This window comes from Gymnogyps californianus, chromosome 1 (assembly GCF_018139145.2).
Source record: "Gymnogyps californianus isolate 813 chromosome 1, ASM1813914v2, whole genome shotgun sequence".
NCBI lineage: Eukaryota > Metazoa > Chordata > Aves > Accipitriformes > Cathartidae > Gymnogyps > Gymnogyps californianus.
The window spans coordinates 98,341,169-98,464,382 of NC_059471.1; the positions used below are offsets into that span (position 1 = coordinate 98,341,169).

Consider the following 123,214-nt stretch of genomic DNA (forward strand, 5'->3'; position numbering starts at 1 on the left):
TCTGCCCACATTCTGTCTGCAGGGTGAAAAAGAGCATCTCTGAACAGATCTATGATGAACCTGGCAGCACTAGTTAACAGGTGAGATGATAGATACTTCTTTGTTGTTCCTGTGCCTAGGGTAGCTCTACCAGCAAAACATTCTAGTGTAGACTAGGTCAGAGTAAGCTACAGGTCTGCAGTTTTCTTCTTGCCTTTCCGACACAGAGTGAAACAGTTAACTAAATTCATACTTCAAAGGACCAAAACAGGACATGCGAGGTAACCATGATGAATGATGCATTTATAACTGTCTTGTTCCAGAACCCTTGTAAAATCAACTCTGTATCAATCTCACTCACTTTACATTTTTTAAACTTGCTTTGCAACCATCACTGACAGAGATATATACTTGCTAATTAAAAGAAAAGCTGGGATTTGGAAAATACAGAAGTTGCTTAACAGAAATACAGCACATAGCAGAGCCTAGGAGCAAGTCATAATCACAGTTCCCAGCTTCAAAGTACACAGAATTATGAAAAACTAATTACTTTACTAATCACATCCCCAGAGCTATGCTTTGATGGGTAAGATCCTGAATGTTCAGAGGGCTATTCCAAGTTCACAGGTGCATGAAAAAGGAAAATAATTAAGTATTAGCTGCCACATATTTTTGCTATACTTCAAAAGTAAAAATGTAAAATATTTCTAGTAACAAGATAGCTGATAAAGTTCTGTAAAGGAAAACTGTTCTTAATATCTCAATGTATTCTTTTACTCTTTCTTGTCATTTCATGTTCACTAATTAGACTCATAAAATTCCTGCCAGTTAAAGAAAACTGTCTGTGTGGCATATGTGGGGAACTGAAACATGGGACAAGCTAAGGGCAGGTTTGTCTGTTACAATGCAGTGCTGTATTAGAAATCCCTGAGCTATCTGCAGACAAGCTGGTAGAGCAAAGATACTGGTTTGGATCTTCACATTAGCCCAGCTAATCAATCTAGTCTCTCAGGAGGGTCAATTAACCTATGTACAGAGCTGTGCTAACATCACAATATGGCTGTGGTTGTGGATCTCTGGAGATCTCAGCAGCTTGCTCCTTGGTATCATGTAGGTGTACTCTAAATCACCTGCCTGGAGTCAGGCAGGCCGAAGGCAACTGGTCTGTGAATGGAGTGCGGGATTTCCTTGTGTCCCAGGCAAATACTTTGCCCTCTGAGTAGCCTGTTCTTCTTACGTCCTTACAGTAAACTAACAACAGCAGATCAAACCATGTTCTGGCCCTGTCAAGTTTGCAGCTTATAGGTGCAAATGTGGACAATGTATTTACAACACAAAATGATCAAATTGCTTCTCAGGCAACAACCTGTTCCTCCTCCCAGAGGCCTAGCCCCCATATTCTAAAATACTGTATTAAATGTTGATGTAAGAGCCCTTCAGGAATCCCAGGCCCCAGAGACCAAGGTGAAAGTCTGGAGCAAAGAAGATGTACCCTTGGTGGAGGAGGATCAGGTCAGGGAATACTTAAGCAAACTGGACATATGTAAGTCCATGGGCCCTGATGGGATGCACCCACAAGTGCTGAGGGAGCTGGCAGATGTCATTGCAAGGCCACTCTCGATCATCTTTGAATCATCATGGTGACTGGGAGAAGTGCCCAAGGACTGTAGGAAAGCAAACGGCACTCCTAACTTCAAGAAAGGCAGGATGGAGGACGCCAGGACCTACGGACCAGTCGGCCTCACCTTGATCCCCGAGAACGTGATGGAGCAGCCAATCCTGGACACCATTTCCAGACACATGAAGAACAACAAAGTCATCAGGAGTAATCAGCATGGATTCACGGGGAAGTCATGCTTGACCAACTTGATAAACTTCTACGATGAAACTACTGGCTTGGTAGACGAGGGGAGAGCAGTGGACATTGTCTACCTAGACTTTTGACACTGTCTCCCGTGAGATCCTCATAGAGAAGCTGATGAAGTATGGGCTGGACGAGCAGACAGTGAGGTGGATTGAAAACTGGCTGAATGGCCAGACCCACAGGGTGGTGATCAATGGCACAAAGTCTAATTGGAGGCCTGTAACCAGTGGTGTACCCCAGGGGCCAATACTGAATTCAATCCTGTTCAACAGCTTCATTAATGATCTGGATGGTGGGGCAGAGTGTACCCTCGGCAAGTTTGCTGATGACACAAAACTGGGAGGAGTGGCTGATACACCAGAGGGTCGTGCTGCCATCCAGAGGGACCTTGACAGGCTGGAGAAATGGGCTGACAGGAACCTTGTGAAGTTCAGCAAGGGGAAGTGCAAAGTCCTGCACCCGGGGAGGAACAACTCCAGGCACCAGTACATGCTGGGGGCTGACCAGCTGGAAAGCAGCTTTGCGGAAAGGACCTGGGGGTCCTGGTGAACAGCAAAGTGAACATGAGCCAACAACATGCCCTTACAGCAAAGAAGGCTAATGGCATCCTGGACTGCATTAGGACGAGTGTTGCCAGCAGGCTGAGGGAAGTGATCTTTCCCCTCTACTCAGCAATGGTGAGCCCACACCTGGAGTGCTGTGTCTCCACTGGACAGAGTCCAGTGAAAGGCCGCTAAGATGATTAAGGGGCTGGAGTATCTCTCATATAAGGAAAGGCTGAGAGAACTGGGGGGAGGGGGAGGCTAGAGAAGGCTCAGGGGGGATCTTATCAGTGTATATAAATATCTGAAGGGAGGGTGCAAAGAGGATGGAGCCAGGCTCTTTTCAGTGGTGCCCAAGTGACAGAACAAGAGGCAAGGGGCACAAACTGAAACACAGGAGGTTTCCTCCGAACATAAGGAAAAACACGTTTTCACTGTGAAGGTGACCGAGCACTGGAACAAGTTGCCCAGAGAAGTTGTGGAGTCCTTGGGAGATATTCAAAAGCCATCTATCTGGACATGGGCCTGGGCAACTGGCTCTGGGTGGCCCTGCTTGAGTAGGGGGGTTGGACCAGATGACCTCCAGAAGTCCCTTCCAACCTCAACCATCCAGTGATTCTGTAATGTACTCACTTCCCTTTTCTTTTTACCTCTGCTTCTAGCCATGAATGTGCTTGAAAATGTCCAGCAAACAAGCATGTGCCGTCTGGTCTGTGAGCCCGCACGGCTTCTGCACCTCGGCACCTGCCATCTGCACGGCTCCCTTGGGAGGCACGCCAGAGCCAGGCACCGTGGGACCCCCGGTAATTCCCCTCTGTGATCCATGGCACGCACTCCAACGGTCTGGAATTCCAGTTTCAGGCAAGGAAAAGATGTTTCTGCCCTTTAAGGCTACAGTGGCAATAGCCTAAACCCGAGTGGAGCAAGAACTTACAATGACATTTCACTACCAACCTCAATGACTTAATCGCTGGTTGTTTTAGTGCGTGGACTGGGCAAAAAATACAAGTGAGGTTCATCAGCTGGGAGCTGCCACGGGTAAAGAAAGTCACTACAAAAGAAACAGAGCAGGCAAAGAAAAGCAGAAGAAAAATGAGGACACAAATAGTGATGTGCTGATAAGGTAGCACTCTGAAAACCAAACAAGAACTTACTAAAAATGAATGTGACAGAAATAAATAATTATGAAACTTTTATTTACTATCAGAAGACAACTTCCTCCCCTTTGTCACAAACCTCCTACTGATAACAACAGTCATTCAGCACAGTTTGCAGAAAGTACTTAGTTCTGAATTTACGCTCCAGACTGCAGATCACAAAGAAACACAGAATTGGTTTTTTTCCTCCTTCTGGTGAGTTTGACATCCTCGGCAGAGGAGATGCTGAGGCACCAGGAAGAAAAGGGAAGCTTGCGTTCGCCCTTTGATAGGAAGCAGAGGGAAAAATAAAATGTCTCGTAATCTCCTTCGCCGTTCCGCAGTGCTGTGAAGGGGTGAGCAGGAAGGCCGATCACAGACCCGCAAGTGTTACCCTGTTACGTGAAGGGGTGCCTTCATGCAATGCTCCCTTTCTACTGAGGGGCAGCGCGGCAATTTTATCCACTGGGCTTTGTAATTCTGACATAAACTAGGTGAGTATGCCTCAGCCTCTTGAACACAAAGATTATACGATCTTTCTTTTGCGGGGAAAAAGTCAGGCCTGTTTGGTAACCGACTCCCGCTGCCCGCAAGCAGGCATTAACACGTTTATCTATTGTGCGCCAAGGTGTGAGGGGCTGTTCACGTGTCTTTTCTTTTGCAGTTGTTGCTTAGCGTGCCAACGACATCACTAAACAACACTGATGTAAGGGGAAACCTTTTGTTGTACGAAAAACAACAAAAACGGTTAGCTGGACACCTGTGTCTTTCCCGGGCCGCTGAACGCCTCTCCTGCCCCGCTGTCTCCACCGAAACTCCCCCTTTTTGCCCATCCTTGGAAGCGCTCTTTTCGTCCCATTCTGCCCACAGCACCGCCCGACACGGCAAATGGTTTCTCCGAGAAGCGCCGGCCCAGGGCGCACACGAACCCGCCCGCCCGCAGCTGTCCCGGCCGCAGCCTGCGCCCCAGGCACCCACCCCGAGCCCCACTCCCTCCCGCTGCAGCCGCCCCCCGCCGCCGCCCGGGGCACCGGCCGCCCCCTCCCCCGCAATGCCGCGGGGCGCCGGGGGAGTCCCGGGCCGAGCGCCCCCCGCCGCCGGGCGACGGGCGGCCCGGCCCCGCCGGCAGCGCGCCAGCCCCTCGCCGCGCTCATGGGCCGCCCCGCCACCGCCCACGCCGGCAGCGCTGGGCCGGGGCCGGGGCCGGGGCGGTGGTTGGGGCTGGGGCTGGGCCTCCCCTCGCCGCCCCGCCGGCAGGGGCGGGCCCGGCGGTGACTGCGCCGTGGGCGGGCGGTGCGGTGCGGTGCGGCGCGGCGCGTCCCCGGGCAGCCGGCCGGACGCCGTGCCGCCGCTCCCGGCTCGGGCCCTGCGCGGGCTGCGGCTGCCGCTGCCCGGCTCCGCCGCCGCCGTCGTGCGCGCCTTGGTGGGGGCCGGTAGCGCGGCTCCCATTATGGTCAGCCATGGCGTGGCTGGCGGGCGGGCTGGCCGAGCTGCGCTGGTGCGCGCTGGTCGCCCTCTTCGTGGCGGCGCTGGCCACTCTGGCCGTCTACCTGGTGCAGTATGCGCTGCTGGCCTTGCGGCGGGGCCGGCCTCCGCCGCTGCCGCCGTCGCCGCCGCCGCCGCGGGACGAGCTGCTGGAGGAGGGCGGCTCGGTGCTGGCCTGGGCGCTATCGCTGGGCAGCTGGCGGCGGCAGTGGCGGCGGGCCTGGGTGGCGGCGCTCAGCGCCGAGGCGGCGGCGCGGGCGGTGAGTGCCGGGGACGCAGGTGAGGGGCGGCGGGCGGGAGGGGAAAGGGGGCCGCCCCGCCGCAGGGCCCGGCCGGGGAGCTCCGGGCGGCACCGCCGGCGGCTCCTCCGCGCCCGCCGGGCGGGGGCTGGGGCCTCCCGGCCGTGGGGCGTCCCGCCGGGCCATGCTGGGGCGGGCGAGGGCGGCGTGTGCTTCTGCGCCGACGGGGACTCTCCCCGCCCGGGGCGAGGGGCGGCTGTAGGGACACTGGGAGTCGCTCCGAAGATATATCGGGGTGCTGTCAGCACGGTGCTGACAGCGCCTGCTGGTGTGTTACTGCCCCTCCGTGTGCATGTGTGTGTATATATGTATGCATATATATGTGTGTGCGTGTATATATATGTTTGTGTGTATATATATGTTTGCATGTGTGTATGTGTATACACATGTATATGTTTGGTGGCTGCTTGGCAGGAATTTGTAAAAAGGAGCTGGCCAGAGGCACGGAGTGGGCACACGCGTGGGAGCAGGGAAGGACGGGGAGGAAAGCCGTGACCCCCGCGGCCCCTGGCAGGGGCTTGCGCCGCCGATAACATTGTTCAGGCACGGGGAGGAGGAAACAATGGAAACTTCCTGGCCAGGGCCGCGGCATGGGGCCTGTGGCTGGTCCTTTGGCAAATAACTCCCAGAGCTGGGCTTCCTTCGTGTTGTCTTAGGCCATGCTGAACCCATGTGCATGTCAGTGTAACGCTGAGGGCTAGTGTCCTCCAGACAGCTGCGGGATGGTGGGCTTCTCAGGTGTTGGTCAGTTTGCTTTTAAACTGGGTCAGGTAAGATGCACAAAATGTGGCACCCCTTCCCATCCCATCCTACCCTTCTTGCAAAGGGCGCAGCGTGGCATCCTGCTCGGTGGTTTGTAATGGTATGCCTGGGTCTAAGAGGCGAGGAGGTTAGGTGAGGCCATGGCAACCTAATTCCCTGATCCTGAGGACTGAACCTTTGCCGTGCCAGTGGAAAATGCTGAGGCTAAACTATCTAGGAAGTGGCATGTACTCAGGTCTCCGAATTTGTCTGCAGCCCTCTCCCTAGGTCTAGGAGGTTTCTTTCCCGGCGGCCCCAGCATGCTTTCTACTTACATGTCAGGGGGCAGGCTGGGGGAGAAGGAAGAGCAGGGCAAAGCATGTGTGTGAAAGATAAGGAAAGCAGTTTAACACTTTCCAGACATCACCGTAAGTTAGGGCAGCGGAAAGAAAATGCTTCGTCTGCCCTTTCAAATTGCACGGTGCAGTTGAGAAAAGCATGGGTTGTGCTAAGAAACGAAGGTTTGCCTTGCGCTTGTGGAAGAGGAGAGCCCAGACGGCTTGGGCACAGGTGCTAGGAACTGAAAGTGACTAGAACCAAGTGGCAGCTTCCCGTCCCTGACCAGAGTCCAAAGCCACTTTGACGGGGGCATGCACACCCTCCCGCCCCGGGTGAGCAGCTGGAGCCGTCTCTTGCCATGAGTTCACTGCCTGGCACTGCAGCGTGGCGTCGTTCCTGCTGTCAGGCTCCCAAAACAATGTCAGTGGCACACAGCTAAAGAAATTCCTGCGTGCAAAACAGCCTCGGGTGACAAAGGAAGTGGTGCTGACCGGTCGGTGTGGGTAGCAGGTGGAGAATGCGAGTGCTGATGCGTCTGAAAGTATGACCCCACTGCCCGAACAGGTATACACTGTCTTTTCCTTGCTGTCTATGTGAAGACTGAGTAGCTGTCATCACTGCCTGCTGTCACACATGAGGAAGTATTAGGGAGGGGAAGGCTTCTTTCCTCACCTCTGCAAGATGGTATCTGGGTTTTCTTAGTTTCAGCATAGCCTAGTGCAGCTGTATTATTAGGCCAAACCAAAAATGCCTTTTAAAACTAGAGCGCTGATTAATCCTTATTCAAGAAGTTTCACTGAACTCTCTCGCTACTCATGGGCTTTGCTCTGCACTGTGCTGTGTACCTTGATATTCTGCTGCAGAGAAAGATGAGTTATGATTAGCCCCATAGTTATGCCCTAAGTATAGGTTTTCAGGCTCTACCATGTATTATGTAGTGAGGTGTCATGCAATTAATACATACAAGTTGACATACATTTGCAATTCTGTCTCCGGTTCTTCCAGGAACTTCACTGGCAGTGCATTTTTATCACTCGTTTTCAAGCGATGGGTTCATCACCTAATGATGCTTTTTTCCTTCTTTCTTAGGATTCACAGTTGCTTACGTTTGAGGAAGATGACCCACCAGAACCACTTGAGCTAGCAGTTAAACAAGTTGTTAGTGTTGTAAAGTCAGCTCAAGAGAAGGTAACCTTCGGTTTGGTTTTGTTTCAGTGTACTTTTGGGCAGGAAATGTTAACTTTTCTTATTAGCTTCAGTGGGAGTTTTATTTGTCAATACTTCTGTACCCTTGACCTAAGTTTGTTGAGGTTGGTAAGAGGCTGCCTCTCTAATGAACCTGTGCAAACTCTTTGCATTGATTCACTTCTTTTGCAAGTCATGAGCAGAATGTGCTCCAGGGCTTCTACCAAATGAACAATAACCAGGGTTATGCCAAGTTTATAGGTACGCCTTCAATGAACTCGTACAGCAGCCCTCTCCCCCTGCCCCCACGATCGGTACAATGGTTCCCCATCCTATTGCTGAAGTGTGGGGTGGGGACTTCATGAAGAAGGAAAGGGACGCTTCTCCTCTGGGACAGGAAAACATCTTTGTCTGCCTCTTGCTGTTTGTGTGGCAGATGACAGGTTTGCGTATAAGTCAGAGCTGGGTAAGGATCAGTGGAACAAAGTCCTGAGGTGCAAAGTCCTGAGGGTGAAGTCTTGACTCTACTGAGTCCTGTATTCAGTGAGGAGTGAATGGTCTCTTTCTTCCTCTCCCACCCCCACCCCACATACTGGGAAGTGGTTTAGTGCATGTAAAATTAAAATAAGGCAGAATGTGGCTCTTAGAACAGGGTAAAAATGCATTAAAAGGGAAAAAAATTATGTATGCTTATTAGCAATGATAGCTTCTGCATTTTCATCCTAGTGACTGTAACTGCTAGTCACATCTGAACTGGTGCTCAGCTTTAGGCACCTGCATGAAATTAGCCTAATGCTTTTCTTCTAGTTTTGCTTTGTTACGTTGATTTGCTTGTCTAATTTAGATGTTAAGCAGCTCTACTATGATTCTTTTGAAAACTATGCATGCTTATCTGCCTGATACACAACTTACAGGCACACCCTGATTGGTGGCAGCTGGGGATTGCCAACATGTAAAGTTGTTTGTGCACTTGTTCTCTCTCTCCCCCCCCACCTTTTTTTACACACACACACACACACACGCCCCCTGCCCAGTGCTCGCTGCCCCAGCAGTGGGGCTAGAGAGACTGGAGTTGGTAGGGCTGTAGAGTTGGCATTAGCGTTACTCTGTGCCGCTGGAAGACACCACAATGGGAAATTGTAAGGAGAGGGGACTGCTAGGTCTAAAAGTGGTGTGCTGCATAATCTGTGAAGCCAGGAACCGAGGGAGATCTGCTACAAATAAAAGCTAGCAACTAACAGCAGAACAGGTGTCTCGCAGTGCGGTGTCTAAAACGTTGCTGGAAGGCGGGCAGGGCTGCAAATGTGTTTGCATGGGAGATGGCCAGGAGGTTTGGGTCTGCTGGCTGCCCTTGGCCAGCATCAAAGTTCACCAGGGGTGCGTGGGGCCAGCTCTGTGCTCAGAGTACTGTGCCCGTGGCTGGACCACGGTGAGAGCAGCGTCTCAAGGCTAAAACCCGCTTTTGTCTTGCCTGCGTGCCAGAACCAAGGCACAACGCTGCAGTCCTGGATTTCCCTGAAGTCGTTGTACCACTGGGAACATCTCTGCTGCAGTCCTCAGTTAACTTCTGCGTTAACTGTAGATTCTGACTGCCGTAGCAGTGAGGAAAGCTAGCGCCCACAGTGCCCCATGGGCACCTTAACCTGCTGTGGTTAAGCTTGGGCAGCAGAAGGTAACAAGTGCTGGCTCCGCAGCAGCGTAAGTGTGGGGAACTGCTTGCTGCTGTAGGGCTGTTCTCTTGCTCTCCTCTACCTGTGGCTTTGCAATCCGGCACCCTCCCTTGTGCAGTCTCTCTGGTCCTTGTCTGACCTTGGGTTGAGCCATTTCAGTGTGTTAATCGAGCTGTTATACTGCAGCCAGCAATCTAATGTGGTTTCACAGCAGCTTAAACCAATATAAGCCCATTTAAAAATGTATTGGATTAAAACAGGTTTGCTTGCGTAAACTGGGTTGTTCTGAACTGTCCCAAAACCCATCTCCATAATCTTGTGCACAGCTGCTGGAACAATTTCTCTGAATTATTCTTACTCCTTCAGTTAAGGTACAACCTGAATATTTATTTGGATTTCAGTCTATAATAACCTTAGAGTGGCACTGTGGTAGCTACTTTCCCGCCTTCCTTAAATGCATACCTTTCTCTAAACACTGCAGGAGTTCTCTCATAGGGTAATTGTCTCTCTTACATATTCCTCAGGCAATACCAAGGGTCCAAAGGGGTTTTTTTGTGGTGTTTTCTTTTCTCCCCTTGCTCTTCAAACTCTTAATCTTTGCATATGAAATTGAAATCTCGCTCTGCAGCATGTCCAAACTCAAACTTCTGATACGTGTTTGTAACTCACTGCTGGTGTGACTGGCTCTGAATGTAGTTTGTGACCATATGCTGCATGTTTATCAATGTTGTAGCATCCCACAGAGCTCTGCACTTGCCTGAGGCATCAGCTGGCACAAGACTGTTTTCTTGCAACTGGTTCAACATGCTGCTTTATTTGTGATCTGTATGGCAAGAGCGTATAGGTGCCTTGGTTCAGCAGCCAGGGCTTGATTTATTGCATGTCGTCTCAAATATGTATTTGACCTTGCATCAGAGAGCTTGTGGTCATCAAAGGAAGTGGAGGATTGAGGAGGATTGAGATCAAAATAGCAGTAACCATGGGATGTGTAATACTTCAATGCAGTTGTATGCTGATAGAGCCCTGTGGTATGTCTTTTGTGGTGGGTGGTCCTCTGTCCTCTTGAATGCTGGACCATGGAGCACAGGCAGGTGATGAGCCTGCCTGGTGCTGGGAGCGAGCCTCCTGCCTGGGAAGTCTTGCTCTGAAACAATACGGGATTGCCAGTCAGACTGTAATTATTATATTACTGCTGACAGCCCTGTTTACGACCAGGACACGCACTGACATGTGCAGTCCTTAGGTATATACAAACTGTCCTTGTCTTGAAGAAGCTAAAAGTTCTAAAACTGGTGTATGCTCCACAGTGCAGTGCTGCAGACATGGTTGGGGAAGCTGCTGGTTGTCAGCTTGGCCAAAGCCATTGTGATAGGGACAGAGCTGCTCTGTGGCTCAAGGTTACACCACGCTGCTTCTTGACAAAGCCTCTATTTATACGTCGCCTTCACTCCAATTTTGGGCCAGAGCCTAAATATATAGAATGAAGTGGCCTGTTTTCATTGTGTGGTGTTGGTTGTTTTGTTTTAATAAAGTAAACATTAGGAATATTCTTAGCTAATTCTGCCAACCTTTCCATTACTGCAGTCTATTTCCAGAGGCTTTGAACTTCACAACAACAACAACAAAGGCAACAAAAAAGATGATTCTCTTGTGGGGGACTTGGCACAGAGGCTTTGGATGGAGCAGGCTACAACAGAAGTCTCCCTTCTTTTCCTGCTTCATGCTTAAATAGAAAGGGGTAAAATGCTCTCAGAGTGACATTCCTTTAATCAGTGATAATAAGTTGCTGTACAAGGAATGACTGTCTTGGATCACAACAGGCAACAGCAAATACAAAAGCTTCATGTTAATTTTTGTGTGATGAATCTTGCTGAGGGAAATGGTGGAGAGAAAGCAGGACTGTTTTGCAGGCTTGCGAGAGGTCCTGTTTTCTGATGAGCTATGCAGCATGCCCGCAGAGGCCTTATTCACCCACACAGCTGTCATAGCTTCATCTTGGTATCACTTTGTTTGCAGCCACCCTGCTGCGAGCTGGCAGCCTGTGTTTGTGCCACACTGGGGCGTCGGGGCTTCCAATTCCACTTGCTCTGAAGCAGGTAGAGACTTGTACAGCAAAGGCTGCTTTCCGCTCCAGGAAAGGCTGGTTTCTCATTGTCACCGCTACAGTACTAACTGGGATCATTCCTAGTTATGTACGTAAGTTTATTTCTGGTTATTTTTGGTGGGGTGAACTGCCCTGACCATCATGTGCAGTTCCTATTGTCTTTTAACTCCCTGTTTTGCTTGAAAAGCTGTCCCAGAGCTTTGCTGCTTTAATGGCTGGGGTTTTTTTACAAGCCTAAGTGGAATCATGGCCCATGCAGCTTTTTTCTTTTTTTTTCTTGTTTTTTAGTTTCTGTACTAGTATAATCCTTCATCCTTAATGTATTTACTTTTCTTCCATGGCACTTGCTGTCAGTAAATATATCGTGAAGGAATTATATTTCCTTCCAGGCTTTGTTTAGCTTGGCTAAATAAGTTGTTCCTTAAGTCTCCTTTCACAATGTTGTCCTGCCTCATCAGTCACTCCTGTGCACCCATTCTCTGCAGCAGCTCCAGTTAAATCCATTTTCTTGAGCTTGATGGCTAAAGTGACAGCCCTACAGGTGAGGTCTCACCATGCAAGGAGGTTACTGCTTCTTTGTGTCTCTGAAAGTACTTTCCTGATGAATTTTAGGCTTCCAATCTGCCTCTCCCATGGCTGCTTCACGCTGTGACTGACATGCATCCAGGTCTGTCTTCCTTTGGTGTTCTCCCAGTGATAAGCTGCCCTTTGTAGGAGTGGTATTTGTTAATTCTCATACACACATGCTCTGTATTTTGAATTGCATTTCTCTTCTAGTCTGTGAGGTTTTTCAGCTTTTCTGTATGATGTCCTAATCTTCCTTTATATTGCTGCTTCCCAGCTTGCTTTCCTCAGCATCACACTTTCTTTCAGATTTCTCCTGAAGGATTTTGGACATTAACTATGCAATAGGGTCGGTGCCTGACAGGCTCCTTTGTAACTTGCTTCCAGCTTTCATCTCCCTGCTCGCTGTACTGTCCTCTCCCTTTCAAACACATCCCTGTTCACCTTAACATGGGAATGATGGAGTACAAGCTTAATTATCAGTGGGGTGACCCTACTAAAATAGACAAGACCACATAGTGGATTTAACCTACTTAAGAACTGAGTGTCTTGTCGAAGAAAGACGTCAGGGTGGGGATTTGTTTGCTTCAGTGGAGATAACACTGGTTTTGGCACCGTCAGGTAGCCTGCCTGTCTTCCAGCTGCTACTGCAGATGCGTGTGGGCCTCCTGTAGGCTTGTGCCGCGTCTGCCAGCTTGGCGCAGGGGTCAGGGATGCCTTAGCACCCCGACGGCACGATGTGCCTGTGTCTCCACAACTGAATCTCTCTCCAAGCTACTGTAGCACAAAATGGCAAACCTCTCCTGCGTTTTATTGTCTTCTGTTGGTCTCCATGTCCTCAGCTATGCTGTCTCTCAAATGGTTTGTAAAGACTTGCGTGTTAGTGAGGCTAAACTAGCAAGTCTATTTCTGGTATTTATTTATTTTCCCCCTTCTTAAATATAAAGTACTGCTTCCTGTCCTCGCACTGTTTGCTATTCACTTAACTTGATAGGCGGATTGAAAATTCTTCCTGTTCTGTCTCCTTGTACTCCATGCTTGTTTGTTTTATCCCCCCTCCCCTTTTTTCCACTTTTTTTGAATTGTATGTCTGTCAGTCTCAAAGGAGTGGATAAATTCACATGTTTTATCAGTTTCTGCTTTGTTTCTGTTGCTGATGTGGTAACTCTCTCTCTCCTGCACTCATTCCATCACTCACCCTGCCTTCATCCTGGTGTTTACCATCATTTTGGAAAACTGATCCGGGGTTGTCTCATGTTTGCAGGCAAATTCGCTTTGATACCGGCTTCTAAAAATCCGTCCCTAGCTATGCCTGGGTTAGACGTTGCATTTGTCTTCTCTCCTTCAGTTTGTCTGTGTCACTTGGTAAACTGCTTGGGTAGAGAGGGAATGGTGAAGAAGCTAGAGAAACCCCCTCAAGAAGTTAATGCATAGGCTGTGGTAACCAAGGAAGGTTATGTAATTCTTCTTCTGAACAGCTAAGCATTACGACTATCAAAAGGCAGAAGTTTCTGACTGGAAAATTTTCTTATGGTGAGGTTTTAAGCTGAGCACACAAACTGTCTGTGTGGCCATTGACCAGATAAGTTTTCTGTGCCAAAAAAAGAGCCTTCTCCTTCTCTGAGTAGTACTCCAAAACAAATATGGGAAATTGTGGGGGTCCTAAATCTAATAGCGTACTGATCCCTACAGTTGAGATCAGGGCAGCTTTCACTGTGCGGCTGCCTCATGGTGTATACTCATTTTCTTGTGAAAATGTTAAAGATTTGTATTACTTACATGCTACTGAGTAACCTCAAGTAACCTGCCCTTTCTGGAAATAAATATCAAGTGCGGTAAAACTGATTTCCTTCCAGGAAAAAAAGCAATCAAGGCCTGGAATGCTGAGGGTTTTACACACGCAAGTGATGCGGCCGGGCCTGGGGAAGGTGAAGACCACCTTCCCTGGCAGGGCTGTCAGAGCTTCCCCCTGAAGTCACAGCCCTTCACCCTCCCTTGGCCACGGGACGGAACTTGCTGCTACACATGGAGAGGGGAGAGAGGAGTAACAAAAAGGCCACATGTGATGCACAAATCAGTGGGGTGCCAGTGCCAAAACTGAAACCTCAAGGTGAGAGGACACCACGTGTGAGGAGCAGAGGTACTCTGGTGCTCCTTGAGATGAAGCAGCTTCTGCTGCTACTTCAGGAAGGAAAGAGACTGAAATTTTGCAGTTCTGTCCAGAGGAACCACAAAGGGAAAAAGTCAAGATATAGAGGGTGAAGGGCTTTAATAGCTGTGGGTACACAAGTTTGGACACTTGAGCTTCTCAGAAAAATATTTGTCTTACTCCAACTCCAGTGCTTTTTCCGTCTCCTTCATTCCTGCAGTTGTTTATCTGAAAGAGAATTTTTTTAGGATAATTGTACTAACAATTTTAGATATGTATAAGCAAGGTGTGTTACAGCATCCGCAGCTCATTGGAGCTGGGTGCCGGTGTCAGGCAGATGAGGAACAGAGCCCAGCCAGGTCGAGGAGTTTTGTCACAGCAGCTCACCCACATCGTGGGCTAGTGCGGTCAGGGATGGAGGCAGGTGAGGGGGGAGTCTGGAGGGTGTTGAGGAGACAGCAAGAATAACCCTGGCATGGGGGTGATCAAGTGCAGGAGTCAGCTGAGTGTGGGGAGGGATGGCAGAAGGCTGAGGAGGAGCGGGGGCACAGCCTTGCAGGCGAAGGTACCTGAGGAAGGGCTGGGAACCCCTTCCATGGGAGATCCCCAAAGTGTACGGAGACACCTTGGCTGGTGACGGGGTGTTTGTGCCAGGGGAGGCTAGAGCTACGGAGGTGCTGGGGGAGAAAATACCTTGGTCCTGCTGGTAGAAGAGTCCTGATTTCTTTGTGCTGCTACTTCACCTCACCTTATTTCTGCTGATTTAGGAGGTCTTGCTTATCCAGATGTAAGTTAACAAAAGAGAGCTGGGGTGTGACCCCTCTGGGAGCCCAGAATTAGCCGGCCACAGCTGCTGTGCCATGATGCAAGGGCTTAATTTTTAAAGAGCAGTTTGTTATAAAAATGACAGGTTTTCTAGACTCTAAAACATGAAGTGTTGATGACTGGGGATGTCCCTGGTAAGGAGGGGTGGGGGAGGGAGAGATGAGGAAGATAAATGAAGTTGAAGAGTAACTCCCTTCCCATCAGTCTAGGTGCTGCTGTTTTCTTGTGAACATCTATCCTTCCTCTTTCTCTCCCCTGTTGACCAGTTAGGGGTGCTTTGCCTGACCCTCCCTTCTCCTGCTCTTCATCTGTGCAGAGAAAATGAATTTGAGGAAGCAGGTTGGATGGGGGCACGGAGGCAGAGGAGCATAGCACAGGAAGCTTCAGTATTTTTCTTCATGTGACTGTTCTGGGGAAAATGGCCTACATATTTCTGCTCTGGTCTATCAAAATCATCCGCCACACTTGTAAGGGAATGTCACTTAAAAAGGGAAGCGGCAGTTGCAGTCTCTTTAATCAACTTCTCACCACTTGTGGCAGCATCTTAGATGAAAACAGAATCGTTTTCTCTTCAAATTCTAGCCCAGAATTGTACTTCTCTCAGTCTTCTGACTCCATAATCCATCCTGCTCCCAGAACAAAGGGATTCACCTGATACAAAGACATATTATTTTCCATAAACAAACGTGGAACCACTCCTTTTTTTGGTTGGATTAAAAATTAACAGACCTCTGTACCTGAAGACCACAGTTGTTTTATTAAAAGTGAGGGGAGAAGGGACTTGGTAGATGTCTTTGGCAGAAAATAGATTAATCAAGGAGACTAAAAGCCCAAACTCTACTGGTTTGGGCTCCTAAACTAAAGGTACAAATATAAAAAAAATTGATTTAGCATCTCTTGACAAGGTGTAGAAAGAAGAGTGAAAGTTCCATCACCTGCAGTGTCTGTTTCCATTCTTTACTTAGAAGTAAACACAATTAAGAAAAAAGTGGCACATGAACTCATCTACTAACTCTCCTGCCACACTTGTTTTTTTTAAGCAGTAATCAACTGCGTACCTGGCGACCTTGGCTCTTAGACAGCCAGAAATTCCAGACGAAAGGCTCCGCATCACATGTGCAGCAAGTCCAACTTGTTCTGAATGCACTGAACTTCCTATACATGTGTGGATGAAATGTGCATGGATGATAAACCATTGCATTTAGGACGTGCAGGTGTCAGCAGCTTTTGCATCAGACCTGTCCTTTTCCCTCCTCTGCCCTCAAAAAAGAGGGAAGAACCTATTCATTTTTGAAGTCTTTAAAAAGCCACCATGCCAATCCATCCTCATGAATGAAAGGAATGATTCTGTGTTTCAACTCAACTACAAGTAAAATAAGCAGTTAGGCTCTTCGGTCTTGTTAGCTATTAAAAATGCTTAAAAGTCCTTTATGTTATGTCATAATAGTGGGTGTTCATGTTGATTATGTGGGATTAAGAGTCAGAAATCACTTCTGAAGGAATTTAGATTTTGGGGAAGGGGAGAGGTGAGGGAAACTGATTTGTCCTCTTCTAAACTATAATTTGCAGAAGACAAACCTGAAAAGGCAAATCCTGTTGCTTGTGGGTGTCGTTGGGATTTTTATTTGTCATGTCCCCCCCTCCCCCCCGCTCTTTTGTAATTAAGTCTCTACCTTAATGGATGTGCTCTGAAGCCCTTGATAATGCCCTGGTCCTTCTTAAAATGTATGGTATAGAGCCCAGGGAGATGAAATATATTTAAGGAGAGACTGATAAGGATCTTCCAGAAGGTACCTGATTCATTTTAAAGCCTTCAGCTTCAATTCTGGTGCCCATAAGTGAATCAGTAAGTGCGCAAACATAATTTAGTAACATACATGCAGAGTTTCTGTCAGACAAATCTTGCAGCAAATTACTTGTCTGCGCATTGCATTAACCTGGTTAACTTTGCCTGAGTCAATCTAAGGAGGGCTCAGCTATCCTTTCCGATGGTGGAGCTGTGGGGACAGTAACCACAGAGGGACAGTGACGAGCAGCTGTCTTCAACCAGCATAGGTGTTTGCAAAGTGAGCTGCTCTCTCTGGAGTAATGAGTGATTTCTGACTTGGGTACCTGAAGCTTTCCTGTGCTGCCAGGCGCTTTCTGCACACTTTGGGAATTTTGCACAGCAGGTCTGGCACCTCAGTCGGTTTGCAGAGGTGAGGGAGGAAAAACCATTCAATGTTTGTAAACTCAGTGTGATAACAAGTTAAATTACTGCTCGTAAAAGTGAAGGAGTGTACTCAACGAAGTCTGTTGCAGTCAAGTGGCATACAAACTAGTCCCAGACATTTAGCTTTGTCACTGAATTTTAGGGCCTTTCTTGATTTGGTCAAAGACTTGAATAAACTTTTAAAGGCTCCTGCCCCTCCCCACCAGGAACTGGAATTACTCAGACAAAATCCTCTTCTGCAGCAGCAGGGTTATGCCGACGTTTCACATTTGTAGGATACCACTAAAACAAATCTTGTTTCGTAAAACCAGCTGTCCTATGGTAGGCTACTTAGTTCAGAGCAGAAGAGGAAGAAGAACAAACTTCTTTGTCTCCCTGATGCAAAATTGTGATCTTTGAGCTTTTAATATATAGATATGTGAAACACAAAGGAGTCTTTATCAGGTGAGGAGTTACTTTTGTATTGGATAACAACAATGCAAAAGGAATTTTGGAAAATACCAGGATTTCCAGGTATTCTGTGTCCAGAAGCGAACACTTGAACTACATTTTTTAGAAGTCAATGTACAGAAGGAGGTAAGGATGTTAATAAAATTGCTTAGATGGAGTACAGCATAATTCTGGTAGCTTGAAGTCCTTCCTTTTCTTAAGTTCCTTTCTTGCCTTCACCAAACCTTCTTCTGAAGACTAATTTGTTTTTCCCTTCCTTTGTCTCCCCCCCCCCCCCCCCCCCCTTTCATTTCTTTAGGTGGTTTCTTGTAATGTTGTGGGAGATTCTGTTAAATTTGTTGTCACTGTCTCTCATACTTCGCCCGCAGCTGCGGAAGGTCAGTCATACAGCGTGAAACTGTCTCCACTTCACTTGCAGGTAAAGTGTTAAGTGTTGTTCTCTCTCTTTTTCCTTTTGTTACGTCTCATCCTGCAGCTGAGCTGAAACTCCTGTTTGCAAAATGCATACAAACTCATGTTAACTCGTGATATATTTAATAATATTACAGTTTCCCTCAGGGGCAAGTGATAAATTCAGAAATTAAGCCGCCTCTTTAGGAGACTGTGGATAAATAACACATTGGGTAGACTACTCGGATGTATAGAACAACAATACCCTTTTTTGACTGGCATGCGCTCTCAAAGCTTAAGTAACTTCTGCCTTCTTAGACTGTCACTTTGAATTTACTTACTCAGAAACTGGTATCATTCTTCCTTTGGTGAGCCTTAGTGTGGAGCTTGACCTACAGTTTCTTTACAGGACACCAGAACACTCTCCAATAACTGCTTTCCTATCCACAGCTTCAGCTCTATGTGAAAGACAAAGGAGAAGATGTCAAAGTTGAGTGGTTCCTCATTAACGCCAATGAAACCAACTTTGAAATCCAGCCAACAGTGCAGGAGGTCAGTCAGTAAGTTTTATTTGTTGTAATGGTAGAGAAGACAGGTCCCCATCTCTTTGGTGCAAAACTCAGTGTAATGCTTTAGGTTAGCAGTAGAAGTGTGTAGAGCTGAGGTATCAGGTGAGGCTGAAAGAGCTGAAGTAAAAATGCCCGTTCCTTTCTGCTGGCTGCCTTTGGTAGAAGCGTGGAGCAGTTACCTGTCGGCAGTGCCGTCTTGAACTGCTTCAGTGACATCTGCCATGGCTCCTATGTCAAAACCCTACACCTCTGAAATCTAGGAGCATTTCTGAAGATTACTGAAGCATTAAAGATAAATCAAGTCTGTATTTGACAGACAAATGACTTGGCAAACATTTTTCATCCGAATTCAAAGGTGTGAAAAATGTCTGTTCCTAAATACCTTCTCTCAGAGCACTTCTGAAATAACAAAAAAACCCAATTGTAATGATATTCCCATCAAAGTAATTACAAAGTTGCCCCTTCCTTAAGCTAAATCAATTTTGAAATCTGGCAACAATAGTTCAGAAACAGCTCTGAAAAAATACAATTATTTAAGGAAATGATCTGTGATCTAAAAATATCTTGATGCTTTTGAAATGCACCTTATCTTAGTATATAAACACTGATTCATTGGGGATTTTTTATTGGGACATCCCCTGAAAGAGTTTCTTCGTGACTGAGACTCTCTTCTGCCTTTGACTCTTCACAATTTTTTTTTTTTTTTTGGCACAAACATGGTGACTTAAGCCTTTCTCACAACAGTGGATGAACACTTGCTTGTGTTTTGTGAAGTTGGTTTTCTGACTGAAGGCCTCGTTAAAAAATAGGTTTATTGTATAGTAGAGCTGGTTCTAAAGACCTTTACTGAGTGACCTAGAATCGTAATAATTTATTACCACAGTTTTTGCACAACAAAAATGTGAAACTCATAACTAACAAGTCTTTTGAAGTGTGTTTTAATGTAGATTTTGCTGTGCATGCCTAGCAGTGTAAATGACCTTCATGTGTTGGGGTGGCATGCTGATTATCCACATACTGAACAGTCATTAAGTACTTACTGGCAAATGCAGATGACTCTGGTACAGTCACTGGACTTCACTGAACTTCACAACCTGCTTTTTGAGAGATGCCTGAGTCCAGAGTTGCAAAGGAGTTGTAACTTGCTGTGCTTTGCCCACGTTTTTGAAATGAGCCTGTTAAGTTCTTAATAGCTAAGGGCTTTATTTTCACTTTGAAGTTTCTATTAGCACTTAGAGAAGAAGGGAGGCAATAAACAAAGAGCTAAAACCTATGAGCAACCTACACCTCGGAAATTGCTTCAGCTCCTAAACTTAAATGTCAGCTTTTGTGTCATGTTTTTTCGTCTTTCGGAAGCAATATTGTATGTACACATAAATACCTTCAATTGCTTGTGGTTGTCTACACAGTGGTTTTGTTATCAGTCAAACAAGGTGGATATAATAACCTATTTTCTGTTGATAATAGCTGGGTGAACCTGAGTTGCATTTGGCAACCTGGCTGACTGGCAGGGCTCGGGTTTGCATGTAGTTGTGCTACTGTGACTTTACGTGCTGGTGTGCCTCAAGCTGGCCATGGTAGTTGGCTGTACGCCTCTAGCCCATGTCAAACCCAAAGTAAAATGTGTTGTCTTAAGCCTTTTTGGTTGGCAGTTGAGCCATTGCGGCTTGCCTTGTAGAGGGTGTCGTGATGCAGCATTACTTTCCAAATAAGGATGGCTAAAAATGAGGTTAGGCTGACAGGAGGCTCTTTAACCAGACTGCTTTCCAAATGACTATGGAAACATCAGAAAATACCTGTCAGTAGAAATCCAATGACTGTTGTTGCTGCTGTTACTGTTAAATAAGAAATGTCAGATTAGGTTGATGGTAAAGCGAGAGGTGGCTGGGATTTTACGATTTGACAGCGTTCTTCTTCAAACAGTGTTTAGGTAAGGGCAGGGGAGGGAAATTACCTCCAAAATAGTGAAAACTAACCATGTTTTATCTGCTTATTTAAATAACATAAGCAATAAAATTACTGAAACTGAGGCTTTAGACAGCCTAATTTACTTTTTGGTTTTAAAGTAAAAGAGTATTATCTGCAAGTTGCAGAAATGTGTCGCTGCCTCTTTCCTTGGCGGTGGTTTGAGGGAGCACAGTGGGAACAAAGCAGAGTTTCTGTGGGACTGGTCAGTGCTATTGTATGTTTTGAACCGTAGCGACCTGTCATCAAAGGGCAGTTAGGTAAGAAGGCAGTGAAACAGGATTTCTGTACACAACATTCCTGGGATTTTTATGAGACACCCTAAATGTTTCTATAACACTTGGGTAATTGGGAAAGGGCTGTTACTCCAAATCTGTTTGACCTGTTGTGCAAGCTGCAGGCATACTTTTAGGAGTGCAGAAGCCCTTGCACGATCATTCTCCTACGCCTAAGAAAGGACTGAGGCTTTGGAAACGACAGATTGCCTCTCATGCCAAGAGCTCTCTGTGACGGGGGAGTGTGGTGCAGGGTGTCCAGGGTGGCAGAGCAAAGCCCGTGCTCTGCCGCGTTTGCGGAGATGCAGTTGTTTGAGACTTAAGCTGTTACTGCTTCGCGGCTTCGTTGTGCTGCGTGGCTGCATCAGCGTGGGTCAGGTAGCGCTGCAAGCTGGTGGTGCGCAGCCGCAGTGTTGTCAAGGCACTCTACCAGGATTAGGCCTTCAGTCCCCCACTTGTTCTCCCTGCTGGTGCAAATCGGGTGTCCTTGTCACCAGTGTGCCTTGTCTTTGCAGCAGGGCCTTGTTTGTTGGCCATGGCATGCCAGTTGTAGGCATGCCTCCGTCAGACAGCAGCATGCGGAAGGGTACCTATTTTCTGCTTTGTGTGATTATTGCATTCTCCAGCTATTCTGTATCTGCATCTGTAAATCAGTTCCCTTTCTTTTAAAGCCTTGTTCTGTAATAATAAAGTCTCTTAGGTATGGTATCAGGTGAGAAAAGACAAATGAGTCCTCTGTTGTTTTGGTCAGATCTTTGTCTCCTACTTCAATCCTTTCTTTAGAAAAGAAACCTCACTGAGATTTCTCCTCTGCTACCTTCAGAGCAGTTGGGTATCAGACTGCCCTTTCTGTGATAGCTTAATTTAAAAATCCACTCCCTGTAGGTAACTGAGCAGAAGAGACTTTCTGAGGAGCATGACATGGGAAGCAGGCTTCTCCAGGAGCAAAGGGAGGGCAGGGGTGGTTCACCATCTTCATATACCTTACAATTAATTGTGTGAAGCTACATGTGTAAGCAAAATCTGTGGTCTGTTCTGATCCCTCAGAGATAGTGGTGCTAAGCACAGATTGCCATGAGATTTTTGGATGGACAAACGTACGAGTCAGTCCTCCAGAGCAGCATGACTATCTGTTCATACAGTGCACTTTTCAGCAAAGTTGAAGACTTCCAAGAGATGATACAATATTTTTTTCAGTGCAGCACAGGATTAGCTTCTCAGCTGTTGCAAGCTGGCGTAACTCCCATTAAATCAGTGGAACAGTGCCGATCTGCTTATCTGGTGACCTGATCTGCTCTCTCGGTGGAGTGCAAAGCAGTACAAAAACTTTAAAACACCATCATAAGATATAAACTGTTAATGAAACTTCTGGTTTTGTGGCTAATAGCTGTGCCTTCCTAACTCTCAGAACAGCATGTGACTTTTTCAGTGTATATTTCTATTTTTCCTTTAATGCATAATATAGAAATTTAGTTATTTACATGATCTCTTGTTACATTTTGTCGTTGGCAACAGAAACCATGTCTTTCTTTGACAAAGTTAATGTTCGATAGCTTTGGTAGTTTAGATATACCAAATTAATTTTTGCCTTAACTTCTTTCTTCTGAGTTTTGAGAAGCATGATTGTTTGTTTCCTCTTAGGGACAGACAACAGGGACATGTGCAATATCTGAAACGCTCAGAGATGTTTTGAAGAACCTCTTTAGCTCAGTTTCTCCATCTGTAGTGTTGAGTACAAGGCCTACAGATATAAAGGAGGTTCAGGTAAGTCTTATTCCTACGTAAATCTTTTGAAAGTGTCCTTCTGCTTAGTGTTTTTATTATATATTCATGACTCACAAATGAGCAAATTTAACACCATTCGTGTTCCAGAAACAACTGGAATGCATTCTTTAAAACAACATAGCCTTTGGCAGCGAAGGCTTTGTGATCATAACTCCCGTGTGGCTATCTGTTGATGTTACACCCCATCACATGTCTTCTTCCCTATATCGATGTGACAGAAGTTAAAATTATTTGGTATTTGCATATGCGCGATCCCTCTTGTTCTGCTTGCTTTTCACAGAATGTACAGAACATAAGCCTTCTCCCTCAGGGCACTAGTCCGCCTAAACCTCCAAGGGCTCATGAACTCAAACTGCTGGTGAAGAACATCGCAGTAAACCTAACTGATCAGAGTGCTGCAGGTAACGTAGCCCATGCGATGCTGCTCGTTTTCAAGGAAGGTTGGGGGTTTTTTTGCCTTTCGGCTGAAATAATTTGGAAGGTCTGGGTTACAACCTTCTCTCAAAAGAAGATGTAAGAAATTGCTGTACTCTGAGAAACAGACTTAGTCATGCTTGTACAAAACTGTGATGTTTTGGTTTATTTGAGTATTTAAACATCTTGATCTTCTTGTAAACAAATCCATCATTGTTGAAAACAAATTGAAATGAGCATATTTATGAAGTTGATTGATTATTTTCTGGATTTTAGTTTTAATTTCTAAAAGTTATCACTTTGGGTGTACGCAAGATGAGGGGCTCAACTCCAACTCTCCATTAACTGTTAGCAATGACATTGGTTTGGTTCAGTATTACCTTATTTTTACAGCTGCTTTTCCTTACTTTTGAGCAATTTGCTGATTTATCTCAAACTCCTCTCCTCTATGTAAACTCTCCTCAAAGGTGGTGTTTTGTTGTCAGGATTTTTTTCCCCCCTAATAAGTACCTCTGTGGGTAGGGGAGGGAGTACCTCTTGCAAGTGGAGACTGAAGCCAAAAAGGAGGCCACCACCTAGTGAAGTTGCAGTGTTGGTTTTGGAAAGAAGCACCAAGCCTGTCTCGCAAGTGTTCAGACTTCTTCCAGTGCAAGCACGCCTCCATCACTGATTAAGGCACTAGCAAGCATATTTCAGATTTTGTCAGCGGAAATACAAATTTGAGGCTTTGTTATTTATGGTCACTAACAATTCCATAACAGTCTTTTTAATGGAAGCTTGTGGCTGCTAAATTGGGCAAGGCACTAGTTTTGGATAAATATATCCTACTTGCTATACTCCTTTTTTCAGTTAGATGTAATAGGTTTCTGCCCTAGACTCTTGCATAATGCTGCTTTGCTCATCCTGGTTGGAAGTGATTCCTCTCAAACTTTCTGCAGACTGTTTTTTTTAAAAACAAATTCTTTTTAAAACAGTTCTGGAAGTCTTTGCAGTGAAATGTCCTATATAAATAAAACTGTGCGGGAAACTGTAGATTGCAGGAAAACTCATTCAGAATTTGTTATTACTCTCCAATTTTGTAGTGCAAACTATTCAAAAGAGCAGATCATTTTGGCTACCTTTAAAAGTCACGAGATGAGATACCTTTATATGCATATGGTGCATACAACAGAAGATTCATCTTATGGGAAACCTCTCTGCCCCATCCCTGAAAATGAGAGGAAGAGGGGACAATTAATGTGCTCTACTTTGGGAACCCAGATATTGAGAGTAAAATCACCATTTGCTATTCTAAAAGGAGATGGAGGGAATTTTGCTGGTTCCTTAGCAACTCTGGGAGGGTAAATGCTTTGGAACTGAGTATGAGAAATAAAGCTTCATAGTGGGGTTTAGCTGGTACACTCAATCCAGTGGAAATACTGCACAGCTGGAAAGATGCTAGCTTCTGAACATAGCTTGCTGCCTTTTAATTATTGTTCCCTTCCCTTTTCCTGGCCTTGTCTTGCAGCAATAATTAATTATCCTGTGCAACTCTGAGACTCAGTAAGAGTGTGCAATATTGCAGGCTAACCTGCATAGATATATAGAGGGTTGGGGAGGGGTGGTTTGTCTGTCTTGATCATTATCATCCTATAAGCCATGGATGCTAACATGGTTTATAGGAGCTTGTGGCTTTCCTATAGATATGTTAGTTCAGCTGGTGAGTAACCAGTAGCAGAACTGGTCTCTGCTTATGGGCTGTGCCTATTTTTATCTCCTTAGTCTGTGTATGTAAACAAAGATTATCCTAGATTTAGTATTATATGGTCCACAGTGTATCGTCCAGGGCAAAAATGATTTCTATGGTTAAGGAAAAAATTGTTAGTTCTGTACACCAGGGTGTGTGGGGCAGAAATGCTGAAATACCCTGTTCAGTATCCGTCGGTCAGTGGCTGTGGTGTAATTTCAGGCAGGGCTATACAGACGTTTCTGCCCCGGGCTGCTGAGTGCTGCTGGCAGCAAGAGCAGGCTGCAGAGACATATGGCTGGGTTAACAGAAAACCGCCCCAGGTTCATTAACTCTGGCTCAGCTCTCTGTGAAAGCAGCTAAACTACTTACTCCAGGGTTAGCTTGGATCCCAAATAAGCTGTGTGTACACAGTGCTTTGTCTCCTCTAGTAACCTTGCCAGGCCCAAGCTGCTTCTGTGCCTGAGATAGGGCTCATCCACAGCCCTGATGCACCACCAGAGGACAACTGAGAGTTGATGATAGTAAATATAAACCTCGATTCTTCTGGAGAACTGGAGGCAGCGTATCTTTTGTTTGCTTTGCATGCAGTCAATACTGAGCTTTTTGCCGCTTTCCTTGATATTTTGGAACGCTGGGACTGAAATGATTTCTGATGCTGTGAAAGCCACACAAAAGAAATTGCTTTAAGAGGAACACGTTGTGCAAACGATTTCCCCTTGGAGCAGCAATGTAACTACTCTAATATGCCAATTTGCCATGCTATCAAATTCCAAGATCAAGGTAGAGATAATTCTGCGCCAGTACTCTAAAATGCCATGAACTTGTTAAAAACCGCAGTCCACAAAGCCATTGTTAATTAACACTACTGTCATCATTCACTTGCTAGCAGAAAAAGCTTGCTTTGATGTCCAAAGAAACCACTGTGACTGTGGCCAGTAGGAACTGTGAAAACTTCTGTTTTTTTTAAAGCAGCTGAAAGCAGCTTTTCTCCCTCCTCGCCTTGCACCCACACCACCACCGCCTTGCTGTTCATTCTATGTCCCCATCCTTTTTGTCTTTTTATGCCTGCACTTTTTTGCTTCATGCCAGAATTTAAATCAGGTCGTCATGTTTCACACTGTGTAGAACAGTGCATAGGACAATGATGATGCAACCTTGACCATCACCATTAATGTAGATGGTGTACAAACTGAGGGAAGAAATTTGTTGTGTGGGAGGGTGAGGAAGTGTTTGCAATAGTCTGTTCAAAAGTGCAGTGTGTAAGGAAGGGGGTTCTTCACTTTCTTTTGAGTAAGTGTGCCTCCTGGTGATGGAATATTAATAACTGGATTTTGATTTTTCTTGCTCTTACAGGCAGCACAAACCTTGTGTGTATAGTTCAGTTGAATGACCCTATGCAGAAGTTTTCCAGCTCTGTAGCCAAAAATGCTGCAAATCCCTTTTGGAAGGAAGAGTTTATCTTGTAAGTAACTTACCTACTGAGAATACTTTTATAGTAAAGCATCTTTTTTTGCTTAAACTATGTGAGGTTAGCAATCTGGAGCTGGTAGGGACTTCAGGATATCTAATTACCCTCTGCATGAATATGAGATCAAATAGGTCTCTAGGTCTTCCCTGGTAGATGTCTGATTCTAGTAAATGACAGCAGTAACAGGTATAATAAATCACCCTGTTCTTTCATACAGTGCCAAAAAAAGTGTTAGCAAGGTTTTAAAGTCACTTTACCTTGAAAACTGCATTTGAGGAAATCTGATGTCTCTCCCTTCCCCCCTCTGAGTGGGAAATGTAAATGTGCAAAAAAATTGACCATCTGAAAGAATAGTGGGTATGATTAAAAAGAGAGTGTAAAACTAACTAGTTTTTTTTGTCTGTAGAACAAAAATGGGAATTTCAGTATGCATGGAATGCACAGTATTCCATGATTCACACGGCTTCTGTAAATAAGGTCAAAAGTGAGCAGTTCTAAAACTGTTTTCATTTCCACTTTCTAGTAGCAGAGCAGAAAATATCTGGTAGCTTCTGTATTGTATGAGTTGAGGAAGGGGGAGTGACTGATGGCAGGGTGGGTCAGAGGGATATTTCTTTAGTGGCTTTAAACACATGCACAGACAGGCAGAAGCAGCTTCCCAGGGGAATGGGGTAGAGATGCTGCCATGCAACATACTGCAGATACTGCTTTCTTTTTCTTCTACCAGATTATTAATGTGAGAGGCACTTCATGTGCAGGGGAGTCTCTCTGGTTCTTTCTGTAGCTTTCCTCTCCCACCTCAGTTCCATTTCTCTCTCTCTCTAAAAATATATATTTCAGAGAGTAGTATTTCAGTTGGTTTTGTGTGATGTTTTTCTTCACTGTCTAGTCACAGCCTGGCATCCACTGTATCCGTTCCTTCTCTTGCAAAGCAGAGGCTTAGCTTACAAGGAACTGAGTGTGTATTTGGTGCCTGGGAACAGGCGAGCAAGGAACTGTGCCTGTCCGTGCTGAGTGCTCTCTTCCTCGAGGAGTGGTGTGCACTTCTGCGTGTTCCTCCTCAACTTGAAGGGGGAGTGAGCGTGCAGTGCACAGGTCTTTTTCTGCCTCATCGTCGCAGTCTGCTGGACTGTGCCTGTGAATATTATGGAGCGTGCACTACAGAAACAAAAGAGCTGAGGGGAGAAGTGACAGGGGCTGCTTGATTTGAAGGAAGGCACCAGGATCGGTCATCACAAGTTGTACAGGTCGTAGAGAACACCAGACCCTCTGCATGTGTGCATGGGGTGGAGGTGATTAGAAGTCACTATAGTCAGCAAAGAAAAATCGATGTTGTAGAGCGACACTGAAAGGCCTCACCTTTTTATGTGGTCTGATGGAGGTGCATGCACCTGGTTCTCATCCTGCTGTCAGGTGGAAAAGCAGCTAGGAAGCTCTCTTCCTTCAGACACATACAGTCCAACGACTTATAAAGTCTGATTTTAGTTATGAGGACCTACAGCTTTTGTGGAAAGCCACAGATCAGACGACGTTCTTCTGTGACAGTGTGCTGCGTTGCCATCAAGACTTAAGGATTAACAGGATACAATTTCTTCTCCACAGTGAGCGGGGGAAGAATGCACTTCTGTAGCAGCTTTCTGTTCTGGAGTATCTCAAAGTGCTTCAGCCACTGGGTCTGTGAATCACTTCAGCCATCTGTTGGTGGAACAGCGTCTGTGCTCGGTGTCACAGAGCAGACACATTCCCAATGATTTTGGACAGGAAGTTTGTAAGAATAATACCCTTTCCAACTGAAAGTGCAGAGAGAGGGCAGGCAGGATGTGATTAAGTTGACTAGAATTTGGCCTTGACACTAGGGATAATGCTGGGTTTTCCACAGCATTGGCTGCTTTTCAGAAGTGCATGAGGTAAGCTTGGGGACTTTTACAGATGAGTGATCAGAATTTGGCTGCATACCTTCTTTCAAGTTCACCCCCCCACCCCCGCCCTTTTCTTTCTTCAAAAATGAAAATACCCACCAGTCTGAAGACCAGTGTACTGACCACCATGTCAGGCTCTGCTTTAGCTTCATGGGAAGAGCAGCAATGGTACCATCAAAGTGCGTCCTTTCAGGTTTTGGAGGTGCAGGGAGGGGATGGTAGTGGCAGGAAAAAGCTTAAAACCTGCTGCATAGATGATGTCCCACAGCATCTAATAGAGGTGTGGGATGCCTGCAAGCAAGATCACACCATCCTGAAATGAAGACATACAAAAATAAAATACATATATGCATGCCCTTAAGGTTTTTTGGCAGAACACCTACTGAGAAAGTTATAAAATCAAGTTTTACTGGAAGGTTCCTCAGTAGGTACCCAGTTTGCTTCACTGTCTCAGAGAAAAGGGTTTGTATCTATTGTCTAGTCCATCTTAGGAAGTACCGCATATGCCAGTAATTCTGCTAATAGTTCACATTGGTTCTGTCACACAGAAACTAGTTCTTGTTATCTTGCAACATCCTTGAGTCTTATTTTGGAAAGGTAATACTGACTCTTCTCACATAAGACTGTAACTACTTTTATTTACTTGCATCTATCCTGCTTTTGCAGGCCACTTCCCTGCTTTGACGGGATACCCCACAGCTTTGAATGGGTTGTTGATTGGACATGTTCCAGCATCTTGACTTAGGAATTTGATCCTGCCAGGAAAAAATAGCTTCTTGGTCCTGTGGTGTAGCAGTCGGATTAGGGACCAACATCAGCTTGAAGGGCAGTGTTTGTCAACTACTGGGGAGGAGAAAAGCCTCTGAAATTTTAGGCAGTCAGATTTCTGCAACAGTGCTGGCGAGAAGCAAGAAAAGTTTTTCTGACTGTGATCCCTTTAGTCAGTCTTACCTGAGGACAAAAAGACGCTATGCATGCAGCGTACCCAGCAGCCCGGCCGTGCTGCCGTGTGGTGCTGCCTGTCTCAGTTAGCAAGCTGTACTGCCTGGCTTAGTGCGGGCCAAGAAAAGTTAGGGTGTTGGCAACCAGAATGGGAAAGGGGGAAACCTAAGTGGGAAGGAAAATCTGCTTGCCTGCAAAGACCTAACATAGTTTCCTTTACTTCACAGTGAACTAAGTGCCAAATCAAAAGCATTGCAACTGCAAATAGTAGAAGATGGAAAGTTGGATAGTAAGTATGAAAAATGAATTATTTGCACGATCAGCTCCTGAGCATTGCTAAATGTTGACATAAGTCCTCTTTTAGTTCTACCCGGCTGTATAGCCAAAGAAGAAACTGTCAGATTTCTGTACCTGCATTAAAGCGTAGATGTCTTCTGCTGACTTGTCCTGGTAGTGAAATCGGGTATGCCTCAAGCATGGCTCTAGGCAGCCCTGGGTGGAAGAACAGCTGTGGAAGGGAGATCAGCTGAAAATAGCCAGCCAGACTTGTACGGAACGGACAGCTTGGGGAAAATTTATCACTTAAGTTTGTGTTTTTAAACTCTGTAAGCCTGTCCTCAAATGTAGGTCCCAGAGTTGAAATCTATGGAAAACTGCAGAGTTCTTGGGCAACGCCGATTGACCTGGGTTAAGTGCTGTCTATGTACACCATTACTTCCGTCATGTCATCCGGTCACGGACACTTCCATCCAGTCATGGACAGAAGAGAGAATACACTGTTCACATGTGTCTGTCCTCCTCTGAGTTAAGGTTACAGAGAAACCTTGAGTTTCTTTTTAGACTGTCAACATACGACTCTTCCATGTGCTGATATCCTAATTTTTCAGCCTTCTAAACTTCTAACAGATCTACTGTGAGCAATTTTGGTTTCAAGTTAAGCTTTTCAGGTCTTTCTGTGGCTGAAGGGGAATCATGGGTGTTAATCCTAAATCATTCTTTTTCAAGCCCCAGAGGCTGCCTAGCAATTACCAGGTATAAAACACACTAATTCTGATTATATTGGATTAAATATAAAACATGGGGGCTGAAACATTTTTACTAGTTGATTCTGTTGTTGCAGTTTGCAATTAGCCTTCAGTGGCAAGAAAACCCCTCCACTGAACTTGGTTTATTTGCATTTGGTTTATTTGGAGAAGCGTTACCTTCCTAGTGGGGGTAAGGGGTAGGTGGGTGCCGAGACCAGAGAGCACGTTGAAGTGTTCGCATGAGCTTTGTAAACTTGCTCCAAATACTTCATGACTTGGGCTTTATTGAAGTGATGACACAACATTATAAATTCTTCTCATATATGCTGCATGTTCTTTTGCTGATGCAGAGTTTTGCTGAAGCTGGAAATAGTAACTGTATTTCACCTCTTGGATCCACTTGCTTTTACTTCTTATGTCACGTTTCAGGTGTAAAACAAACAAAAAAGAAGCATTACGTTTTGACACTCAGCTATTTCTCTGTGTTTTAGTACTGTCAGTTGTATTCAACTTAGTTCAGGAAAAAGTTAAAAGTACTGGCCAAAGCTCTTCATACCCAGTGATTTAAAAAAATGTGCTTTTACTCGTGGTGTCTTGTGATAGTGGATGAAGGCTTGGCCAATAATTTATTAGGTAATAATATTTTATCTAAGCCACTGTTAATAAGTAATATAGCCAAGTGGACTGTGTTTGATTTTTGGTTTTGGGTTACTGTATTTATTTTTATTTTTAATAACCTAGATATACAAAGTTGGTGCAATACCTTGTATATGATCTGCGATTATTTGAGGGATTGGGAAGTCAAATGTAGGCAAATGCTTTAAAAAATTTCTCTGATGTGGATGCTGGTTTTTTATTTTTAACAAAAAAATGGGATCTATATACAGTCAGCAAATTTATATTTTCTTGCATAAAGTTTGGTCTTGCCTGTACCTGAGCATCTTTAGTAATGGGTCTTTAATGTTCCACATGCTACTGAGAGTATAACTACCAACGTAGTTTCTGGAAGAAAAAGGTCCCAGTTGATTGCGCTGACAATCGTCTTTTTACGCTGTTTCCCCCCACCCCACCCCCCCACCCCATGCTGTTCTTCCCCCAAAAATTTAAATAGAAAACTCAATGTAGAATCATATTAGTGAAGAGAGAGCTGGGTAATGTGAATATAAGGTAGATCTCTACTTGTCTTTGAATTTCGTAGAAGACCAGGATTTCCTCTCTGAAATCATGCAGTAATTTTGCTAATAGTTTGCTCCAGTCTAGTATAGCTAGTAAAGTAAGGAGAGGAACAAGAGAACTGCTGAACTTGCACCAAAGTTCAAATTAAGAAAGACTATTCTTAATGCTATACCAGTTTACCAGGAATCCAGAGCATTCTCTGAAATGAAAGATGCAGGTAACTGGTTATAGAGATTGTTCAAGAACCTAATAGTAGTATTTCTAGATGTTTTCTTTTCCTCCATGCATTCTGCATATACAGGGAAAAAATGGCCCGAAATATGGAAATGGCAAATAAGTAACGTTTCAAGTCTCCATTCTTTCCTGTTGCACAGTATTAGGCTAGGCTGAGGCATAGTCGTAAAATGGAAAGCAAACTGTGAAAACTGCCATGTTTCTGCCCTGTGGTATAGAACCAGTTCTTGCAATTAGCTGCCTGTGTTCTTCCTCCTCCTTTCCCATCTTCTCGTCCTTAAACATACTGACAGCTCAGATGTACACTGATTTTGTTGATTTTATTTCTTCTAGGTCCTTTGTCCGCAAGGGCGACTGTACCTCTAGACTTGTTCAGGAAACAACCTTCTGGCCAGCAAAGCTTTGCACTGAACAGCAGGGCCAGTGAGAGCAGCCCAGAGCCGGGGCCCGGGCTGGGATCCATTAGTGCAGAGGTACTACTGCATTTGGATGGTTTTATTGTGGATATTTTACTTCAGGAAGTACTTGTGAATGCTGATCTTCACTCACAGTGCAGTGCAATTTGTGGCCAACTTAGAGTAGTGCATTCAGATTGCATGGTAACGCTTCACGTGGTATTTGTGTCTATCAAAAGAATTAGCTGTTTGGCTCTTGAACATTAGTAAAAACGCTGAAGGAGTACTAGCTAGAAACATTAGTGTCCTTCTTGCTTGACTGTGATTCTAAGGTGACATTTTTTTGTCCTCCTAGTTCTCTTTTATAGAACCCAGTGAATTAAAGACGTCGCAAGTCTCTTCTCCAGTGCCAGCCACTAAGATAGAAAAGGATCGCACTGTGATGCCCTGTGGGACTGTGGTCACTACTGTAACTGCTGTGAAAACCAAACCTCGTCTAGAAGGGAGATCATCTCCACTGAGCACAGGTGAGGAAGTCCACTTCTTTCTCTGTTCACCCTTAGGATTATCCGTGGGGAATAGAAGTTAGGGGGGGAAGTGGGATGTAAGGAAAGGCACTGTTGTCCGGACTTCTCTGATGTGTTGATGGTAGGGGGCATTGTTTGTATTCTTCAGAATCAGGTTTTTAATTTTCATGAAGCCTTGTTCTTACAAGAGGAGTGGTTAATGCTCCTTTTAATACACACTTTAAAGCTGCCTGGTAGAGTGATAATGCAGAAGAGCTTGGGTTTGGTGGATGGTTTTCCACATGATAAAAGGATCAGACTCTTAGAGTGTTTGCCAGTGACAGGCCATCCTGTGCCTTGGTCTGTATTATAATCTCTAATAAGGATTGGTGTCATCTTGTTACAACATTTTTTTCAGTATACCTCTCAGGAGTAGACTTTCTGATTCTTCTTGGGCTAAGTATGAAAGTAAAACCTCTAAACAGTCTTTGTGTGAAGTCTCATGACGAGCTGCATTCTTTTAAGTTATTAAAGTAGATCTTTTACTTAAGTGGGTGTTGTCTAGCATATTATAGTAAAATGTTTAAAAACAATAAATTCCTACACTTCACAGGTCTTTTGGGGTCAGGTTACCATAGAGAGTATGTGTTGAGAGTTTGTATTAAACAACTTTCTCAAACATTTATGATTTGAACAGGCTTTAACACTGGTATAATAAATTCTTATTATTTTCATAATAAATGTCTTGAATAGTTTAAATAACCAAAAAACTTGGTCCTCAGATTCTCCTGTGAAAACTCCAGTTAAAGTAAAGGTGATTGAAAAGGATTTCTCTATTCAAGCTATCCATTCTCATGGTGCTCCAGTCAGCAAAACTTTATCGTCTTCAGATACAGGTAATAGAAATGTTCAAAGCTGCTAATGAGAATATGTCTCTCTCTGCTGCACATGGGATTAATGTAATCCTGTTAAAATAACAGCAAACCCATATGGCTGCTGCCTTTCAACAGGCACGGAGATGTTTATGTTAGCAAGTACTGTGGTTAGGGACATAGTAGTCTTGCAATAGAGGTCTGTTTTTAACTGGTGATTTAAATTACTAATTTTGAATAAATAACAATGAGCTGTGGTTTGGAGAGGGGAGGTGACTGCAGAAAAGCCAGGCTATGTTTTCTCTTACTTCTAAATGAAAGATTCCTCCTTTATAAAGGCATGGGGGACACTGCACAAAATTAAAACCCTGTGAAACTTACCTCTAGGGCCATTGTGCAGTCCCCCTGTCTGAACAGAAGGCACGAGGCTGGACTGATGCGAGGAAGACTGAATTCTCTTCCTAGCTCTGCCACTGGGCTTTTTTGTGCTAATGCAAATACACAATCTTGCTGTGCCTGTTTTTCCACCTTCCTAAGTCACCTGGCATACAGCTGAAGCGCCTTCAGTGTGTCAGGTGGCATTGTTAATAACTTTAATTATAAATTCACTTAGACTGTATTAAACCTGATTTTGACTCTGGGGCATTTTACCTTCTCAAGTTGCAACTCTGAATTTTCAGAGTCTAGCTGCAAACGGCACATGATGTGGAGTCCAGTTTTCTTTGTACAGATTTGAGTGCAGATGGGACAATCTGGAGATGATCTAGACTGCTCCTGGAAACAGTCAGGAGGCTTGCTGAGAGAGAGAAATGTATTGGTCAAAAGACAGAAATCTGGGGAAGAGCATGAACCAATAACCGTGAATAGCTGTAATAGCACTTGACTCTTTCCCTATCTCTAGACTAAGAAGTACTCTGATACCATGAAGCAGGATGGTATTACTAAGCCAATTTGGGAAATGTTAAAATAGTGCTAGACTTCTGAGTTAACTCTCATAACTGTTTATGATATTAAAGATATAAAGCACTTACTGGAAAACTCATCTGAAGACAACTTAGAGCACATTGATATGGACTGTTTTTATGGGAGTGCAGGGGAATTTCTGTGAAATGTTTATACAATACAGCAGGAAGAATTACTCATTAGAACAAATGTTTAAGCCAAATGAAAGAAATACAAAGGAGCATTTGATATGGCAGTAACTTAGGTAATAGTTATTACAAACATCATGCCAAAATAGCAACAAGCACTACGGAAAAGATGCCGTGGCCATGCCATAGTTATAAGTGATGACAACAATAAGAATTAGCAAGTGCCAGTGATGCTGTCCTGGATGCTCTCAGCTGTTCCTGGGGGCTTTGCAGTGGCTAGGGAGATGGAAAAGTAGGGGTTTATAACAAGTGTGCAGACACGCATGGCTATGCATACCCCTTGTGCACACATACTCCTAAGTTCCAAAAGTATCTGAGATACTTGGTGCAGCGTAATTATTCAGGCCTCGTCTTTTACTGCATTAATGTCACAGTAACAAAAGGCACTGCTCGGTTTAATTAATTCTAGTGCTGTTCCTGCCTGTATTCTTTTGTTGTTAAAACTCTTTCTAATAGAAAAGCCCACCTCAGACAGTTAAATAAGGGGGGTTTTGTTTCGTTAACTTTCTTAACCTTTTTTGTTCCTTGATGAATTTGATTAGTGTCTGTTTGCTGCGCCCAAAGTACTTGCATACTAGATGCCAGAAATGGCCGTGCTTAAAAATAAACTTGTGTTTGTCATTAAAGAGCATTTTATAAAGCAGGTTTTTCATTCCTGTGCAATGTTCGGAGGGGAAAGGGGGTGCACTTTACAGGCTTTAGAGGCAGCTGATAAAGTGCCGAGTGAGTGCCACTTTGCCTTCCCCATCCTATCATAGTGCCGTAGCAAACCTGGAAATGCCGAGCAAGGATGTCTGGAAAAAGAGCAAAATAGCTACCTGAAATAGTAGTGGCATGTGCCAGCTTTGTACCATGTTAGAACTATGGCTCTTCACAACTGTGATACCTGATGCTCTGCCCACCACTTCTGGATTATAGTCACCGCAGTGTAGCAATGCATTGAAATAATTGGATGTTTTCTCTAGGCTTCGAAAACCTCCTGTGTGCTCAGGGCAAGGGTTTCTAGTACAACTTAGGTACCTTTTCTCAAAAGAATGGGTAACAGAAGGGAAAGACAAGACCCAATAGATGGGTAGTGAATTGGAAGATGTTTTGGTATGCCTGATGTTTATACCATTTCTGCTAAGTTCTTGGAATTTTAAGTCAAGAACAAACTCTGCCTCTCTTTGCTCTGTTTTTTCCTGTTTTTTCTTTCTTCCTCTGAAATAATGCTTGCTTTTCAGAACTGCTGGTACTGAATGGCACCGATCCTGTTGCAGAAGCAGCCATTCGGCAGTTAAGTGAGTCTGCAAAGCAGAAGTTGAAGTCTCCTAGAAAGAAGAGCACCATTATCATATCAGGGGTGTCCAAGGTAGAGCAGAAAACAACACTTATATTTAATGCTTAGTACTGTAAATCTTTACTCCACTGAGTGCGATGTTAACTTAACATGCATTTAACTTAACGTGCGTTCTGCTGTCTGCCATTCAGCAGTCTCTGCAGGATCTAGATCTGTGTGCCACTTTGTTTCAGTAACTGTTTCAAGTTAATCCAAATCAGAGTGGGTTTATTGGGGAGGGTGTTAGTTTTTGATTGATAGATTTGACAGCCTGATTAAAAATGCATGGTATCCTTGGATGGGAGTGGGATGATTAGGGATTTGGGAAAACCAGTTTAGGTGAGAACAGAGGATAATTAGTCCTTCTCTGTGTTTCGCCCATGCAGGAAGATGCACAGAAAAAGTATGAAAGATTTTTCTATTTTTTTCAAAGTTCTTAAAACGCTCTGAAAAACCTCCTAGTCCTCTGGGCTCTCTTCCAGAGGGAGGGCAAGCAGAAGACTGTTTCTCACATGGTATATAGCATTCCTCCAGACTTTCTTCATCCACAGCCTCAGTCTCCCATCTGATGGTTGGTGCCTGCCTGTAGTCCTTTCCCTGCAGGCTGCTGTATGGACATTTGCTGTCAAGTCTTGCTGTTATGCACAGGACCCCTAAAGAGCTCTGAGTGAAAGCCAAGTCGGTGGGCATGGATCCCCTCATCATCACTGTGCTGTGATGAGTGGGGGGAAATGAGGGTCAGCTGCCACAGTGCCAGATGTGTCTGCTTGGGAAATGGGGCACTGGGACTGCATGGATATGTGTTTAGCTGATACAGCTGACAAGAAGTCCTTCTACAAGATGAAATGCTTTGATATTTATTTTCTTAAAAGACCAAAAGATTGTCTATGCATGCTGATACTTCATTACAGCAGCACATGTAGGAGAGAGTCCCATTATTTGCAGTGGGGCCAGAGATAGGTGGGAGGCATGTACTTAATTTTTTTTTTCCAGTCATTTGGCTTTAACATGATTAAAACTTGGCTATATACTCCTCACCTTTAGCAGAGCTAAGGAAGCTTCAAGTGGCTTTCTGATAGCCCTGAGCAATACAAATAAAAATGTAAAGAAGAGCAAAGAACAGACTTTTGCAGGGAGGCTTGGTTTTTTTCCAGCAGAGCGGCTTGTGTCAGTGTTGTCTTTTATTTTCGCTGGGCAGACCTCTTTATCTCAGGACAGTGAAGCTGCACTGATGATGGACTATGCTGCAGCCATGGACAGCTCCTGCAAAGAAGTAGATCCACCCACTGCAGAGGAAGCTGTTGCAGATGTCACCTCTGATGAAAAGCTATCATTAGGTGCTTCAGAAATAGTACCTGATACTGACCCACAGCAAAGTGCCCATAAGGCTTGGGGTTTGGATAACAGCAGCCAACAGTGGGACACCAACACGCTCTTAGACCAGACCTGTGAAGAAATATCCGGGAGCTCATTAAGTGTTTCAGAAACTGGGAGCATGAAAAAATCTAAAGGTATGTGGTCCTTACCTCCGCTTCAGTGAATGACTCTTTCTCTACGTAATTGGCCGTGTCATGCAACACTGTAGTAGTTCATCCTTTCTTACTGATTTTTGCCTTAAACTCCTTGTGATTGTGGTGTTGGTCGAAGCTGTCTTACTAGCAGCCATAAAGAGTGCAGTCCTCTGGCTCTCTGAGCCAGGTCAGGCTCTCTTACACTCCCCTCCATCAGGAAATAAAAGGGCTCACCCTTAGAAGTTGAAGGCAGCTCACTAAGCCCAACTCAGTTATCTGGGAGAGAAATAACTAGCCACATCGTCAGTTCCTCGATGAAAACCATGTTCTTGTAAACAAGGACTTGTGCTATATTAGCAGCCCCATTACTAACATGAAAATGGCAGGGTTCCATGGTTGCTTTCTGATACGTTCCTTCTCCTCCTTCATGTCTCTGAGCACAAGATTCCCCTGCCCTCACTGAAGTGTGCGTTCAGGAAGCACCACAGCTAAACCAGAAGTACACTCTCTCTTAACTGCCTTGTGAACAGTTTCTCCCATTTCACTGATTTCATTAATAAGTAGTTTGCTAAAGAAAAAGGAATAAAAGGTAATTTAATAAGTAAATAAGGGGTCAGATCATTTTGCTTATGTAGTTACACACCTGGATAGCTGCAGTTTGAAAATGTCATAGGATTCTTTGTCTTTCCTTTATAAATCCATTAACCTCTGAGGCTGTAGCACTGGTTTTTGGCCAAGTGGTAAACACAGGGGCTATTAGGAAGTCTGACACAAGAGCCAGTGCAGTGGACTGTGCGCTGAACAGGCAGCACACCGGTCTCATGGGCTGCATGTTGAAGTTGCAAAAATTGTTGTGTTCTCACCCATATCCATCCCTCTTTTGCTTTATTATTTTCTATTCTTTCCTTACCGGAGATACGGTAAAATGGCTTACTACAAAACCTCAGTACGTTACTAGATTATCGTGATCCCCCCCACATAAGGCATACACTGGACCTCTTTGCCAAGGCTCTCCTTTAGATCATCGAGGTTTTCTGGCTGCCTCACAGCTGTATTGCTCCACCTGATAGATCAGGATGGTACAGCAACAATCAATTTGACATAGATGGTCAGGCATTGGAAGGTTTTGGGTGTGTTTGGGGTGGGGCTGGGGGGTTAGTTGTGAAGGGATTTGTCTCATTTGGAGCCTGGAAAAATTTAGGAAGCTGAATGAGATTTTGCAAAACCTCTGGACTCTTCTTTAACATGTTATTCAAAAACAAGCAAGTGGAAGTTTGTATGTGAGCTGTTGTCTAGTTTTTTTTTTCCCCTGTGCAATATGTTGCAAAGAGATGAGGCTTCTAAAGATCCTGTTTACACGATGTAGTACAGGACTGCTAAAAGGTGCAAAGTATCTCTAATATTTGAGAGAGTTGTCTCATCTTGAAAAACTATTTTTAAAAACTGTCTCAAATCCCCTTCTTTATACACAGATCTCTTTGTGGAAGTCTTGAATCTCTGCTTTGTCACAGCTGAGTAGCTTTTATGGAGTGAGACAGGAAAACATTTCAACCCTCCTGCCTTCAGTTAGGTTTCTGTTTTGTCAAATGCTTTCCCTTTTAAAAAAAACACACAAAACCAAACACAACAAAAAACCCAAACAAAATTCAAACAAAGCAAACAGAACCCCTTCTGCTTTAAAAAGCCTTGTGTATGTATTAATGTCTCAAAGTTAGCACTATCTTTTTTTTTTTTACTCTTGCATATTTTTGGTTTTTTACCTTTCTGACTTCCTCTTTCTTACCCATTCCCTTTTATAAACTTAAGAGGACTACTATGCCAACCAGAATTAATTACCTACACAGTAAGTTATTTTTGTCTTTCTTTTTTAAGAAAATGTAGCTTTACAATAGTACACTCGTAAAAACTGGAGCAAAACATAGTTTGGCACCCATTTTCTTCCCCCATCCATTGCTTTCCTCCCTCCAAAATTACCTTCCCGTGCTCAGGTGTCTTAGCAGACTAGTCTGCTGTAACAAATCATTCTTCTGGTGTCATGCTGTCCAGGTGGGTCACGCAGAATGGACAGCAAGGAAGGCTTGGAGGGGTGTTCTACATTCCTGATCTCTCCCCATCATGCCCATTCCCATAGTATCTGGTTATCAAACAAAATCAGCTCATGCAAACCACGTGTGACCCTATAACTGGATATGCATATGCAGAAAGCTTATTTTAAAACCTGCTGCTTACAGTTTTCTAGATCTCTTTTCTAGCCTAACTTGTAGAGCTACCAGGACCTCAGCAGGTATTTACAAAACCACCTGGATAAAAACTGTTTTGGAAGTTGGGAAGGAATGGAAAGAAGCAATCTGTATTCATATCCTTGTAGATGGGGAAGGAAATCTTCCTTCATTAACAAAAATGAGATTCAGAAGTGATCCTAGCCCCACAAGCATTTTCAGAACACCCTAAACTAGCGCAGAGGAGCCTATGAAGACCAATCAGTCTGTACAGCACTCTTGACATGCTCTCTGCTTATCTCCTGGTGTTAGGGGCAGAGTTGGCATATGGATCCTGTTGAACTCGAGAAGTAAGCATGCAGATAGCACGAGCATCACCAAGCTTGTGATTTGCCCTACCCTGCCTTCTTAGCAGGGGTGCATGCCTCCACAACAGCTGGAGCCACTGTCAGGCAGCACGTACCAAACTGGCTAGAGACTGATGCGTGGCAGCGGGGATGTGGCAAGCTTCCAGGTAGCAATGACCTCAGTACCTCCGAAAACACAGGGAGCTTTCATGTCGGGGGGCTGCTGCTTGTGCTGAGTCTGTGCTGCTCTCAGGGAAGCACTGCCTGCAGTTTTTCAGCTACAGCGAGTTGTCCCAGGCCACCAGCACAATTTTTGCAGCATTCTCGGTTCGGTTCTATTTCCTAGTATGGGAAATCAGTCTGAATGGATAGGACTAAATAGCTGCTTACGGATAAACCCTTCAGTCCTACTCCTTCTGTTGGCACAGCTCCAGCTGCAGCTGCCAGGACTGCTGGGCAGAACAGCTAACTGCTAAAACAAAAGCCGCACAGCGGCAAGGCCTCATCAGTCCCCCCCAGCCTTTGCATATTAACAACTGTCAGTATCATGGGGTTGAACACTGTTTCTTTTATGCTGTTGACAACAGCTTGAAGTGGTACTGCCTTGCCAAAAAGATCAATCAGAGGGTAATGGGAGAGCAGACAAGATTCAAATCCATGAGTTCCAGTTGCTTTCAGCTGACTTCTGCTTCCATCCCATTGTGCCCTGTGAGAAAAGTCTCAGCAGCAGCAAGACAAAACATGCTAGAATATCCTCCCAGGTGCTGAGTGTTCAGTCCTTAAAATACAAAGTAATACACCCAAGCACATGTTTGTAACTGCTCTGGTCTGAACAAAGAAGCATCTGGCTGCGTGCAACAGAGCTGCCATGAAGTACCTATTCTGCAGCTGTCGCTGTGCAAAAGGACACACAGCCTGTGTCAAGTCCTTGGGGGACAAATATGTAATTCTAGCTATTGCACAGTATCGCATGAAAGAATTGGTCTGTGTGTTGCTTTTTGTATCCATTTGCAATGGGAGGAAAAGCAGAATCAAGACCGTGCAGTGACAGGAATTAATAGCTGAACTGAGAAGGAATCGGGAAACCTGATAGTGGTGCGGAAACGAGGTGTGGAAGCTTTGCCAGGGAGATGACTGTCCTCACGTACTAGTCTGACTGCCAGAAGGCTCCTGTGTTGGCTTGCTACCTGGGTCCTCCTTCGTTCAAATTGGCTCGTGCCACTTGGACAACAACACTACCCAACTCTGTACAAAACTGTTGCTATTTTAACCTGGGGCTGATGTACTGACACCAGGCTGGGTGTTGCTGGTAGCTCAGAGAGCTCGGAGCGGTGTCCCTGTCAGCTGCAGCCGAGCTGCCTTACACATCAGGCACACGTGTGCACATGGAAAGGGAAGGAGGAATTTGGCAGAACGGTGGCTGCAAAAACAACCCGAGCTTGCAAAGAGAGAAGAGTACTGGTGGCTGGTGTTGGCAACATGAGTCCCCAGTCCCTGGTGAGATGACAGCTGCAGTTGCCTTGGCTGCATAATAGGTTTGACATGGGATCAAGGGAAGGAATACAACAAAATAGAGCAACTTAATTTACCACAGAAGGGATTTGAGCAAATTTCTGAACCTGTTGGAAGCAGATGTAACATTATTTTTATCTGCTTGAAGTGAATTGCTATTCCTAACAGGATTTTAAAATAGCAAATGCTTCGTGATTGTTACTCTAGGTGGTGCTACCGAATTCGCGTAGACTACGTGCTGTCTGGCTTGTATGGGCCTACTGCATGCAAGTAGACTGCCAGGCACTGTTCTCTGGCACCAACAGTGTCCTTCACCTCAAATTAAAATGCCACCTTTGTGTTGTGCATCACTGGTTAATCTTTTCTTTTCAGCTCCTTTGATCTCTGAAACAACAAAGAGTAACATTACTTCCTCTATTTAATTCTTTTTATAAAATACTCTCTACTTTTATTGTGGCGGAAAGATTGGATATGCCTCTTTGACATGTGAGAACCCAGTGTACAACCCACACCAAATGCTGTGCATGTGTATGTTTGACCACTAACAGGTTTCAGAAGAGCACTTGAAGCTAATAAAGTGTGAGGAAGGAGACTTCCAAAAAATGTGTGGATTGACTTTAGAAGCTGAAGTCAGAGGATTAATATTTGATTGCTCATAGGCATGTTTCACAGTAGCTTTCCTTCCTTTTCAACAGCATCATTTCTGAAAGAACTGAAGGAAAATTCCTTTTTCTTTAGTGCTCCTCTAGCAATATATGTGAGCTCTTCTCTCCTGAACTGTTCTGCTAACTGTACAAGTGTGTTTATATGCATATATCTAGAACTACCACAGTCTGTCATGATTCAGTTTGCATGATACTTGCATGGAATGAGGAGAAGCGGAGAAGTACATACTTCCATGGAGTCTGAATTTCTCAGTGGTGTTCGGTTGGGAGAGAGCTGGATCCACAGCGGGTCAAGGGCGATTCAGTAGCATGTAGTGTGTGTATGTGTGCCTCTGGCTGAAAGCAAGACGATTGCTCGCGCTTGCCAGTATCTGAAATCACTTGTTCCAAGGTGGAACTTGTACTATTATGGCATCTAGGTTACAAACCATCAATACTCTTGCTTTAGATTCACCACGCTCTTAGCTTCCTAACATTGTTTGAATAGTTAACCAGGGTGATGCTTAAACTGGAAACGTTAAGACCAAGGCTTTTTTCAGTTGTGCTGCAGTTACAGTTAAAGCTGAGCTCCAAGAGGAAAGCAGCCTGTTCTGTCTAAAGCGTCCCGCACCTCTGCCGTTTCCTTTCGCAGGTGGGATTTTGAAAAAAAGCGCAAAGCTCTTTTTCCGCCGGCGACATCATCAGAAGGATCCAGGAATGAGTCAATCACACAACGATCTTGTCTACCTGCAGCAGCCACTGTCAGAGGAAACACGCAAGAAAGGAGGCACGCTTTCACGTATTCTGAACAGAAAACTTCTTTCCAAAAACAAAAGCAAGAACAAACTGAATGGTGCTTCGGCAGAACCATACATATGACACTGAACACTCTCTGATGGGATACTTGCACATCAGTTGACCATTTGTTTACAGAGCAGTACTAGAGAATACAAATACAGCTGATGACTTGCATAAAATGATGTTCACTAATACAGTGGTCCAGGAATAAACAGAAAGCTTGCCTTTTTTGTTTATTTTTCCAGAACGCTTTTTCTCTCTGATTATAAAGTTGCTCCTCCAAATACAAGCAGCGCTAATTGTATCAGGACAGCTTTTGGAGGACCATGTGGTTTATTGTAGAAGATGAGGGAGGACAGGGAATGGTGCAGGTGGGGAGGACCTGTGCGTAAGCATCTAGTTTACATTAACGGGGAGCTAAGAACTGAAACATCATACCTGCTACATGACTGAACCACTATAAAGAGAGAAGATCCCACTGTGCTTCCTTACTGCAGCCTGGAATAGTAGCAACGCAAGTCTCAACTTGTTTTCCTAGTCAGGCTGAAAGGGAAAAGAGAGACCCAGATCCAGTTTGTATTGTAATTTGGAAACGGGTAAGTTTTCAGAAGCAGGACTAAAATGCTGATTAAGATAGCCTACTGTAATAACTGTAGCCTGCTGTAATAACTGCTCAGTCCATGTAGGTGGAGAGATGCCTTTGATATTAGCCATAGATCAATAAATTATGCAAATACTTATACTAGCATATTGTTTAATGTTCTGTGCATAAGTTATGCTTAAAAAAAACAGAACTTTTTTTAAAGTCTACTTGAGTCTACTCACAAACAAAACATTTACGAATTCTTATATGTAGCTTTTCTTCCCTGTATGAGAAGCTGCGTTGCTAATGCAAAAACCTATCTTAGGGGCTCTAATTCCTTCTCCCAAGTACTTGTTAGACAAGTATATTAACCATCATATCAAATGCAAAGCTAGGAGCAATAAGTGATGAATAGAGCATATTTAACGCTATAATGCTTTTCATTAGACAGCTTGTTTTATTTGCCAAACACTTACTGAGATCTTAGAAAACACAGTTGTGAAGAGAGCTTTTTAAAAAATAACAACAACTAATGCTAATTCCCTTAGCATCTTTCAGTTTCTAGATCTACCAGTGTTGTCATGTGGTGAGTGGTTGGTCGGGTGAGTTTTTTAACTCTTTTTTTCCTCATTAAATATTGCAGCTGGCTCCTTTAAATTAAAAGGAAGAACTGATGAAAGTAAAGGCATAGTTCTTGTTGTGGCTATTAAGAAGAGTAAAATGTCAGTATTTCACAGGTACCATCTTTCCAGCATACCTCTACTTTTCCATCATCTACATTCCTACTGAGGACAAAGGACCAAGCCTGTTCTGTTTAGCCAAGAAAAACATCCATTCCATCTAAATTACTGACATGAATGGATGATAGATTTGTGCCTGCTTTGCCAACAGTGATTTCCCCTCCCCACCCCCTTTCCTCCCCTTAAGACATCCAACACTTTGGCAGATATTTGGGCTTTCCACTTAAACCATTCTTCAAAAATAGAAAGTCACTGAAGAACAGAAACACATTTCAAAACTTGTGATGGACTCTAGATTCCTTGGTAAATATTTTTACAAAGAATATAAAAGTAGAGGGGTTTGGTTTCTTTTTTAGCAAGAAAATATTAGAAGAAATGAATTGTCAAAGTCTTCTAACTGAGCCTACTGTTTAAAAATTCTGTTTATGTGTAACCTCCTAGAATCACTGTGGTAGTACAGCAGTCCAGACTATCAAATAGTTGTACGTTTAAGCATGCTGCTTACTATGAAAAGACTTGAAGGCATTTTAATATTCTGTATTTCGAAAATTGGTTACAAATGAGTCTTCTAGAGCTGTAATGTGCTTAGAAATCCCAGTTCAGTAATGCAGGTTTGTCCAGCTTGAATGTGTTTGAACCCTTTTGTTTATTGTTAATTTAATTCAAAGTAGAAGTTAGGTTTCTTCATTTGTTCTAGAGTGGTGCATGATGCGAGCATTAAAAAACCTGATGTTATGTACTCTCAACATACACTTTTCCCCTTGACTTTACTAGGAGCTCTTTGCATGACAAGGCAGGGTGGGGGGTCAAATCCCTGCTATGTTTTAAATGCTCGGTCTTGTTTGCTGAAGGAGAAAACCACAACTGGTCACCGAGTTCAAGAAATCAAAGTGAGACTGAGCTCCATGGGTAGCACCCCCCTACACTAAAAGCGAAGAGCTGTGGAATTGGAAATGTAAAGGGAGCACATAACGCTACTTGAAGTCTGCTTAAATTACTGAACTGGGATTTTAATTTACAGAAGCTTTATCATGTACTGTAGAATGGAGTGGAAATAACACTGAGTAGCTTGCAGAATACAGAAGTAGGGTTTGCTCGTAGCTTATCCCAAAGAAGAGAGACACACTGAAGAAGTGTTTTTTTGGTTCCCCTTTCTTAAGGTCTTGGTGATTGCCTAAATGCATGTCTTGATGGTGGGAACTGGGAATATTCTATACTGCAAACTGTGTGAAGGTTTGGGCTCGCATATATTGAGAGAGAATGAATTCTTAAGATGAGGAAAGCAAGGCATTTGGGGTAAAAAGGGAATCTTGTTTTTTAATTGCCTTCACTCCTCAGGAAAATAAACATCGTCTGATTTGATGTTTGACCTCTATATCTGGCTGGTGTGTTCCTCACCTCTTCCTGCTCCTCTACAAATAATTTATGTCCTGCTGTAAAAACAAGCTAAGATACTAAACACAAAGGGACAACTGAGTTGCTCAGTCGTGACAACCCCAAAGGCCCACAATATTGAATCCCATTCGCCCCTTCTGAGGTGATTACGTTGTCATTTAAGATCAGGAGATCTGAGTGTGTACATTTTTTGTGTACTAGTATTTAGGTCAGCCTGAGTTGGGTCCTGACAACCAGCGGGAGCTATGCTACAGGTTTGGGTCGGGAGGACTAGATTTGTAAACTGGCACAAGTAACAATGCGACATATCCTGTCAGGTGCTGAGTATTTCCTGTGCAGTTGCGTGAAGGATGCCGGAAGGAATCATTTTGCTCTTTTATGTTTTGCAATCTTCATAATTTTAATAACCACGCATTTGAACAGCAGAACAAATCTCTGCATGATATTACACTGAAAACTTCTTGCTTTCTGCCTTCCAATTTAATTACTTCAGAACAATAGCTTGGAAACAACTTGTGAAATCTTTCTTCCTTTTTGCCCCTTTTCTTACACTTTTGTGTTTCCGGATGTTCTGTACAGCAAAGAAGGCATGGTATTTATTTTATGAGGACTAGGAGATGAAGGCTTGCTTTTCCTTTCTAAAGAATTTTTCTGCCCATAATTAAACCTTCTTAATCTGCATTTTAGCTTTTCATTTGCCTTGATGGAGACAACCTGCATCCTTACCTAACCAAGATTTGCCTTGGCTTTAGTGTGAATTTTGACCAAGTAAGTAGTACAAGAATTAAATTTCTCTTTGTAGATTAAAGCAATAAAACTACCTAATATCTCAAGTGTGAATACAGGCTAGGTAACTTTCTTAAAGTGACTGAGATCACTTTAAAAGTCACTTTAGAGAGGAGGGGGTCCTTTATCCCTAGATCACTGGTATTTCACATCCAGTTCCCCCCAGGAAGAAATGTGACAGTCATTTCACTCCTAACTGTGTGTGAAACTCGTGAATCTTAGGCAGCAGGAAGGAGAAGGAATGCCGTAGTGGAAAAAAGTTCATATTCATTTAAAAAGCAAAATACCTTTGGCAAACTTCAACTTAATGGACAGGTCATAAACTGTGCAGGCATAAATACTGGGCTTTATTCTTATGCTTTCTGTTAGATTTTCTTTTTCCCCTGCTCGCTCTTTGGGAGAGAGGTTGGGGCTCCAGGTCATGCAGACCTGTAGTTACTATCTTGCTCTTGAGAGGACTTGGCTTACAGCACTGCTTTTTTCGAGGTGTTCTATTGCCTGGCAATGATACCAGTTTTGAGGATCAGTGAAATTTTACAGAATTTCCTGGTACGCCATCTCCTCGCTGGTTCTAGGTGGTTTTCAAGTGAAAGCTTTCTGCTGTGTATTTCTTGTAAAGTTTTGGTGTTCTTGGTATGCAAAGTATCATAGGAAAAAGCGAAGTCGACTGCATAAAATGCTACCGAATGTGTATGGGGAAGCAAAACAAGAATCTTGCTCTTGTTTCAACATCTTGTTCAGCTCTGGTAGCTCAAGGTGTTACAAGGAGCAAGAGCTATATACAAGGTGGGAGCCGTGTGGCTTTTTCATTTTAGTTTATTGCAGTTTTTCAGTTGTAGAGCTGAAGTTTGAGATAAGCGCTTATCCTGGTACAGAATTAAGTATACCGTAGCTCCTGGCTAAGACATTCCCAGTGTGAGTGGGAACAGCTGACCTCATGCTTTGACCTCCACAGGACCTAAGTGGATTTATTCATGTGTTTAAAGTCAGCATATGCTTCTGTACATTGCTAAGCCACAGCCTTGGTGACAAACAACTCAAGATTAACTATATAACAAGGGTGATTAAGTTAAGGGTGAATAACGTAATTTCACTCAGGACATCCAGACTATTACTGCGCAAGGTGCTGGCATGGTGTGAAAATAGCTGGGAAGGATGGGGCTGAGGTCTTTCCAATACTATAACTCTGTATTTCCCAATAATGTATTAAGCTCTGATATTCCAGGTGGGGCAAAACATTTTTTTCTAGCATTCAACTGTGATAGTCACTTCTTCTGTGGTGGGGTTTTTTTTTCTTTTTTCTGTGTGTACACAAAATTAAGTTGGTGCAATTAAGAAGTCTATGATGTACAGATTTATTATATCACTAAAAAGCCTGAGGATTTTTTAAAGACATAACTACTGCTGTACATACAATAAAAGCCAATTGTCTCTGTGTAGTGTGCTGTCCTACATACCTAGTCAGCCAAGTGTAATAGATGGTTTTCTACTCTCCTTCACTAATTTGACCTGTTGCTTAACGCAGTCCATTTACCTGTTTATTCAGGAGCAGAGTTCTCCACCTACGCTGTGCTGACAGTGTGGGTTGTTTCTGATAACCCCGGCCATATCAGGTAGCCCCTTCTTGTTCCTTGGAAATCGCCTGAAACATGGACTGGGTGGGAATCTAATGGAAGAAGGATTTGTGGAACTCATTGTGGTTACTCATTATTTTTTCTCTCAGTTATACTGTATTATCCTGAAACCATTTGTAATTTGGGGGGCAACAGGCGAGGAGTGTTAGGGCCTAGATCCTACCTAGAATACACCAATACTAAAATAAGCACAGCCTGGGAATAAGGTTCTCTTGCGATCATTTTACTGAAAAAGTTATGTTTTAAATTAATGCTGCCACAAAGCCCTACCAGACTGAGGAAAAAAACCGAACAAAAACCACCAAAAATAGGCATTCACATGAAAATAGCCACGATAGTGTTATTATTTCCCTTCCCAAAGTGAGTGCTGTACCTTCTTTTGCAAGGAAATTGTATGTTACCTTACTGGGAGTTACTGACCACATTTCTATGCCTGTTTATTTTATATTGTTGAAGTGCTTAGCTGAAATTTCCTAATAGTCTCCCAACAAGCCTTCTTACTTTTTCTTCCTGCTCTAATCTTGGGTGAGATTTTTTAACTTGGGTGATGCCATTCGTGTACGCTAGCAAAAGTGACAAGACCTATCAGAGCGAGAGCAGGAATGGGTGTAGCACTAAGTCTGGCACCATACTCTTTCCTCCAGTTCATCATTCTTAAACAATGATTGGACGGGATCTTCATTTTTTTCATCTCTCTACCCCAGCGAGCCTGATGTAAGTTCACAGTCTGATGTTAACTCTGCAGAAAGGTAGGAATACTGACCAAAAAAAAAAAAAAAATCATTTTGGAGCTGCAGGATCCAGACTCACGTGCATTGTAAATCCAGACTGCTTCAGCTAGGAAACATACAGATAACTATTCTGAATTAGTCAATACTTACTCTGACAGAATGAATGCACTGCAGGTAGGATAACCACCCTTGTGCACTGGATGCTGCAGAAACCTAGGCGGAGGCCTAAAGACAGAACTGTAATGTGAATATGCACTGAGATATACAGGGAAAATAAGTAAAAGCAGACTATACAAAACTAAAGGCCAGTCTGCTTTGGTCTTTGAAAAAGCAAATGACCTGTACATGCAGCTAGATCCTTGAAAAATTCCCCTTACTGCTCGTGCTCATTGAAAACTTCTGGTGAGTCATTTTTAAAGAATAAACAGTTCCCCCTCCTTAAATTAATACTGCTTTGCCAAGAAGCAACATTTTCGAAATTCAAATGCTGCATTGTTTCAGTTTACCCAAGCACTTAACAAGAAGAGAGTCACAATACTCTCTACACCTCCCTTTTGAAACTGGGTACTTGTGTAGAAGGGGACATGGGATGGGTGAGAAGTGAGAAAGGCCCTGGCCTTAGCCAACGGTTAAAGACGTAGCATTAGAAGAGTACATCCCCTGGAGAGGACAGAACTGGCGCCTGCCTTCCATCGTCTTTGAATCTTCAGGGGTGCTCTTACTGTGAAGACTGGCCAGTCACACCACAGTGGCAGGAAACACTGCATAAGGCTTTGGGGGGACTCCATTGTAAGCAACGCTTCTTACCAGAGGAAAAAATGGGGGCATCTTGCTCGAATACAAAAAGCATAAGCACGTCTTGGCCCTGGCCTCTGCCTCTGAAGGGGTGTTCTTGGCTGCACAGCACACCTTTCAGCTGGGAGAGGGGCGAGCACCACAGTAACCCCAACTAAGGGTTTAAAACCCCTTGAGCTGAGGGCACAGAGTCCACATCCTTTGGTTGCTGGGCACCAGGTCTCAGCGGTAGCCCACTATATAAAGAAGCAAGCATCGCTGGTTGTTCCTGAACAGTATGCGTGGCCGCGCTCATTGCTCCTGAGCACAGCAGGGCTGGGCCCTGATAACGTCCTGGTAACGCAGGGCTGACGGGACTTAGGAGCGCTGAACTTGCTAGCCTCAACGAGGCTTGGCTACGGAGGAGACGGGCGGTCAGGTACTCGTTCACGGCTGAACTGGGGAAAAATCATAGGGCCTGCAGCCTGCTACGTGCCTGATGAGGCATTTCTGTGACCCCTTCGTGCCTCCTGACGGACTGCTTTTGGGACTCCTCCCTCGCGGCTGACACTGCCCAGGAGGAGAAGGGAAAAACGCAGGTTGTGCAACCTGGGTGCTAAGCCAAGTTCAATGGCAGCCACCCTCCTCCTCCAGCCCAGCCTAGAGCCGAAGCGCCGCGCCGGCGGTGCGGAGGGCGGTACGGGGGAGCCGGCCGGGAGGGGGCGGCCGTCCCTCGCACAGGTGTCGCGCCCGCCCGGGAACGGGCCCGGCTAGGGGGGACCCCCGCGACGCGGCGCTGGAGGTCCGGCCGCCGCCGCGCAAGGCCGCTGCCCTGACAGGGGCGAGCCAGGGCGATGAGGGCGCCGAGAGAGGGACCGCGCCGCCGCCGCCGCCCCCACCCCGCTAACGGCGGCGGCTCGCGCCGGGGTCCGGGCCGCGCGGCCCTCCCCGCCGCGGGTGGACTACACTTCCCGCCGTGCTTTGCGGCCGGCCGCGCCGGCTTCCGGTGGCGCGTGGTTTCCGGAGCGGATCGGAACCCGGAGTCCGGATCCGATCCGGGTCTGGCCATTCCCCAGGCAGGTAACGCCGGTTCCCCGCGCTCCCGCCCGCCGCTCCCCCCCCCCCCCCCGGCCCACGCGCGGGACCTCCACGCGGGACCCCCGCCCCGCCGCCCCGCGCGGCCTGGCCCGCCGCGCCTCCTCTCGCCGCCCCGCCGCTCCCCAGGACGCGCGGGGCCGAGGCGGGGGCGGCGGCGAGGGCTCCCGGGGCGGCGGCGGCTGCAGCCCCGCCGCCTCCTCCTCCGCCGCCGCCGCCTCCTCCATGCCGCCTGTTCTTTGTTACAGCGGCCGCGCCACGGCGCGCGGAGGGAGGGCAGTAGGGAGGGGGGCGAGGCGGGTCCGAGGCAAAACCCGGCGGAGCCGCTCCCGGATCCCGGGCCGGGCCCCGCCGCCCGCCGGGCTCCCGGCGGCTGCGGCGCGGTCCCGCCGCTCAGCGCCGGCCGTGCCCGCGGTGGGCGCGGGGGCCGCGCCGAGGCCTCATTCCTCCCCCCACCCCGCACTCACACACACACACCCCGCGGCGTCGGGAGGCTCCGGCCCCGCCGCCGGGCTGCGCCCCGCCGAGCTGCCGGGCGCCGGCCCCGCCGGGGCGGTGTGTCAGGCGGGCTGGAGCAGCCCCCGCGGCGGCGCCGTGCGGGGCCCGCGGGGCGCGGGCGACGCTGCCTCCGCCGCGGCGGTGGCGGCTGGGGGACGAGCCGGTGGGGCTGTGTAACGGCGGGGGGGGGCGGCGGGAGGGTGTCCCCACAGGCGGGGCTCGGCCGGTAAAGCCGTTGGTCCGGGGAGGGCGCGGGCCCTGTGAGGGAAACAGCCCCGCTGGGGCTGGTGCCGCCGGCAGCGGTGTTTCCCCGCCGGCAGCCGGGAACGAGGGGCTGCGGTCGCCGTGGGGCGGCCGGCGCCGGCAGCTGCCGAGCCGCTGGCTGCGGGAGCGAGGAGCGCCTCGGCGGGGCACGGATTCGCCGCGGGGGGGGGGGGCAGAGGGCGCTTCCAGGTGGGAGGGCGGGATCCAAAGGGAAGAGGGTGGGGAGGAGGAGGAGGAGGAGGCAGGTCTGGTAACCGAGTATGGCCACCGGCCGTTACCGGCGACGGGGCCGACGGCCGACCCGCTGGCTGGCGGCTCTGCCCTGGGTCTCTAGGTGCGTGCCTTCTGGAAGAAGGTGCGGTGTGTTCATTGCAAGACAAAAGGAAGAAAGCCCCGGTCTGCAGTGCTGCATACGCACAAATTTCCTGCGACGCGCTCGTTTTCTGCTCACGTTCATTAAACTTTGCATATACTTTATTCACCCTATGCGGAGTGAACATGATCACGGGAAATGTTGGAAAGGGCAGGTGGCATAAACTCAACACTGTTGAGTTTCTGTTACTCTGTGCTCCCCCTGACTGATGAAGAAATTGTCCCCCTCCCCCTTCTCAACAATAACTGATAGAATGGTTGTAATTTTTTAGAAATACAAGGCCTCGCTGTAGTTTACCAGATACTCTGCCAGATAGTTTCCGATTACCTTGAGCAGTAGCGTGAACAAATGAGACTACCTCAAAGAAAACAAAGTGTATTTTTAAGTGCATTCTGCTTGCACACGTGTATTTGCAGAACCCATCCGTTTGTGTTTTCAGGTTACTTATTCACACTAGTAGAAGCCCATTCTAGAACTTTAATGGAAAACTGAAGAAAGAAGAAAGGGAAACTTTAATTTTACTTTGTTGGTCATTAAATTCAAATACAGATTTTTAGGGATTGGGTTTATTTTTTAATTCTTCTTACCTATGTTTTTTTAAATCCATTTGCAAGATCAAAATTACTTACCACTGGAGCCTGATTTCTTTCTTCAGCAGTTTATAAGGGGAAAGTATGCTTTTACACCAGGTCTTATGTTTTTGGATAGCTTGTGGCTCAACTGCTTCCCTGACACGTCATGCTCCGCAAGCAGATACATGTGACGCTGCAGCCCCTCAGTGTCTTCATTTGGGTTCCCTCGAGTTTCAAAAGCGTTCAGAGGCCCGTGTTGAAGCTGGAGTTTGTGTGCTTAGCTGTGTGCTCTACTCTCGGGCACAAAGTTACTCAGTTAATTGTACAAGCAGAAAATTATGGTTTTCTGCTCTTTTACTGCCATCAGAATTAGGCCTTGTACCTGTGGTCTAATTTCTTCTCTGTAGGTTTTCACCTGATTATTCACTGCTTAATGATTGCTCTCTGTTTTATATAAAAATATCTGGAATTCCCAGAAGGTTTGGTTATCTGTGCAAGACAAGAACATAATTACGTGCAGTAGGATGAGTGACTTAACGGAATATTTTTCTGATGCAAATGTTTGAAAAGAAAAAAAAATCAGACATGGCCCAGCGCAACAGTAGATGAGGGTAATAAACTCTGAAGTCTGTCTTCAGTGCCATCATGTGAACTAGCGCACTTTGTGAGTCTGTTTACCAGCTGGAGCGGCCGGCATAATGTCATTTATTTCAAAAACTCTTGGGAAATACAGTTGAGATTTGTGAGGAGTTTTGAAGCCTATGGGTGAGAAGTAATATGTGTCTGCAAAGCAGAATTGTTAGACCCGTTTTGGGGCAGTTCTTCCTTTCTCACGCTTTCTGTGAAGTAGGAAGGGGGAAAAAAAGACCGCGCAGGAATTTGTAACAGGGTGCAGATACTAATGCAAGGTAGTCCTCTTTTTGCAGCTGCGTGTTGAGGTGTGAGTTTATTTGATACACAGTATGTTACCCGTTCCTGTTTATTTCAGAGCATAGCAGGTCATTGTGCTGAGCATAGGAAAGATGGATGATGAATCAGAAATTTTGTGATGTGGAAGATGAAAGTACTTGCTGCAAAAATGGAAATTGCGCTAATGCAGATAATAACTGAGACGTAGTGTCCTTATCAACTACGTGAGGTACGTTTGAGGGACCTTTATGCTTTCTCCCCGTCACCTTGAACAACAAGTATGCTACTATGATTTCTCCACCCCTTTGTTGCTATTCCCATCTGATGGCCCCTAGAACAAGACTGACGTTGCTGCTTCTGTAGTGCTGCGTGTCATCAGTCTGCTGTTTGTGAAGAATGCGACACAGGAAGTCCTAGAAGGCGAACGTCCTGACGAGTAGGTCACACAGCAGTATTGCTGGTCTTGCTGCACTGTGTCCCCTGCGTTTCTGAACCAATGACCAAGAATAGTATTTGTTAATTCAGCCGTATTTAGGATTAAAGTCTTGTCAGGACACAAACTATCTAAAAATAACTGGACGTACACCTCTTGAAATAGTGCAGAGCATCCACAAAACCTCTTGGTTAAAAAACAAAACAAAACATTTTTGACATCAACCTATGATGCGCTTTCTGTGGCTTGTTTTGCACCGTTACACTTTACCTGTTGCATTGTTTACAGTGCTTTCAGGAAAAGAGCTTTTGGGAAATTCCCTGAATTGCTGCTCATGCTCAGCATTGGGCTTTTGTATAAATGTTTAAGTGTTTTATTATATGAGTTTATTCCCCAAAAGCTGTAGCCAAGAAAGGCCTAGCTTGTGCCACAGGTGGGCAGTGCTGGCCCCTTACTGGGGCAGCGGGTGTTAGGAGGGATCGTGCTGTTGACATTAGGTGGAGTTGGGGAGGGCAGTGGTTGGGATGGGCTGTGGGGGAATGTCAGGGTGCCCAGACTCGGTGACCAAAACCCTCCTTAGGCTGTTGTCCAGATAACTGAGCAGCAGGATCCCTTCTGCCGTGACCAAGAGCCAAAGCGACCAGGTGTCCCTTTGTATTCCCATCAGTTGACGTGCTGGCTTTCCACCCAGCGCATCTCCGTGTGGCGGTGGACTGTCCTTTGCTAATTGGGGGTAGCCTACGGATTGGTGAAGGAACCTGTTGGCTGCTTCTGGTGGAGGCTTGAGGTGGAGCGGAGCACGGGTGCCAGCTGGCAGCTGCGTATCAGACGTTGCTCCCTGGCATGCGCAGGTGCCATCGTGGCGTTAGCAGCAGACTTGGCACAAGTATGGAGTCCTTCCTGAAACAGTGAAAGGGGTTGTGTGGGACAGGGACTTCACTTGTGCTGAGAAGTCAGTAGAGCCGGTACCTGCGCAGAAGTAGCTGCTGCTCCAGGCTCCAGCCTGAGGCATATTTCCACGGCCCAGCCAGGCAGAGCATATGAAGCATCAGTGTTCAAGAGCAAACTCATAACAGGGAGTCCTGCTCCTATGCTGATCCTGAGTAACAGCTGTGCTTGCATGTATCTTTGGCTTGGCTTTTGTTGTTGTAGTAGTAAATGCTTTCTCTTTTCGAACAGGGTTCTGCTAGCTTGGTGTGTCTTTGGTCATGTTTCCTCTCCTCCTGCACTCCTCCCTCTCACAGGTTCAGTCTCTTCTTCCTGTTCTCTTCTTGACCTGCTTGCTGTTTCTGCAGCCTCATTCTCTCTTAGACTTGGGTCATGATCTTCGTGTTGCTTTGCCTCTCAGTGGGGCATTGGGAAAATTGCTTATTTGGAGAGCCTTTTCATGGTTAGAAAAGGGAAAACTATCTTCTAGATCCTGCTTGTGTCATGATCTTAGCCATACATAATCAGACTATTTGGCAACCATAATTTAGATTGTCTAGACATCGTTGAGGAGCAATAGAAAGTGTTTATGTAAGGTTTTAATACATACTGCCAAAACTGATTTATAAAAGTGAATATAGATTATCCTTATTTTACGGGTGAAAGCAAATTGGTGAGTTACCATTTCATGGAAGGTCAGTGACAGAGATGGGATTTGTTTTCCCAGTTTTTCTGATGCTCATTACCACAGTGTACCTTTGCCTTTGGAACAAATCTATGATCGTATCTGCAGTTTTTAGGTTCTTAAGATTATTGTGTTTATTAAATAAGTAATCCACCCTTCAGAGATAATTTTTTAAGCTACTGTTTACTAAAATGTTGCACTGAACCAGATGAGCCTTGTTTCTGCAGTGGTTGTCGCTGGTCTGGATTAGTCCTCTGGCCCTGCTTGTTCTGAGGCTCCACAGGAGCTTATCGCAGGGGACACACAGGAATGGCGAGAGGTTGGGGAGAGGAGGGATGGGGAACAGCATGAGACAGCATTGCCTCAGAGAGAAGTGCCTGTGAACCTACAGACATTTAGGCTTGGTAGTGATTTCAGCAACACATGTAATGATATGGCAGTCACTGGGGGATTTTTAGCAACTTTAATTTCTTTAACTTTCCATTGATACTCCTGCAGGGGCAATAATATGTTTGGGTATGCTCTGGGTCAGTCAGCTTCATTACTCCATATAGGGATGTTTCAATAATGGAAAGTAAAAGTCATTCAGAACTAACATCATCTTTTGTATTTTGGCAGGTTTAAAAAATGGCTGAAGATGGCAGTGATGAGACTATGTTTATTTGTAAGTATTGGAAATGAAAATGATCTAACTCTCGTGATGTGACTTGTCTGCTCGGAATGTTTGAAATTAAAGATTAAAACAGACTAAGTTTTTGTTTAGAAAAGTATTTGTGTAAAGGAAGCTTAAACAGCTTATGGAGGAGTAGAGAGAAGGTTGCTCCTTTTAAGCTTACACATTCTCCTGGTTTTGTTGGCAAACACACAAAGAGACCTCTGAATGTGAGTTAGCAGAACAGCTTTTTCATGGTTCAAGTGAGATGGAAGGCCTAACACTAGTCTAAGCCCTTTGTTTATACAGCCACCTTTAGCAACCAGGGATGTCTGTGGGGAACTCTGACCTCCAGCCTGAGTTGAAGATCTGCACTTCCACAGGAGAAAGATGCAGGCTCATTATTCTTTCTGGACAAGCCCAGTTTGAGATGCACCGACTGCCCTGACAAGTCTCATTCTTGGCATTCACTGTGTTTTCTTGTGCCCCTGCAGCTAGGCCTGCGCTTCATGCAGCTTGGCTTTGCGATCTGCCTTCTATGTAACCCTGTGTGCCAGGCTGGGCTCCGTGACCTGGGATCTGGACTCATGGGATCATGGCACTTGAAGAGAGGCTGCAGCAGTGGTGTGCCCAGGGAGTGTGGTGGGCAGTGTCCCATGCTTGATGGATCTTGGCTAGTAGGCTTGTTTCCCAGTGGCATACTAGCCCTGCAGTCTCTCCTTTGTCACCAGCCTGGACATGCAGGATCTGGTGTTACAGTGGAAAAAAGTTAAGAGATGTAGAGTCCGCTCACCTACTTGTATGAGCAGAGGGGGCCCAGATACTGTGGATCTGATCTGGGAAGAGCAGAACAGAGCACGTGTCTTTGGTGGTATGGATTCACAGTCTTTTACCCCTGATGGCTCCACAGCTGCACCTTATGGCAACCGTATCAGAAAGTTCCGCTTCTCCCTCCACCACAGATTCTGAAGAATCACTAGGATTCCTTCAAAAATAGTGTTGACTGAACAGGCATTTTTATTGAGTTGCAGATACCAGTAGTGAAGTTACCTTGTCTTCCCCCTCATAAAAGGACCCTGGTGGATAGCAACAAGGATGGGGATGTGATACCATTCCCTAATTGCACAGATAGAAGGTGTCACACAACACGATTTTACCTCTTCCAGTGGAGGCTGTGTTCATTGAATTCCTTGAGGTTTCTTGTGCTCTCTGTAATTTTTTCCCATGGGATCTGGGGACTGTTTATGTTCTGAAAAAGTGAGTTGTTACAAATGATACTGTCCACTCCCATAGTTAACATCATTGAATAAGTATTTCATAGACATAAGAGAGTTTGGGAATATTTTTTATAGAAGTCTGTGAATATATTCCCCCCAGGGTATTTTACCATTTATCCCATGCTTAGTTTTGTGTTTCTCTTGTGGCTGTAATCTCTTGAAAGTGTCACATATGGTGAGTGTAACAGCCTCGGGGAATGTCTACTGTAAGGCATCCCTTAGATTTTGAGAGACATGCTACACAATGTCAGTATCATATTCCCCCTGCTTTGGTCCTTCATCCACAAAGGAGTGAGAGAAATGTGTAGCTTATTCTTGCATGTAGTTTTGGATAGTGCTGTCTGCACCTTGTTGAACCTGTGCAGTGGCTATCTTTGCAGAAGTGAGGGGTGCCTAGGTGCAGTCAAAAAGATAAGGGGAATGACAAAGTGCTTCATTTCCTTTGGCAGCAAAGCCTGTTTAAGAAGCTGTCGCTCTGGCTATTCCTTCCTGTCCCTGTTGGTTATGACAACCCTTTGTGGATGATAATCCAGTTCTTTTCAGCAGTCTGGTTTACACATTCCTCTGTGGCTCCTCCACCCTCTCTGGTTTTGGAAATTTGTATTTAGCCCAGATTATTTCAGTAATATTAAGCGCAGCATGAGCTACAGGCACACCTAAGGGGGTGGGAGGTACGGTAAACAGTGCGGGACGGGGGAGACCATTTGGCTGTAGGCTTAGTTTTGATGCTCGTGCTATGTGGATAGCACTTGCCCGCAGATCCTTTCCTCTGATACAGCTATCTGGTGCTGTACAGCAAACTGGCCTGGGAAATTCATTCAGCTGAAAAATAAACCGATGGGAAAAGCTGGTTGTTTCATTTCTTGGTTCACCAGAAGGCAGCACAAACAGCTGTCCAGGAAGCAGCGGCCAGGCTTGGGAGTTGCACGAGCTGGTACTGCCATTTGTCAAATGTATGTGGATTTTGACTGCTAAGCTGTTTTTATTGCCAGAAGAAGAAACAACGTGGAGCTGTGCATTGTAGTTTGGGATCCCTTTTCCACGTCTTAGAAGAAATCCTTTTGTTAGTTCACTGGGACAGATACTGGGAGGGAGAGGTTTCCAGTTAGGAGTACAGAGTAGCTTTACCAGAGGCGACATACCCTGGAATGGCATGGCTTTGTCTTGTTTTGTTCCCAAACAAGGTGTAACCGCCCTCTGCTTTGCGTCCTTACTGGGGTTACCTGACTTACCCTTGTGAGCATGGAGCTCAGATGGAAATTGCACTATAGGAATATAAGCCCTGTGCAATTACCTTTTCTTAAGCTGTGTCAGCAGCTGACCAGGCAGGGCAGTTTGACAGCTGTTTTTCACAGTGAAGCAATGCATCTGCATTTGAAATCCTGTTAAGTTGGCTTATTTTAGAAAGCCTCAAATTATCCTGGTCTGAAAATTGTTTCTTAGGAACCGTTCAGTTCTGGGTAATTTACAGCCACTTAAACTAAAAGTTAATTTACGTAAGCTGACAGTGAATTAAGAAGTGGCCAAAGTATATTGTGCAGCCAGCTGACTTGTTTGGAAAGGCACCAGAAGGTATCTTGGAGGTATCTCTCCCTGCGCTGTGGGTGAGGAGCGTGAGTGTGCCAGGCGTGGCTCCGGGCAGAGCTGGGCTCCCACACCATGCTCGTGCCCTGCTGAGGCCCTGTGCCAGTTCTGCTACTGGTAATGGGTTTATGCCTCCTGTTGCTAAAAAGACCGTGCCACCCAAGCTGTTTCTAAAAGCCTGGGTTCTGGTGAAGGTAGTAATGTGGTTTTCTTTAGCTGCTAGATGTTACAGCACTTTGTCTGAAGAATAATGCCATCTTTAAGCAGAATATTTACTGTGGAGGTAAGGCAATTACTTTCCTTTGAGGGAGAATTTAAACAATTGTCTTCTGATAGTACTGATCACGGTGTGTGTTACCTCACCTACACAGGTGCCAGCTATCAACTTGATGTTCAATTATACATGTTCTTTTAAGCAATATAACTAAACATCTGCCTCCATATGTATGTATTTTGCCTGGTGCTAGGTTTTGTATTTGGCTCTTGAAAGGAGGCAGCTGTCTTACAAAAGTGTTTTTCATCAACCTTTCTGTACGCTGTCTGCTTCCTTGCAGGGTGCGAGGACTGTGGGCAGTACCATGATTCAGAGTGTCCTGAACTGGGCCCAGTGGTGACAGTCAAAGACTCCTTTGTATTGAGCAGGGCAAGGTAAGGAACGTGTGTATTAGTTCTGACTAACCGAACACCGATGTTAGTTCTTTAAAGCATATTTGCTGTTTAATGGGTGTCACACTGACAGCTGAGAAGTGAAGTCCCAATCTATGGAAAGCACATGGCCTTGATTAAATAGAAAAATTGATGTACACACTTAAGTACTCTACTGAATTGAAGCCAAAAAATAACTTGCTGCTCATCAGGACTTGGCTTCTTTGCTGAGGTTTCTGGCAAAAAGTCAGATAGTGCCAGATGGGGTGATGACTTCTGTCTTGGTCGAGTACCTGCAACTTTTTCCCCTCCTCAGATGCACCATATTAGTTTCAGAGAAGTGTGTGTGGATTTCTCATTTGCATGAATGGTTGTGTCCTCCTGCTTGGTATAACCTCTGTAGTTCCTCCACTGAGAAGCAAAACAAGATGTTCTCATTATTATGAGTCTTTATGAATGATTAGGGGTAATGCTTCTGTCAGAAAATGTGTGACAGCACAGCAGAAACTTCCGTGCTTGCCAAAAGAAACAAACAGACTAAATCTAGTTAGGAGAAAACAACACTGAGTAGTGATTTTTACAGAGAAAGGCAATCAGGCATTGTCAGCAAAATTCGTATTAAGGTGTAAAATGTAAGGCTAAGGAAAAGAAACAACTATTGTGAAGATGCAGTACCAAAAACTGCAGTCCAAAAATGGAAGAGAGTTCAAATGGATTCATGTATTACATAATGTGCTTAGGGATTCCATATTTCTTCTTGGACAGAAAACATGGGCACGTGGGCAGCAAGTCTGACACATGCTGGCTATGTAGGCCATACTGTATATTCCCAGGATCATTTTGTAACAAATACTGAACGTGCTGGGTCTGCTGCGTGGGTGCCATGACCCCTCTCTGCCTGGGCAGGATGCTCTTGGTGTCGCACAGTGTGCACTGGCTGCACGTGTGCAGGAGCCGTAGCCATTTTTCTGGGCCTTCCCAGAAAAGGAAGCTCCCTGCAGCTCCTGCCAGGCACCGCCTTCCTGTGCCTGGAAACCTGCCGTGGATGATCTCCTGCAGCAAGTGTTGATGGGGACTACTGTCTTAACAGCCCTGACCCTAGAGGTGCTTTGGTCTTGAGGGTAATTTCAAAATGCCCATAGGAATAATAGAAACTGGTGATGGAGGTGCTTTTCTTATACACGGAAGCTGGGCAGTGCAGTAAGTCTCTAGCCCGTACTAAGATTCAATGACAAATTAAACTATTATTTCTTACTTTTTATCTTTTTTTTCTTTTTTTGCCTTGCAATTTAATGCTCTTATTGATTTGTACGGTGGAGAATTACCGTAGTGTTCAGATGTTCCAACTGTGAACGTTTGCAAATATGGTGCATGCACTGGTTTTCAGCCTTTTTTTGACATGCAGATGCTAAGTTTTCCCTAGTGGAAGTGTGGGCTGCTGGATAGTGGATTTGAAAGCACAGTTTAAAAATGGCCGTGTGACAGAAAAATGTATTTATTTTCCTGAAGAGTTTACAGCTGAAAACAGGTAAGATAAGAAAGGGAAGGAAGAAATATAATTGCAGCCTTTATTTTATAGCTGGGGAACAGTAGCTGAGAGAATGAGTTGTCTGAGGTTGAGGGCAAGTTTAACCACAAACTGGATATGAATCTCTTAAAAACCAGTCTAGTTGCTTAACCACATGATTGTTGTTTCCTCCGTCCTACTGCAAAGATAAAATACATACTTTATGGTCAAAAAAGAAGCGTTAAGAAATATCTCCTGAACGTCACTGTCTCTAACATTGCATATTCTGTTATTAAAACTGAAAGCATTTTTTCAATTCATTTGCTTATCACTATGATTGCAATCTTCTTGTATTTCTCTTCATCTAGACAGGAAAGCAGATCTGCCCGTGTCAGCTTCTGTAGAGTATTCAGTAGCCTGTTGTCATGGTTTAACCCCAGCCAGCAACCAAGCACCACGCAGCCGCTTCCCCCTCCCCCCTCCCAGTGGGGTGAGGAGGAGGAAAGGGAAAAAAAGTAAAACTCGTGGGTTGAGATAAGAACAGTTTAATAACTAAAGTAAAATATAATACTAACAATAGTAATAATGAAATATAATAATAATAATAGTAATGAAAAGGAATATAACAAAAAAAAAGGAGGGAGGAGGGGAAGGAAAAAACCCAGTGATGCACAATGCAATTGCTCACCACCTGCTGACCACGATGCCAGAGCCACGATCCGTGCCTCCCGGCCAGCTCCCCCCTGTTTACATACTGGGCATGACGTTCCATGGTATGGAATACCCCTTTGGCTAGTTCAGGTCAGCTGCCCGGCTCTGCTCCCTCCCAGCTTCTTGCACACCTGCTTGCTGGCAGAGCATGGGAAACTGAAAAATCCTTGGCTTAAGATAAGCACTACTTAGCAACAACTAAAACATCAGAGTGTTATCAACATCATTCTCACACTAAATCCAAAACACAGCAATATGCCAGCTACTAAGAAGAGAGTTAACTCTGTCCCAGCTGAAACCAGGACAATGATTTTTTTAGCTTTTCATCCGTTAGCACAGACCTGAAAAAACAGGGTTGCATTTGGTGTCTGTAAAACCAATATGGTGGTTCCAGTCATATGATTTTTTTGGAATATATTCTGTGTATTATATGTAGTAACAATATTTACTACATATAGTTCTTCTCAGATGCTTGTTTGGTAAATGAGAGAGGCTGGGAGCACAGAAACACTTGTGATCAATGTATCAATGTTTGTAATAAGGGAGCTAGAAGACAGAAGGGAAACTTCCAGGACTTTCATCTTAAGGGCTATGATCTGCATAAGTATATAAGGTGTTAATTTGGGGAGGGTTATAGGTTATTTTTTAAAATAAGCATGATCATAACCAAAGATCTGTAAAGTCATACGATAATTCATTTTGGAAGAGGTCTCAGGATATTCCAGTCAGAACTAACATCCAGGCTGAACTGCTCATTTTTCATTTTTATGTATATTGTCTCTTCTGCTCTTGCCATGAGCCCCTGGGAAGAGCCTGACTCCTCTGTCTCAATGATGTCCCTGTAGGTATGCACAGGTGGCTGTTTGGGCCCCCACAGCCATCTCTTCCCCAGGCTGATCAAGCTCTGCTTCCCCAGCCTCTCCTCACAGGGTGACTGCTCTAGCCCTTGACCATACTGGTGGTCCTCCCCTGAGGTCACTCCAGTTTGTCAATGTCTTTCCCATATTGGGAGCCCAAAACAGGAGGCAATACATAGATAGGGTCTAGCAAGTGCAGAGCAGAGGGGGACAATCACTTGCCTCAGTCTGTTAGCTGCTCCTGTTCATACCATCCAGGATGTGTTTGGCCTCCTTTGCTGGTGGGGCATGCTATGGCCTCGTGTCCAGCTTGCTGCCCACCACCACCCCCAAGGTCTTTCTCCCTGGTGATGATACTGGCTGGGGTTCTTCCTTCCCAGGTGCAGGACTTTGCATTTGTCATTGGAATTTCATGTGGTTCCTGTCAGTGTATCTCTCCAGGCTATGCAGGTCCCTCTGGATAACAATCCTGCCCTCAGATGTGTGGACCGTGTCCCCCAGTTAGTATGATCTGCAAACTGGATGAGAGTGCACTCTGTTGCCCCTTCTAGGTCATTGATAAAGACATTAAACAGTACAGATCTGTTGTGGTTTAACCCCAGCCAGCAACTAAGCATCATGCAGCTGTTTCCCCCTCCCCCATCCCAGTGGGATGGGGAGGAGGGAAAAAAAAAAAGGTAAAACTTGTGGGTTGAGATAAGAACAGTTTAATAACTAAAGTAAAATAAAATATAATACTAACTAATAATAATAATAATAATTGTAATGAAAAGGAATATAACAAAAAAAAAGCAGATTAAAACCCCAGAAAAGACAAGTGATGCACAATGCAGTTGCTTACCACCCACTGACCAATGCCTGAGCAGCGATCTGCCCCTCCTGGCCAACTCCCCCCAGTTTATATACTGGGCATGACGTTCTATGGTATGGAATATCCCTTTGGCTAGTTCAGGTCAGCTGTCCTGGCTATGCTCCCTCCCAGCTTCTTGCACACCTGCTTGCTGGCAGAGCACGGGAAACTGAAAAGTCCTTGGCTTAAGATAAGCGCTACTTAGCAACAACTAAAACATCAGAGTGTTATCAACATCATTCTTACACTAAATCTAAAACACAGCACTGTACCAGCTACTAAGAAGAGAATTAACTCTATCCCATCCAAAACCAGGACAAGGTCCCAGCACAGACCTCTGTGATACCCCAGTTGTTGTAGCCTCCAGGTAAAGAACCATTGATCATGACCCTCTAAGCCTGACCATCCAACAGGTTATTTACTCTAGTAGTTGTGTACCCATCCAGACCATAACATCCCAACTTGTATACAGAGATAGTGTTGAAAGCCTTACTGAAGTCAAGGGAAATGGCATCCACTGCTCTTCCCTCATCCACAAACCTGGTCATTTTATCCTGGAAGGCAAACAGTCTGTCAGGCACGAGTTGCCCTTAATCAATCCATGGTGACTGTTGCCAGTCACCTTCTCCTTGTGCCCATAAATGCCTCCCAAAAGGTCTTGTTCCATGATTTTCCCAGGGACTGAAGTGAGGCTGACCAACCTGTAGTTCCTTGTATCATCCTTTTGGCCTGTTTTGAAGATGGATGCAACGTTTGTCTTTCTTCAGTCATCAGGGACCTCCCCTGATGCCCATGATCTTTCCAAGACGATAGAGAATAGTCTCACTATGGTATTGGACTTCTCTGTCAGTACTCGCAGGTGCAGCCTGTCAGGTCCCTGGACTTACATGGGTTGAGCTCTCTCAAGTAATCACTGGTTTGGCCCTCCTCCACTACTGGTAGCTGTTCTCCTCTGTTTATTTATAAATCCTCATAGAAGTTAGGGTATGTTGATCAGAAAACTTCGCTGTCACTGGAGATTGGAGAGATAGATGTTGACTTCTTTCTTCCATGGGTTCCTGCAGTGTTGTCCCATGTGTAACTGTTCTTTTTTCTTAATTCTCTCTTCAATTTTTAGATCATCTCTGCCTTCTAATTTGGAGATAAAACAGTTGGAAGATGGGACTGAAGGAGTGTTTGCTCTGACTCAGCTAGTGAAACGTACCCAGTTTGGCCCATTTGAGTCCAAGAGAGTTGCCAAGTTGGAAAAAGAATCAGTTTTTCCCCTGAAGGTAAGACATGGCACATGAAAAGCAGTAACAAGGAGTCAGTTTTACCTGTGATGAATTTATGCTATCTAACGCTATGGGAAAAAAAATGTGTGTAGGGGGGTTATTTGGGACATCTTTTAGGCATGCCCTATAACGGACTAGCTAAACAAGCATCCTCTGGGAAAGATACAGAAGAACCAAACTAGAGGCTCGTTCTGCACGTTTGAAGTGAACATCCTTATAGGAGATAGGGCTAGGATACAGTTAGCAAAACTGCTTGTCTTTCACCTTCTGCATGTGATGATACAAGAGGGACAATGACTATGGCCATTCATTTCAGTTGTTTTAATGAGTCTCTTCAATTTGATTGTATTTGCTTAATGAGCGACATATACATTAGGTTTATGCAACATGCAGAATAATTTTTTTTTCTGTCTTGCATTTGTTTTATTTTTCTCTTGACAAGTTTTGATAGGAAAAATGCTACGGTAAAAACGGAATTCAGTCTTAGTTTTCAGTAATACCTAACTCAGAAGTAAAGATTTAGAAATGTGACTCTGGCTGATGTGTGTTTCATAGCATGCTGTTTGGATTCCCCTCCATTCTTCTGTATTCACTCATTCAAATTTTGTGAGAAACTGGTGGCTATAGCAAGAATTCTTAGGATAGAAGTTTGGGTTGTTCCCATCCTGCCCCTGGTAGTCTGTCTCAGACTTACTCATCTGAAGATGTGACTGATACATGAAGCATGCCTGATGCAAGTGTTGAGGCTTGCTTTGTCTCTGATATACATTGAACGGAAGCCATTGCAAAAGCAGAAAATAAAAATTCTTCTTAACTTTGTGTTATTTGTTAGGGTTTTATTATATGCATATTTTGCTTGGCAGGTGTTCCAGAAGGATGGGCCCCTGGTATATTTTGACACCTCAAATGAAGATGATTGCAACTGGATGATGATGGTGCGACCAGCCACCGAATATGAGCATCAAAACTTAACTGCCTTCCAGCATGACAATGATATTTACTTCACAACCTCCCGGGACATCCCACCAGGAACTGAGCTGCGAGTGTGGTATGCAGCTTTTTACGCCAAAAAAATGGAAAAGCCAGTGCTGAAGCAGGTCACTAGTATTGCCAATGGTATGTGTGGGGGCCTTTTTTCCTTCCTAAGGGCCCAGTCCTGATAGGGACTGATAGTCCCCTACTGTTGTAGTTGACAGTGCTGTTTATCAAATAGGCTCTGACCCTGAGTTTGTTAGCCTTTAGAGTCAGGCTAACCTGCATACATGGTTGCCCTACAAGAAGGAAGCATAGCTTCTTCACCATGATATATTTGTGTTTTTGAAAACGGATGGCCTAGCTGATGATTCAGCCTCTTCAGATAAACTAGATAAATAGTTCTTAACTGAAGAACTGGTGGTTCCATCAAAAACATTTCTGGGTACAAGAGCAAAGGAACCCAAGTGTCAGTGTAAGTCTAAACATATAAGCAGATTTGCTAAAGAAGCCATTCTTTTTCAGTTGTAGTGAAAATGTTTTGGTTTTGCTCAGAACTGTTATACAGTTCTAAAAAACTACTTTTATCCTTAGGTGGGACCCACTAGAATAAGATAAGCTCAAGAGTGAACTGCCATTCCATGTGATTGCTTGTGCATTGGCAAAGAAAGGCAGCAGATTTTTTAGAATCTGAATTAGAATTGCCAGAAGTCTTTTGTTCCTCTTCCCCTTCGTTTCCTTCTACTTTTGCATTTCTGCAGCTAAAAGGCATGATCGTTTAGCATTGCAAGGGCATTTTCTTTCTGCTCTTGAGTTGGGAGTGCTCCCTGAATGGTATTACTGCTACGCTGAGTGTAATTTGGGGTGACAAATGGCTTGGGGAGAGGCCATTGCCATCAGCATGCTTTATGGCTGATCTTGATGGTAAGCACAGTCTTAAGTGCTACAGCTGAATCAATGCAGTTAACAAGTTTCTGCATTCTAAGATGTTTCCAGTTGGTATTAACTGAGAGGTTTCATCTTTTTCCTCTTTAGTTTAACCTGTTCATGTATTTTTGTGTGCATTTGGATATTTAAAAATATTGTTTAGGTATGTCCTGCTTTCTCTGTTCAGCACTTTCACTATATGCTCCAGAATATGAAAGGCGCATTGTATGAGATTCAGACATAAGAATGTCCTGGTTAGGATTTTACATGAGAATGTTTTTTGCAGGCCTGCTGTAGGGCAAAACTTTCTCACTATGATTACTGTCCTCAGCACAGAGGAAGAGAATCAAAGGGTCTGGAAAGTAAAGAAAAGGAACTGTTTTTCCTCTTCACAGATATGTGCTTGGTAGTGATGGAATCTGATAAAGAAGGGAATAAAATCTCTTCAAAACCTTCGTCTGCTGTCTTCCCCCATAAAAAAACGAAGAAATCCAGCATACCAACAGCTGATCCAGCAGGTATGCAAAATTACGGTATTTTTAAGGAAGATAGAGGACAGGTGTAGATCTAAAGAGCTGTTAGGTGTACCACTTCTATGCAGATACTATGGTTATATAACTTTCACCAAATATTAATTTAGAGAGGATTTGAAAGTCTGGATTTTTCTTTTTATTTTCATGAGCACGGTGCTTAAAATACATATGCAGGTTAAAAAGTGACAGAGGGGTCGATAAACTGCTTCTGACTTTGGAGATGGTTAGTGTTGGGGTGGGGGCAATTACAAAGAAAATCTTCAGACTCTCTGTGCAAAGTGTCATAGTTCAAATGATCGGGTTCTAGAAGAAAACATGAGACTGTGAGTGAATGTAAGAACAGTGCTGTTTGGAAATGACAAGAACACTGGCCATCCCCAAATTACAAGAATACCAGAAGCCTATTAGAGTTCAGACTGTTCTAGATTACAGGAACTCAAATTTAGATAAACTTATAAGCAATACAGATACTCTTGGCAAAGAACATATGGCTCAGGAAATAACTAGTGGTGTCATAGGAACTCAATCCCCAAGGTCGATTATAAAGCAACGCCCCCTCACCCTGTAATCTCTGATAAGTGGAACAATGAAATTAAGAGCCCACTTAACACAAATTGCCATGTGTAAAAGTAAACTCAGAGTATGTAGTGTGAAGATCAGGATCAAAAGAAAACCATTCTGGGTCTATTATTTGAAAAGATTACTTTGGTAAATTTTGCTTACGAATACTAAAAGTAGCCAGGAGAAAAGGAGGAGAGTTGTTTCAGATGTGTACAGAGCAATTCATCAGAAGATCCATTTATTTAACTTGGATACCATCACAGCTAACACGTGAAGTTGACTGGGGAGTTGTCTTTCAGTTTGACATCATTGATTTTTCCAGGGGAGGAAAAAAACTATGAAGAATTTGAACAGCCCCTCCTACATCCTTCATCCTACTGTCTGAAAATCCGACTTCAATAGAAACAAAATGCTGCCTGTTATACTTTGGGAACCCTACAGTGTTCCCACTGATGTAGTGTTTTGGTGTTTCCAAAACAAAATATGCCTCTCTTGATTCTGACTATTTGCCTCAAGTCGTACAAAGTAGTTGCCAACTGACAGATCTGTGCTTCCAAGTAAACTGCGTTGCCCTGCAGCTGCCCTGGAAGCCTGAAGAAGTGGGAACCTAAACAGGACCTGACTCTTCCCAGCAAACCAGTGCACAGCTAGGGTTTCTAGGTTTACTGCTTGAGGCAGCTAAGGAGCAAGGGCAGTGCAGAGTCAGGGACAATTTTCCAAGACAGACTTCAGTTTTGCAGATAGTGGTTTTTCAGTTTTGCTAGCCTGCAACTTCATGTGACAGATACAGTAGCTTACATGTTGCTTACCAATCTGACTTTTTTTTTTTTAATGTTATGCAAAATCTTGTGGTTTAGGTTTGCTGGTTTTGGCCTCCCGAACAGAGCTCCCAAGTTAAGAAGTTCTTTATGTAGCCTGCGAAGAAGGAATTTCTGTTGCTGAATTGTCTATTCATTTTTTATCTATTTATTACAGCATGGATGAGATCACACCTCTGTAGTGCAGAACATTGAAAGTAACTTGTAGCAGGGAACAACCTCTGCCTCAGAGAATCTTTTATTTTGGTTTAAGAGCCAACAGTGTAAAGGAGGAAGTAAGTTTATTGTCCCATTACAGATGAGGTCCTCAGGCAGAGAGAGATGAACTGACTTGCTAACGATCATACAAGAAATCTGTGGCAGAAACTGAGGCACAGTTTGAATCTGCTGTGCTGCCATTCACTTAACCTAATTTCAGTGTCATCCTCCTCTGGGGGAGTCTTGTAGACTGGAATATTCAGCTTTGTGTGTACCAAAAAAATCTCTGAACCAGTCCAGATTTATCAGATCCTCTTGACAAATTCAGACCTATCAACCAAGGACTTAAAGACAATGGACTGTGAGCAGAGTAACCATTTTCCTCTTTTCTTTTTTTTTTTTCATTCCAGTTCCATTTTCCCCCTAATTTCTTCCTTATTTTCTTTATGTGGCATGAGCTGATATGTTAATTAAAACATTAATATGGTGGTTTCATAGAACATCTAATTAATGAAACTGCTCAAAACCAGGTTTTCATTGTCCTCACCCTTACTTCCGGTAATCCAAATGTTCTTACTCTGCAATGCTCTTCACAGAGAGCAAGGAGGCTTCTCCTGCTTCTGTCCTCAGCTGACCCAGAAACGGACTGGTAACCCCAGTTTTAAAGGTGCTAAAAATTGCTTTATATTGTGCCTTTGGTAATCCTAGTTCTTTAGAAAGTGATAGAGGGACCCTCAAGACTTTACAAGAGTACTGATATTCTCTCCTGGCATCATTTAGTTTCTGTTCTGACTTCTCATATGTTCTGATGTTTCAAGTGTTCATGTTTGGAAGATCCTGAAGTGGTCCCAGCTGCCCCTGAGGGCCTCTTACTGCTTAAATCGTAACTTGTGATACTCAGGGAGTTATTGCAAGATAAACAAAGCTACAGGGATTTACCACCTTCCCATTTTCAAAGCTTTTCAGTATTTCTTGTTGTTGTGATTTAGTGAATGCTCCAGAAGGCAGTGGAGCTGCAGAAGCAGAGTCCAGCCAGTGGACGTGTAAAGTGTGTTCATCTGCTTTCCAGGAGCCTCAGCTGCTGACAGGTAGGAAGTGCTAGAAATTCATGAGAGTACTGAGAAGCATCAGGAGAATTCTGCTCTTCCAGAGCAGGACACTGTGAAGCCATGCCCCATCCATGAGGCAGTAAGATAAAGGTTTTAATTTTTGTGTTCTTTTAAGAAGAAGGGTAGCGGGGAAGGTAAAACAGTGATATTTTGGATATGGTAGTGGTCAGTCTCTGGGCAAACAACTGCGATGTTGAATCCAGAAGGAATAAAACTGTTGTCTAGAAGATGACATGTGAATGTTAGGAATATCAAGGATGGGGAACTGCATGAGCAGCATATAAGGTCAATGATGCCAGCTTATACTTAGTGATATTGTCTGTCTGGTATTTATGGCACAGATTTAGTAAAGGTAATGAAATAATATTTTTTTTTTCTGCATTTCATTTGCAGCTATTTTATGCAGTTTTCGAAAGAACTTAAAATATTTAAGAGCTCTGACCATTTGATGAATCATTTTTGAAAAGGGGACTTAGGCTGCTAAATAACTTGGGCATTTGGAAAAATGTACCCATTATCAGGGAGCACAACCTTTTTACAGTGATATCTAACAAATCTCTTTAAAAATTCAGTCCCTGTGAGTAATTGTTTCAATGTTTAATAGCCTGTATGCTTTTATTTAGGAAGGTATTGTGACTGCTTTTGAAATAACTTGAAGTGAGTCTCTGCTAAGTGAGGTTGACCCAATAGATAGGCTTCAGCTGCATCCATCCCTTTGAGTATTTCATGGCAGTTTCTTTCCTCCTTACTCTCTTGTTCTTTCTCGTCCACCCAGAGCACTTGCTGAGTCACCTGGAACAAGCTAAAGGTGCCCCCCAAACCAGCCAAAATGAGGCTGTTGCAGAGAAAGCAGCAGGGACTCCCCCTGTGGATCAGCCAGTGATTTGTGATGCAGCCAGTGCCAGTACAGACTCAAGGAGGAAGGCCAGGCGGGGAAGAAAGCCCAAGACAGCAAAAGCAGAAACTCCTCTTGTCATTGTTGAAGAGAAAGATTCTGCAGGTAAAACAACACTTAAGAAAATGCTAAGCACATATCCCCTCATACATCTGTACTGATGCCTTCTCAGAAAGGCCTAAAAAGTAGCAGAGACAAGACGGAGGTTTTTAGTTAGATCACTAAAGCAGACGATTTACAAACTTTATTAATTATCTCTGAGGGCCTTGTCTACGCTAAATGTTCCAGCACCTACAGTTAGATTGCCTGCATTCTCCTGTGACAGTTTTAGTAATAGAGAAGCGCAGAGAAACAGGATAGTTATTATGAGAGACCTGCTTAGCTTTCTGCAAGAAGGAACAGGAGAGAAAGCATACTCCCTCTCAAGAGGAGATACCTTCCTCTCTCTACCTTAAGGTTTATTCTTGAAAGGGGCCTTTTTCAGGGCCTTACCTTCCTTCAAGGGAAGTTCTGATAGGAAATTTCATGATGCATAGTCAGCCGACCCCTTAGTAATAGGTTGGAAAGGTAAGAAATTATGCCTTTGTAAGAGATGTTGGCTACATCTTACTTGTCATTCAGTAGCCACTTTCTCTATCTTGCAAGTGCTACCTACTCATTAGCAATCCATTATTTGTCATTGACAAATAACATGTTTGTGGGCAAATAATGTGTTCAGTGCCACATCTCATTACAAATTCTGCATTTGAGGTTTTATTTGTAGCTATCCACATTAACACTGGATTTTTATGATGTGTTTGCAGTGGAACGTGTAGCTGACGTTGTAACTGAGGTCCCACCAGAAGAGGTAGCCCTGCCTTCAGCTGCAGAAGAGAGGATTATGGAATTGGTTTTAGGAAAGATGCCTAGCACCACAAATAGCATCAGTTCAGTGACAAAGTAAGTGTTCTGGGATGCAGAATTTCCTCTTAGGCTTAATTGAGATCATGTAGCATGTAACAGCTCTGCTCAACTTCTGGGCCCACAGATGCTTTTTTTTATTAGTGTAAAATTGTGTGATGCTGCTGCTGTACACGAGCTGACTTTGAGTGCCACAAAGATGGCTTGTGCACTGGAGGGTGGTGAGATGAGATGGTGGTAGAATGGTGAGATATTGGTGGTAGAATTTTGGAGCATAAACCATGGGAATTTCATTTTCCATCATGTTACTGCTTTTATTCAGTGTGATTCCAAAAGCCACCTGCAGCTGCAAGATGAAATATTACTCCCGTTGAATGTTGGTGATAAAACAAGCAAAGAGATTTTTGCTAAAAAAATTATGCTAACCATTATTATTATTATTATTATTATTCAGTCTTGCTTGTCATCTTAACTCATGAATGACTTCATGTTGATTTGCGCATGTGATACTTCAGATTTAGAGCAGTGGGAGGGGAAAACTTCAGTATAACAGGACCTCAGGGAGACTCTTAAATATCATTTGATTACTTTAGATTCTTTTGTGTCTTTTTGTCTCGGTAAAATTGGCTTTTTGAATTATTTTTTCTATAATAAAGCACTTGATCTTTCAAAATTAGCTAGTAATGCTCTATATTGAAGTCCTTAGCAGACACAGAGCCATCAAAAATGCATTCCAGTGGGTGGTTGTGCTGGCAAATAGAACAGTACTGCTTCTTGGCGCCCTGCTGCCCTCTTATCATATACGCCTTTTGCATGCAAACTGCCAAGCTTTCTAAGCTGAACTAGTGCTAATGTTTTCAGAGGATAAGCAGAACAGATCCTTTATGTTCCTCCGAGGGGCCTGCAAAGAATCTCTGAAGCTGGTGGCTGCTGCTTTTTTCCTTGTTTGTGCTGGGTGAAGATAATTTGGAGTGAGCCGCACTCTGACTTCTGCCGCTTCCAGAGGGTGGCCAGGAGGGCGCCTTGGCAATGAGGAAGCTCAGGCCCCCGCCCTCCCGCCAGAAGCTGAGCATAACACTTCTCTAGCTCTTGCCAGCTGTTGGGACTCTTTCTTGCAACCTGTGGGATACCTTTCAGTCCCTGCCTTTCTTTCTCTAATCCAGTAGGTTTGCTCATCACCAAAACACCATGTCCCTCAAAAGAAGTTTAATTCTCTCCAGTAGACATGGTATACGGCGGAAGCTGATAAAACAACTTGGGGAGCACAAACGAGTCTATCAATGCAGTATCTGCAGTAAGATCTTCCAGAACAGCAGCAACCTCAGCAGGCACATCCGTTCTCACGGTGGGTTTGCTTTTGCCTCACTTCTGTATTGATTTCTCTCTTGTTGGTTCCACCTTTGAGTAAAAGAGCTAGGCTATTTTTGGATATTGGGATACATAATTTTAAGAGAGCTCTTTTTTCTTTTTTTCCTATTTTTTTAACTCTCTCTAGGAAACTCTTAGTTATGCAGACCAAAGCATGAGAAGATAATAGTCGAAAGTTGAAGTTAGAGTATTTAAAATTTGAATTTAGGTACATATTTTAAATGAGGGCAAGGATGTGATGTTTTTTTCCAAAACTATTCTTGCCTTTAAATATATAAATATATATCGCCCCCCACCTTCAGAGGCATATGGGTAACATTGCTGTGTAAATGTCAGCTGAGTGCTTTTTAGCTTGTGATCTGCAGTTCCAGGGGTCCGTGACCTACTTCTAAGGATTCCGTGAAAAATAATCACTGAAAAAGGGTGGGGGAACCAAACAACATTGTTATCAAAATTGTTGGAAAAGGTTAAAATCCACTATTTGGATCTCCTGAATTACTAAAGTTTCTCATCACTAGCCTGTTTGTTTGCAGTTGTTTGTGCTTTAGTTTCTCCTGTCTTGCCTGGAGTTGATTATTATCAGTTGCTGACTACTTTCTTGTTTTTATTTTATCTTGATTGATCCCCTCAGGTGACAAACTATTTAAATGTGAGGAATGCGCAAAGCTGTTCAGCCGTAAAGAGAGCTTGAAGCAGCATGTTTCATACAAGCACAGCAGGAACGAAGTGAGTGGAAATGACTAGCGGGCTTTTTCTGAGATTAGGTGAAAACGTACAGTGAGCTTCCAGGTGCTACCTGGGGAGTTTGGGTCAATTATATTTGAGCGGATGTCCGTGTGAATAAGTGAGACGAGACTGATAGGGAGAAGCAACATCTTCTGTTAGAACAGCTGATGAATTTGGAAAGTGTGGATGCACATTTGAGCATACAAGTCCTTTTTTGAGTCTGAATTTCCTATAGAAAGTTGTTTTCAGGCGTCAGTTACAGCAAGACAGGCTGGAGTTAGCTGGACCTGCATGATCTAGAGGTGAGATCTGACTTCAGTTTATGGTACCAAATAGGATTGTTCCAGTCCTGTTTGCTTGTCCTATTTCATTTGTCCCCACCTATAGCGTCATTTAATGCGTGAACTCTCTGGGTAAAGGCTGTGTCATTAAAGGTTGTGCGCACATGTGTAAATGTACAGTGTTTACAGTACCAGCGCCATACCTGTTAGCGAGGGCCTTTCAGTGCTGCTGCAATATAAATATTAAATATGCCTGTAGTGGGGCCTTATCAGTGAATATTTCCGTTGCTGCTTGACATCAAGGTCCTAAGCTCTGATATTGCTGACATCTGTTCTGGAGCTGGAGGATGAGTCAGATTACATCTTGCTTCTCAAAAATTCTGTCTCTGTGTTGGACCGGGGGTTATCAGGAAGACTGTTACATGCACACAGGTGCATGGTCTACTTTTTTTTTTTATAGAGCTCAGATGTAGGAACATGGCAGGATGATACAGCATCAGTGTTTTGCATCAATGTGTATTTAAATGTCCTGTTGAAGGAAGAAAAATTGGAAAAGAAAGAAACAGGAAAAAGTAGTTGAGATTTAGAATTTCTCTGTCAGACATGACTTGGCTTTTTTCCCTCTTAAACACTTAACTGTTTGCAATCCTCAGGTTGACAGTGAGTACAGATACAAGTGCACCACGTGTGAAAAGGCCTTTCGGATAGAGAGTGCGTTGGAATTCCATAACTGCAGGACAGGTGAGAATGGCTAACCGTTCTGCTTCCTGTCGTCTCTACTCCGTTTTGTGGGGATGTCTGCAAATCCATCTCAGCATAGTAACTACAAAGGGGGAGTAAGCATTTAGATTTTTTTTTTCATCATCACAACAAGCAACCTGCCTCTCTCCTTCCCCCCTTCCCTCATTGCTGTGATAAGAAAAGTATAGCCAGTAATCTGTAGAGCACCACACGTGCTTATGTATTGCTTTTTTTAGTATTTCCTGCTCACCTGTCTAAGATCCTTACTGGTATTTCATTTGTATGTTCACAGATACCCTGTCACCATCTCTCTCTAACTTTCTTTCCTGAAACTAAGTTTCACCTCATTTCTCTGAAATAGAGGGACTGGAAAGAGGCCCAGTTTTCTGGGATTACAGTTTTCTTCTGCTTTCTCATGCTTTCTCTCTTTAGACTTGCAGTAGTCTTTCTACTGGTGTTTTTTTCTTGGTATCACTAGAACCTGTCCTTTTCTCCCATAGCCATCCCTTGTGATTACTCATATTATTTATGCTGAGTGATCGTATGCTTAGCAAATGACATCATGACTACTTTTATGGACCCATGATAACCATTAGTCCAGAATCACCTGGGTAATTGCCCCTTACAGCACCATTCACAGTAGGTTTTCTCATATCCTTTCAGAGGGTACAGGTTGTATAAAAACTCAGCCTTATGAAGAAGGGAAAGTAATGCCAAGTAACCTCAGTATTCAGTTTATTCAAAGACAGCAGTTCATTTTCTCTCTGAGCTGACTGTTACTAAAATGAGCAGCAGTTTTTGCTCTACTCTTTAACACATCAAACTGTTACTTCTTTGTAATTGCTGTAGCATTGGCAGATTCCATCTACAGGACCGTGCTTTCACGTTCCGACAAAAGTCTCAACTACTGAGTACAAAACAAGTTCCCCATAGGCCCGTTATCACATAATGGTCTGGAGATTTTATACTTTCTTCTGGAATATTCAGTACTGGCTGGTATTAGGAACCAGTACTGGCAGAAGTATTCTGGTGCTTAGACACAGCTGTTCGTGTGATGTTGTGTTGCTGTATGTGCAGTGATTTTACCAACATTAAAAACTTGAATCAACTGTAACAGAATCCACTCCAAACATAATTTTAATGTATGCTAGACTGCAATGGAAATAGCTCATGTGAGGAAGTTATGATGCAAGAGTCAGTGTTCAAGTTAGCATCATATGTTTTTATCGCATTTAAAGAAATGTCCTCCAGTGCATTCCAGTGATATTTAAACTCATAGGTAGCAAAAATAAACTCAATGGGTTTTTTGATGTTTATTATCTTTTTAATGGGAAGACAAATTTTAAAGTAAAAGAAAAATACATGCTTTTGCATTTCCCTCCTCAGTCCTTATAATGATGGATTATATGTTAAAACTCAGGTCTAATAAAAGAACTACCTATCTCACAAATATACAAAACCTGCTTTCATCTGTAAAGAGCTGCTCGCGGTTTAACCCCAGCCAGCAGCTAAACACCACGCAGCCACTCACTCCTCCCCCCTCCCAGTGGGATGGGGAGGAGGATTGGGGGAAAAAAAGTAAAACTCGTCTGTTGAAATAAGAGCAGGTTAATAACTAAAGTAAAATGAAATATAATACTCACTACTACTAATAAAAATATAATAACAATAATTGTAATGAAAAGGAATATAACAAAAAAAAAAAGAAATTAGACCCAAGAAAAGACAAGTGATGCACAATGCAGCTGCTCACCACCCGCTGACCGATGCCTGAGCAGCGATCCACCCCTCCCGGCCAGCTCCCCCCAGTTTATATACTGAGCATGACGTTCCATGGTATGGAATACCCCTTTGGCTAGTTCGGGTCAGCTGCCCCGGCTGTGCTCCCTCCCAGCTTCTTGCACACCTGCTTGCTGGCAGAGCATGGGAAACTGAAAAGTCCTTGGCTTAAGATAAGCGCTACTTAGCAACAACTAAAACATCAGAGTGTTATCAATCAACATTATTCTCACACTAAATCCAAAACACAGCACTGTACCAGCTACTAAGAAGAAAATTAACTCTATCCTAGCCGAAACCAGGACAATGGTTTCTCTTGCTTACAGATGACAAGACATTCCAGTGTGAGATGTGTTTCAGATTCTTTTCTACAAACAGTAATCTTTCAAAACACAAGAAAAAGCATGGGGATAAGAAGTTTGCATGTGAAATCTGCAATAAGATGTTCTACCGGAAGGATGTCATGCTAGACCATCAAAGACGACACTTGGAAGGTAAGTATACTGCAGATCAACCGAATTATTACTCTTGAAATGGCAGTAGAGGTGGGAAGGTTAAGGAAATGATTGTGCATTAGATTCTTCTGGATGGTAGCTGTCATTTTTTTTTGTCTGTTACCTGATCTGGAGTAGCAGGCTTCAGCAAAATGTGGCATTTATTAAAAATAATAGTAACAGATCCTGGAGGGGAGTTGCCTAATTCTATGAAAAACTTTCTGGGAGATGCACCTACCTTTTTTTTCAGCCTCACATGACTGGATCCAGTGCTACTAACAGTCATGTGAAAGTTGCTTGGCTTATTATGCAGTGGTTTAGACTAGCTGATTTTAATTATATCTTTTTCTTTCTTTGAATTCTATTCTTTTTTAAAAAAAAGTATGGTAACTTGAAAATTTGAAGGCAGAGAATTAACTTGCAATGTACAACTGAAAGTGACTACTGTATAAATATAGTATAAATGGAATGCTGTGTGATGTTATGTTTCAAAACCTTGAGAATGTATGAAGATGAGATTATAAGAGTTTACTGTTCAAAATCTCAAACGTCTAAGGATGTTATAGGTACTCAAAGACTCTGGAAAAACTTGGGTGATGGTAGATTGCTGAAATATGTATTAAAATGCCTCCAGCGATCTAGATGACAGGACCCAAGGTGATTTAAAAAAAACAGATTATCTAATTTGGTGCTTTGGGCATAGCCGACCGTCACTGGCTGCTCTTGTGATTCAGACCTTTTTGTCATGAACTAGAGGACAGCTAGAGGACAAGGGGTTGAATGGCAATGGCAAGGCGTCTCATATTCAGCTGTCACAGAACAGCAGCAGCCCTCTTGCCTCCTGAAAGTAGCAGAGAAAGAGGTCTGAAATCCTCATTGAGCATTAAAGATGATGCTGGATGGTTCCCTCTCTCCTTAGAGACTGTGAGGGAGAATTTCTGGGCCAGATACCTGATCGAAGTGCCAAGGCCTACTAGATCTGCCTGTTTCCTGGTGTTGACAATAAATGTCTGTTTTCAGACACTTTACTATTGGTGTAATAACCAATAAGCCATAACACATCACTTTGGCAGACTGCTTTTATATTCTTAAGACACTGTTTTAATTTAGAAATTACCCTTCTGTTAGCAATTAAATTCTGCATTGAGGCTCTTCCCAGTGTTTCACTCTTCTTTACAGTATTCACCTGAAAGGGCATGCAGATTGGAGTGGAAAACCATGGTTTATTTTTTTTGTTTTGTTTTTTTGATGGGGACTGTTCTGTTAAGGGGTGAGGCGTGTGAAAAGAGAAGACTTTGAGCACAGCACGGAAAACATGGTTCGCTACAAGAAGGAGCCTTCGGGATGCCCCGTGTGTGGGAAGGTAGGCATCTTTGCCAGCACGTGCCATGTGAAGCTCTGCATTGTAGCTCCAAGGATACTGCAGGGGTACGGTGCGCCCCAACCCAGCGCCTCCAAACGAGTTACCGTGGCATAGCAAGTTACCACCTGTGTATTAAACCACAATAGCAGCCTACCTGAATAGGCACACAGCCTGCCAAAAGGTTGAGGTGAATGACTTGCACTGAGGTACGTGCCAAGTCAGATTACCTCGCAACTCAGACAGGCACGTGGTTAGTTACCAGTGAGCCCTGTCACCCAGCCAAGATGTTACTCTTTAAACTGCCTTAGCTCCATTATATATCCAAGCCCACTGTGGCCATGGACGGTGGGAGCTGTTAGGACAAAGATAAGAACAAAACTGAAGTTCAGACTAGACTTTTTTTCAGGACATGTAGCACAATGTAGAGTGTAACATGGCCACTGTGTCTGTCAGTGAAATCTCACAGCTTATGTTACTTAGAGTGAAGTTTTTCTGCTGGAATGTAAACAGCTGGAGTTGACTGTGTGCATTGTGAATCATTTTCTATTAGAAATCGAAGTGAATACATGGTGTAGTCATGGCACTGTTGCATTTGGGTGTTTAACGGTCATGATCTTAAATTGTTGTTATCACAGGTACAAATACTGTGGGTTTAACTAGTGATTGTATAAATGTTTAATGATTCATGGTGCAAGATGTACTCAAGCAACTCTTAAGTTGGTGTGTAGACCTTTGTTTTTGATGCTTTAGGTATGTTACATATCAATGAAGGTAGATTTTGTGGATGTGTCTTTTTATAGATAGGTGGAACATTCATGATTCAAAAGATCCTGTCTAAATATTTCTAAATCTACCCTATGTAATTCTGCTGCAGCTTTTTTGGAAGTCCACCTCTGATGAACAGCCAATTTCAGTCAGTTCCTTGGAACTGTGCACCTGTATTTTGCTGTGCCAGCAGTTTCTGAGGTAGCCTGCTGGCTGGATAACGGGAGCTCCTACATGTTTCTGGCCAGAATGAATAAAACAGGACAGTAAATATGTTCTGTGCTACCCATTGGATAACTTGCAAAGAACTGTAGCCCTGCTGGACATGATACAAAAACCCTTCCTTCCTTCTTCTTTTCTTTTAGGTATTTTCATGTAGGAGCAATATGAACAAACACCTTTTAACACACGGAGACAAGAAATACACTTGTGAAATCTGTGGACGTAAATTTTTCAGGGTGGATGTGTTGAGAGATCATATTCATGTCCATTTTAAGGTATTGTGTTAATAACTTATTAGAAAAGGCATGTTACTTCGCAGACACATAACCATATCAATAAATACATTGAGACTGTTACGGCCACGTGTTCATACTGGCAACACAACAGTGGTTATGTACCCTGTGCAGTGATGTTTCTACAGCAGCCTAACATGAGTTGTGCTCTGATTTACCCATGGCTCTGTTTCTACATCTGGGTTGCTACAGAGTATGTGGACTGTCATATTTGAAGTTATTTCAGCTACCACTGCAGAACACTGTTCTGAACGCTATGGAGAAACCACCTCTGTGACCTTGGGTGAATCACAGAGGTTGCTCAGTTTAAAGCAGGGAGAATAACTTAACAGGAAGGATGCAGACAGATGCATTGTTCCAGTTGTAGTTTGGTTGGGCTGGGGTTACTGTCATCCCCTCTCATTGTGGGAAAAAACCAAACGAGAATTAATTGTTCCTGCCCTTTCTGTGCCAGTGATAGTTATTCTCTTCTATGTGCCAGCATAACTGCCTGTGTATTGAGTTCCTTACCTGGTTTTATCAAAATGTTCCAAATCACAAAAAAAAACCCCTATTAATAGTGCTTAATCAGACCAAGATTATTTTTATGTAACTAGGTTAACACTGAATTATAAGGAATTGAATTGAAAGGGAATTGTATCACTCCGTGGTGCTTATAAAGATGCTTTTATGGATGTAATACTGTACCAGTTGAGTCTCTGTTTACATTAAAGTTCCTTTTATACATGAAAAATTGAGTATTATTTGTTTGGATAAACAGTTGATCCTTGTTTAGTCATGGACAGAGGAACTTTGTTTACCTGAATTGAATGAAGCAGGAGGATATTTTAAATAAATAATGTTACGGCAGTTGTTAATGCAAGGCAGTCTGCATGGCAACAAAAGCTGACTAGGTGTTACCTTTTGAAATAGAAGTTTAATCTATTAAAAGAGAATATTCTTTCCCACCCTACACAGGACATAGCACTAATGGATGATCACCAGAGAGAAGAGTTCATTGGTAAAATTGGAATCTCATCAGAGGAAAACGATGACAACTCTGATGAAAGTGCAGATTCTGAGCCTCACAAGTATAGCTGCAAAAGGTGCCAGGTAGCTTTAAATACTTTCAAATTAACTTGTTTTGGGATGGGGGGAGGGAGTGGAGATGGCTATAAATCATTCAGAACTTCAAATAACTTTAAGGGTTCACAAAGAGAAGGCCGGTCCACGGGTCTGCTCTCTTCTGCAGTGCTTGTTACCTCTAAGCTATGAAGTGATGCTATTCCATAAGACTTTAAGTGGTGTTCTGTAAGGTGAATGCTAAACACGTAAAAAGAGAAATACACATACATATGCTTACCCGTGTGCAAGGAAGCAAGCAAGCAAAACCGGAGGAAGAAACAATAAAGGAACATTGAGATCTTATGCTGCCTTTTAATTATGTGCAAATTAAAATCGTTATAGCATTTCTGAATGATACAGTCCACAAATTGATTAATTTTGATGAGATCAGATGGTCCTCTAGTGGATATCCAGTTTGGAGGATTAAGACTGCTGCTTATGTTCAGTGTGACTGCTTATTCTTGGCCTACTCTATTACTAACAGGATGGCATTAGACATACTGCTGGTACATACTTTACTCAGTTGTCAGCTGAGAGAGGCAGACTTTTTAAACCTCTTACTGCATGGCTTTTGCCATTTTGTAAAGAAGTAATGGGGAAGAATGGGGTCCTTAAGGCCTGTCTGGATTCTGTGCCCTTACTGGGCGAGTACGCTGTGCTGGGGTGAGTGGAATGCAAAAGCAATCAGTGAGAAAGGCAAAAGTGGCCAAACTGACATAGGGACAGGGGAATTTCGGTAGTTAAGCCACTGACTTGGCCCCTGGAAATCAGAGCTTATTTCACAGTCTACACTTAATGTGGTGAAAGTGCTTAGCTTATCTTCATTTTAAAGATATGGAGATAATACTTCAGTTTTCTGTTCTTATCTGCAAACTGGTTTTAAGTGCAAACTGATTTTAAGCTTATGTCAGTAAGCATAGGAAGATGTGGTATCGCAGCAGTTAATCACGTGCTTGCTTTCAATGTGGTAATTTTAACGCCTGACACTTAATGGGTACATAAACTATATAAAATTGTATGCTTCCAAATGAGGGCAATTGTGCCATTCAAATTAGAAAGCTGTTTTTTTGGAAGCTGAGTTTTTTAGCGGTTTTGCCGGTGTTTGTGAAGTAAACAGTTGTGTAAGGGAAAAGCTGTGGAAAATGAGTGTTATCTGTGACGAGATGGGGAGGCTCTTTTTGGCTGAAAATATCTGTTCAGCTATTCCTAAGGGAGAACAACATATGAGTGAGTCTCAGTGAAATATCTCTTCTGAGCTCTTAAGAATCTCTCTCTCTATTTTTTTCTCATCCCAAAGTACACCTTCACCAAGCTGTGCAGTGCTGTCAGAAATACCCTGACTAGTTCCAAAATTGGAGCAAAAGATCATGTCTTTATGGCACTTTGCCCTGATATGTTGAAGCATATGTGCATACGCAGGGTTACTTAGCCCAGGGAGCTAAGTAGTGGAGCACCTGTCTGTCATAGCTGTAGCACTTCCAGGAGCTGAGCTAGAATCACTGCCCTGCAATGCCTAGAAATACCAACTCTTCTGGAACTAGTGCCAAAGCTTACAATGCAGACTAGAGCTTACCATGCCCCTAGAGCCCAAAAGACATTTTTTCCATCTTGTGGCATCCTTCCTTTGGCAGCTAGTGGAGGTTAGATGTGGCTCTCTTCAAGGCTGTTCCTCAGTGCACAAATAATTGGAGGTCCTCTACTTGTGCAGTGTAAGAAGCAGAGATACCATCTCAAGCTAGTTTTCCAAATGAGTTAACTGATGTCCTGTAGCGATGTGCTTGTAATGGCTGAAGAGGTTCAGGCCTAAATCCAGCTTTCACAGATTTTTCATCTAGTGATACACAGCATATTTATGTCTAATAGCTCTGACTCTAGATCCCAGTAATGTGTTACTAGATCGTTGCTGTTTCTGAGGGCTTTTTTTCCCCTTTCATTCACTATTGGTTCATTCCACAGTTGACTTTCGGCAGAGGGAAGGAGTACCTGAAGCACATAATGGACGTGCACAAGGAGAAAGGCTATGGCTGTAGCATTTGTAATCGACGTTTTGCCTTGAAGGCAACTTACCATGCACACATGGTCATTCATCGGGAGAACCTGCCTGATCCTAACGTGCAGAAGTAAGATGACGTGTTGGACTGATAAGAGGAGTTATCTTTCTGAAGTTACAGTGGCTCTGCCACCTGATGCTTTTAGAGAATTGGGCTATACTAAAATATCTGAAACTGTGTAATGGGTGTTAAAACGTTTATTAAAAGCTTGAAATAGATATCACTAATGATTCACTTCACACAGATGATCAGTCAACAGCCTCCCAGTGTGGGCTTTGTGAAGTATAAGTCTGTGATTTTGGTAAATATTTTCTAAACACTATGATCTGAGCAATGCCAGACTGCTCCAAGCTTGCAGTGAACTTAGGCGTTTCTTAAGGCTCATTTTAAAAATGCATTTATGTTTCAAGGAACTTTTTATAGTAATTAGTATTACCAAATGAAATAAAGTTACTGACAGAGATGCCTGAAAACCACCTCTGTCTCAAGAAAAGAATGACATTTTTTGATCTTTTTGATTTCAGATACATCCATCCATGTGAAATCTGTGGAAGGATTTTTAACAGTATAGGAAATCTGGAAAGACATAAGCTTATACATACAGGTAAAAATGCTGTATTTCTTTTTTATTATCAATAGTAAAAAGAAATTTCTGTTGCCAGTGCCTGCCTTATTTTTTTCAGGAGGAAATAAGTTACAGGTTTTTACTGTAAGTTACCATAAGGTAAATGTTATATTTATGCTTTTAGGGTAGACCAGTTTTCTAAAGCAGATAGTATTAATGAAGATAGGCACACAATCCAGATTCCTAGTCAATATGATGCAGGATTCACCTGCTAAAAATCCTCATTCTGTGTTCTGTTCTTCCCCAAATTCTTATCCATGCCACCTTCTCACCATTACACAGGCTGAAAACTGCTATTGCAAAATCATTTTTAACAGCTCATTATTATTTCATGCTATTCAGTATTTTCCTACCTCAGGCTTTTTCTTTTTTTTCAGATCTCACACAAAAAGCCAGCTTTTCTCTCTCTCCAAAGTCTTCTAATTTAGTTTGGGCCACAATATGCGTGAAAGATGTGGTTGACAACACAGGTGGACTGTTGCCCTCTAATTCACCAGTTTAGTCAGTTTTTAGGAGATGCACATTTTTCATTAACATTTTTTTTTGTTTACGTTGTCTTTTAAATTTATTTTTAAGGTGTAAAAAGTCATGCTTGTGAGCAATGTGGCAAATCATTTGCTAGAAAAGACATGTTAAAAGAACATATGCGAGTCCATGATAATATCCGAGAATACTTGTGTGCAGAATGTGGCAAAGGTATGTCTAATGCCTTGTTTTCCATTAATTGTAATACTGAATAGCAGGTGAATATCTGAATTAAGACTACTTCCATTCTTAGAATATTGGGAAGGTCCTCGGAGTGCTGTAAATCCTGCATTTTTGAGAGGTAGAAACTGTATGAGTCAGGAGTCTTATGGATACATCAGCTACCCCTAATTTTGTACAATCTAGTTTCATGGCCTGGAAGACAAAACTGATTTTAATAAAATTTGTTTTTGTCAGATTGAGGAATGCTTGCCTGACTGACTTCCAATGCATTTGAAGCACAGAAGTGAATACAAGTTAATTTTTTTCATTCTAGGCTGTTTTCAGGCTTAAGAAATAGAGTAATTTGTCTCTCTAAGAGCCTTAAGAGTCAAAGTTGCTTTGACTTTTTGAATTGTTTGCGTTATAACTTGAAGAAATCTGAACTGGTATTTTAGTGGAAGGCAATAAGTGTGACATCTCTAATGATGTCTTGTCTTTGCTTGTCCCTGCTGTTTTGCTTCTTCCTCAGTGGTTACTCAGATGTTTTCCAGAGCTTTTGCCTGGAATTAAAATAATAATGATGATGTGCACTGCTACCTAAACAATTAAAAGTATGCAACTGTGGACACGCAGCAGATATAATCTTAGAGCTCTTGGCTAACAACATGATCATCCTGAGTTCTCCTCTGAAGGTGGGGGCAATGGACTCATTGTCATGCTGTACTTTTTGTCTCACAGGAATGAAGACAAAACATGCACTTCGTCACCACATGAAACTTCACAAAGGGATTAAAGAATACGAATGCAAGGAATGTCACCGAAAATTTGCACAGAAAGTCAACATGCTGAAGCATTACAAAAGACACACAGGTGAGGTCTCTAAAGACGTACAAAAATTGCACTGAATAAGTTAAATGCTTCCTGAGAGAACTCTTATCTAGAACAGTCAGAGAGTATGAGGAACACTAATTAAAAAATACGCATATTCTGCTTTTTGAAACGTGAGATTTTGTCGTCTGATCAGCCAAGACCACCTGTTATACAATTAAGATACATAGTTTGGTTGGTTTCATGTTTTGCTTTTTTAAGAGAGGTGGTTTTTGTCTAGGGTAGGTCTAGAGTGTTGGTTTTGTTTTAAGTTAGGTTCAGGTTCTCATTTCCCAAAACAAAATTTTACCTCCCACATCAATTCTTCTTGGATTCGTTTTCTGCCAGATATGGTGGCATGGCTTAGATAAAAATAGCTAGTGAAGCTGGACTTCCTCTAATTGTTTGGCTGTGATTTATTGGGGTTTTTTTTTAGTAATATGAGACTCGGAATTGTCCCAGATACCTTAGACTAGTTTCACTCTGATGCTAAATGTGCTCTTCATGCAGGAATCAAAGATTTCATGTGTGAGCTCTGTGGCAAGACGTTTAGTGAGAGAAATACAATGGAGACTCATAAGTTGATTCATACAGGTAAATCCTCTAAAAAACAGTATCCAAAGACAGTAGCTTAATTTTGTTCCTGGGCTTGCTTTAGACTTGCCAGTCTTGGAACTAGTGTTACACATCAAGTTACCAACATAAAATTGTTCCTCTTGTTGAGATGCTGACAATATGATACTCATCTTTGGGGGCTGTTGCTAACAGCATTTCCTTCCATCTGCCACCAGTAGGAAAACAGTGGACATGTTCAGTCTGTGATAAGAAATATGTCACTGATTACATGCTACAGAAGCACATCCAGCTCACTCATGATAAGGTAGAAGCCCAGAGCTGTCAGCTGTGTGGGACAAAGGTTTCTACCAGAGCATCCATGAGTCGACATATGAGGCGTAAACATCCAGAGGTGAGTTAGTTTGGCAGGTAGATTGTGGGGTGGCTTGTTGTGGGGGTTTTTTTAACTTTTTTTTTTTTTTAAGAAAGTTTATGGCCTTCAGTGACTTGAAAGGAATTACTTTATTTTTTCTTTTTTCTCTTTTTTTCTGTTCTTTTGGGGCCAATTTTAGATAGTGTCTGTTAAGCATGCACTTAACTGAATCAGCCCTTTCATTATGTTATGTTTCAGTAGTAAACACATCTGATTGTCAGTCCCTAAAAATGAAGTTCTTCTGATTATTTTAAATCCCTTTTCTTTTTCTGCCTCAGCTTAAATGTATATTTTCTCATGTTTTGTCCTCATCTATTAGGGACTATAATTGATTCTTTTTCCCCATTGTGTTCTCCGTATTCAGAAGTGATCCGAAAGAAGTGGTGAATAGAGAGGTGATGGCAGCATCTGCTGATGACACAAAATTATTCTTAGTATTACAGATGAATGCTGACTGTAGAGTGTCTGGATTAGAGGGATGTTTTGTCTGACCCCAGTGGGGCTTTTTCTGTGTTCTAAATTTCTGAATAGCTTTTGTGTTTCTCCTCAGCATTTCTTGTTTAGGTTGACTAAGGCTTGTCCATTCCCTTTGAAGCTTTTTTTTTTACTACCTATTTATCATTAGTATTGCTTTGCCTTGAACTATCCCTATTTTTTATCATCATGACTGGGAAGGAAATCAACAAAAAGCTTTGTTTATTGGTTTTTGGATTGAAAATGCAGCTACATATCTGCAATCCAGAGGGCAATTTGTCTCTGTTCTTTGATAAGCTGAGATGTACAGATTTAGCTGAAAATAATGGAGTAGGACACAGTTGATAGGTTTATAAATAGAAATGTTAAAATAATAATTTTTTTTTTCAGACAGATTGTTCTCTATGGAATTCATCACTTCCCAGTGGGTTGTGTTCTGTCTAGAATATGAAAATAAGCATATTCTTCTATAGTTGTCTTTAAACTTTGCTGGTTTTCAACGAGAAAGAAAAGATGATATGCCATAAGGTTGTTTAAAAAAAGCCATGGTTAAATCCCTTGTACTAAATGATACATGTAAAATGTTAGATTACATCATTTTTGCTTTGTGACAGGATTTATTAGGGCAATGCTGTATTGTTTGACTGTGGTATGCACTGCTGCAGTTCACCGGCTGATACGTCTTTGTCCACAGATTCTTTCAGTGAGGATTGATGATTTAGAGCAGCTGCCAGAGACAACTACCATTGATGCCTCCTCAATTGGGATTGTTCAGGTAAATTCGCCATTGCAGAATTCTGGTGGCAGCTAGGTTCCAGGCCTACTGGAGGCTGAGGTGGGAACGTCACTTTTCTGGTACATATCATAGCTGGGTGTAGGCTGATGGCCAAGGAATGTGCTTTTTTAGAGAGTCAGCCCCAGCTTAACGTGTATAAGCAGATGCAAGCTGTTGATCTGTGTTGTTATATAACATGGGTGCTGGTAAAACAGAGGTAGTTACAGGGTGAGGTCTCGTTCCCTGAAATGAGGTTTTTGCTGAAGTTTGTTTCTTCACTTGACAATCGACAGTAAACCAACTTCAGGTGATGATCTATTACTTGGAACTTCACTAAGCAAAATGACTTGATGTTTTGTTTGGAAATGTGTTGCTCCAGCCGGAATTAGCCTTGGAACAGGGAGAATTACCAGAAGGGAAACAGCATATGAAAGCTCCTAAACGTGGCCAGAAACGAAAACAAAAGTCAGGTGAGGAGGAGGAAGCTCAAGTGCCTGAGGACCCTGCCTTCAGTGAATACACAGAGAAGGAAGGTGAATTCACAGGGAATGTTGGAGACGAGACTAATTCAGCTGTACAGAGCATCCAGCAGGTGAGCTCCAGTAGCAGGGTGATGGGTAGCAGGCATTGCTTTAGAGGGGTAATAATTCTTTTTTCCTAATAGCAAACACAAAAGAGTGATCGGACCATTTAGGGCTAATTTGATAAATTGTGGTAACACAAAGATGAATAGAGACTTTAAAAAAACAAGGAGTTGGACCAGTAAGCTCCTCATGGGTTTTTTTCATTTCCTTTGGTGTTACCATCTCCTTGTTTGCTAGATACCACTAACTGGCTGAAGCTGTGACTAAAAGTGTGAAAGTTAATTCGGCTGCTTGTTTTGAATGTTGCATATGCCTCCCTCCCATTACCTTCTTATTTCTATATGTGGAAGTTGTTATATTCCAAGCTATGTTCCCCTCTGTGTGTATGACTTCTCTTGCTGGCAGTAGCAACGTGTGAGCCCATCAGCACTCAGGCGATCTTTCTTGATGCTTGGTATTTGGTAGTCAGCTGCAAGATATAAGGTTGAGGTTACCTTTCTGTTTTTCCTCAGGTGGTGGTGACCCTTGGTGACCCAAATGTCACAGCCCCTTCCAGTTCTGTCGGGCTGACAAATATCACTGTTACCCCCATTACGACAGCATCTGGAACCCAATTCACAAACCTCCAGCCAGTGGCTGTGGGCCATCTGACTGCACCTGAGCGCCAGTTACAGCTGGACAACTCAATTCTCACCGTGACGTTTGACACCGTCAGTGGTTCCGCCATGCTGCACAACCGCCAAAATGACATTCAGATCCAGCCGCAGCCAGAGGCAGCTAATCCTCAGTCTGTGGCCCATTTTATAAACCTGACCACCTTGGTGAACTCCATTGCTCCTCTAGGGAACCAGATAACAGAACAGCATCCTCTGACATGGAGGTCAGTGCCTCAGACTGATGTCTTGCAGCCCCAGGCACAGCCAACGCAACAGCAGTCAGGACAGCAACAGGTTCAAACAGAGCAACAACAACAGATGTATAGCTACTAATTTATACTTTGAGAAGTTTTGAAATGGACAGTACTTAGAGACAAAAACACACAGACGTTTGGAAAATTTCTAATAGGATTGTTTGCTGGATACCAAACAGAGATGGGAAAATGTTTATACAATGAAATGTAAGCTAAAACTGGCATAGCACCCTGCAACACCCTAATCTTGAGATTCTCATGCTGTCTCTAGACCTTGCACTGTCTTAAAAAAAAGAAAAAGGAAAAAAATCTCACCGTAAATTTAGCACCCCCTTGCACTGTGTATTTCGTGCAGTAAGATTGAGATTTGACAGGAGCATCATAATACATCTTAACCAAAGCAGGGAAATCCTAAATAATACGGCACTGGTGATTTACAAAACCCTTTCAGCCATACTATGTCACTTCTTTCCAGTCTGGAAATTACATATGAAGACCTTGTTCACAGTGAGGTGGAATGCACTTGCAGTCAGCTGGTAAAGACTGAAATGTAAAGACACAAATGGGCAAAACAATAATTGTCTTGTTTTTTATCTTCTTTAGGTCTTGTATCTAACAACATTGGTCAAGTAGGTGGAGGTTGGGGCTTTAGGGTGGGGATGAGTTTGGTGTGGAAGAAAATATACCAATTTCACAAAGTATTTCCATTTTAGTCATGGGAAAACCCCTGTACCCATAACACAGTGTTAGTGCTACTTGAATCAGATAGCTGGTCTAATGCTAAAGCAACTTTTATGGTCTTCTAGTCAAGTTTGAATCAAACCAGTTAGGAACTGAAAAAAAGAATGTGATACAGTTTTATGTAAGTTTTCAAAACTGCTCTTTCAATCTTGCTTTTAGCTAATAGGTCTGAAGAGCAATCAGTCCCCTTTGATCAAGTTCAGGATGTGAATTTTTTTCGATTAGTCTTCTTTCATCGTGTAATAAACATTTGAGAAAGCATTCTTTTTATATATATATACATATATATATATATAGCCTTTGTACTTTACTGTGTGTTCCTGGTGAATATTTGTGTGAAAAACACTGTTATCAATATGATTCATTAATTTTTTCATCCCTATATTGCCCTTTCTCACAGAAATAACGTATGGATTCTATTCCTTCTGTTTCCAAAACTATTTCCAAAATTCATAGCCACACACAAGATTGTGGGAAACGCAAGAAAAGAGAATGTCCGAAGCATATTCTGCCACATGGAGGCAGTACGCCCTAGTGTATAATGGGCAAGGTTTGCATGACTGTTGGGGATATAAATAGTGGGTTGGGTCAAATACATCATTGCTGATGCTATACTTTCATTCCATTCTCCATACACTGATGTGCAGTCTGGACTTTTGCATGTCAAGAAGATAGTATCTTTCCCACAGAGAAAAAGCAGCTGATATCAAAAAGGAATAAACAAAAAAAATGTTGCTGCCTGGAATCCCGAAAGGCAAATCTGTCCTTCCAGCTGTGGCTGAAGAACAAGGTCCTTTTGGGGCAGCAGACTGAGCCACAGAACTGTGCTGAAGATTTTTGCCGAGGATAAAGCAGCTGCTGTGTTAGACAGTGAAGATAGATCGATGGTTGTAAAAATCCTGTCTGTGCCTATCGTATTTATGAAAATGTTCTATGTATTAGGAAAAATATGAGTAGGAATGACTTCAGCTTTGAAAGTCTGTATTAACATGGACTACTTGACCCCTAAAGGATGCCTTATAATCTCTACAACAAATTCTTCCAAAGTATAAATGTCTGGATATTAAAGTTAACCTCCAATGGTTTTCCTGGTGCCATAGCAGTGTCCAGAGGCGCACTATGCTAGGCTCTGTGTAAAGCTTAGTTGCAACAGGACATGTATAGGAAAGGGGTTTCTGGTGACAGATTTTGTGTGTCAGAGGAGCAGAATGACTTTTCTGTAAATGTCAACAAGCCTATAAACTGTCTGCATGGGAGGGACCTATGTTTGATGGGACAAGGATGCATATCAGAAAGAGAAAATATCTTTTACCCGTGTGGGAAAGAGGATTTTTCATTCCTTAGCCCCTTCTGTCTTCCTCAGATCCTTTTCACACAATACCATGAGATCCTGTAATTTTATTAGCCTCCCAGTATCTATCCTGAGAAGTGCAGTTTTATGCCCCTCTATCACCTGGATTATTTCACCACTGGCTTGAGCCAGTTAACTTTCTCCTCAGCTGTCCTGTCCACAAATGCTTCCCCTTCACACCAAACCCACGGGTCAAGAGGAGGCTAGGTTTTATTTATGAAATACGTTGGTTTTATGTACTTGAAACTACTCCCCACCCCCCGACCCCCCTGTGTTTGGTGCCTAATTGGTAAAGGCATGTTATCTTTTGGCAGGGTACTTTGGGGGGGGGGGGGGGGGGGGGGGGGAAGAGGGAAGGAAAGCAAATGGAGAGGTCCTAGGTCAAGTTGTTATGGTAAATAAAAGATGGCTAACATCTAAAAAAATACATATATATATACACGCACACATGGAGGGTTACAGTGCTGCATATAGAGTTTCTCCAAGGTCAGGGGTTTGTTTAGACATATGTAAATGGTGATTAAGCTTTTAAGTGGGGAAGAGGAGTTTTTTTGCCTTAGCTGCAGAGTGAGTACATCTGTTCTATGTTAATACTACTGATAGTAGCGTTCATGATGCATTGAATCAACCTGAGTCATTTTAACATGTAATTGCCTGTTTAATAAGAATTGCATATGGAGGTAATCAATCATTATAGAGACCTCTCTGACTTCACAAAACCTCTTTATCCTCATGTGATCCTCTGGTATTCTGTACTCTTACGCTCCCATGCTAACTGGCCTGCTTAATCCCATCCAGGCAAGTTAGCATCTTACCTTTCTGGTAATGATTGATTCTAGCTGATTTAAAAAGGAATGATCACACAATAAATGCTTGCGTGTTGGTGGTCACATAGAAAAGAAATGTCTCTCTTGAGTCTCTCAGTATCCCCAAAATCATAGAATCATAGAACAGTCCAGGTTGGAAGGGACCTTGAAAGATCATCTGGTCCAGCCTTTTTTGGGAAGGGGAGCCTAGATGAGATTATCTAGCACCCTGTCCAATTGCATCTTTAAAACCTCCAGTGACAGGGACTCTGCCATGTCCCTGGGGAGGTTGTTCCAGTGGATGATTGTTCTTACTGTAAAAATTACCTTCAATAATACTCTACTTCAGGAGGGAAACATAGAACCATTGGAAGGGCTTTGACTAGGCCAGGCAATAGAGAGTTCTCTAAAAGCTAATCTTCCCAGAGCACTCCTTTTAGAAATGATCTTGACTTTCCCTACAACCATTGCTATGGTACCTCATCATCTCTCAGTGTGATTTTATTATTACTACTGTTAGTAACATCCCTATGAGAACACAGCTGTATCTGGGGTGCGCTGCAACGTGAAACATTGCAAAACAAATTCTTCTGGTTTTCTTTCAAACAAATTATTTTGTTTGGAGAAGTTGGAAATAGATGTCTTTTCAGACAGAGCTTACCTTGGAGAACTATTGACTGCCAGCTGCCCTCCCAACTAAGCCTTTTTCAGATGAATACCAAAGTTATTCTGATGCTGTTCGAAACTGCACAAGAAATAAAACTACGTAAGGGATGTGCAATCTAAATTTCTTTTGCCAATTTGTTACTAGCCTTTTCAGCTATAGGATGTGAAGGTTGTTGTTTTCAGCCATGTGTTGGAGATTCTGCATTAACAACTGTTCAGTAACAAACTGGAATTACTTTGAGCCAAAGGAGTGATGTTGTGTAGTGTTCTGTGTATTGTCATTGTTCATTGCTAAGACTATTATTTAATTGAATGCTATCTGTGGCACATGGGCTCTGAAGTAAAGGAGCATCAAGGTACAGAACCCTTTCTCTACCAGTGTTATTCTTTTCTGGTCCGTAATTAATGCAGCAAACATTTTTTTTCTTCAAGTCGCATAGACTTGCTTCAAAAGCAATAAGCTTAATCATTATCTCGTAGAACTTTGTACATCCCGCAATATACAGAAACACGGGGTAGCGTTCTAAAATATTTATTCTATAGCTTGTTACTGGGTAATAACAAAGCAGAGGAGACTGAATCTTTCTTGGCTATAGTCTGTGGTGAGTTCTCTCAGGAAAACCTACTGTATCAAGTGCTATTACACTCTCTAAAATTAAACTTTTCTTTTGAGATGCGTCAGTATAAAAAGTGAGTGTTTTTGCAGAAACTTGCCAGTCAGTCTCCTATGTAACCAGCTACGTTTCTGTACCTTTTTGTTGTTCCAGAAATTGTTTGAAGTTAACAGCCAGGTAAGAGTTGAATTTATTTCTAGAACTGAATTTTCTGTCAGTTTGTCAGAGTGATTTGCTAGTGTTCTGCATCCAGAAAGATGCCTGAATTTCTCATCTTGAAAACTGGGAATGGAAAAAATACCATACGTCCAAATGACAATCATATAAAAACTGGAGGTACTACATGAAAACGGATAGGGTAAATAGCTTTGTTAGTATTGCTTTGTGAATTCTTGTTCAGGAATGAGATTTCTGTGGTGCTATTTAAAGTAATAATAATTTCATTCCTCCTAATTACTTTTGGCCTTACATTTATTATTGATATAGGCATACCTGTTGGAAAATCTTTAACCCTTTGTATTTTTGGTGTGCCTTTTCATGGTGTTGGCCTCATCTGGTGTAAAGGACAAGGAAACATACTGGAGGAGGATACTGCTGATCCACACCACGATGCACAGCAAAGCTCTGCTTGTAGTTTTGGAGACAGACTGTGCAGCCAAGTGACTTGCATCTGTGAGATGAGTTACCAAGGTTTGTTTTCACATAAGGGCTTTTGCCCTATAGCAAACCCAAAGTGTCATGTTGGCAACAGGAGAAAGAAAAAAGTGTTTCCATTGTGTTTGTAATCAACTCGTCTTAGAGTGATTTTCTTCAGTACTGAGATGCTACTATGATATTTGCACTGTATATGGCAAGAAGCCATTAAATTTCCTTGATTAAAAATGTTAGAACGCTGTAAAAAGCCACAGGTACTTCACCGTACAGTGCAACATGATTGGAAAGTAGTGTTTCTTGCCCTAAAATGCTTTGAGAAAGCTGTTCTGGATTTCTTTTCCCTCCTGGGTGCTGAAGTGCTGTTCTGCATGTTCAGTTCAGACTGGGATTCGGCATACAGAGCCCCTGCAGTACAGCTAATGATGGCTGACACGTTGGATCGCTTTTCTAGAGAGCCCGGTTGTTTTCTAGAGAGCCCAGGCTCACTGTTGCTAAACTTAAATCCCCACCAGCTGAGCTGAAAGGGGCAGAGAGGGTACGCTTTGAGTGTGGCAGGGAAGGTGAGACCTGTCCAGGAGACTTCAGTCTCGCCCCTGGAGTCAGGATTTCATCAACGTTTGTAGTGTAATGCTGTTGTCTTTCTGGCTTATCCATGAGCTGTTCTGACCAGTTACAGTGCCTGGTTAGTTACTAACACTGTTGAAAAGCTGGTTATTAGGTGCAATAGCTGTAGAGCAGCTGATGTCAAAAGCAATTAAAAATACTGAGTTTGGGGATTTATTTCATATAAAGCGAAGTTTTTAAGTTCTAATGTCTTTTTGCTGTCAGTTCAGTGCTTTCCTGTATTCTTGTTTACTTACAGATTTTGATTCTAAAAAGCTTTTAAGGTGTTCAGTAAATGTAGCAAAAATTTAAATGGCTACAAAAAAAGAAGTGTAGTAATGGCAGAACGAGGAGTTAAAATTAGGAGAAACTAATGATACTAATTTCTACAGATTTCCGCCCTTCTCCTACGCACGTGAGTCTGAGGTTCTTGCCCGTGACGCTAGCTCAGGGAAGGAGACGACACATGCTCTGGCTCATCTGCCAGAATTACTCGTGTGGGGATTGATGCGCTGGGTGTTGTTAACGCGAGCAGATCCCAGCCGAGTTCTGCCAGCCTTCCCCTCGAGCCACGTGCTCATGTCAGTATCTCTTCCCGACACAGCTGGCTGTTTTCACAGAGCTCACGGGAACGTGAGCGTCTCTGAGACTTGCACCTCTCACGTTTAGGGAACGTCGAGAAACAGATTCAGAACTGGGGAGGAAGAGGGACCTGAGAGGCAATGACATACATTGGAAGTATAGCTAGAAACTATGTGGGAGAACACATGCTCAGCCTGCTGTACCGAACTGTATGGTAAGTTGTGGTGGACGCAGTGCTGTTAACTAAACATTAGCAATTACTGCGTTCAGATGCTTTTTTCTAGCAGAACCTATACTCTGTTACTTGTATAGGGGAAAGTGTTAGTGTGTGTTCAGATTACCGTGGATTAAATTCAAAGGTTTGAAGTCACACGCTCAGTGTGTTATGCGCAGCAACGTGCAGAAACCAAAGGGTAAGATGCTCAAATGATAAGAGAATGAAGCAGGTCCGCATTTCATCACTTCTGGGAAGCAGGAAAGCAAGGTTGTGGGCAGCGTCTTCTCAAGAGTGACTGTCCTTTCTCGCGCACAGAACAGACCTGCTCTGTTGTACGTGATACCTGCGTGCAAGTGGGACACAGCAGTGTCATCAAGGGGATGACACTGGAGTAGAGAGGGGTGTTTTACAGTGAAAAAACTCAAATCAGCTCATTAAAGGAAAGGGTGGGGAAGCTCTAACCCTAGCTCCTTGCTGTGCCAAGGAGAGGGAGATAGAAAAGAATGGCTCTCAATCTGTTACGCTGGCTGTGTTGTGGGTGGGTAAAAAATAAACCAACTGCATGCGTGAGCTACTCTTCCCTTCCCTCACACCCGTGCCTGTGTTAAGACCCTAGTCTGAGCTTTCAAAGGAATAAATACCTTTGCCTGACTGACGTACAGATGGCACTTGTGCCCGAGGGCCTTAGTTAGCATCTAGAACTCAGGATTGGTTTTCAAAGTATGGGTACGTAGGTTGGGGGTATTTGGGCAGGAGCGGCTTCTTTTCGGGGCTGTGTGTGTCTTAAAAAGTAAAGAATAGGTGCTTTATTGCCCTCCTGTGAAGTCCATGCTGACGCAAACAGAAGATTTTTGCTGAAGAGACAGTGGAATCAGTGACAAAGCACCGTTTTTAAAGCTGCAAGAGAAGAGCTTAGATTGCATAATCAAGAGAAAAATGAGAAACTTTGTCCTGAAGGCAAATGCACCTACTTCTCATTCACTCTCCTCCCTTTTCCACTGCTTTTTTTCCCACGAAATACATGCAAATCCCAACATGCACTAAGTTTTCCTCCAGGCATGATATACTTGTGTGGTTATTTAAGTAAGAAGGGGGTTGAATAGAGATATGAGGTGTTCCTGGCAGAAAGGTCTTGGAAAAGAGTGCTCTATTTACTGCTGTTGTTTTAAAGTAATCCAGTCACCCCTGAAAGCATTTCTCGTTAGTAAAGGGATAGCTGTCATTCTAATTACACAGCATACACATTTCCTTCTTAATTTGTCTTCTCACAGTATAGCCAGTATTTCTGAGTCTACCTACTTTAAAAAGTGTCTAGAAATTAAGTGTAAGCATTTTTATCAAAATGAAGAGTGGTTTAAGAAGTAATTCAAGTAGAGCAAGAACTTGCTGTAATCAATTAATGCTTGCAAGAAATCACAAATTCTGGTTGTACAGGACACTTATCAGAGTCTGGAAGCAGTAACTGAATGTGTGTGGTCTCCTACACTTGGCTACAAAGACTTCCAGCTCTCAATGGCATGCATCACCAGCTAATACACTCTTACCTTTAAAGGTGCCTGTGTTTGGTGTGAAGGATATTGAAAATGGTGGGGTTTAGTCTAAACTAACAGCGCTGTAAATGGAAAAGTTAGAGGGCGGGCAGTGGTGAGTGGGATTGTTCAGTAGTAGCTACAACAGCAGTCATAGGAAGATGGGTTTTAACCACCCTAAATGCCTTCGCAACCCATTGCCTGCTTCCCTTCTCCTCTGGACATTTGCCTCCCACCCGCAGCTCCCCCATTCCTGCTCGTGAGCTGGCAGTTCAGCCTTGGCTCCAGCACCAGAAACGGGGGCCTGCACCCCAGATGCAGCCTGATGGCTCTCCCAGGGGCCCTGCGAGTAATGCCACTTTTCCACCGCCGAGGCCCTCTGAAACCGGGGGACTCCATGAGCTGTGGGGCCTCGTTAGCCTGCACCACAAAGGATGCAAAATGGATCGAGTCCAGCGAAGGCGCGTCCCCACCACCCGTGCCTACACACCTGCACACACAGCCACCTGCACCGCCTCCCGCCGGCCACTGCCCGGCCCCACACCGGGCACCCCTCGGGTTTGGGAAACATCTCAACAGGGGAAGAGTTTGAAAACGGGGAAATAAACCTCCGGGGCTGCCCCCGCACAGCGCGGCAGCGGGGGTCGGATCACCGCCGCGGCCGTTAACGGCCGACGGGCCGCACCCGCGCGCACTGACTCTGGCCTCGGGTAAAACCATGGGCTTTGTCACCGCGGGGCAACCCACGGCTCTACCCGCGGAAGGGGAGCGCTGTGGAAACGCGGGGCTCGGCAGCGAGGCTGAGAGGCGCCGAAGGTGGCCTGGCTCGGCCACCGCTCCGCCTTCGCTCGGAGGAGAAGGATGGCGGCGGCCCGCGCGCGGCCCTTCCCTCCTGGCTGTGAGGGGAGAGCCTAACCCGCTCACCCGCGCTCGGTACGGCTTCTGCGCATGCGCACACCTGCGGCTGGCGCAGGTGCGCGTTCATACCTGTCTCGCCCTGCAGCCCCCCCCCTCGTCCCCCCGTCCCCCGGGGTGGGTTAGTGCCGCCGGTCAGGCGTGTGGAGAGCCTCTCCGCCCGGGTGAGGCCTGCGTTCCCGCGCGTCCCCCGGCCGTAAGCAGCTAAGGGCGGCTGAGGTGGGGGTGTAGAGATAGCGAGGGATCTGGTAGGCGGCTGAAGTGGGGCGTAGAGACAACGGAGTGGGAAGGGGGCCGTGGGCGGCTGAGGTGGGGTGTAGAGGCAGCGGGGAGAAGGGGGAGGCACTGAGGGTCCGTGTCGTTATGGACGGGAGGATTTCAAGGTCGCTCCCAGAGTTTTCCCTCTGGTCATTTTTGCCTCTAGTCTGCTCTGCTTGTTAGGATATAGTGGATACCGGCATTGGTCAATTAGAATAATTACAACTTGAAATATTTTGCTCCAGTAGTATTAATGCTGTGTCTGGAATAACTTTAATAAAGTACTTGACAATGGATTATTTAATGTGTAGTATAAATGGTAGTCTTGTTACCTTTCAGTCTGTCTTCAGGGATGCCAGCATTTCCTGCTTCAGGTCAGTAAGATGGGGCACTGGTGAAATAAAAGGGTTGGTTGTAGCAGTTTAGATTAAACTGTTACAATGTGAGAAGAGTCCCGCTTGCAACCTAAGATGATCAGTTCTCTCCGAAGCTTTCTGGTAATTAATTTACTGGTGGGGGAATGCTTCCAAATTGGTATTTTTAGTAGCGGGAAGCACAAAGATACTGCCAGTTATGTTGACAGTGTCTGCTTAAGACCATTGAGTTGGCATACTGATTCCCACACGCTTTTCCACTTGCACACTATTCTTTTTTAACCCAGTGTTATGTCAGCGCCTGACTTTTAATCAATAGAATCGGTAAGAGCATCCGGGAAGACACCATCAGACTTTTATACTGATGCTTTAGGCTATTGGACAGAGTTTGTCTTCCAGGTCTGTACATGTTGATGAGAAAATGAAGAACCTCCTCCCAGCTGCTTGTTACCATCCTCCTTCCAAAGTCTGCTGCTGACTGAAATCCATCAGCTGATCTGCTTGGAGGCTATTTAAACTCTTAAAACTAATCCAGATTGCTAGGAATAATGCAAGTTAGGGAGTGGTCCTCTGAGCAGCTGAACTGGCAGATCTTTGAAGCTAGTAACACAGGGAAGAGTAAGGGGGTGGAAAACCACTGAGAACAGGCCAATAGTTTTCAATAAAGCTTGCTATTGTTGTATCTGTTCAGAGTCATGAAAAAACAGTGGAACTATTTCTCCTTGGTTTATATTCCTGTTGCTTCCTTTGTACTGATACAAGCATTCATCCAGTTGAGCAGAAAACTGATTTAGCCATCTGCCTATCATTCCCCCCAAGAATTAGCTTTCAGTTGGATCTGTTTTCTCATCAGTTTAGTGGCTGGCTGTGCCAATTCCAGAGCTGGATTTTGAGAAGAACAAGAAGGGGCGGATGGAACCAGCCCTGTTCAGTGGGAGCCCACACTGATGTCACGCTAAAGTGACGGTGGAATTGCACTCTTGGTAATGGTTACTTTGGCTTTCTGTGTGGAAAGAGGTCTTACAGTACTGCTGTGGTGTTAAATTACAATACAGGCATCCTCAGCAGATATTTGGGATGGTGATCATAGGACTCTTACTGTATGGTTGTAATGAAAATGTTACAACTTGTGGCTTCTGTCAAGGTGTAAATGTCTGCAAAATATGGCCTTAGATTCTTAAAATAACGTATCCAGTAATTAAAAAAAAAAAAAAAAAGAAAAAAAAACCAGAAACCTGTTCATGTGATCTGTGAGCCTATAATCTTAACTGCTATTTTTACAAGAGAAATTTACAGAAATGTAATGTGATAACTAACACTTCTCTGTACTTCTAAAAGTTTTAGGCAATGGCCCCTGGAAGCAAATTTAAGAACGCTGAATTGATATTACCATGTGAATGGAAAGAATGCTGCTTTGTAGGGAAATGCATGGAGGAATTTTGTAATCATATTGCGGAACACTTGGAAGATTACCTACAGCACCCCCTGGAAACAGCAGGTCATTTATGTCTCATGTGTCATGTGGATTACTTTGCAGTTTGGAAGATTATTCCTAGCCTAGAAAATAATACTGACTTCAGTTCACCTGCACCTTAGCTTTTCTAAGGCCCAGCTGCGTGAAGCCCTTAGACAAGGGCTCATACCTGCTTTTTGCTTCATATCTGATTGTCCTGGATTTTTGTTTGTTTGTATTGATAGCTATTACTAATATGGAAAGAGACTGGAGAGGTGATGTCATGAGAACTTCTGCTGAGGATTTTTTTTTCCTAAGATTAGGGCCTCAGCAGGTACAATTGTCTAAAACAGATTGTAGCAAATTGTTTTTGAATGGCAGAGTTCTACCCTTTCAGGGAACTGGTCTGCTGCTTAAGAATTCTAATTTTAAAGTAGCACTTGTATGAATCTTTATAGAAAAATGGAAACTTTTATTGTTTGTACGGTATTTGCCTTATTTGGATACGTACACTGGTGTTATTTTATGATGGGTATTGTATTTTACATCTTTTTAATAGTATTGAATGTACTTAAAAGGAAAACAAAAAATCTGATTCTGCAGAAAATTATAGGCAGTCTCTGTGGATGTAATAGCAATAATATACTAGACTTTTTAATATAGCTATTTTGGCTCTTGTGTATCCTGCTCTTTATTCTTAACACTGTAATCAAGTGTAATTACAGGTGTAGACATTTTAATTAAAGGTGAATGAGTTTTAATTAAAGGTGAAAAAAGTAGAATTGGACCAACATTAACAATGTCTCTGTGACGTAAGCTGAAGAGCGTCATAGTATATACCTAAGAAAATACTTATTTTTATAAAATTTTCCTATTGAATCTATGAAGTGCCTTTCTGCAAAAAGTTGTGTTTTAAGAGCACTCTAGTATTGCTGCAGTTGTGAGACAGTGGAAAATCTGTTTGCCGCTGAGATTTGCAAGTTTTGTCTAGTGCATTATCAGTAGATAGCAGAGAAGCTGGTAATTGCTAAGGTTACTTACAGATTGTGAAGTTATTACAAATGTAAGTACTATTGGCATTCTCACTGTTGTGGCACACAGTTGCAGATTTCATGCAGTGTTCTGTAAACTGTTACTTCTTTCTTGTCTTTAGAGCAGTACCGGTGTTGGTGGAGAAGTTGTGAATTTGGGGCAAAAAATCCCAGAGAGCTGATAACACATGTCAATTTTCACACTTACCACACCAAACTGAAATTCATAGGCTCCCAGTTACGGACATTGCACCATGATTTGCCAGCGTGTTTGCAGAACAGCCGTAGCTGGCATCAGTTACCAAAGACTTCGGAGGAGTTTGTTTGCCATTGGGAGAATTGTGATGTAAGTGAAATACATTGAGATATTGCCATTTTTTTTTCCTTTCCTAACTTTACCTTAGCATTCTTTGGATTTGACTCACTATTGGGAATTTTTGCTCAATCTTACCTCTGAACAATGTTTCCCACTATCTTTGTAACTAATACACGGTAATTATTATGGTAGCATTCATGAAAATGTAAAAAACATAGTTGCATAACATCCGCGACCTCGAATTCAAATTTTCTTTGTCTTTGTGGTGACTAAAATGATCTTTTTGACAAAGATGCAACTTTCTCTTGTGTTTTAAGAGTATATATGCAAAACTTTAATATACCCAGTTTAATGATAAATTAATGAACTTGGCAGTTTGTAGATAGGTCTAGAGTGTTTATTGTTTGTCTGAAGAAAGGCAACAGAATATCTGATATTACCTTGGTCAGTTGGAAATGTTTTTGGGTTGTTTTTTTTTTTTTACTGGGACAGAAATCAGACATTTGCAACGGGCTGTTCATATAAGTCTGATGTTCAAATGTGGCCAAGATTGGTTGCAACTAAAAATGGTTTGTATCTTGACCACTTTTTGGTGTCCTGTATTAAATAAAATCATTATCCATTCTGTTTTGACTGTGCTATTTCTGTGTCAAGTAAACCAAGATGATTAGCAGTTGCTATCTTTTTTTTGACAATGTTAACATAAATAGTGCTGCCTATATAAATTTTTTTCTGCTCCTTGGAGATGTTCATTCCTGATCAAAAGTGGCTTCATATTGATATGACATTATAGGGAAGCACTTTCTCTGTCACTGTTGGCCTCAGAACCTCAGCTGTTATTTATGGCTAGTGAGCATTACCTTTGCATCCACAAGTGTGATGCCTTGCAGATGACGTTTTCTTACCATCTCCTTTTGTGTAACAGTTGAGCAAGATAGTTTTTAGAGAAAGTAGTAGTGCAGGAAAATTGTCTATCTGGTCTACATTAATTTTTTCATGTTGTATGAGGTTTTTTTGTTTCATTTAAGTGATATAACTGAAAGCAAATAAAATATTGGCGAAGAAGAAACAACTGAAATGAGTTGTACTGTGGAAATCAGAAAAACTGTAAAACTAAACAATTTTGCAAAACCCATATGGGCAAATCTGATGTAGGTTTAGTAATGTTGAACTACAAATCAAAACAAAAACTTTAAAGTTTTTCAAAGGCCTTTGATCCTTTTTTCCTTATGTCTCTCTAGGCCCTTTAATGATTCATGGGTTATCATCCTTAAATCCTATTTCTCTATTATCTATGATCTTTTCATATCAAAGTTGTGATAAAATTAATGACATAAACTATGCTTTTTGAGGTTATAAACAAATACTAATAAGGATAAAAATATTTCCATGCAAGGGAATGTCAGACTGGTGGTGCTTTACACAGGTATTGTATCCCTCCCATGCATCACATTGTTGAATTAGAATCAGTGTGATGTTTGAGTAAATATACTGCAGCGATGGAGTGAAATTACTTTTGTTTTCTGATGGTAGTTACAGTCCATGCTTTGCTTTGCTAACCTTCTCCTTACTAGGTCTGAAGTTATTTCCAGTTTCCTCTTAACATTTCAGCTTAAAGATTGTTTGTGCCATAGCATGTATAAAAGGTGAGTGCCTCCTCATCTGTATGTTATTACTGGACAGAATGTCTAGAAATATCCATTTGGCTCTTTTGGCTCTGAATTTAGAATATCTGTACTCATGTAATGCTTTGATACCTCTCTTTTCATTAATTTTTCTTTACATGAAATAAGGAATGACATAGAAATCTGAGAGTGAAGTTTATAGAGAGAGGTAATTCTGTTAAGTCAATCTGTGAGAAACTCTATCTCTGTAAATAAAGGCTTTTATTTACTAGTGGATTATGCATGGAAGTACCCCATTCTCTTCTTTTTAAAGCTATAAGCCTAAACACACAATACAGAGCACTATTTATGATAACTTTTGGATTGTTTGCATAGTTTGATTACAAACTATTGTTACAAACAAGTCTTACTGCCATTATGTCCCATAGCTTATGGGAATCACATTTCTCACAGTAGTTATTTTTGTTATTAATGCTTTTTAATGCGTACTAATCAGTCTTTACTCGCATACTGTCATGATTGGTCTGTCTATTTTAAAAATTAAGAGGTTCAGAAAAACTTCAAAGCCCTCAGAATTTGATTTTGCTGCATCTGCCAGTAAGCACAGCCTTTTGAAAAACATGCTTAAAAAACATAAATGAAAAATGGAACATGAAATCAATTAACGGGAAGATTTTTCTTCTGTAAGTGGGCAGTTTTGGCTGATGGAATCCTTTAGTCCATAGCATTTCGCTAAATCTTTTTATACATGTTTTTTCAAGTTCAAACTATGTTGTGAATTTTATTAATTAAAAGAATGTTTCCCAACTTAGTAGGCAGGCTAGACTAGACCCAGGAGGTGGGGTAGGGCACACTGTGAAAGAGGAGAACTTTGAGGGCAGGGAAAACTGCTTACCTTTCCCACCCTCCTGCAAATATGTTCCCACAGTTATGAATATAATGCTCTTTGAAAATCACCCATACAGCTTCCCCCGACACTTGTGGTGCCTCCTACTGTGTCAGATTCAGTTTCCCCAAAGGTAAAGCTTCTGACTCAGGCAACAGCCCCAAAAACTTCTCTCCTATTTACATATAAAGAAATACTCAAGAAAGGTCCGGCAAAACACTTAAAGAGATGGTGCCAACAAATTAAAATGGGTTTAACTCCCATATGGTCACTCTGATTAAGAAGTGAAGAGGTTTTCCATCACTGTCTAGGTCAATACTTTTAGTTGATTCACCTTAATATGCCTATGTGTTTTCATATACACAAGACCTTGGATCTCTCAGATCATGTTTCAAGCCCTTCAGAGGAAATAAGGGCTTGTCTCCCTGAGGGAGCTATTGTGAAATACGTTGGAGTATGAATTTAAAATGCAGCAGTTTGCCTGCATTAACTCCTCATGTGAATGCTCCGTTCTGCACAGAATGCCTAGCAGCTTTGTTTAATCCACTCTACTAAGATTAGGATGATTAAAAACAGGTAATACTAAATAAATAGGTTTTTTCATTTATATATTTTTCTTTAAAAAAAACCCACAAAGCTGTTTAAATTTGAATCAACTGTACATTATCGGCAGTGGCAATATCAGCCTAAGGAGTTTCACCTGTTTCCCATTTCCTCTCCCCAGTGTTTTGATTTGGTTGAAAGCCAGACCAATTCCTTGTCCCAATTCAATGAGTAGCCTTACAAAATTGTGCCAGCACAGCAGAGAGGTTAAGGGGTTAAATTATTTGGAACTGAGAGGAATACTTTGAATTGCGGCTGATGACAGAATGCACTTGAATGATACCCTGTGTTACTTGAAGAAAATGCAATATGCAGTCTGCTTTCACTCTGCAGGTGTGGATTTTTGTGGAGTGAGGCAGAGGCTAATTAAGGTTTAGTCCCCCTTGTCACATAAGTACTGACTCGTGGAGTGCTGTGTCCATTACACCTAATTCAGTTTAATCATTGTGCAGCCTTCCCATTTCTGTTGGAATTACCTGCACTGCCCTCATAGCCTTCTCGTGAGTAGGAGCAGGTAGAAGTGAAGGGAGGGGAGAAGGTAAAAATATACCAAAGAAATAAATCAACAGAAATACATTAACAGACACATCCCTGCCCCAAAGAATGGGTAGCATTCACTCAATTAGTCTAGACAGACTTTTCAACTACTAGATGGTAGGTGAAAATTCAGGACCTGGTTTGTGTGGTGGATACTGCAGAATGTTCTACATTTTTGTAGGTGATGTAATTGTCTCTGTGTTGGGGTGAGTTAATTAAATGTTACTGCAATATTTACTGGTGTCTGTTTGGTTTCTAAAAACACTTAATTCTATGTTCCTGTGAGTTGATTTCCTGCCAAAACTATCTTGTCTTCTCCATGCTTCTGTTTTGTTTTTAGGTTACCTTCAATAACCCAGTGTGGTTTTATCAACATGTTGCTATTCATGCCTATGCTACTGAGGAAGAAACTGTTACAGATCAGAAGAAAGCTGTTTATTGTCACTGGAAAGGTAGTTCATATTAAAAAAAAAAATCTATTTCAAAAAGTATTTCACTGCAGTGTTTCTTACAAAATTCACTTAGTCCTATATGTTATATAGGAACTTGTGAGAGATCTTCAGATATTTTTTCATTTATCTTAAATAGTTGCAGAAACAGTTCTATTTTATAGGCACCATGATTTAAGTAGAATAGTTCCTATCTTCCATGGGGTTGAACACCCTCAACTCCTAATTAGTCTAAGTTGAGAATTTCCAGTACTGAACAGGGTTGGGTTTTCTCATAATTCTGCCTGTGGTTGATAGTTCATATACCATTCAAACAGACTTTTTGCTTATATTCTACCACTCAGGATCAGGGTTGTCTCCCTCACAATAATCTTTCATGGTGAGCTTACTCTTTGCTTTCCCTCATCTGTTGCCTTCAAATCAAGGGAAGCACAACTATTGCCATCCTAGTTTTTCTCAACTTTGTGGTGAGAGAGAGCATTTTTTAATGCATTCTTTATATTGCTAGCTACCTCATGTGTTAAAATTATTGTCATGACTTCAAAGCTGATGTTCTGCCCTTGGCTCTATTGTAGAAGCCACATTCCATTAACAGTCTTTCATAGCAGATGCCCTGATTGTTTGAGTAAGGGCTAAACTATGGACTGCCATTTGATGTGCATGCCATTCAGCTTCAGACCTACGAAGTGTATGAGCAGAACCTCTCCAGAAGAAAAGACTTTCTGCTGAAGAATAATGAGCCAATTTGTGGGAGTCTGGTCCTGGAACAGATCATTCTGTGCTTGTGTTAAACCAATCAATTTGGCTATGTCTTGTAAAACGTGTCAACAAAGTCCAGGTTTGATTGGAATCCTCTCGGTGAACCCCCCAGATATGTGTCTTTTCAATTTATGGGTTAAAGTTACTTTTTGGGTTAGCTATTCACTGCAATGACGACAAAATCCCATCAGTAGATGCAAGGTGACATAATTTTGTTCCTTTTCCCTCTTGAGATTAGCTGACAGGTGCACTATTTTTTGGCTGGGGAACTCACTCCAGTGACCGGATAGTGTAGAATCTGTAGTCCTTCAAGGAACAAAAATCACACATCAGTGTGCTTGTAGCTTTAGAAAATATAGCCCATTAGGACAGGTGAAGGGACTCCTCTGACTGTGTAGCCTAAAGAACAGAAATGAAGAAAAGGAATATGGTAAGTCTTCAAATATGTTTAAGAAATGCCCTGCTGTTAGGAACAGTGAAATCATCTGTTCTCCATGTCTGTGCTAGAAAGGGTGAGAAGTAATGAGCTTCAGTTGTAACAAGAGAGGTGCAAGCTATAAGTTAGGAAAGCCTTTTTAATTGGGTATATTAAAACACCGTAGCAGTTGCCTGTTGAAATTGTGGAGATTGTCTATCACTGGGGAACTGAGAAGACCTCTTTTGAGACCAAGGTATAATTGATCCTGCCTCGGAACAAAAGAATAGGTCCTGGGTTTTTCAGGGTCTGTTGTAGTCTGTGATCTTGACGTTCAGGGTCGTGGTATACATTTGAAAGTTATGTGCAGACTTATAATGTCCAGGCAGTGAAAGACAACTTTTCATTCACCCCCCCAAACTTAACAAGCAAGGACAGGCCAGTAAGGTCTCATCTCTGTGAGGAAGCAGTCGTCATGGAACAGGGACAACAGATAGAAAGTGATCAGTCTTTTCCAGGGACCCTCAGTCTACTAGCTGGTGGTCTGAGTTGGTTTGAATTTGTGAGGGTCCAGCAAGAGTGGGCTGGTCTGCAAGGGAAGGCAAACTGGGAGTTAAGGGTGATAGGCAGGCAGGGACCTCACTGACAGGGTGCAATCTCACAGAACCTGAGCAAGAAGAACAGAGCAGGTCTGGTGGTGCTAGCCAGGGTCAGCTACAGCTTAATGATCACCAGCCGAGTTCGCTGTGACAAGACAGGACTGAGGTCAAGCCAGGAAGTCCAGATAGCAAGTCAGAGGCAGGGCCAGTGAGGCGCAAGGGGTGGGTAACTGCAGCTCCCAAGCCAGAGAGCACAGGGTGAGTGGAGGGCCCAGATGAGGCTTCTCACTGCTCTTTCTCACAACTTAGCTGTTTTCACAGAAGTGTGATTGAAGCTTGAACAGCATCACCATATTAGAGCAGACCTCAATCACAAGCAACTCTTAGATGTTTGGGGTGGAATTGGCTGCAGAGGAGGATCGCAGAGAAAGATGGCTACAGGCTGGTCAGGGCGACCAGAGGCTGTTGGCATACTCAGGGCCCTGGCAGAGTTCACAAAGGAAGGATGTAAGAGAGAGATTCAATCTGATGTCCTGTGTATCACATTTTTAATTTGGGGTTAAACAGAGACAGAAATCTTCATGTTGCACTAGAAGAATAATCGGTCCTCCAGCTTCTGATCTAGACATGGAAGCTTGTCCTTTTTCTATGGCCCCTGATCAGAAGTATCCTGTACACAGCAGAGGTGAAAGAGACACTGATGATCCTGTTTCTTCATTGTAGGCAAAGTGAGGTTTTAGGATTTCCTTTGTCTTTTAATGAGTCTAGAGTTCTGTCCCTTTACTAAGTATGTTAATCTGGAGCTCAGAACTCCTTTCCAGGAAGTTGCCTATATTCTACCCATTGGAGTGGATGTGGATTGTTATCAAGGCTATTACCTTCTTGTTCTACTTGATAGAATGTCCCAAAGAATAGTAGAAATGGAACTCACGATGCACCTACTTGGTTAAATGAACTAGGCAAATCCTTTTTGTTAAATGAATTTTATGTATTAATTTCTGAGATCTAAAGGTATCCAACCTGTCGTTGAGTTTGATTCACTTGATTACTCTTATCATGCATCATCCACAAAAGAATATTTTATCTTTCCCTACCTCTTGCTCCTGAATTTAAATTTAGTCCTCTTGATTCTTAAGAGTCTTTGATTGGGTCCAGGCTATTATTTCACCTTTCTAAAAAGGTAGCTTTCTGCATAGCTGTTATCTTTGTTGGGTAGATGAGAGAGACTCGTGGCTGCTTCTCCTTATGTGAGAGGGTAGGCTATTCCTTCACATTTGTCTGAAGTTTTCTCCTGAAAGTAGTTCTTTAGCTCTATTTACACCAATACATTAACCTACTAGGGATTTTCCCCTTATTTGTCACATCTCAATAGCCAGAGCTTTCTACTTGTGCTGTTAAAACTTGCACTGTGTCCACAGTACCAGACTGTTCCTGAGCTCAGGAGATCTGAGGACATAGCTATTTATATGCAAAGATTGTTTGGTGGATAGCTGATTGCTTGTGGTTAACCACTATGTGAATGTGTATGTAAAGACAGAAAATGTGAAGATAAAAAAAAAAAAAAAAAAAAGAGTTCAGTAAGCAGAGTTCTTGGAGATGTACAGTTGACATGTATTCACTACCCCATCTTGTTCTCCTGGTTCTCCAGAGACCATGAAGATTGCTGGAGTTCTGTGATGGGGGGGTAGGCAACAGAAATAGTAATGAATGTTATCTCTGTTCTACTGTATGAGCACACATCAGGTCAAAAACTTTGACACATGAGGGTGGAGAGTATAGCAGCATGCTCTCTGCTGATTCAAAACTAAATTTTCTGTAAGAGACACATGGCCAACATATCTTGAAGAATTCTGATTACTGACAAATAATCTGGCTTTGGCATGGATATTTGCAGGGTTAAATGTCACATGATGTTTGTAATAGTACCAGTCTGATTTTTTTTTTCCCCTAGAAGCAGCTTTTTGTGTGTTTCTAAAAATACAACAGACATAAGTATGTAACAGCCTTTTCTGTTTCTACATAAGAAAGAGTACAGTACTCATGCGCAGCTTTTTTTTCTGTTTGGTTTAGATTGTTTAGGCGTCTTTAAAGGAAAGCATAAGCTATGGGATCATTTAAGAACCCACACACAAGAAAGAGTTGTAGCATGTCCTACTTGTGGAGGAATGTTCTCCAATACCACTAAGTTTTTTGATCATGCAAAGAGACAAGTTTCAGAAGATAGTAAGTCGATATGCTCTTATTCCTGTTTATATTTCTAAGAGATTTTCATTTAAGGTGCTTTGTGATAATGTGCACATGTAATTTCATAAATATTTCTATTTTTCATATAAGTCAATTGCATGAAAGCAGGGTTTACTCCAGGAAGGCAGTTGTTTTCATAAAGCATAGAAGTTCTCTTGACTTTGCATGTCTGATGAATTAGGGTAATGAAAGTGAGCAACAGAACACCCTTAGATCTGTGTTTCAGCAGAAAAGCTACTCACTTGGCAGCTGTGGCATCGCACTGCCTCTCTTCCCTTGGTGCCCATGGCACAGCGTGACATTCCACTGACACTGGGAAACTGCCTGTGAATGGGAAAGACTTTCGATTATTGAAGAGAGAACCTCCACAAGAGCCAGGCTTGAATTACAGAATCTCTGCACGTAATCCCAATGAGCATTTAACTACTTTCAGGTCAAAAGGCAATTTTTTTTCCCTTCAGCTTTGCTTTTCCAGTAAGTATTTTCTTCACCAGAACACTCCCTACCTCAACGAACTGTGTATTAGTTGGCATGCTTTCCTGCATGTTAAAGAGGGAGGTGGGGTTTTTTTCTGTTTTTAAGTTCTTGGGATATATTTAGGAATTGTGGATGTTCTGGTGATGGAAAGTAGGTGCATTCTAGGTAATTGACAGAAGAGCTCAAATTTCAAACTGTTAGTGTTTTGAACAGCTTGTTATTCTGTTTAGGATAAAATTAACTTACTGATAAACAATCCTTTTCATTAAGCCTAAACTAAATTTTTTTCTGAAGAGTATTGGTAATGAAAAAGAATATTGAAACTGTCTCAATGCTGTGTTAGTTTATTCATTAAACTGGCAGCTACAGGTTCTTAATTAATAAATCTTTCATAAGTTATTTGTATTGCCACTAAATATTTTCTATTTAAATTCAGAACAAATATTTGTTTGCCAGAACTGTCAGAAACATTTTGCCAATGAAAGGCTGCTACGAGATCACATGAGGGGACATGGTAAGTCAGAGCTTTTTACAATAAAACATGCTTTTCTCAAGGTCACCTTGTACAGAACAGGTTTGATAAACTACAGAGTTATAAGTATCATTGTATCAGCTAAGAAAATTAATATAGGAAACTAGGGCAACTGTGTTACAAATGCTGGAAAGCAAGAATTTCGTTGCCAGTCCCTCTGAAGCATGGAAATTCCCTTCTTCATGCCTTCTGATCAAAAAATTTAAGGGGCTTTTCTATTTTGCAGTAGCTCCTGTGCAGATGCTTATTCTGCACTTGCATCTCTGTTTACTTGCTTTTGTAAGTAGGCACATGGTTAAAGCCAAAGCTATGTTTTAGCTTGGGCTGCAACTCTGCTCACCTTGCAGTGCATAATCAGCCCCACTGAAATAGTGTAGTCCTTCATTGACCTAACCACAATCTCCCCGAGGTCCCCAAATTATTCCCACAAGTTATACTACAACAGCTGTGACTTGCTGGGAAAGAATCCTACAGCATCTAAGTACAAGGAAACATGTGATATTGCTGTTGGACATACAGGAAATGCAGAAGCCGAGAGGCGGGTGGGTCTTTGCTTTGGGAATAGGAATATTTGAACCATGTAGCCAGACCTGGGTACCAGTCATTTAGGTTGTATAAACATACAAGTAACTTTGTGCAGACTTGCTCAGTCAGGGTAGATTCTACTTTCTAGTTACATTCTCAAGGAAACACGATTTTTCACTGTCTGCAAGTCAACACACTGATGCTTAATAACTATGCATTTGATTTGGTGCTTACTGTGAGCTACCAGGACTGACCATGTTTGTATTTACATGGTTTTATAGTTGACATGCATCTGACTAAAATATCTTGATTTTTATATTTCATATTAGAAAATATAGAACTATTTTTGGTTTGTTTACTAGATTAGTTTTATTCCTTTATCTCAAGGTAATTTTGGATAGAAATTGGAAATAAATACAAATGAAGATTTTTTTTGTTTGTTTTCTTTTTATTAGCTAATGAAGCATAAATATGCTGGGTTTTTTGGTTTGTTTTTTTTTAATTAAAGCGTAACACATATTAAGATAGATTTGATATATTAAATAAAGCACATGGCTAACTGAACTATTTGTTTCTGGTCACTCTGGCTGCACTTAAACCTTTGTGAATTGTACAAAGTGCCTGGCTGTCCTTGTCCCCTGATAATTCAGACTGTGTTCTGCTTGCATAGCCAGGGAAAATCACAAGGTGGTTGGACCTAGGAACAAGGATGATGTGAACCTGTGTCATGTCCCAGTAAGCCACAGTGAACCAGCTGCAATGTGAACTTGGCTGAGAGAGCTGGGAGGCATTCCTGGGTCCAACTGTTCAGGCACAACCTAAATCCCTTCAGATATTAGAGCCAGTTACTTCCCCGGTTCATGATTCAGCTTTCTTTAAAAATTCTGGCAGCATACATGTCTGCATGTTAGTGCAGACTGCCAGTGCAGACATGACATTTTCAGATTCTTACCCCAGTGTATTTCATAATAGCTTGCTGGTATAGATAAATATTGAAATTTTCTTTTAAAGACCTTGCCTACCTATAAGAAATTATTCTGAAATAAGCTGTGATGTGAATGTAAATGCTGTAGGTATTCTAAAATCACTCCCTACGTGGACATATTTACATGCCAGACAACTAAGTAAACTGTTGGATACTCCCATTTCAAGAGACTGCTGAGCTTCACTGATGCAGTTTTGCAGATTAAGTTATTCCAGACTAGTTTTCCACATGACACTATTTATTTTAGGGAGGGGGGAAAAAAAAAAATTTTTTTCCTAGTTTAAGACAAACTATGAAGAAAAGTTCCTATGCAGGGAGTGATTCCAGAGTAGTTACAGTGCATTATATTTACTTCCTTTTTTGAGAAAACATGAGCATTTCAACTGCATGTTTTTCTTTGGCCACCTGTAAAGCACTGGGCTGATTATAAGATAATGTGTTGTTTCAAAGTCCTAAATATAACAGATTTTGTCTAAATCCAAAAGTTCTTTATTGAGACTTTTCCTACTGCATTCATCAGGTTGCTGATTGATAGGCAGTAAAGCAAGCATTTGTTCAGCTTAAGATGTTACAGTCCTGCCTGCCAATCTGCCAGAGGTCCTCCCCAGTTCCAGAGTCATTAGAGCAAACCTGTGTCTCAGCCATTGCAGTTCGTAGCCTGGCAGCTTCGCAAGCACCTAGCATCATTATGCCTTAAGCAAATATATCCGAATGTGAAATGGGGAGGCGGAGGACAGACACATATTCTTTCTGCCACCTTTTTAAGAGTGGTAATACCTTAAACACTAAAAGCAGATTTGCCAGTGCTTGTCTGTCAAGGCCTCCAGACAACATCCACCTTTTAGAAATCCTCCCAAAGTGCCAAGGGGAAAACAATAATCATCCTTTTTGTTAGAGCCTAGAGAGTGAAACATGATCCTCTACATCTTTTTCCCTTACCATCTATTTTTTGAAAGTAACTTGAAACATTGTAAGATTGACCATTATTTCACTACCCTCTTTATTGCATCTGCATTCCATTTTTATCTCATTTTTTCTCTATATATTTTATTCCCAAATTTATTATAATCTGTTAATTTTAATATGATATTTTAAGACATTTTTTGTCATATGTCATAGCAGACAATGTCCTGGTGAAGCTGTGATACAGAACTGAAAGTATCTTTCTTTCTACTATCTTTTCTAGTTAATCATGTTACATGTGCCCTTTGTGACACAGTATGCACAAGTGTCTCCTCACTGAAAGCACACATCAGATTCCGACACTGTGATGAACGTCCTTTCCATTGTCACCTCTGTGAGAGCTGGTAAGAAAATTTGAGGCTCATAGCTATGTGAGCAGAACTGTAGAACCACGTTAGTGTTCTACATAGGAGTTAGTAAAGAAAGAAAAGTTTTCAACCACTAAAATAATCAACTATTCAATGAAGAAATCTAATAGATTCATCTGCTGTTCATCTGCTTTCAGCTGCTGAGACATTGTAGTTCATGAACTTCTGGTGCAAGTAGGACTGATGTGTTAAAAGGTGAATTTTCTTGGCAAGACTGTGTACTACAAAATGGTCATCATGACAAGTTGAGATGTGTAGCAGTAGTGCCTTAAACTGTGGGTTTTGCCATTCTAAACGATTGCTGGCTGTTTGCTGGGAGAGTCACAGTCTTCTCCTTTGAGTGATTTTTCTGCCACAGGCTTACTATACTGTCTGCTGTCTGGCACTCTCATTTTTCGGTGGTGGTTTCTTTTCACCAAATGATGCCACACAGTAGTGAAATAAATTAAAAAAAAAAAAAAAAGAGAGAGAAAAAGAAGCAGCATTGTGATGTGATAGACCAAGTTGCATCTATAAGCATTGGCAAATTATGTTTAACCTTGCCAGAGAAGATGAGAGGTCTAGCCTTTGTATGCTGGAAGTGGGATAAAGTGATCAAATATGTAAGTACTTTTGTGTTCATGCTGTGGGTGGACAGAAGGATATAATGTGAATTTCTAGACCAGAGAGGATGAAGTGACTGATCGATAATGGACAAGAATTTTCTCTATGTGAACAGAAAGAGAGCGTGATGCCTCGCCACATGGTTGTGGAAAAATTACCTAGATTTGGGCATGGTGTGGATGTGTGGGAAGAAAGAGGGAATGGAAAATGAAATCCAGAGCACATCAAAGAGATGTCTACTATCCCCTTTTCACAGGTGGAAAAACTGAGGTAGAGAAGTGATTTACACATATTCCGCTTTCACTTGTCATTGTCAGAGCCAAAAATTACTACCTCCCAGTCCTAAACATTAACCACAAGACTACTCCTCTGTACTATTATATCTGTTATTTGTTTTACCTTGTTTTCAGTTTTAAGAACACGTATGATCTGCATAAACATGTTGAAACACACAATGATTCAGATGCCTACAGCTGTGATGTTGAAGGATGTGGTTTTACTTCACGGACTTTACGAACTTTGAGACAGCATTACAAGAGAGCACATGTGGTAAGTATATTAAGTAGCAGAATAAAATATATTGCTATAAATGAGACTAAAGTTTCAAATTTATGTGTGTTTAGTTTCTTGGGAATTCATGAAATATTTCATTTTTGCATCAGATCAAGTATTTATTTGCACACATTTCTAGGACTCTTGCAAGTATTATGCAAATACCTGACTCATCCTTACCTGTAGATTTTGTGTGCTTACCTTAGGTGCATGCAGTTGCATACTGACTGTCTTGAACTCTGGCCACCCACCCTCTTTTTTTTTTTTTTTTTTTTTTTAAAGAAAAAAAAGAACATGCCAATCCTAATCTCAACAGCAAAATATTTCAGGGATTAAAATCCAATGTCACCTTTCTCCTCATGTTGGTACTCCATCCTTAGAACTAATATGTTACCTGAAAATAGAGAAACTATAAAGTGTGTAAAGCTTACATCACTTTTAATCAGGTGAGTCTGGCCACAACATTAAAATACAGTTTTGGCTGCTATAGTTTATGCACGCTTGTTGCCTGTTTCTTCAGCTTTCTGAGTTATGATCACTGCTATGTTGTAAAATGAATATATTTTAGTGGAAGCTATGTGTCACACTGCTGTTGGAGATACCTGCAGTACTGATGGCCCATGCAGAGAATTTGCATGTTCACTGGGGTTCCTTAATCAGACAAGTTCTAAAACCCACAAATTTTAAATGCTTTAGGAAGGTAACTTCAAAAAGGTTTTCAGCTAGTTAGTGTGGTTTTCCCCTTTTCAACAACGGATTAATTTTTGTCATATATACGTGCAAGCCTTCAATGACTCTAACATTCTTTCTTTCCAAGAGTAATGGCATTCTGAAATATAAATGCCACATCTGTCAGAAATGTTTCTCCTGGAGTTATACATTGACCCTACATCTTCGAAAAGCTCATAAACTCAGCAGTCATTCTCGTTTCAGGTATGTTACCAGTTGATTCTTGTTCAGATCATAAAGTATTTTTTTTTTAAACGTTTTGTTTAAGAGATCCAGATATTTAATTAAATGCTATCTTAAGTTTGGTTCCGTTTTAAACATTCTGAGCGTGAAACAATTTATTACTTAGGTTTCACTATCATGATGGAAAACCTAGTGTAAAGATGGTTAAACCAAGGAAAAAAAAGGTCTTTTTGCTTTTATAGCTTTTACCGCTGTGAAATTCTTGTAACCTAGATTGTTGAAAGAAATTTTTTGACCCTGCAAGTTGTATCCACCAAAGAGAGTACATAAATATATCGACAGCTTCTGTAGTATAAACAAGCCATACTCTCCATTTTGGGACAAGAAAATCCAGCAAATAAAATGTAATTATGAATAGGTATCTCTTATTTTCTGTTATGTTATGTATATTTGATAAAAACTACTTATTGGAACCCTCTTGCAGGCGTTCCTTCACACAGTGTCTTTTGTTTGAGTGCCACCTAATAAATAGCAATCTAGTTCATCTTTTAATTGCTGACATTCTTAGTTTTGGCAATCTAATTAGATGTTATTTTCTGCTATAAATGCTATGTTTGTAACTTGTATTTTCAGTATTTTCAATTTTATTCCCTTAGATATAAAGAAGATGACGAAGGTCATATGAGTTTGAATTTAGCAGTATATAATGCTGTCATGGGTTTAGGTCAGGCTCTTAATAATGAGATGGTAACAAGTAAGTCTCCACCAAGTCAAAATAGTTTTGGAAGAGAAGGAGGGGACTCTTGCGAAAGAGACACTTCAACAGTACAAGTACTTTTCACACAGCTTCAGCCATGGTCACAAGCTACTGGAGAAAATGTTCTCGTAGAAACAGAGACTTCTATGCCAGGGCCTGTGTATTCTGAACTTCAGACTGCTGTACAGCCGTTTGAAAACTGTTGTACTTCTGCTAAAGTTGATGAAGCCACACCAATGAACATGAAGGAAAAACTAGTAGAAATGGAACTGGGCTTGGGAATTCAGATAGGTTTCTAGAAAAACAGCCTTTTTGTGGATTTTTACTGTGAAAAGTAAACCTCTTCAGAAGAGGTTTATTTTTTTAAACAAAATTTGTTTTAAAGTCTTCACTTTTACCCTTGTCAAATCTTGTATGTAATACTGTGTTTTCTCGGCTTTCAGGTTAAATTATTCTAATGTGCTTAGAGAATATATGCAGGATACACACAATACCATGCACATATAATACTTTCATTTATAGCCTTTTGGAGAAGAAACTTTTAAGTTCTGTATATTCATATAGCACATATATGTGTGTGCGTGTGTATTTATTTATTAAAAAAACATAGCCTATGGGGAAAGTGTGGAGCCAATGCATGAGACAAACAGTTTGAACTGGTAGGCAAAACATCCCATTTTTTATTAGCCCACTATGTTATTTATTAGAAATCAGATAACAGCTTGTGAGATGTATATAAAAAATTTACACTTTTGGCAGGTTTCTTAGCTTTGCTTAGTGACTTTAAAATTATTTCAAGAGTTATTAGAGAGACTTTATTGTTATAATGGACTTTTAAGCTACAATGTATTGTTAAATGAATACATTTAAATGAAAAAGAAGGTTATGTCTAAATAAAACAGTTAAAGATGTTCATAGAGCTGACTTTAGGATTTATATACCATTTGGTATAATGGAAATTTTATAGTTCTTTGTTGGGTGCTGCAAGTACAATGACCAGAAAGTAAATGAATGATATTGGCAGCATAGCTAAACGTACCTAACTGTATTTTCGTAAATAATTGCACATAGCCATAGTTATTCTGGCCTGTTAGGAAAAGTGCTTGGCAAAGACACTTATCTGATTCTTGTATAAAGGGCATAGATAAAAAGACAGGTATCTTTCATCACAGTAAAAATGAATTACAATGTTTGAAACATTTTTTAAAACAAGAACTGAATGAGCCCTCCAACTAAAATATGGAAGACTTCTACACGGAAGGTAGTATACAGTCAGCTAGAAGACTAACTTACCCTGTATTAGCTACTACAAGCCAGCATCCCTTGAGGACCCAGAGGTGTTCTCTGAGAAGGGCTTGCTGTGCCACTTTGAGAGCAACTTTCAGCGCGTACAGAGAGCAGTATTGCATCAACACCACTTACCGAATGTTCATTCCTTTATGTAGACAAACTGATACTGAGAGCCCAGGACAAGCAATCAACCTGCACACAGGTGAGTCCCTTGCCAACCAGAACGGAGTATCAGACAGACTGGGAATCGTTTGAACAAAAATAGGCTGTCTGAAATTGAAGTGAGCTTGCCATGTGACCCCAAGGATTCTGGGGCACTTCTATTTGGGAGGATTTACACTGTGCATCTTCTGTAGGAAACTGTCTCCCCTGAACTGGCCCCTCATCATCTAACTGCCGACCGCTGTTGTGTGTGAGGACTATGAGGCCATGCTAGGCCTGCGTGCGGGGCCGGGGGAAGGAAGGAGTCGTTCCCTCTCTTCCCCACAGCTGGAAGAGCACAGTGCTCTGCCCAGGGCCCTCACGAAGGCCGGTAGGAACAGGTCAGGAGGTGGTATCAGCATAGGATCTGTTATGCTCTTACATGACCTGTTCCTTCTGCTTCCTACATTTGCTGTCACAAAGAGCGTGGGGAGAGCGAGCCAACTGAAGGGTCTGTGCCATTTTGCTACAGCTGCAGTATGAATGGGAGTGGGGCTTGCTGGAGGGAGCCCTAAGTAATGCCGCTGACTCTGCACCTGTGTGCAGACAGCAGCGCTCGCTGCTGCTTCAGCCTAACAACCTAGACCAGGTTGTCTACGATGTTTAGCAGTCTTGGCCAGAGAGAGAAAAGGAATTTAAGACCCCTGTCACAAATATAGGCTGATTAAAAGTGACGGCTGTAAAAATCTCCTTCCATAGCTGTCCACCTTGTTCCTGCCTTGAAAGTTCCTGCTTTGCAGGCAGCTGAGATCTTTGTGCTCAGGTTTTCATATTATTAAACATGCCGGGCTGTAATTTGTGGCAATTCAGCTGATGGTTCAAGAGCAGTTGAGCCATCTGTGCAGTGGGGGCAGGCCAGACAGATGTGGGTGGCAGCCTGATTTTAATCTGCCTTTGTGCATGAATTGGAGACCCAGCATTTTTAATACTTTACAGTACGAGTAAAACTGACTCACGTTTCTCTGGGCAATGAATAGGTACCACTATAGCCTCTGGGATTTCCCCTGCTAAATATCAAAGGCCTGCAACAAACAACAGAGGTGTTAATCCTTCCCAAAGAAAGAGTCCTTTATAATGGAAAGTATTAGTCAACCAGAACACAGAGGAGCCTTTTCCAGATCTCTTACAACAGCTTACCAGAAGCCTCTAATCCAATATCCAACAATTTACTCCTTTGGGCAGATGCCCATGCCTGCCTGATTGGGAGGTTGCTGCCTTCAGTGCAAGCTGCGTTGCAGGTACCAAGGTTAATTTACACAAAGCCCATTCAGGGCTTCACATGACAGATTTAAACATGGCGTTATAGATTTGTACTTGAGCTGTGGAACCACGCTTGCAGGGCAAGGGTATGACCTGCAAGTTCTAAATTGCCACAACTTCGTTGTACCTATTAAATACGTTTTGGAAGACACAATCAACTGTGGGGGCAGACACAATGGGATGATAATTCATTAATGGAGACCTACTTTTGAAAACCATATTTTAAAATAGTTTCCCTCAGTTATGCTACTTAATGACACTCTAGAGTTTTATGTTACTATTGCTTAGGTACCTGTTCTACTTTATCATTATTCACAGTGTTTGCATTCACACAGGTGCTTTGCAAAGCTAAAAAGTGACATTCATTTTCTTGTCAGTAACCTAGTTTAGAATTTACATTCTTATATTAGCTTGTATATAGAGGCTTTGTTAACATCCGTGTATTTACTAGGCAATAGTAGTTAGCGACAATGGATTTCAAAGTTGTTTTTTCAGAGTTTTTTTTAAATTTTATATTAAGATCTAAGTTTTATATTAGCACTCCAAGATGCTGGTTTGCATGTACAAAGCAAAATAAAATATCCATCTGAATGAAAGCACTGTGGTGAAAAGAGGCTTTTTTTCTGTTTGTGATACCAAATTGTAAATTTTTCATGCTAGTTATTTGTACTAAGATAACTGTATGTAAATCTAGTCGGTTTTGAAAACTAGGGTTTTGTTTCTGCTTAATTTTCAACACGATTCTGAAGCTGCTTTCTCCCCAGCAAGCGCTGCCGAGTGCTGCCCCATAGAAGAGCCTATAGAGGGTGCCTGCGGACTGAAGGCTCTGACTCACCCTGCCACCTTGTCCCACGACATTGTGTGACATGGGGCATGTGTCAAGCAAATACCTCCGTTGAACACATGCTTTATTCAGCGCCTCCTAGAAGAAAGAAGCTCTACGAGAAACAAGATGTTATTTGCTGGGATTTGTGGGACCCAGCTTGCAAAACAGCTTCTTCCCGTGCACACCGGGTATGAGGTGGACGTGAGTCATTAGGGACTCGTTCTCATGGAGCCGGATCATCAGATAAGGTAAACTGGCGGAGGGCCACTCGCGTCTGTAAAACCAGCATAATGTCTGACTGCGGCTCTGGCACGGGACCGTTGTGGATTTCGGTGGGACCGGACCAGCCCTTGGCGTTGTGGAGGCAGGAGGAGACAGCTTGCCAGGCTGACAAAGAAAACCTTTGATAATGACCTCGGAGACGGTGCCCTGCAGCACAGCTAACAGCAGGAAAAAATGTACCTAAAAACCCGACGGTGTCTGCCAGGAAGCAGAGCAAGATCGAGCTTGAGGAACTCATGCAGAACACCTTTTTTTGTTCTCAGAGGTTTGAGAACGAAAATTTAAAACTAGGCATTCTTTTCCTTAATACCACAGAAACAACCGTGGTGTTAGTCATTCACTGCTTACATGAATGTGATTAATCTTTTTGTTTAATTTGTATTTTTTCATTTTGTACAGGCTCTCTACCATCATAAGCAGAGCTGATAATGAGATATATGTAAAATTTGGGTTGTTTAATGCTTCTTGATTAAGTTCCTGAAAGCAGGGCTTTTTATTATCCTTGCAGAGGAGAATGTTAGCAAAAATAGTTCAGTAGTTTCTAAGAAAGCAGCTGTGAAAAAGCACAGTATTTGTCTCTTGGAAAAAAATTCTCAAAGCTGGATCATTAAGCAGCGCTATTATTTTGTACGGGCTTTAAAGTTTAGCGTCTGGGAGAGGAGTGGTTGCCCTGATCTGGTTTTTGGCATGTAATTCCATGAAGTAAGACGTGTTAAAAGCAATCTGCAAAGCCTACCTAAAGCCCTGAAACAGTAATTTTCTTACTAGATGACATCAAATATAGAGTATGTTTTGTCACTGTCTCTACAGCGAGGAGCTCATGTGATCTCCAGCAAATTATGATGTGCCTCAGTTTTCTGCCTCTAAAAGAAGAGTTCTAAGCTTTACAAGGAAGCCACAAGATTTTTATTAACGTGTGTTCTGATTTGTTCAGCTATTACAGTCATGAGCACTAAAAACAAGCTGATGAAGGCCCAGGCATGGTCCCCAGCCTGCCTTTTAATTCATGTCTTGCTTTTGTACGTTCAAATCAATTTTTAAAGGAACTGACCCTTGGGGTGCTGAGCAGGCAGAGCTGCCATTAACTTAAGCTCTGAACTAGCAAAAATTCATACACGTGCCTGCCTCTGGGCACTAGGAGCAGCCCAGCTGGAGTGTGTTGTTGACTTCAGTAGGATTACCTGTGCTGTACTTCTTTTCTCTTTTTTTTTTTTTTTTTTTTTTTAATTTTCTTCAGTGGAAAAGTTGGTTTAAGAATTCCCACCCTCTTCCTACCGCTCATTTCCACCTCCACCCCACACTTCTCAGTTGTTTGCGAGGGTGTGCTTTAAATGAGATCAGCAAGGAACTCCAGCATCTGCTACGATGTGTAACTATGCCCCTTTCATCACCTTCTTCGGAGGTAGTTTCCTTCCAGCCTACTCGCTTCCCTTTCTGTTGACATTAACGAGCATCTGGTAAGTCAGGCCAGCTGTCTGATGTGTCTGAAAACTAACCAAGAGAGTTTTTTTAAGTGAGATTGTTGAGCTGATTCAGTTACTGTTCAACCACGTGAATGCGAGTACAACCGTGTGAATACTAGCACCGACACAAAAAGGGGATGGCAGCCTCCTTCAGAGACAACGTAGTTTTAGTTGTACTGCAGTATTGCACCGTTTGTGTATAAAAACCTAAGCATAGCTTAGATGTTTGCAGAGTGGGCTAACAGACGGTTTTTTGGTTTCTCTTTTTGGAAAGTTGCAAGTTGGAAATCAGTGCTCTTTTGCATCAGCTTTAAAGCTATTACATAGTTGCCATCTGCTATCTGTTCACAGAACATAGAAGCAAAATATTTTAGCTCTAACATACAGGACAAAGGTGCCCTACGACCTGTTGAAGCTTCAGGTTGGTTGACTTCATACACGCCAAGCAACCTTTTAGAAGAATTTCATTCTAAAAAGAAAAGGCTAAAGCACTGGATTAAATCCTGTTCTCTGAAAGGACTGAGAAACGCTGCAAGGCAATGAAACAGAGTAAGAAGAGAGTTTCTTTGTGATGCTGCTGCTAATGTACGTGCATGGGAGAGAAGGATTTACACAAGACTGGTTACCTTGCCACAAAAATATACATTAGGTTGGTTTCGCATGATTTGTTCTCAGTAAACCTAGTATTGACTGTTGTTTGTCAGCCTGGCTAGCTATGAGCATATTTTATTTATTTAATTTATTTATTTTTAGTCAGGGACCTGACTGCTCTGGAATTCCCTTGCCACCTTCTTTTTCTGCCTCTTGAAGACAAGCTCTTCTAGTGCCCTTTTCCAGCCTTCCTACACTTCACCAACTAAAAGCTTGGAGCCTGGGCAGCCAGTTCTCTGAGCACCTTAAATGTGAATTTTATTTAGGCCTAGCCCCTTTGATGAGCTCTTTCCATATTCTGTCGTGAGCTCTCACTCCTTTGTTGCTGGTGTTTGTTGAACTAATTCTCAAATCACAGTGCAGGTAGAAGGTACACAATCCACTTTTTGCTTGAGTTCAACTGCCAACTAAGTGCAAGCTGGGTTTCGTCTAACTCAGTTTTACAACTTTCACCATCTTCCCAATGAAACAGGAGTTTGAATGACAATGTATCATCAGCGGAATTAAAATAGCTGGTGTGCTATTTGGAACAGTTGTGCACACCTCCAGAAGATTCTGGAGAACCCTGGTTCTCCAAATCACTTCAACATAAGCAGAGCTCCTTGAAGACCATGGCAGTCTCTCCAGGCTGATCCAGTTGCAGCTGAAGTCCCAAATCAAAGCAAGGAACAAGTTAGGATGATAGCCAGGAGAAGGAGGCCAGATAGAGGTGTATTGTTGGGTCACACAGGTGACCTAAGGGCTTGTCTCTACACACAGCTATTTCTTATTCCTAATTTATTTATACATAGATGTTCTCATCCAGAGTAAGCCATTGTTTAGTTTAATCTGGAATAAATTAAGCAGGAACAAGTCCAAGTTCGTGTGGAATAAAGCCCTGAGAACAGACTTCATGTCCCATGTCTTTTGAAAGTAATTAAATGTCTCTATAGATTCTTTTTAACTGGAGCTTTGCAAAGACAAGACTGACTTCTGCTATTATCCTAGCTTTAAAACACATTGTCCTCTATCTATTGCCTAACCTGCCAGATTAAATGATCATATGCTAACTGCCTAAAACAATCAACTCGAGTCTGACATTCAGTATAACAAACAAACACGGGCTTTATTAACCTTTAGACATGTGATAGGTGTGAAGGTCACGATGCAGATTGGAACAGCCTCTTTGCCATCATGTTACATACCAAAGGTTGCAGACTCCTTCCTTCCAACTGCAGCACCTCCATAACAGAGTAAGACTCTCTGTCCGTTGGTCCGAGTCCTGCGGTACCTGCAATTAGATCCACAAAAGGATTCAGGCACTGAAATCTGCCGCTGGCATCATCAAAGCTCCTACTCCCAGGGGCAACTAAAAACCAGAGACGCATCAGTTCTTGGCAGCACGCTCTCCCAGAGCCTAAAAACCCCTTGCTTGGGAGCGTGCCTGGACAGACACCAGCCTCCGCCATGCGGAGCAGGCGGGCCCGAGTCTCGCAGACCCCAGCAGGACGCACGGATGAAGGGTTTGTCCTCCTTTGCCGGAGGGGCGCAGACCCGCTGGCATTCCCAGAGCAGGCCCTGCGTAGAAGAAAAGGAAGGAACGCAGTTGCTGCTGCTTCCTTCCCCCTTTATTTAATAGCTTAATTGTCACAGCGTGCACAGTGCTCCCCTCCTCCCTCATCGCTTCTGCCCGGGGAGCTTTGGACACGAGTGCTGCACCCCGCTGCCAGGCTTTGGGGCTGCTGCGACACGGGAGCTGCCCCGCTCCCCCGGGCGGGAGCTTGCAGGGTGCCCGGGAGAACCCACCCGGGGGTGGGGGAACTGCCCTTTATCGGTGTCGGGAGAAGCAAGGGCCGGGCCTCAAGCGTTTATCCCGGCCCTGGGGAC

The 123,214-nt window shown here is 42.9% G+C and overlaps 3 protein-coding genes across 9 annotated transcripts; all 3 read left to right on the forward strand.

Annotated features, from left to right (window-relative positions):
- Window positions 1-4,981: 4,981 nt before the first annotated feature.
- Window positions 4,982-47,647, forward strand: C2CD2 (C2 calcium dependent domain containing 2). 2 transcript variants are annotated; one of them, XM_050898900.1, is made up of 14 exons: window positions 4,982-5,281; window positions 7,475-7,573; window positions 17,843-17,962; window positions 18,385-18,486; window positions 22,385-22,507; window positions 22,809-22,929; window positions 26,025-26,133; window positions 29,228-29,289; window positions 31,769-31,908; window positions 32,186-32,357; window positions 33,119-33,232; window positions 35,583-35,710; window positions 36,876-37,188; window positions 42,563-47,647. In XM_050898900.1, exons 1-14 carry the CDS (start codon window positions 4,982-4,984, stop codon window positions 42,787-42,789), a joined length of 2,130 nt encoding a protein of 709 aa, XP_050754857.1. In that variant the 3' UTR covers window positions 42,790-47,647. The 2 variants fall into 2 exon arrangements, with proteins under 2 accessions (XP_050754857.1, XP_050754848.1); XM_050898891.1 differs by having other exon boundaries at window positions 4,982-5,266.
- A 5,586-nt stretch (window positions 47,648-53,233) lies between these two features.
- Window positions 53,234-90,805, forward strand: PRDM15 (PR/SET domain 15). 4 transcript variants are annotated; one of them, XM_050906405.1, is made up of 26 exons: window positions 53,234-53,291; window positions 53,398-53,498; window positions 55,726-55,771; window positions 59,175-59,268; window positions 64,308-64,461; window positions 65,328-65,580; window positions 66,759-66,881; window positions 69,463-69,561; window positions 70,358-70,582; window positions 71,281-71,416; window positions 72,541-72,722; window positions 73,377-73,471; window positions 74,406-74,493; window positions 76,599-76,766; window positions 78,035-78,129; window positions 79,260-79,391; window positions 80,367-80,501; window positions 82,470-82,633; window positions 83,089-83,168; window positions 83,766-83,885; window positions 84,615-84,746; window positions 85,254-85,337; window positions 85,535-85,710; window positions 86,900-86,980; window positions 87,360-87,572; window positions 88,077-90,805. In XM_050906405.1, the coding sequence occupies exons 3-26, from the start codon at window positions 55,735-55,737 to the stop codon at window positions 88,551-88,553; spliced, it is 3,543 nt and encodes a 1,180-aa protein (XP_050762362.1). In that variant the 5' UTR covers window positions 53,234-53,291; window positions 53,398-53,498; window positions 55,726-55,734; the 3' UTR covers window positions 88,554-90,805. The 4 variants fall into 4 exon arrangements, with proteins under 4 accessions (XP_050762362.1, XP_050762372.1, XP_050762380.1 ...); XM_050906415.1 differs by having other exon boundaries at window positions 85,538-85,710; XM_050906423.1 differs by having other exon boundaries at window positions 72,544-72,722.
- A 6,487-nt stretch (window positions 90,806-97,292) lies between these two features.
- Window positions 97,293-115,675, forward strand: LOC127026625 (histone H4 transcription factor-like). 3 transcript variants are annotated; one of them, XM_050911975.1, is made up of 12 exons: window positions 97,293-97,348; window positions 97,750-97,784; window positions 98,638-98,767; window positions 99,123-99,282; window positions 100,391-100,614; window positions 104,576-104,687; window positions 108,528-108,680; window positions 109,615-109,692; window positions 112,407-112,527; window positions 113,565-113,703; window positions 114,524-114,639; window positions 115,275-115,675. In XM_050911975.1, exons 4-12 carry the CDS (start codon window positions 99,132-99,134, stop codon window positions 115,672-115,674), a joined length of 1,494 nt encoding a protein of 497 aa, XP_050767932.1. In that variant the 5' UTR covers window positions 97,293-97,348; window positions 97,750-97,784; window positions 98,638-98,767; window positions 99,123-99,131; the 3' UTR covers window position 115,675. The 3 variants fall into 3 exon arrangements, with proteins under 3 accessions (XP_050767932.1, XP_050767941.1, XP_050767947.1); XM_050911984.1 differs by lacking the exon at window positions 98,638-98,767; XM_050911990.1 differs by lacking the exon at window positions 115,275-115,675 and having other exon boundaries at window positions 114,526-114,584.
- Window positions 115,676-123,214: the final 7,539 nt, after the last annotated feature.

Coding starts and splice junctions, on each gene's coding strand:
- C2CD2 (XM_050898900.1), top strand. CDS start 4,982: ATGGCGTGGCTGGCGGGCGGGCTGGCCGAGCTGCGCTGGTGCGCGCTG. Junction 5,282..7,474: donor GGGCGGTGAGTGCCGGGGAC/GCAGGTGAGGGG, acceptor CTTCTTTCTTAG/GATTCACAGTTGCTTACGTT. Junction 26,134..29,227: donor TGGAAGGAAGAGTTTATCTT/GTAAGTAACTTA, acceptor TTTACTTCACAG/TGAACTAAGTGCCAAATCAA.
- PRDM15 (XM_050906405.1), top strand. CDS start 55,735: ATGGCTGAAGATGGCAGTGATGAGACTATGTTTATTT. Junction 71,417..72,540: donor AGCATCAGTTCAGTGACAAA/GTAAGTGTTCTG, acceptor TCTCTAATCCAG/TAGGTTTGCTCATCACCAAA. Junction 85,338..85,534: donor TCATAAGTTGATTCATACAG/GTAAATCCTCTA, acceptor ATCTGCCACCAG/TAGGAAAACAGTGGACATGT.
- LOC127026625 (XM_050911975.1), top strand. CDS start 99,132: ATGGCCCCTGGAAGCAAATTTAAGAACGCTGAATTGATATTACCATGT. Junction 109,693..112,406: donor AGATCACATGAGGGGACATG/GTAAGTCAGAGC, acceptor TATCTTTTCTAG/TTAATCATGTTACATGTGCC. Junction 114,640..115,274: donor AGCAGTCATTCTCGTTTCAG/GTATGTTACCAG, acceptor TTATTCCCTTAG/ATATAAAGAAGATGACGAAG.